Source organism: Phocoena phocoena, chromosome 14 (genome assembly GCF_963924675.1).
Source record: "Phocoena phocoena chromosome 14, mPhoPho1.1, whole genome shotgun sequence".
NCBI lineage: Eukaryota > Metazoa > Chordata > Mammalia > Artiodactyla > Phocoenidae > Phocoena > Phocoena phocoena.
Window position 1 is genome coordinate 74,847,052 of NC_089232.1, and position 144,179 is coordinate 74,991,230.

The 144,179-nt window shown below is 41.3% G+C and overlaps 2 protein-coding genes across 5 annotated transcripts; both read left to right on the plus strand.

Annotated features, from left to right (window-relative positions):
* The first annotated feature begins 24,717 nt into the window (after positions 1-24,717).
* On the plus strand, positions 24,718-95,681 carry PUM2 (pumilio RNA binding family member 2). Of its 4 annotated transcripts, none has more exons than XM_065891743.1 (20): positions 24,718-24,768; positions 32,617-32,725; positions 36,103-36,290; positions 36,854-37,023; positions 39,901-40,171; positions 40,417-40,510; positions 47,200-47,325; positions 50,029-50,171; positions 51,861-51,990; positions 61,974-62,117; positions 62,231-62,521; positions 66,658-66,894; positions 81,689-81,956; positions 83,184-83,313; positions 84,910-85,044; positions 88,443-88,580; positions 89,533-89,658; positions 89,885-90,006; positions 90,569-90,761; positions 92,427-95,681. In XM_065891743.1, exons 1-20 carry the CDS (start codon positions 24,718-24,720, stop codon positions 92,556-92,558), a joined length of 3,198 nt encoding a protein of 1,065 aa, XP_065747815.1. In that variant the 3' UTR covers positions 92,559-95,681. The 4 variants fall into 4 exon arrangements, with proteins under 4 accessions (XP_065747815.1, XP_065747816.1, XP_065747817.1 ...); XM_065891744.1 differs by having other exon boundaries at positions 84,910-85,038; XM_065891745.1 differs by lacking the exon at positions 66,658-66,894.
* An 18,862-nt stretch (positions 95,682-114,543) lies between these two features.
* On the plus strand, positions 114,544-136,447 carry SDC1 (syndecan 1). Its single transcript, XM_065891434.1, has 5 exons — positions 114,544-114,609; positions 133,970-134,051; positions 134,939-135,417; positions 136,019-136,154; positions 136,278-136,447. The coding sequence occupies exons 1-5, from the start codon at positions 114,544-114,546 to the stop codon at positions 136,445-136,447; spliced, it is 933 nt and encodes a 310-aa protein (XP_065747506.1).
* Positions 136,448-144,179: the final 7,732 nt, after the last annotated feature.

The window sequence follows — 144,179 nt, forward strand, 5'->3', positions numbered from 1 at the left end:
TACAGGAAGGAGGTAGAAGGAAGTGAAAGTGTGCAGATCTATCTTTCATAGCAGGGAACTCAGTACTGACCGATATCGAAGCATTTAGTTTGAAAAAGTTACTCTGTCCCATTAGTGATTTTTATAATTGTGTTTAACCTTTGAGAAACCCTTTACAAGTCAATTTCTCTTGCAGTGAAGAAACATGCATCTGAGTATTTCCTTCATTTACTTCTTTTGTTAAATTCAAGTAAGACTAAATTCAATGCTGTACTTTAAAAACAGCCTGTGCGAATTGAGCCTATTCCTGTTACACTCTATCTATGTAGCTCCCTATCTATCCTTCTATCTGTATTTATCTATCTAATAATGGTGTTCACCAACTGTGGATATTTGTGGTATTTCTGTGATATTAAAATTGGGATGATATGAGCTTTTATTTCTTGAAGCTTTTATAAAGGTTTAAATAATTTTCATAAAAATGACAAAGTTAGGGCTTCCCTGGTGGTGCAGTGGTTGAGAGTCCACCTGCCGATGCAGGGGACACGGGTTCGTGCCCCGGTCCGGGAAGAGCCCACATGCCGCCGAGCAGCTGGGCCTGTGAGCCATGGCCGCTGAGCCTGCGCGTCCGGAGCCTGCGCTCCGCAACGGGAGAGGCCACAACAGTGAGAGGCCCAAGTAACGCAAAAAAAAAAAAAAAAAAAATGACAAAGTTATAAAAGGAGTTTACAAGAAGTTCCTTGAGCTGTCCCAGTGGAAAGGGGGCATTTGCAAAGGGAATACTGAAATGGCATTATGCTGTAAGATGTGATCTGAGCTGGTGGTTCTCAATGGCTACACAGTATAACCACTGAGGAGCTTTTTTTTTTTTTTTTTTTTTTTTTTTGCGGTACGCGGGCCTCTCACTGCTGTGGCCTCTCCCGTTGCGGAGCACAGGCTCCGGACGCACAGGCCCAGTGGCCACGGCTCACAGGCCTAGCCGCTCTGCGGCATGTGGGATCTTCCCGGACCAGGGCACGAACCCGTGTCCCCTGCATCGGCAGGTGGACTCTCAACCACTGCGCCACCAGGGAAGCCCTGAGGAGCTTTTTAAAAACATCAGTGTCCAGACTTCCGCCCACACCCATTAAATAAAAATCTCTGGGATGGGGCCTGGAAATTGATATCTTTAAAATGTTGCCCGGGTGATCCTGATATGCAACTCTGGTTGAGAACCACTTGTCTCAACAGGCTGTATAGACACATTCCTAAGATGCAATTTGTGTTGCTGGAAGGTCTAGGGCACTCATTCCATCCTATGCCTCTTCTGTCCCATGGGAATATCCACTGGACCTGTTTGTTACTCAAGAAGTGGAGAATGAATAATCCGGGTAGGCTACTTGGCCACAGTCTAGGTTCCCTTGTAGTCATAAGATGCCTGACAGCAGGAACTGAGGCAACATGCTTTCTTGCTGTCTTTTTCACATCCAGGAGGAGAGAGAGACTGGATCCTGCTCCCCCCCTCCCAGATGCTCTGAGTTGGCATCTTCATGTCTCACTGGCTCAAAATGGATAACCCACCCATTCCAGAAACAGTTCCTATTAAGTGAGATGGAATTATTGTGATTGGATCACCAATGCTTCTTAAACATTATTGTGTAGAGAAACTGCCTGGGAATCTTGTTAAAGTGCAGATTTTGATTCATTAAGTCTGGAGTGGGGCCGAGATTCTGCATTTCTAATGAGCTCCCAGGTGATTAAAGTGGCTGTCAGACCTCAATGTCAATGACATTTACAATGTCCACCTTAAATATCAAGCACACCTGATATTTATAGTAGCTGAGGCACTTGTTCGTTCCTTGCAGGTAAATCTACAAGAGAAGCCAATTATAATCATAAGGTGCTTAATGAGCAAGGCCAGATTGCAAAGCATACTGAAGGCACAGAAGCAAGAAACTGCTCACCATGCACAGGGAATCAGGAGCTGGAGATAGGCAGTCAAATCACTAAAGGGCTGGGCTTTGATCTGTGTTCTGCAGAGCACAAAACCTCTAACAGATTTACCATGGAAAAAAGTCTTATACAGTCAAATTTGTCTGGGAAATGTTGCATACCATGTCCCTCACTTGGATATTTGCAAAGCACATTTTGATTTTAAGGGTGCTAAGCGGTCTGGTAGTAAAGAAGCCTTTTGTTAAACAGCGATAATACCTCATAGACAGGACGGGCTATATATAATTTGTGGAGCCCAGTACAAAATGAAAACGAGGGCCCTCTCTTTTCCAAAAACTAAGACTTTCTAGATGGCAACAACGAAGCATTAAACCAATTGAGGAACGCTTCTTTCTAAAGCTTGAGGCTTTGTGGGACTGCACAGGTCACGTGCTAGTGAAGCACCCTGCTTATGAGTATATTAAATGGGACAAGGAAAAAGCTATAGTGCTTGCATGCTATAAGCACTAAATAAATAATAACTATGGTATACGCATGGCTTTTAGTCAGAACTCTTGGTTGTGACAGAAACTCTCTTTATCTAGCTGAAGCAAAAAAGCTGATTTTATTATCTGAATCGAGGCATTTGTTTCAGAACCCAAGAGGCCGCCAACAAGGTCCAGGAACAAAGGGAAAGAGAAATGTCAGAACTCTCCTCTTCTCTCTCAACTCCACTCGTCTCCATGGGTTTCCTATCTACATGGTAGGACCAATCAGCCCAGAGATCCCAGGTTTAAGAGACTTCTTAGGGAGAGATTAGGGTCTCTTAGTCCCAGTTCCGAATTCTCAGGGAGGGCCTCTGATGGGTTCACCTCTTTTTACCCAGACTAAGCAACTGTACATAAACTCTTTTGCTGTTACCAGCTCAACGGCGGGAAAGGAGAAAGCAGGCAAAATATTTACATCCCAGTGTCTCCTATGCTTACTTGATTATAGGACATTTTTTACAGGGACATCTATTAGCATTGAACAGAACACACTTGGGCGTAGGAGAACCACCTGAGTTTCCTTTGTGTTTACCGGGCCAAGAACGGGGCGGGGAAGGGGGGCAGCAATCTGCTGAGCCGGCTCCACCTGCCCATGCAGTAAAGACTAGGAGAATGACAGTCCACTTAAAGGGTTCACTCTTCCACCCGTGTCTCCACCGTCTTGCTTCGGGGAGAGGGTAAGGCTGAAACCTTAAAGGCCTGGATTACTGTCCGGCTCTTGTGGGTGCCAGCACCACGAAAGCGAAGTGCGAGGAGTACACCGAGGTCGGGGGCGCTGATACCCGCACAGGCAGCTGGGGGAGAACAATGAGCTACGGGGCAGGAAGCCGAGGGTAAGCGAGTTCTGAAGACTAGGCCCCACGCGGGAAGACAGAGATGTAAGCCGACTTCGGAAACACCACGCCTGCACCTCCAGACCCCGGAGCGCACTCCCGAGCCCGGGGCGAACTCCCGCCTGGCGCCCCAGCCGACCCCAGAACCCGCAGCTAGCCCGAAAGGTGAGGGCGGGGGAGCACACGCGGGAGGGAAGGCCGAAACGCGCGAGCGCAGAAAGCGTGCGCACGCGCAGAACTCCCGCCGGCCGGCGCCCGGAGCGCGGGAGAAGCGTCGGAAGCCACTGAGACGAGCGGCACCTCGGTGAGTGCTCCCTCCCTTATTTCCCGGAGTGCCTTGCGCGCGCCCGGTGGCCTGGGGGGAGGGGAGGGGAGGCGGCGGTGGCAGCCATGTTGTTGTGAGTCTCTGTGTCTCACCCTCGGTACTTCGGTGGTTCGGAGGAGGAGGGGGAGGAGAAGGAGGAGGTGGGGTGGGGGGGAGGGAGGTAGGTGGAGAAAGAAGATATTGCCACCACCGAAGGCGGAGGAGGGGAGGACGGCCAAGAGCGACGCCGCCGTGTGCCCAACGGTCGGTGTCCCCGGCTGAGGCAGCGCGGCCGCAGCAGCCCCGTAAGTCAGTCGCGCTTGCACCCTCTCCCCGTGCTCTGGCGCCGTGGGGTTGGCTCCCCGGGCTTTGTGTGGCGGCCTTGGCGGGGGCCGCTTGCCGGAGGGAGGGTGGATGGGGCCTCCGGGCTGCCCGGGACGGCTGCGGCCTTGGGCCCGCTCGCACAATGCCGGGGGAGGGGTGCCGGAAGGGGGTGTGGGCCCGGCGGGGGGTGCTCTCGGCTTTCCCGCTTCCTTTCCTCCCCACGCCTCAGCCTCGCGGCGCTGGGTGGCCCACCCGGCTCTTCCTTTGGTTTCGGCGCGCTCGGGGTTAGAGACCGAGCTGTCCGCCCGCTCGCCCAGCCCTTGGGCCGGGAATGGGGGGGAGAGGCCGGGTGGATCCCGAGAAGCGTGCGAGTTGGAAGTGGGCGAAGAGGAAGGCGTGGGCTTATGAAAACAAGTGTGGGAATTCTCGAGGGCCCGAGTGTGTGCAGGAAAAGCTTCCGGTAGACAGGTGTGGGTTTGAAAGAAAAGGCGACTTGGGTTCGGTGTGTTAGGAATGTTGTGTTTTTGTTATCGGAACAAACTTCGATACTTAGGGAAATGTGTACATGAAAACCAAAGAAGATATTAGGGACTTTAAACATTTTAGCAGTCGTTTTGTATCTGAACTGGGCCAAATTTGGGGAAGATAAATTGTTAAAAGTTGTATGCCCAAACACGCGTGTAAAAGTTACTGTTACTTCTGAGAACATAGCTAGGGGAAAACCGATTTTTCTTTGCTTTTCATTGTAACACATATTTAAACATTTGGGTAGGATGGGAATTGCGGACGTATTAGGTGTAATAAGACAATCATGTTAAAATCTGGACTTTAGTACTTTGTGAGATTTTAACTTAAGAAAACTGGTGACAGATTTTTTGGGGTGAAGTTTTTTGAGGAAAGCTTTATTAGATAAAGGCTTTTAAATGCTTGAGAGAAATGTAATACTTGTAAAGGTATTGTATACCAAGAAAATTTTAATAAAGGGTGTTACCTAAGGATTTTAAAAGCTTGTTTACTGCTTGGATTCATGTTTAATAGGTGACTCTTCACCATGTGACCTGCAGCATTGGAGGATGATTTAAGGATTTCTGGCTAGGAATCCGGCTAAAAACACAAAGATAAATAGTTTTAATTGGATACGTTTCTGTTCTTAGTTTTTTAATATCCTCCTTTTAAAAAATGATGTGCTTTATCTGCACAGTCCTAAATAGTTGCTGGCATTTCCCTTATTTCAAGAATGTCTTTAAAAGTCCAATTTTTGGTGAAATTCAGTTATTTTAGAATTGTCTTTCGATGTCCTTGAGGGTGGTTTTTGTATGAAGTAAGCTGTATTTTTTAAAAAATTAAAGTTATATTTCAGAATCCTGGTTCTTTTTTTTTTAACATCTTTATTGGAGTATAATTGCTTTACAATGTTGTGTTACCTTCTGCTGTATAACAAAGTGAATCAGCTATACATATACATATATCGCCATATCTCCTCCCTCTTGCGTCTCCCTCCCACCCTCCCTATCCCTCCCCTCTAGGTGGTCACAAAGCACCGAGCTGATCTCCCTGTGCTATGCGGCTGCTTCCACTAGCTATCTATTTTACTTTTGGTAGTGTATATATGTCCATGCCACGCTCTCACTTATAAAGTTCAGTTTTTTGTAAAGTTCATTTTTGTTATTTGCACAGGTCTCTTATCTTCGAGTTAGATTTGCGATTAACAAGCTTAAACATCTTCAAACAGTTTAAACTGTTTAATTTTAACACATGGTTTTCTTAATTTGAGTCTAAAGTTCTTTGATGTTTTGATATTAGTAAGATTTAAGCTTTTTTAAAAGTAAGTTAATTACTGCCATATTAAAGTTGGTGTTACAAGGTTGTCACTTTAAATAGGCCAGTTTTTCTTAGGCATTACAAGTATATAAACCAAATAATGCAGTCTTAACACAGATACGAATATGAGGATTTTGTTTCTTAAACCTTCCATACTTGTCTATAAACATTTCTGGTGTTGAAAGATAATTTATTTTCTTGTGCAGGTACTTATCCTATTTACAGAAGTAATTATCAGAGATTTGGGCCAGGTGTGACATCCAAAACCAATCTTCTCAGTGACCAGACGGTCCCCTTTTTATAGATACTGATAGGATCTTCATAATTTTACGTGGAGGTTGGTTCTGTCACCTGGACTCAAGTTCTTTGTAGTTTCTAATTTAACAACCTTTGAATTCGTTGCGTTTCTAAGATAGGAAAATATTCCGTATTTTCTCATGTTTTTAAGACTTGTGGATACATATTTTAGACATCTGAATGTTTGTACCACATATGGCTTTATCTAGCTTGCATTCACAGTTTAAGGCCATTTTTACTGACAGGTGTGATTAAGGTAATAATTGTACTTATAATAGTGTAAATTGGTTTGTGACGTATTAGATTTTTTGCTGTTCTTAAGAAAGCATAAAAATAGTCTGAAAAAAAAAAAAAATAGTCTGACTTGCTCCTGTTGTCCCACCTTCTCACTCTTCCCTTTGATGAGTTTGTAAGAAGGAACTGATCAAGTACGCTCAGCCCCTTTCCTCTTTCTCTTTGGGAGCCTGGCCCCTGCAGAAAGCACTTTGCTTTTTCTGGAGGCCACCAGGGATAGACTCTATCCCTTTCTGGAGGAGAACCATGGTTGTCCGGTGCTACCTGTGACTGCGTTAGGATAATTGTGGGGTGTGGTGTTAGGAAGCCCTGTTCCTCTAGGTTTAGATTATGCTTTCCAGTGTAGCTTTTCAGTAATAAAGGAGCTATTTGGATTACCATCAGCCTAACTCCTAATGTCTCTCACTCCTGAATTCTGATGTGGTGGGAAAAAGGTTTCTTCAAACCCTATCATTAAGAAGCTAACGTTTAAATAGTGATTTTCATATTTAGCAATATAGATAGAAGACATTTTTTTAAGTTGCTTTTGCAGTGGAAAAGTGAATTTACAGAGAAATATTATTTTCATGCTTTTCCAGTGATACATTGTATAGAATTATTGTATAGGTAGGTGCATGGCATATGCTTTTTCTTCTCAGATTTTCATGTAGCAGTATGCTTAGAGACATAAGCTTAGTAATATATTTTCCCTAGTGACTTTTCCTTTCAGTAACTCAGAAGATCCAGCTTATTTATAAATGAGAAATTAAAGCTTGCCTAATTGAACACAAGTGTCAGCTTCCAAAGTGTCTTTTTTTCTTTTGGCCATGCTGCGAGGCTTGCGGGGTCTTAGTTCCCCAACCAGGGATTGAATCCCGGCCCACAGCAGTGAAAGCGCTCAGTCCTAACCACTGGACCGCCAGGGAATTCCCACAGGGGGTCATTTTAATTCTTATTGAAATTGCAGAAGGTTTTGTTTCATTGACTTTTTATTTTATCGTATTTATTTATTTATTTTTGGCTGCATTGGATCTTCGTTGCTGTGCACAGGCTTTCTCTAGTTGCAGCGAGGGGGGGCTACTCTTCGTTGTGGTGTGCATGCTTCTCATTGCAGTGGCTTCTCTTGTTGTGGAGCACAGGCTCTAGGCACGTAGTTGTGGCACACGGGCTTTAGAGCGCAGGCTCAGTAATTGTGGCGCAGGGCCTTAGTTGCTCCACGGCATGTGGGATCTTCCCAGACCAGGGATCGAACCCGTGTCCCCTGCATTGGCAGGCGGATTCTTAACCACTGCACCACCAGGGAAGTCCCTCATTGATTTTTCTTAAAATGAAAAGTTGTATTTGGCCCTTGCCTGACTCATCTTTCTAAAGTACATTAAAGAATTTAAAAGGGATAAGAACCTGCTGTATAAATAAATAAATAAAATTCAAAAAAAAGAAGTTAAAAGGGATGGTTATTCAAGCATGTTGGCAAAAAGATAGTTTCTTTAGTATATACCACCTCTGCAAATATAGCTTCTGTAATCCCATCCATTTTCAGTTTACATATCACAGATTTTCACTTCTTATTCTCTTACTATTCTCTTATGGAGCGAGAAAAGATTATAGAGTACTGGAAAACATCTAGATTGTGTACACCTTATATATATATTCCAGAATTTCACTGTAGCTACCAAATACAAAAAGGGGGAAGAAGTGTGAAGGGAGAAGGGGTAGTTAGGGTGTCAGAATACTTTGACTGCAAATGGTACAGCAAAAGAAGGCAGCCATTTTCACCTCCCTAGGGTGATATGTATATTTGGGCCATAAAAATCTCCAAAAATCTGCTTCCTGGAAGGGATTTGGTGAAATTGACTGTAAAGTGACATTACAAAACCACATATTCGATACCTGCCTAGGAAAATAAAACTGCCAGAGTACATAAAAAATAGTATGGGGGGGTTAACTTTTTTCTTTTTTTCCTTTAGTCCCCCAGAAAAAAAGTGTGTAGAGAGACTAGTTTTAGAGAAATCTTTGTGGTTTCAGTTTTACTGGACATTTTATGTCAAGAGTAGCAAGTTCTAGATCTCAAGGTGGTAATCTCTGATTTTAGGCACTGTTTCTGAAAGAGATCAGCAGGAGATAGTCTTTACTAATGTATAAGATGGTTTTATTCATTCTCATGTTAAAAAAAGGTAAATAAATGGCAGAGGCAGGCTGACTGTAAGTACAGGTTTGCTAAGCAGTCAAATGAGGCACATTGTTGGTAGAGAAAAATATGGACTATGGTAGGACTTTGTTACATACCAACAAAGAATTGTATACAGGAAGGAGCTACTTGTGTCTTCCATTTTGGTGACCAGGTCATTTATTTAACATCTATGTAGTATTAGCACTTTTAGCATGATATAATGCAAAACGTTGTACTTTATGTGGCAAAACCTGAGTCATTTGAAACCAACTTAACATAAACAGAATTAAGATTTGGAGTTTAGAGAAGGTGATAGCTCCAGGTTTTGCCTACAGACGTTTTCTTAGACCACCTTGCAGTTGAAATATAATTGATTGCTTTTCATCCAAAGGTGCCGTCATTTAATCTCTAAATTATTTGGCTCTTACACTGGCAAAAATAGGAGTATTCAAGGATCTTGCCAAAGATAAATTGCTGTTAATTTTTATGGTAAGTCTGGTTGAGAAGATACTCATGGAGTATTACCTGACTTTCAGTCCATTTGTTACTCTGGATATTCTAAGTTGTATCATTTCATCAAGCTAGACTACCAGAAACTTGCATTCATTTTTTGAGGTTTGCAGGCCTGTCATGTGCCAGATTGTCCTTAGATGTTAGTGGTACAGTGATTCCTGTTCATAGTTTCACTGTAACTATAAGCTTATGTTTACAGTGGAGAGGAAGATGATTAAACTCATGTTTACACAGTGCAGTACACTAAGTGCCACTGGAGGTGGTGTTGCAAAAGTGCTCTGGACTCAGGTAGACACTGCAGGGGGTCAGGAAAAGCTTTCCAGAAGAGGTAAAGTTGACTATAAAAAGACTTAGAAAAGTTAATTTAGTCAAGAGATGGGTGAAGTAGTAGCATTTAGCCAGAGGGTTTAGTATGTATAGTGACCCAGATAGGGGAGAATGGCAGAGCTTAAAGTGGAGGTAAGGAGGAGAATTGAAAAGATTTAATTGGAGATACAGGTAGCAGCACACTAGATTAAAGGGCCTTTTTTTTTTTTAATGTATTTATTTATTTGGTTGCGTTGGGTCTTTGTTGCTGAGCACCGGCTTTCTCTAGTTGCGGTGAGCGGGGGCTACTCTTCATTGCGGTGCGTGGGCTTCTCACTGTCGTGGCTTCTCTTGTTGAGGAGCACGGGCTCTAGGCGCGAGGACTTCAGTAGTTGTGGCACGTGGGCTCAGTAGTTTTGGCGCACCGACTTAGTTGCTTCGCAGCATGTGGGATCTTCCCAGACCAGGGATCAAACCCGTGTCCCCTGCATTGGTAGGCGGATTCTTAACCACTGCGCCACCAGGGAAATCCAGGGCCTTTTTAAATTTGAATAATTCTGAAGAAGACTTTGGAGATCCAAGATTACATCTTGGGAAGATTCAGACTATATTTTCCAGCAACCCTTAACATGATTACTGTGAATCGCTTTCCCTGGATTGTGTTAGAGGAGTTAGACACATGACTTTCCTTCAGGGATTGACTCTAAAAAAATGAGATTCTGAAACTTTGCATCTGCAAAGAGAGTTGTTGAGCATATTTTCTATTACAACTCTGTGTTCTCTATAATACCCCATATAAGAGATTTCTTTTAAAGCTTAGTGTTAGAAATAAGGATGTCTCCAAGGAATTGGATAATGAAATTTTTTTGTAATGTGCTGTGTTACCCCCCCATCTTTGTGTCTTTCAGAAGTTAAAGTTCTTACTGTTTTTGTTATTTAGTATTTGCTTAGTTATTTTCCTAAGATTAGTTTTTGTTTTATTGTGTACATTTCCTATGAGTTACTTGGTGTGCCTTCTTCCAAAAATTTTTATTTAAATGAATATAGAGTAAATTTCATTTAGATTATACTCAACACTTTCTACCACAGACACTTTTTATGGCATATAACTTAGTACTCCTTGAAACTGACATAGATTTGGTTTCTCTTTTCAGACATTGCAGTCTAGGTGTTTGGTTTTTGGTTGTTTTCTAAGCAACAACTTAGAATTTTTTTTTTTAACTTTTATGTCTTTAGGAAATTGGTTTGGTCATATCACTTTAAAGTCATTGGGAAACAGATAACCAATTCAAGGCTTGTTCTTGAATATTTGAGGAACTTTTTAAAAAATCACAATTCATATTCATCACCTAAAAAATTTCCTCATATTTGTTTAATTCAAAGATTTGTACAGCTAATATTTTTCTTAGACTATTTATTATGCCTATCATGAACTAAACATTTTAAAACCCTTTAACCGTCATAGGTTATGACTTTTCCTAGACAAAAGTTCAAGAAAGTTGAAATAAATAACTCGTTCATTTTTTTCTTGGAAATGACTAGAAATAGCTGCTTCTCAAAATAATCAGCTTTGTGTTAACATGCTTACAGAAAGTTACAATAATACTGGGTTAAAGTTAAGCAGATTTATTTATTTATGCATGCATGCATGTCGCACTGTGCTGCTTGTAGGATCTTAGTTCCTCAACCAGGGATGGAACCCAGGCCTTCAGCAGTGTAAGCGCAGAGTCATAACCACTGGACAGCCAGGAAATTCCCAGTTAAACAGTTTTAATTGTGGGACTTCTCAGAGCCTTTACTATGCTGTTATCACAGAGAATGAATTCCAGAATGACCATGTACTCAGCTTGCAAAAGAACAAGTGGGTGCTGGGAAGCAGCATATCTTAAATGTATTGGACGAGGAACCTCTTATTTTAAAGAACACTGTGCATTGGTGATTAAGGAACACACTTTGGAAAATTTTTGTCGGAAGAAAAAATCTTTTAAAAACTGCACTAAAGTCTGCTGCTTAAAGTGGTTTTTATTTTTTCCAGTTCTCTCAGACCATGAACTCAAATGATTTCCTTTAGTCCTCTGTTAAAACCTAATTAACATTTCTTCAGTTATTTCTCCTTGGTGCCATACTGATTCTATTGATACTGTGTAACAATTGAAAATTACTAGGTAGCCATTCTAGACAAGTCTTCTGTTGTTGGGCATTGAGCCTAGTACTAAACTGAACTGAAAATAGCACAAGATTGCTTGTACTCTATTGACTGTGATAAAGCTTCTAAATTATAATGTGTTTAAACTGTATTAATATAGGACCTTTTTAAAAAAAACTTTCATTTGCTAATGTCAACAAGCCTTACAACACAGAAATATAAAAAGATAAAACCAACAGTACCCCCTCTCCTACCAAAGTTAGATGTTTATTTTTTCATACTCCACACTAACATATACATTGCCCCTCTTTTGTTAAATAAAACTGGGATCAGGTTACACACCTTAGGCAACTTGGTGTTTTTATTTAATATCATGGATATTTTATTGTATTAGTACATATAACTTTAATAACTTGTAATACTTAGTGTATGGCTAACGCATTTTTGTCGAGTTTAGGTTGTTCATTTTCTGTTTTTGAACCACTGCAGGCAGTGCTGCAGCAAATACCATTATTCAGTTCATCCTTTTATGTTATTGTTTATGTAAGTTAAATTACCAGAAGAGAAATTACTGTGTCAAAGGATTATATATTGAGTCTTAAACAGAAAAAAATATGTTCACTCATTATGGTGAGTTAATATTCTAGAAAGGACTTATATTGCAATTTCACATATTATCTAATTTAGTCTTCACAATAACCTTATGAGGAAGCATTGTTATTCTCATCTGTAAATGGGGAAACAGAACCAGAGAGTTCAAGTGGTCTGAGTTCATTCAGCTAGTTAGAGGCAAACATGGTACCATATTCTAGATCTTTTGGTTCTGGTTTCTGTTTCTGTTACACCATGATGAATGACACAAAATTTTTTCATTGGAAAACCATTAGGGTGCTTGTGAATATATCCCTTAGCTGTAGGTGGTATGGTATATGTAAGGCTTTCAATCCTATCTGCACAGGGAAGCATTACCTGGAGAGCTTAAAAATACTAATAAAAATCTGTGCCTTTCTCCCTGCCCAGACTAATTCAAATAAGTCTTAGATAGGTGGGATCTTAGTGTTAGTAGTTTTCAAACCTTCTGTCTAGATTCTGATGTACTGTGAGGATTTGAGAACCAGTGACCTTAAAATTGAGGTGCTAATATCCCTGAGGAGTACATGAAGTGTTTCCAAAATGTTAGCATGTTTAGTTTCCTGAGGATCAATTTACAGATCCTCACTATGTGTACTGAGAAAGGCACATCTTTGATCCATCTCAGATTTTAATGTGGTGTATTTTACCCCGGATAATTAACCTTCAGGGCACCAGACTTGGAGTTAGCTTCCTGTAGTGATTAATTTTATGTATTCACATTGCTGTGTGAAACTGGAGTATTTTGGCTTCCATTGGGATTTTCTGAATTCGGGTCAGTGATAGTCTTGAGTGGTAGGGAGTAATGGTAAATTGTTTTTAAACCAGTTCACCTCTTCTTTCCTAACTTTTTGTCAAAGAATACTTACAAAGAACAATACTATGAAATACTTTGAAAGCTAGAAATACGTAAATCATGTTTGTTATAGCATACTGTCAAATATATTGTGTTTAAATGTATGATTTGGTTGGCTCCATTGTTTTTTTAAACACTTTGCAGAAATATATCAGAGAAAGGTAGAACTAACTTAGATTTAAAAAACTAAGTGCTGACCACAAGTGTAATTCCTTTAAATCAGGTGATGATAGAATATTTAGATCTACAAATTGGATTTTGATTTTTTTTAAACTCAAAGTCTCATGAAGGTGTGGCTAGAGATAGTTACTATAGTAGGTATTGGGTATATGTGTAAATTCCTTTATATCATCTTAAAAACCCTTAAAAGTTTACAGATAAGGGGTGGGATTGAACCTGGGCCCATGGCAGTGAGAGCACTGAGTCCTAACCACTGGACCGCCAGGGAGTTCCAGAGAATATTTTTAAGTGATGCTTAATTTATTGAAAAGATGTTTTTCTGTTATGTTTGTTGATAAGTCATGATAACCTCTCTTATGTATAGGTGTATGTATATTTGAGTTCTACCATATAAGACTATTGATTTCCAAGTTAACTTGTTTATAGTGATTTTTAACATGTATATATTTTAAATATTTTAAAAATATAAGTAACAAATGGCAAATATTCAGAGTATAGAACTATAAAATGTAAAATAAAAATCATGCATACTCTTTTCCTGATGTGACCACTGTTAATGGTTGTCACTCTTTCTGATTGTTTTCTGTTTTACAAAAGTGGAATGATAGAAACACTGTTTTCACCTTGCCTTTTCACTTAGTATCCTAGAATTTTTTCCATGTATGCATAAATATATCCATTTCATGCTTTTTAATGGGTGTATAGTTGATAATATTATCATTTTCCCTCTCTCCCTATTACAGTATTTAGTATCCTTCTTTTGGTCTCCTTCCTCATGACTATTAACATTTCGCAGAACACTGGCATAACCAGAAAGTGCAAAATTGTGGTTCATGTTTTTTCTATCATAATTCTGATTGAGAGAAGTTTTAAAGTCTAATGGATAAGATGATATTAATACATTGAAAAATACAAATTAAATGCCATGAGAATTGAGAAAAGATGACTTGGGGGAGGTTTTAATGGAGAAAGTGGCATTTGAGCCAAACTTTAAGGGATTTGTAGGATCTGCACATGAAGAGATAAATGGCAAAGAGCTGTCCAGGGGACTGGAATAGTTTAGCAAAAGGAAGGTTGGGGAACAGAGTGATGGTTTATGCTTGTTTGGTATAGAAAAGAGCATGGAGCTTTTGAAGTCTTGATGGTGTTGAATCCTCTGCCATTTTAGTAGCTTTGTCTATTACGGTAGGGAAATTGACCACAATTTCCTTATTTGTAAAGTAGGAATACAATACCTACTTTGCTGAATTGTAATGAGAATTAAATATAATGTTCCTAGTATCATCTCTGGCATAAAATCAAGTGCTCAGTACATTCTCTTGTTCTCTTTGGGGGATGGTGTCTGATAGAAATTAGTGCAAGGAGGTTTATGTTCATTTGGAAATCAGTTTTGTTTTTTTAAATTTCATATACTACTTGACAAAAATATGGTTGAAATAATAAGTGATGTTAGGTTTAAACAACAGCTTGGACTGTAAGTCAGTTAACTTTCTGGAGAGTAACCCCCTTTACAAGCTGCAGTTTATAAATGTTTTGTTTAAAAGTGTGCGTGTGTGTGTGTGTGTGTGTGTGTGTGTGTGTGTGGGGTGGGGGGGTGTCCAAATTGTACCTGTCCTTCAGGGCCCAGCTTAAATACCACCTGCTTCACATGGCTGCTTGTCATATTGTTATTTTGTTAAACTTATTATGGAAATTTTCAAGCACAAGTAGAATAGTACAGTACACCCTTGGAGATCTATCATCCATATTCAACAGTGTGTGAAATCTTTAGACCCATATTTTACTTTTTTGAATATTTCAAAGCAAATCCCAGACAGTAGCCAGTTTAAGCATAAATTCTCTTACTGATGAGAACTTATTAAAAAAATGCAATCTTCTTGCTATTATCACAGCTAACAAAATTCCTTAATATCATCTAATACCCATTCTATATCTAGAATTCCCTGATTTTCTAAAAAGTTTTTTTATAGTTGGTTTGTTAGAATCAGGATTCAAGCAAGGTTTATACAGTGTATTTGACTTTTAAGTCTTTTAGTGTATATAATAGTCCTCCCTCTCCTCCTCTTTTAAAAATTTCAGTGATAGTGAAATGAGGTGAATTTTTTCTTTTTTCCGTATTCTAGATTGGGCGATTGCTTCCTTGTGTTATCTATTGACTTTGCTCTCTCTCTCATATTTCTGATAAATCAGTATTTAGATCTAGCAGCTTTATTATTAGATTGATGTTTACTGGGGGAGTTTTTTAGGCAGTAATTCTTCATTGGTGGTACTGTTTTGTATTACATTATGTCATGAGGCATATAATGTCTGCTTGTTCCACTTTTAGGGTGATGGCATATTAAATTACATATAAGAACATTAATTTAGAAATACTGCTTTTGGGGGACTCACTTCATGATATACCTTGGACATTTCACATGTATCTTGGACTCATTAGAGCCACTTTGCGTTATCTAATAATTATCTTCATTTCCATCTAAGTTATTTGACCTGCTTCTCTCAGGTGATATGTAAAAGCATGAAAAACTAGCATTGATTGAGGTTGTTTTAGTGTGTAGATCTTCTCTAAACAGTGTTTTGTTTTTCAAAGAAAAAAAAGAATTTCCATAAGCAGTATTTTATTTCTTAAACTAAACCAATTGAGAGAATGCCTTGTAATACAAGAGACTTTGTAAGGACTCAAATATATGGTGATTCGCCTTTGAGAGAATTCTAAGGAAAAAAAAATACCTTGTCTTATATTTGCATTAAGTAAGTATATATTTACCCTATTTAATCTCCTTGAGAAATATGATATCTGAGATTGATCCTCAAAGAGCTAAAGTATTCTTGCACATAAATATTTGGTTAACTTTTATTTAATGTCTTAATGCCGGTGCTGAAACAATCTTAATTTCTAATCTTAGTTAGAAGATTTGAGCTAGGGTCTTTGAAGATTTCTAGTTTCTGGAAGTCTGTATATTGATAACACATTCTTTTTGCCAAGTTTTATTCAAAATGTAAACTTTGACTTTTCCTTAATATAGTCAAGTCAGTTATACAGTACTGTTCTTAATGCTGGTAAAACAAGTATGTAATTCCCCCATGAAGTACATGGACAAATGAGTAGCAAATATCGAAAAAACATTTATGGTTCCTGGCTTAGTTACCACCTGAGTGACTTGTCCAACACCACTAGAAAAGTGTGTGATTCAATTTGTACCCCCAGATAAATAACAGATTACTAGGTGTTGATGGTGGTTCCTAGAGACTTCTAATATTAAGTCTGTGAAGGCTAATGGTCTACCAGAAATACTTACACCTGGATTTATGTTTACCTTTGTCATGTGGATAAGAAAAGGCATTGCTAAACAAATGAATTCTGTTGGAAAATTTGCGTGATTTACTATGCTGAAGAGACTAAGGTATTCTTAAGGACTTTAGTACCTGTTTTCAATGGATACCACTAATGCTCAATGATTATGTTCACTAAAAACAGTCCAAAGAGTATGACTACTAAGAATATTTTATAAGCAGCTTAAGTTACTCTTTGTGTGTATTGACTTATGTGAATCAATTAAGTTTTCATGTAATTTTTAAAAAAATATTTATTTATTAGGGTGCGCCAGGTCTTTGTTGCTGAATGTGGGATCTTTTAGCTGGGACATGCAGGCTTCTTAGTTGCAGCATGCAGACTCTTCAGTTGTGGCACGCTTGAGGGATCTAGTTCCTGGACCAGGGATTGAACCCAGGCCTCCTGCATTGGGAGCATGGAGTCTTACCCAGTGGACCACCAGGGAAGTCCCAGTTTTCATGTAATTTTGTTGTTTTTGTAATGGATGCATGAGGTAGCAGCAGCCTCTAGGTATTAGAGGACCAGTTTGGAGAAGTAGTGCCAATGGGAAGTTGCACTCATTTTATGTTTGGTAAATGTTTTCAGTTGTACAAAAAGTCTGAGGAAAAGTCTTGTTTATGTCTCTATAAAATGAGCATTGTGTATTCATATATATGAAGGCATTTATAAACAGTCACTCTCTAGATATTAGATGATTTCATGATCTGAATTTACATTTCATAAAATATAGAATGATTTTTTTCATTCAGTATATATTGAGCATTTTGGTGGCTAAGACACAGTTCCTAGCCCCTTTAACTCCAGAGTTTAATTACTACTATGGCTTTAAAATAGAACTAATTATAAAACTATAAAAATGTAATTGGTGTTACATGCTGGTGCTTTAATACCATTTATTGTAGCTTTAAATGGTTTTTGCCCCCCAACCTATTTTTTATGGTAGGCATATGGTAAGGAATTGGATCAGATGTTACCTAAGAAAATAATGCATATTCTTGGTTCATTACACCAACTATTTGTAAACCTTTTGGCTTACGCATTAGTAAATATGAAAACCCACAAAACTTAACCAAGTTGTTATTTGAAGTACTTGATCTGTTTTTCTCACATAATTAGTAATGTTGTCTACAGAAAAATTAACTAATACTGTTAAATTTTAGAACTTAATAAGACACTCTTCTTTTGCTAGGAAACATCATAACCTCAAAAACTTTTGTTTGTTTGTTTGTTTGTTTGCGGTACGCGGGCCTCTCACTGTTGTGGCCTCTGCTGTTGCAGACCAGGCTCAGCGGCCATGGCTCACGGGCCCAGCCGCTCCGCGGCATGTGGGATATTCCCGGACTGGTACACGAACCCATGTCTCCTGCATCAGCAGGCGAACTCTCAACCACTGCACCACCAGGGAAGCCCCAAAAACTATTAACTTTTTAATTTAAATTTACCACAAGATTACACATGGTCTTGTCCATAGAAAAGTTTCTATTATGTATTTTCTATATTAGCAAATTCTAATTGTTTAAGGAAATAATATTGGAAAACTTCATGGCTTAATAATGCAGACCAAAAAAAAAAAACAATGAAGACAGACTTTACACCCCCAAGCAGTATAGTGTGTACTATAATTCTGGGATACATTTTCTTCAAGGGAACTAGTCAGGTCAGTATTATATAACTGATAGCTAGATACTCCATTGCTTGTTGAAAGAAGAGATTGTTCGCTTTCTTCCTTAGGTCTAACCACGCAGGGGAGAGTTGTTAAATTATGTCCAGATTCTTTTCCCTTGCCATCAGGTGACACCAGTGCAGAAATTTTAAGAGTCCTTAGTGGCATATGTGTGACCCCCACCCCTGCAGTTTCATTATGGTTAATATGAAGGTCATTGCAGAAGAATCAAAAGTGTTTATTTTCTTTGTATCTCATTGTTTTGCCTACTTTCTCCTCCATTTGCGTTCTCATAGTTGAAATAAATAACACCTTAAACTGAAAAGCTGAGCTTGAGTGTTGCTTTGTGAGTTTTGTTTTGTCTTTTTTTTTTTTTTTGTGGTACGCGGGCCTCTCACTGTTGCGGCCTCTCCCTTTGCGGAGCACAGGCTCCAGATGCGCAGGCTCAGTGGCCATGGCTCATGGGCCTAGCCGCTCCGTGGGATGTGGGATCTTCCCGGACCGGGGCACAAACCCGCCTCCCCTGCATTGGCAGGCGGACTCTCAACCACTGCGCCACGAGGGAAGCCCCTATCTTGTTTTTAAAGTCTTTTCCCCATAACCCACCCTGGTCATTGAAAGAAAATAATTAAATAACCTTCATTAAAAGTAATCTGAAATTCCCGTTCATTATTAATTAAAATAAAAAATGTACATGGTGAGAGTATAAATGAAAAGGTTGAAAGCAAAGCCCTGATGCTTAACTTTGGGTCTGCTCGAGTTTGAGAGTGAATTATCTGCATTTGATTTTTTGTGGAACAGTCGGGAGTAAATGCACTAGAGCAGAGGTAGCAAACTTTGGCCTACAGGCCAGATCTGGCCCACCAACTGTTTTTTTTTGAACTGCTCTCTAGAATTGACTTTTAGAATTTTTAATGGTAGGGCAAAAAAATCAAAAGAAAAATAATATTTTGTGACATATGAAAAAATATGGAATTGAGACTTCACTGTTCATAAATAAAGTTTTATTAGGACACATTCGTGCTCACTCATTTTCTTATTGTCTATGGCTGCTTTTGTGCTACAGATGCACAGTTGAGAAGTTGAGGGACCGTATGGCCTGTAAAGCCTAAAGTATATAGTGTCTGGCTCTTTACAGAATAAGTTTGTTGACCCCTGCACTAGGGCATGATTCACCACAAAAGTATGTGGATCCATATAGCTAAGATACCTCTCGCATTTATCCAGAGTTTCTTTACCTTATCTATTTGGACCAGGGATGAAAATGTAGAAGTAAGCAAAGAAGGGGCTTTGGTAAAGCTCTGATGCTTTTATTCCTGAGAAGATTTCTTTTTTTTTTTTCAGTTTCTCGAATTTATTGTTCTGTCCCTCTCTTTGTCTCTCTTTGTACCAGTACCATATTGTTTTGATCTCTTTAGTTTTATCATAATTTCAGTTCATGTTATACAGTCATCTTTTAAAATATCAACTTTATCGAGGTCTAATTTACATACACTAAAAAGTATATGGTTCACCAATACCAATCAATCTATACACTAATGTAACAACCCCAGAATTAATATACAGAAGTACTTCTTTTCAGGTAATCCTCTCTCTGCTTCCCAACCCCAAGCAACCACTGATTTGCTTTTTGATGCCACTGATTCATTTTGGAATCACACAATATGCATTCTTTGGTGTTAAGGTTTTTATTCCACATTTGAAGATTCATCCCTGTTGTGGCACTGATCGCTCCTTTTTATCAATGAGCAGTACACCATCGTATGGCATAACAGTGTGTTTATCCAGTCATCTGTGTAGAGGCGTTTCTGTCATTTCCATTATAAAGATGCTCTAAATAGGTACAGGACTTTATGTGGGCATAGTCTTCATTTCTCTTAGGTAAATGCCTTGGATGCGCATAGCTTGATCACATGGTAAGTGCATGTTTTACTAAATAAGACACTGCCTGAGAAGATTTCTTAAGTCTACTCCTGAGAAGATTTCTTAAGTCTACTCCTTTTTTCCTAATAAAAATCTCCTTTCTTTCATTCATAGATTATACAGATTTATTGTAATAAACTAAAAATTACGATATTTTTAAATATTTTTAATAGCTACACTATACTTTATAGATGTGTTATATCACTTAACTATTGTGAGGCAGTTATGCAGCTTATAATTTCAGGATCTGCAAGCAACACTGCTACAAACATCTTTGTACATAAAACTTTTTTGTATTTAGGTTTTCTTTTTAGGATTGATTTTCAAAGTTAGGGAGATGGGCTCAAGATGTACGAACCTGTATATATGATGCCAAATTGCTTTCCTAAGAAAGGATTGTAACTTTAGAATGTGTTTTTGTGTTTGTTGGAGGTAGTTTCCTTCTTAGAGCTTGTTTACTCTTACAAGTCTACCACATTCATCTGAGGCTACAGATTACTACAAATTAAAAGCAACCTAATTAGAAAGGTCAGAAGGGATACTGTATGTTCTGGTCAAGTGATATTTAACCTGACAACAAGGCAGGAGGCTGAAATACTAACAGAAGCATACAAGAAAAACAGAACATTGAGCACCCCAAGAGTCTCAGGAAGTATCAGTTCTTTCTCGAGTAGTATGTAATGATCTTAATAGTAACTAGTTATTTGTTTAGCACTTTTTATTAATTGCTCACAAAACACTTTTGGATACATTATCTAGTTTGATCTTCACAACAGATAAGTAAGATTTAGGGGTTAGACAACGGGCAAAAGTTAAAACTCGAACTCTTATATTCTGAATTAAAATCACATACTATTTGTACTCTACCACATTATCTTAAATATAAAATTTGTCCATTATTCTTTCTTCAGGATTGCAGAATAATGAATCCATTTTAGAACTATTTCCATCCTAAATAATAAGAATCTTATGTTTTTGGCTCTAGTGGAATAATTCTTAATAAGGACAGTCTGTCCTCAGAGGATACAGGTAAATAAGATGTCACATGGGAGATTTTTAATGACTGTAATTGGTGTGATCTTTGTTGAGCCCAGATTTCAGGGCTTAATATCATTTAGTGTGTGTTCATAAATTGAATTATGAACTCAAAATTATATGGCTGCATCGTCAAGTTGGTAGGATTTAAATTTGAAGCATTCTTAAGAAATTAGAACACCTCTTTAGGTGATTGAAAATATCAATACATGATTCCTGATAACATGTCAGCAGTATCTCAAAGCTTTCAAAGGATTGGCCATTAGGTTTGGGAAGCAGTTGATGCTTGGAAGAAGTTGAGGCTGTAATGGGATGGGAAATCTAGAAAATACAAAGTCTGTAAAATGTAAGGTTTAAAGAAAGTGAAATCACAAATGTAAATCATCTTAAGAAAAAGAATATAAAGGACATCGAGTCTAGGGCAATATGGAGACCCTAGGAATTATTTAAATAGAAAAATAAAATGGATGCTGCCCAAATTTAGGAAATTTTAAAGAAACAAGGGAAATCAAAGATGGTTTGAGCAGACCGTACTAGACATTAGAATGAATTGTGTCATGTGAGATGTAGAACTTTGATTGCGTGACTGAGAAGTGTAGGACACATTTGGACTAAGATTCCTTTACTTAATCAGATAATTGGGGGCCCCTCCAAACTATATATGTATTTAAGGATGTACAGTTGTTCCTCAGTATCTGCAGGGTATTGGTTCCAGGTGCCTCCCCAGCCCAATACCAAAATCTGAGGATATTCACGTTCCTTGTATAAAATGGTGTAGCATTTGCATATAACCTGTGTGCATACTAGGGTATACTTTAAATCATTTCTAGATTACTTATAATACCTAATACAATGTAAATGCTTTGTAAATACAATGTCAGTGCTATGTATTGATAAATAATTACCAGCCCTCAGGGAATTTAATTCCCTGCTTTTTGGAACTTTCTGGAATTTTTTTTTTTTAACACTTTTGATCCCTGATTGGTGAAACCTGCAGATGTGGAACTCATGGATATAGAGGGCCAACTGTATAATGTTGTGTGATAAACGAGTATTTTGATCTCAAACTGAGTTTTGCTTTAAATCACTAGGTGTCATGATGGTATGGCTAGAGATATTTTTTATAGTAGGTATTGGTTGTACATGTAAATTGGTTCAACTACATATGTTATCAAACCCATAATAAAATTTTTGCTTTACATGGGCTTATGTGTTTTGAAGAAATTGAGAGGAAAAACTAGTCCTTTGTACTTATGCACATACTTAGCATTTCTGGTGCTCTTAATTCCTTCCTGATTTGAGTTTCCATCTGGTACCCTTTTCCTTTAGCCTAAGAATTTTTTTAAGGGATTTTCTGAGGTGGAAGTCTGTTTAACAAATTTTATTTTCCTTTTATCTAAAAATGTCTTTTAGTCTTTATTCTTGAAGGAGATTTCCATCAGATAAAAATTCTAGGTTAGCGTTTTTCTTCTTTCAGCCCTCTAAAGTCTGTCCTTTTTATTCTGGTCCCCATTGTTTCTAGTGCGAAGTCAGTCATCATTTTTCCCCTTTTTGTAATGTTTTTCCTCTCGCTGCTTTCAGGATTTTCTCTTTGATTTTCAGCACTTTTATTATGATGTGCGTGGATGTGGGGTCTCGTTTTTGTTTTTCCTGTTTATCTTGACTGGGGTTCGCTGAGCATCTTTTTTTTTTTGCGGTACGCGGGCCTCTCACTGTTCCGGCCTCTCCCGTTGCAGAGCACAGGCTCCGGTCGCGCAGGCTCAGCGGCCATGGCTCACGGGCCTAGCTGCTCCGCGGCATGTGGGATCTTCCCGGACCGGGTCACGAACCCGTGTCCCCTGCATCGGCAGGCGGACTCTCAACCACTACGCCACCAGGGAAGCCCCTCACTGAACATCTTGAATCCGTAAATTTTGCTTTCATCAAGTTTAGGGGAATTTCTGGCCCTTGTTTTTATTAATTGATTGCGACGTTGGGTCTTCGTTGCTGCGCGCTGGCTTTCTCTAGTTGCAGCAAGCGGGGGCTACTCTTTGTTGCGTTGGCAGGCTTCTCATTGAGGTGGCTTCTCTTGTTGCGGAGCACAGGCTCTAGGCACGCGGGCTTCGGTAGTTATGGCTCGCAGACTCTAGAGCGCAGGCTAAGGAGTTGTGGCGCACGGGCTTAGTTGCTCCGCGGCATTTGGGATCTTCCCAGACCAGGGATCGAACCCTTGTCTCCTGCATTGGCAGGCAGATTCCCAACCACTGCACCACCATGGAAGTTCTGTGTTATTTGTAGATTTTTTTGATGACAGCTGATAGTTGTGAGGTGATATCTCTGTTGTTTTGATTTGCATTTTTCTAATAATTAGTGATGTTGAGCATCTTTTCATGTGCCTTTTAGACATCTGTATTTCTTCTCTGGAAAAATGTCTATTCTGATCTTCTGCCCATTTTTTGATTGGGGTGTGTGTTTTTTTTGGCTGGGGGTGGGTTTTTTTTTAATTGAGTTGTATTGGCTGTTTATTTTGGATATTAACCCCTTGTTAGTCATATCATTTGCAATTATTTTCTCCCATTCTGTTGGTTGTCTTTTCAGTTTATTGATGATTTCTTTTGCTATGCAAAAGCTTTTAAGTTTAATTAGGTCCCGTTTGTTTATTTTTGCTTTTACTTTGTCTTAGCAGACAGATCCAAAAAATATTGCTGCGATTTATGTCAGAAGTTCTCTTCCAAGAGTTTTATGATTTCAAGTCTTACATTTAGGTCTTTAATCCATTTTGAGCTTTTTTTTAATATGGTATGAGATAATGTTCTAATCTCATTGTTTTATAATACATGTAGCTGTCCAGTTTTCCCAGCACCACTTGCTGAAGAGACTGTCTTCTTTCCATGTATACTCTTGCCTCCTTTGTTATATAGATTAATTGACCGTAAGTGCATGGGTTTATTTCTGGGCTCTCTTCTGTTCCATTGATGTATGTGTTTGTGCCATTTCCATGCTGTTTTGATTATTGTAGGGAAAGGAATTATTCTTAAGGAAACCTCTGAATATTATAATTACTCTCACAGCAGATTATATGTTGCTTTGAGGTAGAACTGGATCACCACTTAAAAAAATTTTTTTATCATTGTTATAAGATCCACAAATAATGAAATTCTGAGAAATTTTGAGAAATCTTAAAGAAGTAGTGCAAAGTAATAATTTTGTAATAGGAATTACAACATTTTTTTTTAAAAGAAGATAATTGGGGATTTCCCTGGAGGTCCAGTGGTTAAGACTCCATGCTTCCACGGCAGGGGGCAGGCATCCAATCCCTAGTCCGGGAACTAAGATCCCGCATGCGGCACAGCATGGCCAAAAAAAAAAAAAAAAGGTAACTGTATTTTAGTACGTGAGCTCACTTCTTTTCTTTTGCGCAGGAAACTAGTAGGGGTTTCTTTTGGCACACAGAATAATCCATGAACCGTTGAGGCCAGGTTTCCCACAAATTTTAGTGTAGATTGCTATGGTGCTCTATTTAGGAAAACCTGTCTTTATAGAGAAATGGATTCTTGTCCATCTCAGCTCATGCTGTAACATCAGTAATAGCAGCAGTGTAATATAAAAATAGTTGATGCAGTCTGTTTTTCAATTTTTTCTTTCTACTAATGTTTCTTTTTGTTATTTAACAGGTTTGATCTGTGGATGAAATGAATCATGATTTTCAAGCTCTTGCATTAGAATCTCGGGGAATGGGAGAGGTAAATATTTATGAATACTAAGAATGTATACCTCACTTTGATTATTTGAGCCATTGAGACTTGTTTTTTAACCATAAGTCTCCTTGAAAATAGTGGTTGTATCTTCCAAATGATGTGGGCTTTTAAAATCTGTGGTTGTGGGATTTTCAGCTTTTTTTTTAACTTTTAGCGGTAATTTTAGTGAGGTTATTTGTGTCTAGTTGATTTGATTGACCTGATAATGTCTTCTATTTTGGTAATGGACCATAATTACTTTGATCAGAAAAGAGCCTTCCTTGATCTTTGTCCTGCTGTTTTATATATGTATGCTATGTTTGCTTTAGCCACACTTAATTGTTCACTGTTCTTTCTTACAAAAATTTCTCCTTGTTCATTGTTTGCTTAATAAACTTCTAATCCTCTGCAGGACTCTACTGAAAAAGACTCTTTATTGTCCCATTGATATCTGCAGTAAAATTAATTACTTCTTCATCTGACTTCTCATGGATCTTTGTACATACTTTTATTATATTACTGGTTACAGTTTATTTGTTTTATATTAGTCTCCTCTGTAGATTGTTAGCTTTGAATGACTAGGGCACAGTGGGCACTCTAAAATTTTGGCTTTTATCAGTCCTGTTAATATATGATTTTCATTGGGGCATCCCATTTAACCTCACCATTACATAATTTAAGACATCAAAACGACTTAGTTTTCCATATACCTAATGAATATTTAGAAAACTTTAATTGATTATGAAAACCTTGCGGTCACATTTTGTTTTGTCATGTTCTGTAGTACTAACATAGTGTGGACTTTGATAATAGAAAATAACCGTGAACAGACCTAAGATGTGTAATTAACCGCTTGCTCCTGGAGATTATTTTACTTTGGTAGACCTTCATGAGACTCACTCCATCCAATGCTGTGCTCTTCAGATGCAGAAAAAGAGTCCAGTCACTCTTCTGGGCCACAAGAGGGCACCCTGCAGCTAGCTAACCCTCCCCTTCTTCAGAACAGCGTTTTCCAAAGAGTTTGTCATTTTCAGAGGACTGATTTAAGGGTGAGTTAAGGTGCTTAAGCATGAGTATTGCCAAAGTAAACTTGTTAGTCCAGCGCTTAAGGTAAAACTCTGGGCCCTAAGAAAATTTGAGAGAGGGAATAATTTTTTAGTTAAAAAACCTTGTAGCTTCACTGCGGTGCAGTGGCGGCTTAGGCATTATTTACACTATGGGTGAACAAAAAGAAGCAGTTGAAAAGGGCTTTTGTTTTTTTTCCCTGTTACTTATTTTCTTTGGTCTTTAGAAAGCAGAATAACATATCTTAAAAGCAGGTTTGAACAGTGCTTCAGCCTAGTCTGTGACAAACTTGAACTTGATTTTCTTAAAGACCAGATAAAGTCACACCCTTACCTTGGTTCTGTTTAGACCCCACAACACTTTACTTTGCAGATCTACACTGTGTATGTATTTACAAATTAGCTCTTTTTTTCCCTCCCTTTTTAAGTAGTATTTGATAAACCCAAAGACATGTTGGCAGTTTAAAAAAAAAATGTCATGATCAGAAACAGTAGTTGAGAGAGTTTAGGTATTTGGGGGGTGGAGGGAGGGGTATTTGAGGTTTTTGGAGAAGAAAGGCTGGTTTTAATAGCATGTTAAATGATCTAAGCTTAAATCTAGGCTTTTCTTAATGGGAATGTCAGATATGCAGAGTAAAAATGGCTAGGGTTAGGCTGTCTGGTTTTTTGGCAGGTAGCAGCAGGTCAGTGCTTCTGTGACCTTCATCTATTAAAAATGTATTTTTAAATAAGCTGTTATTCACTAATTAAATTTTTTTCTTAACAGTTTACCAACTAATTCTGTTACCTCTAAGAGATAGCTAAGAAACCTATTGAGGTTTCTGTATCTGGGTTCTCTCTCCCACAAGCCTTTCTATCTTTCCTCATCTCGCAGGCAGCAGGGAACCTTCTGGGATTTCCTTCTTTGCCTGTCTCTCTCTCACCAGTCTTCTCCTCCTTTCCTGACAGGTGAGGTTTTTTGTTTTATCCCAGAATTCATTCATTTTAATAACCTAAAAGCAGCCTTGAGTTTCTGGCTCTTGAGTTTTCTAAAATTGCTCGTTTATTTTTTTTAATGCGACATCCTTTTCTAATATATTGCCCTATCTTGACTTTTTCTTTAAAAATAAAGCTTTACTTATGTCTTAAATTGCTGTAAATCTATAATGTACAAAGCACTGCATTACATACAGGGTTATTTTCAAATGTACTGGGTTATGTAGATCATGATAGCTTTTACTGACTCATCATCAGAAGGGCGGTTTCTTCTAGTTGTTCATCCAGAGTAGGAACAGATTTGTATTCATCCATTCATAAATTCATCCTTTCCAATTTTTTCCATAGCACATTTTTGTCAAAAGGCCTAACAGTTTGTGTTATGTCACATGGCTTAAAAAGAACAAAGCTAACCCATAGGCGGTTGAACTCAGCTTCATTATAGTATGGTGTTTTAAAACTATACTGCAGAGACACATACCTTTATTTTTATATATAAAAATTAAACAGGAACTTTGTGTGTGTGTGTATGGAAAAAGAGGCTCCTGCCTGAAATTCTTTAGGGAACCCAGAATTTAACTTGAAATCACTGAGTTAATGTGTTTTGGGGGAGTATTTTCATAGCTTAGTATGATAAAGCTCCCTCCTTTCTTTTCTGACACAGTAATATTTAAAGAAAACATTAGAGAAAATTTATGTACTAAGATCCCAGGTAGTATGGTGAAGTGGAAAATGTACTGGAGAGAAGAGTAAGGAGACTTCTGTTTTCTCTCAGATCTATCATTAGTGCTATGTATTTCTCTCAGATCTATCACTAGTGCTATATCACTAGTGAGAAAGACTGACTTCTTTGAAGGTAGTAATAAGAATAGCCTTTTGTATGAATCACATATACCTCCCAAATGCTCTAGCTCTGATCTGAGCTGTTAGGGATAACTGGAATGGAAATCAGCTGTTTTAAATAGCTGATTATCGCCAATGTCTATAAATCCCTATCTTAGACATTCTGTCATAAACTTTATCCACTCTAATGAATTCCCACATTATATAGTCTGGATATCCTGATAACATCTTGAACTGTTTTATTTTTTTCATTATGGCTAGTCGTGGCCTAATAACTGAATATTTTTAGAAATATTGATGAGTTAGACTATGATTGGAAAGAACCATCTTCTGTGGTAGTTAAGTGTAAAGAAAATGGGCTTTAGAATTAAACAGTTATGGTTTCAGCTCCTAATGCTGCCACTTACTAGCTATATATGTAATCTTACATGTAATCTTGGATAGTTTATTTAACTTCTGATTCTGTTTCCTTACGCAAAATGTGACTTTATTAAGCAACTTTGTATTGATGTAAGTAGTGTAGTTTCATGATCCCCCAGGATACTCAAATTTAAAAAGAAGGCAAACAGCTATAGACAAGATTTTTGTAATGAATACTCCTATAATCATTTAAAATAATCAGCCAGTTAAATGTTGCTGGCCAGCATGTTACTCATGTTTTAGAATCTTAAAGGATTCATACTTTTCGTAGTGAAGATACGTAATATGTATGTTTGCCACGTGCTAGATGCTGTTCTAAGTAGTTTACTTATATTATTTCATTATTGCCTCATAGAAAACTCTATAACAGTAGCTTTATTATTATCCTTACTTTACAGATGAAGAAACTGAGGCTCAGAACAGTTATTTAACTGGCCCAATACCAAGTAACAGTGCTTGAACAGCAGTTTGAACTCTTGAGTGCCTTGACTGTTTACAGTACTGCTTCCCATTGGAAGTGATGACATCTAATAATATTTGCTGCTGATATTAAGGGATATTGGGAATGTAGAAGATTTGGGGAAGTAGTATGATTTGAAAACATTAAGTATTGATATCTTTCATCAACGGAAAAGATTAAAGTCTAGAAAAGCACCATTCTGGAGTTCTCTTGTGGCTGTTGTTCTACACACTTGGTTATTAGCATCTGTGCCTGCCTATCTTTTATGAACTTCCATTGTAAATAGAGTCACCTTACATCCTAATTTGCCCAGACTGTCCAGATATGTGTTTTCGTGGCATAATTGTTAATAGCACTCCCTTTCTCAGAAGTGTCCCAGTTTGGATGTTATATGAACACTATAATGTAGACATAGAGCCTTCAAGTTCTTTTAATTCTTAGGATTATATTAATTTGGTTGACTTGGTGATTTTACATAACAATTTTTTTTTTTTTTTTTTGTGGTACGTGGGCCTCTCACTGCTGTGGCCTCTCCCGTTGCAGAGCACAGGCTCCGGACGCGCAGGCCCAGCGGCCACGGCTCACGGGCCTAGCCGCTCCGCGGCGTGTGGGATCTTCCCGGACCGGGGCATGAACCCGTGTCCCCTGCATCGGCAGGTGGACTCTCAACCACTGCACTACCAGGGAAGCCCTTACATAACAATTTGTATTAGAAAAATCTGAAGTGTAAATGCACCTCAGTATAAATTCTAGCAGGAATTTTAATAATTATTTATTTTGCGGTAGTATACTATCGTGTTGACTGATTTCTTTGGAGATGGAAAAGGCAAGCCATAAGTGCTTCTTGAAGGAAAGAACTAATAAACTGGTGGATAGTGGAGGGATGAATTTGTATGTCCACCCAATCATTTCTGAGTTGGAATGATGGAGGAGTAGGTTGACAAGAAATACTGAGTTGCTTGACCTTGGTTTAGAGCTTTTGTGAATTAGGGAACTAATTTGAAACAGTATTGGATAGTATGTTTTACAGATCTTCAAGATCTCTTAGCCCTTGTTTTTGTGCTCTCCCATTTCTACTATAGTAAAAGAGTCTCCAGGGGCAAAACACTACTTTTATTGCTATTCCAACCTTTGTACCACTTAATCTTTTCTTTTTTTTTTTAACTGTTCTATCCTGGATATCCTGAATTGTTGCTTCCCCCTATATTTAGTCCATTTTAACTTAATTCTTGGTCACAAGCCAGTAGTTTCTCTAAAAATATTTGAAATCAGTGTCTGTGCTGTCACAGCTGTTTCTAGAATGGTGATAAGGGCCTTTGTTAGGAAAAGTGTTAATTTTATTAACTACTAAATTGTTTGCTGGTCCGTGATAACTTATAAATGTTTGCAAAATGAAGAGACATTCATAGCCCAGTGCCTGGCAGAAAGTAAGCACACTGGGTAAGTGCTTGACATAGACCCCCCCCCCGCCCCCAGTTTTACAGTTTGGGTGTCAAAGCAGTGATCTATGAACTACTACTGTACTGCATGGAATCTTATCCCAAAAGACTGGAATAGGCCCCTCAAAAAGATTCTATTATTTCTTTTACCTCAGAAGATTAGTTTGTTTCAGCCGCTTCTATGTCTGTAATAAATGCTTCTACTAAGTTGTTATAACTTCATTTCTGATTTCTTATTTGTTATCCTTATTTTGCTGTTAAAACATTTTTCTTTATGAAGTATGGGATAAAAGCATTATTTGCTTAGAAGCCATTTCCTTCTGCCTGAAATGGCTTATTTATACAGTACTTCAAAGGGATTAACTTGGGTTTTACTATGAATAAATGTTCAATTATTTAAATATATCAAGTGCAGTGTTTTAGTACTGTATTATCAGATTTACATTTTGTTTGAATATTTTCATGAAACTTTTATAGTGAGATTTTTAAAAATTGCAGCAACAGAGGTTGTATTTTACCGAGATCTTTATTAGAGCAGATTATTGTTTTAAATGTCTATACTTTAGGGAATTACCTGGTGGTCCAGTGGTTAAGGCTCCGCCCTTCCACTGCAGGGGCACAAGTTAGATCCCTGGTCATGGAACTAGGATCCCTCAAGCCATGCAGCGTGGCCAAAATAAGTAAATAAAATCTTTGAAAATAATAAAAATAAGTAAATAAAATGTCTATAATACAAATCATTTGCAGCTCAGGAAGATCCTAACATGCAAAAAGTTTTCTTTCTTAAAATAGCAGTAAAATTAACAGTATTTAGTTGAGCAAAAGATCCTCGGGATATATGCCCAAATTGAATTTTCCCTCCTCCCTCTAAAGCTGCTTATCCTCTTTTTTTTTTCTGTTTTGGTCAGTAGTATCATTTACCTCATTACCCACATTTTAAACTTTTATTCTTTTTATCAACCTCCCCTTATTTTTAAAAAATATTTATTTATTTGTTTGTTTATTTGGCTGTGTCGGGTCTTAGTTGCAGCATGCAGGATCTTCGTTGCCGTGTGCGGGACTTTTTAGTTGCAGCATGCACACTCTTAGTTGCGGCATGTGGGATCTAGTTCCCTGAACAGGGATCGAACCTAGGCCCCTTGCATTGGGATCTTGGAGCTGTAGCTGCTGGACCACCAGGGGAGTCCCAGACCTCCCCTTATTTTTATTCATATTCTGTTGACTCTCCTGAATGTTTCTGAAATCCATTCTATTTTCTCAGTTCTTTCTGCCAGTTGTTTCAGTTCTTGTCGTCTTGGCTTTGTTGTAATTCTCCTTAACGATTTCTTTGCCTCTAGCCTAGAATATCCATTATTCTTAGGACTTACAATTTGAATTGTTTTCTGAAACACAGTGTCACTCTTCTGCCATCCTCTCTTGAGTCCCTGTTGCTTCAATGTAATATACTATTGATATTTCTTTAGCGTGTCTTTGAGGTTCCTCATAGTCTGCCTAGATAGCTTTAACAACATCAGCTTCCACATCTGTTCCTCCATCTCACACCCTATTCTACAAACTGCATTTTCTCAAGTTGTGCCTCTGTTCATAATTTCTTGTGTCCTCCCCACCTTACATTCACACTTTAAACCCCCAACACACATACAGTCTTATCTCTCAGACCCAATTCAGTTTTCACCTAAGTTCATTTTATTATGGTTAGTTTATATTTGTGAGCTCTCTGAAGATAAGGTCACCAGGCCCTTAAGGAGGCAAACACAGGTAATTTAGTGTGATAAGTGTAGTAATAGAAGTATATACAGGTTTGATTATGAGGACCTAATTATGGGCTGAGAGGGATGGGTGTCTTACAAATGCTTATTTAAATGTCAAATGCATGTTTTAGAAACCAGTCTGTTCTTTTCAAACAAACATATCCTCAGTTTGCCTTCTCTGAGTGTCAGGAAAGGTAGAGAGGGGAGACTTGGATGAACCTTAAAGTCTCATTAGAAATCGACCAAATGTACATTTTGAATTATCATTGAATGCTTATATCAACACAATTTTTATATGCTTGTGTATGTTAACAGTATTGGATAGGGCACAGGGCTTTGACATTGTTACCTCAAAAAGTATTTAAGGGTCTTTTCTATGTGTCTCTTCTGCCATCCCATAGCTTCCTGATTTGGGATCAATAGATTGTTAGTATTGAGGACCTAGGAAGAATTGTGAAGTTCACCTCCATTGCATTGTGAAGTAAGAATGAAAATTTTCTATCATTGAAGCTGTAGGATAGGAGGTGATCCAAGGGCAATACTTGGAAGTAAAGGAAAAATTTTCATCATTTGTTTAGATACTTTTATTGTATTACTGTATTAAGAAATTTAGTAAGTCTTTTGAAGAAAATTATAAAAAATATCACATGACAGTAAAGCGATTTGAAAAATGTAGAAAAGTCTGAAGTCGACTTTTCAGGTCTAGAATGATTAGAGCCAGTATCTAAGCACAAGTGGGGAGTGATTGTTAACTGGACAAATTAAGAAATAGGTCATCTGAATTTTCATTAGCATTGAAAACTAACTTGTGCCTATTGGTGGTAAGTTTACTTTCCTCTATGTTTTAGCTCTTTGTAATTAGAATAAAATTTAAATACAATATTTTTTTCCATTCCAAATAGCTTTTGCCTACCAAAAAATTTTGGGAACCTGATGATTCAACAAAAGATGGACAAAAAGGCATATTTCTTGGAGATGATGAATGGAGAGAGACTGCATGGGGAACTTCTCGTAAGTTATTGGTGTATGTGTGAGAGTTCTGAATTTGTTGCATACTTGAATTTTCTTTTAATCCTGCCCCCCAGACAGTATTTGGAGAAACTTTGCAATATCTGTGAGGATTTCATATATCCTTATAATGCACATTTTCTTATGTAAAGTAATTCATATCTAACAGTCCACTTATTGATTAGGAATGTTTGTCACAATAAGATTTTATTAAGTTTTATTTGAGGTTAAACTGATTATAAAATTCTGAATTTCAGTTAAAATAGAGGACACATTAACCTTAGGGATTTTTAAGCTTGAATTGTATTAATGGACAGTGACTGATTTATTTAATTGCAGCTCAGTCAAGCTTTATTAAACATCAGCCACACACACAAAGGAAGTAAACCCCCTTACTAAGGTAGAATTCCCAGAAAGGGAGCAGACTTTGAATGTTTTTGATATCCGTAAGTAGTGAAGAGAGACATAGGTCCAAGAAACTCTTAAGGGAAAAGGAACTGGGGTGTAAGGAGTATAACTCACAAGGGGTGACAGTATTTATTGGTAAGTTAAAGAGCATAGTTATATTCTTAAAATAGTACTGATTATATTTTTAAATGTTTCTGACTAGTAAAATTTGAGATATACACATGGAACTTTGAACATGTATTTTACAAATAAGTTTTCTCTTTGTAACTAAGTTTAATGCAGCTTACTAAAGCTATAGAAAATGATCAAAGTAATATAAAAACAAATTTCTGAATGATAATTATCAACTTAACCTTATATTTTGGGTGTAAATTACCAGGTACTTTTTCATTCTCCAAATTATTAAAAAGATTTTTAAGTCCTATATAGTCTTAAATTTTGTTTTTAAGGGTAAAATAATTTTTTTTAAGTTAGGAAAAGCTGGAAAATTTTAGTGATTAATACTGTTTTGTAGTCAAAACTGAAAAAGATTGAAAACTTTGCTAACTACTAAATTAGACTAAAATACTAGGAATTTTCTTTGGTTTCAAACAATATGTAATATAATATGCCAGGTTTGGAGAATACAAAGATAAATGAGATGTATGATCCCCATCCTCAAGGAATTTTTTTTCTGGATTTGTATTAACCTATATAGATTGCACTCATAAGGACTAGGATACATTTTTCCCACAAAAGGCACTTTTCTTTGCTAAAATAATGTGCTTGAAAACTTGGTTGATAGGCATGTTTGCTTTATTTTGAAAGTTGAATGGTTAATTGCTCTATTTACCAGAACCAAAATTTTTTAAAGCATTCCAAAGCAAAACATCTTGAGCACAACATGGTAATGAGAGATATTTTCAAGATGGATGATAGGGAAATATCTTTGGTATGTTATATTTGGAGGACAACTAGTACCAGCAATAAAACATTTAAGCAACTGTTTATATATTCCTGATGTATCTTTTTAGCGTCAAGTTTATACTTTTAGTTAATTCCTTGTACCACTCCCTCTTCCAACTTAACTTTTTTACTTGTACGGATAAAATTTTGAAGATAAGTATTAGTCTTTACCAGGAGAAATGAGAAAAATAGAAATGAATGGATTATTTTGTTTACTGAACAGACATTTATTGAATGCCAAGCATGTACAAATACGAATAACACATTCCTTGTCCTAAAAGAATTTTCATTCTACGATTCTTTCCATGACTACAGGAGATTTTATCATACACATATTTCCTTCTTAGCTGAACTGAGTTACTTGTAATTATTAATTTCGTTGTGTTCTGCACTTTTAGGCCTTAGAGAAACCAGGATGTTCAAACCGAGATGCTCTTTCCATCCCCCATTTTCACCTGTTTTTTGTTCTCTACTCTTAATATCACTTCCTTTGGGATTCACTCTAGGACTGGGAAGAATTGATAGATGCCCTTTCTTTCTGTTCCCTATAGTATCCTGGATTATTTTTATTGAAGTGCTTTTACTCTCTTATGATTGCCTCTTGTTACAACTATAATCTCTTTTGAAGTCAGGGACTGTTTGTTCTTGGATTCCCCATACATAGCACAGTGCCCAGCATAGGAGAGACATTTATTTTATTTTATTTTATTTTTAAACATCTTTATTGGGGTATAATTGCTTTACAATGGTGTGTTAGTTTCTGCTTTATAACAAAGTGAATCAGCTATACATATACATATGTTCCCATATGTCTTCCCTCTTGCGAGGAGAGACATTTAAATCAACATTTAAACTGTGCATGACTGAATGAAAAATATAATGACTGATCTCTCATGGATAAAGGTACTGACATGGAAGTGTTTTAATATGGTTTAACAAAAGTACTAGTCATTTTAAAATTACTGCAGTTAATAAAATGATGAGTGAGTATACCTCTATAATAGTTCAGCCCTTTAAGGATGATGCCTAATATTTAGTATGGTACGTGTTCACATATGAGCCAGATATAAATAGTGGCTTATTGGTTCCTTTTTAAAAATTTTTTCTGCAAGTCTATGTGACTCTTCCTCAAATGTTTTATTATGTTTGTATCTTCTTTGCTTTCAGATCTTAAGTATTGCTTTTTCTTTTTGTCACAAAAATATGTAGAAAATGTATTCGTACCATATGGATGATTTTTTAAAAAAAAAATAAATGGAAAACTTAGACTAGAAGGTATTTTTTTAAAAAATCTTAAGTGATACTTAATTTTTTACACCAAGAATAGAAAATTCTGGGCTTCCCTGGTGGCGCAGTGCTTGGGAGTCCGCCTGCCAATGCAGGGGACATGGGTTCATGCCCCGGTCCGGGAGGATCCTCTGCGGCTGGGCCCGGGAGCCATGGCCGTTGGGCCTGCGCATCCGGAGCCTGTGCTCCGCAACGGGAGAGGCCACAGCAGTGAGAAGCCCGCGTACCGAAAAAAAAAAAAAAGAATAGAAAATTTTGTGATATTACTGGTTTTTCTAAACTTAGTCATTTGTGCTTACAGCAGTACAGCCGTGTGTTCTGAATCTGTCCAGTACGTAACTGTGAGCTTGAGGAGTGCCTCTGCCAGTTTAGAAGTTACTTTTATTTCAGGTTTTATCTCTAAAGTTTTTTGTTTTGAATTGTTTAGAACTTTTTAATAAGATGCTTACAGGCAGCGGAGATGTCAAATTAGTTTCTGTCTCCATTGATCTTTGGGTTTGACTGTTCTCCACATAGGCTTTTACCTGCTTTTTAGCAAATGGCTTTCTTAATCTGTATTCTCAAGAAATGTGCCCAGGCCAGTGAGTCTCAACAGACTGAAGATCTTTTTATAAAGATTACAGTAATATTCAAAATAAAACAATATGCTGATTTTTCTTACTTTAGTATATAAATTCATGTAAATACATTTTGTTAGCTTAAAAGTACAAATTTGTAATTGTGTTCTTTCTTCCAAACAGACCATTCAATGTCCCAGCCTATTATGGTACAGAGAAGATCTGGACAGGGTTTTCATGGAAACAGTGAAGTAAATGCAATATTGTCTCCGCGATCAGAAAGTGGAGGCCTTGGTGTGAGCATGGTAGAATATGTATTAAGTTCTTCTCCTGCTGATAAATTGGATTCTCGATTTAGGAAGGGAACTTTTGTAAGTATTTTGAGTAAAGAAAGGTTTTTAAATTGCTTGATGGTTATTTGGTTGTCTTTAAGACAGTTTCTTTTTCTGGCCTTTCCTAGAACTAAAGGAAACTTCATAGCTATTGGTGCTCTTGTTTTCTTGTCTTGGCCACTTGAAATACATGAAGTGGTAGAACCACTGGGAATATTTCTAATCTTAACCATGTTACCAAAAAAACCCATATTAATTAAAAAACAAAATTTGTAAGATTAAAATTGCATATTCATGGTAGTACTTGATAAGAAAATAAAAAAACAAAATCATCTATGCATTAAGTAGAATTTTTATCTCATTTGTGGTGTTACTGCTTTTCCAGCACCGCTATAGTTAAGGTTGCCTTAGCCCTTCTGTTATAAATCACTGGTTTGTACTCAGTTTTTTTGGCCTTTTGTAAATTAGTTGACTATGAAATTAAAATAAGATTCAATGTTTTTATTGTTTACATGCACTATAGTATAGTTTTAGGTCACCTCATGGTGCCTTTTTTTGTGTTCTATTAAATATTCAGAATCAAACAGATTCTTTTTCCTCAGGGCACTAGAGATGCTGAAACAGATGGACCTGAGAAAGGAGATCAAAAAGGCAAGGCTTCTCCATTTGAGGAGGACCAAAACAGAGATCTTAAACAAGGAGATGATGATGATTCTAAAATAAATGGCAGAGGTTTGCCAAATGGAATGGATGCCGATTGCAAAGATTTTAAGTAAGATTTTAACTTTCTCGAGAAGAAAAACATATCTCTTTAGGGATTATTGCTACTAGGTGATGTGACTGATGTAGACATTTTTCCAATTTTGGTTTTTTTTATTTCCCTTTGTACTTTGTATTAATCTGGAGGAAGATTTAAAATTTTTTGTAAGGAATATTAGTTAATGATTATGTGCCATTTTTTAAGAAAACAATTCTTTAAAAGTCTCTAAAACAAATGCATTCCATTGAAGGAATAATGTTAGAAGCTGCCGTTACCTTTCTGCTAATATGGTAGTCTAAATTTTAACTGTTTTCTCCCTGCTAAAATTTAGTGAATTTTAGGTTTAATCTGTGATTTTTCTTGGCAAACTCTTCTTGGGTTTGCTCTTGAGCACCTTTCTGTAGTTTCCTCTTCCTTCTATCCCTGAATTGTATCTCCTATCCCCCCTTTTCCTCTGAGTTTGTGCTAATACTTAATCTTGCTGAAATTAGGAGGGGGGGGAACATATTAGAGACTTCCAAAGTTAGTTTTAAGTTCAGAATTTAAGTTCAGTTGCAGATTTTTTATTGTCTCTTTATGACAAATAATTGTTTCTTTTCTTCTAAGCTTTGGACTTGGATTAGACAGTGCACATTTATCTAAATATTAGGGTGTTGTTTCTTCATACAGGGAGTTGTTTCTTCATACTGATTTCCTTTACTTTATACTTCAGTAGTCAGATGCTTTGGGGCCTATACCTGAAAATAAGCTGTTTCTTTGCGATCTTGTGAACCATGGAATATCAGTTAGTTGTAGGTACATGTTTACATTTATTGCCTTTAATTATCAAAAGCAGACTAACAGTGCTTCTTAAAAACAGTGCCATTTCTATCTGTTCTAAATGCAAAAAAGCATCCAAAACCAGTAAACCTCTTTTGACAAGAAATTAATGCTATTCAGTTTGTTTTAGGACCTAATTCTGATTTTGCGCTTCTGCTATTACTTAATCTTTATGTTTTAGTCAAGGATACGCATTTAAAACTGAGTTGACTATAAACCTGCAGAGTATACATTTATAATTGAAGTGTTAATACACCATTAACTATAGCAAGAAAATAGCACCACTCATAGCATAATGACTTTTTTCTATTGTATCCTCTACTTTTTGCTGTTAGAGTTGTTTCGTATGAGAGGCTATACTTCTTCATATTAATATGAACTTTACATTCAATAGCATTCTAATTTTATTCTGTTTAAGTTTGGGGTATGTATTTAAAATTGCTTATAAAATGTTTCAGATACAATATTGTCTTCAACAATATAAAACCATTTCAAACTAATAGCTGTGGTCATATGGTCATTATGGCAACACATTATTATGTACATTAACTGATACATCATCAACATATATATATTATTGGAGTAGAACTGAAAGGAATGAACTATAGCAGGCTTTCTTTCTTTTTTTTAATTGGCTGATTTTAAAGAGGACCCTTTCAGTTTTATTTTTTTCTTCCCCTATATTCTGAATGAAAAACAAGCCTTGGGATTATTCATATGAAAAATTAGGTGCGGATAAAGGGGAAAGGAGTTTGAAATTTCTTCTGATGTTGCAAGGACAATGGTTAATTTTGAAATAAAATGTAAGTCTGCCTAAATATCTGGAAAACAATTCTTGTAATTAAGCAGTTGCTTTGTGAAACGTTCTGTACATGTTAGCAAATTTATCTCAATGTGAAGCACCTGAAGGTTGGGGTCAGTTACACAGGTGTAACAACTGACGTTGAAAGCCAGGTAAAATAGTTATTGCCATTTATTTAATGTACTTATATTTGAATATACTATGAACCGATGGTTCCAGAACAGACTTGTTTCTTGTGAGGGAAAGGATCTTATATAAAATATTTCTGTAGAAGGAAAGAGACTGTAAATGAGAATTATGTCAAGAAATAAAGTGAAAATAAAGTTTAGACTGTGAAGGATGTTGATAAGAGAAGAGTCAGTGCTTAAAATTTAGTCCAATGTTAATAAATTTCTTCAGAAAATTAAGAAGGCTAGTCAGTGGGGAAAGTTGCTTTTTGTGTGTGTAGGATTATATTTTTCATTGATGTGCATACTTAATTTTTCATTAATATGTTATACATTTCTATTCTCATGATTTAAGCTGAAACAATTTGGTATGATAAAGATGGTTTTTGGAGCGCTCATAGAAGGTTTTCACAAATAGTCTTTTTGTTCTTGTTATTTGGAACCACAAGGTCACCTCTTCAGTCTCAGCAAGGAAACTGAGGCCTGGAAGATGAAATGATTTGCTCAAAATAATACTTAAAGATAGAATCAGGAGTCAGCTTTCTGTCTTGGTTCACTGCCCTTTTCTGTCGTATTGTATATTTTACACCCTTAAGTCATGGAGGCCATATGATTCTTTATGGCCAGTTTTTTTTCCTGAAATATTAAGCACGATGTTAGGGAAATTATGTGCTGGTGGACAGGATGGGAGTATGGTAGGTGGGTTTTGGTTTTGAGCCTTCCCATATTTGTCACTTGATAGTCTGCTGTTCATACCTACGATTCACTTTGTCTGATTTGAGACAAAAGTTTTGGGTAGTCTAAGCTTAAATTTTGGTATTAGCAAATTTCCTTATCTGTAAAATTGAGTTATATCTTTATGCTATTCAAATCGGGGACAATGGTCACTAATGATATTTAAATAATGAAACCATGTCAGCTCTTAAGAGGAAGCTAGATTAAACAGAAAAAAATGTGATAAAGTGGAATGGTTAGCGACCTAGGGTGCCTAATTTGCCCTCTGTGTTTTACAACCATTTGTTTTTTCATGATTTTCCTACTTTCCCATTTCACCTTTTGACATACTTGTTACTTTTACACATTTCTGTTTTGTTTACATAGTCGTACTCCTGGAAGTCGTCAAGCCTCTCCAACTGAAGTAGTTGAGCGCCTGGGCCCCAATACTAATCCCCCAGAAGGATTGGGGCCTCTTCCTAATCCTACAGCTAATAAACCACTTGTTGAAGAATTTTCAAATCCTGAAACTCAGAATCTAGATGCCATGGAACAAGTAGGTCTGGATTCCTTACAGTTTGACTATCCTGGTAATCAGGTACCAATGGACTCTTCAGGAGCTACTGTAGGCCTTTTCGACTACAACTCCCAGCAGCAGGTAAAGCATGCCACTCCTTTAAAGAAGTTCCTCTCGACTATGTACTAGTATAGCCTGAAGTGCTATGAGACATTGACATAAATAATAGGGGTATTCTTGAACGTTTAGTGTTTTATTGAATAAAATGTCCTTGTAGTTGAAAAAGTGATTCAAATATGTATTTATAATATTCTGTTCTTAGCTTTCTAAACAAAAATGAAATGCTCTGAGACTAATCTTTGTATTAAATATTTTTTTCTTAATAGCTCTTTCAGAGGACTAATGCACTGACAGTTCAGCAGTTAACTGCAGCTCAACAGCAGCAATATGCATTAGCCACAGCTCAGCAGCCACATATAGGTGAGTCTTTATGAGTTACCATTTTGATCACACTGTTAGAAAATCTTGTGTTAAAGTGTTTAGAATGTTCCTTTCGTATTTATTGAATGTTGTTATTTCATTACTTTTGAAACATCTCATTGAGATAAAACAGTAGTAGATTACATGGCAAGAGTAAAGATTAGGGAAGAACAGTTTGGCTTTTATTTGTGTCCTTGGTGAAATAAAAATCTATAACTTGATAAAAAACTGTCAGCACATAAGTTTGTTTTTAAAGATTTTTTTTTTTTAATGTGGACCATTTTTAAAGTATTTCTTGAATTAGTTACAATATTGCTTCTGTTTTATGTTTTGGGGGTTTTTTTGGCCATGAAGCATGTGGGATCTTAGCTCCCCAACCAGGGATTGAACCCACACCCCCGGCACTGGAAGGCAGAGTCCTAACCACTGGACCGCCTGGGAAGTCCGAGCACATAAGTTTTTTTCTCAGTGTGAAGTCGAAAGCATCAAACACTTGGAAATTCAAGTGTAGTTACGGGTGTTCATATCAAGTCAGAATGTTTATTTTTAAAATGGGTTGGAAATAGGAATCCCAAGAAAATTTCTTTGAATATTTTCTTCCTTAATTCATTAAGCTATTTAGTCTTTGACCTTTATAGTCTTTACTATGATGTGAATTATTACAATTACATATGTGTTACTGGTAGAGTTCAGGCATTAGTATGTGTTTTGGGTTTTTTTTGTTGTTGTTATTTTAAAATAATTACTGATTCACATGAGGTTGCAAGGAGGGTACAGAGAGATTCCCCACCCAGTTTTCCCTAAATGACTACATCTTACATAATTATAGTACAATACCAAAACCAGGTATATGACATTGGTAAATGTGTGTGTATATATTTATGTTATTTTATCATGTTCGTGGAACCGTTTTTACACCTGATTTTGGCTGACCTTGATTTATTTCCTGGTTGGAAAAGTTGTGAACACTCTCAACATCAGTATGTTTGGGGGCAGTGGGTGGGATATACTAAGTTGGTTCTGTTCCCTTAATTGTGTATTGTTCTATGTCAATCCAAGAAGTCTTTCCAGGTCCAAAATTTTATTTTTGGTTTTAATCAAAGATGACCACACATTTCTAGATGACTTCTAATAGCAGCATGCACTCTGGACCTGTTTTTTCCAGTTTTCTTCAGCCTTCTGTACCCCTGTCCTTCAGTCCTTCTTACTCGTTGTTAGAAACATACTGACTCCTGTCTACTCGTGGGCCAGTACAACACTTTTTATTTCTTGACGCTTTGTGGTATGATTTATATGTGGCAGGCTAGGATACCCATTATTGCTCTTCCTTTTGAGAGTTTTAAATTTTTGGTTCTTACTTGCTTTTTTATATGAACTTTAGAATCCTTTTATTTACATCCAGATCAGATTAAAATCTTAACTTAGGAAGATCAACATCTTTATGACATTAAGTATTCTTATCCAGGACATAGTGTATCTTTAATTTTGTTCAAGTCTGCTTCTGTGTTGTTTATGATTGCTTTAAAGTTTTTCTCATGTAAGTTTGCATCTTTCTCAATAAGTTTGTTCTTTGGTATTTTATCTTTTGCTATCATTGTAAATGCCTTCCTGTCTTTCATTATATCTTTAAATTGGTATCTATGAAAGCTCTTAATTAGTATTTATTAATTTTATGAATGATATTTTCTAATAATTGAAGCATTCCTGTGTTTTTAGGATTTGGAAGAATTGTATATAATTATTTTAATGAGCTCTTTTAATTTGCTGATGTTTTATTTAGGATTTTTTTTTAACTCAACATATAATGAAGTTAGTCTTTAAGTTTGTATGTGTGCATTTTTGCATTTTTTGTTAGTTTTGATATCAGTATGCTTGCTTCATAAAAATAATTTAGAAATGTTCCTTTTTTTAATGCCTTGGAGTATTTTCATTTACATTCTTTCTTACGTGATCTTTAAAGATTTGGCACAACTTAGAACAACTTTGTGAAGCCATCTGGGAAACTATGCAAATAAATTTGAAAACCTGAATAAAATGGAAATTTCTAAGAAAGCATAACTTAGCAAAATTGATCCCATCTTTTCATCTTTGTTCCATAGTTAAATAGAAAGAGAGAGAGAGAGTTGATCATAGTCCTTTTATCCAGGTTTGCTCAGTCATCTTTTAGCTGGCTGATAGTTCATTTAGAACAGCACTGTCCCAAGAGAAATATAATATGTGCCACACAGAATTTAAAATTATTTAGTAGCTACATTTTAAAAAGTAAAAAGAAGTAAGTGAAATTAGTTTGAATAATATTTTATTTAATCCATTATATCCAAAATATTTCAAGTATAATCAATATAACACTAATAAGAAATGTTAAATTCTCTTCTTCATATAAAGTCTTTGAAATCAGGTATGCATTTCCCACTTTGAGCAGATCTCAGTTTAGACTAGTCACATTTTAAATGCTCAGTAGCTATATATGGTAATAACTACCATAACAGACAGTGCATATTCTAGAATGGGGTTGACAAACTTTTTCTATAAAGTCCCAGATAGTAAATATTTAAATTTTGCAAGCCATATGGTTTCAGTCACAGCTACTCAACCCTGCTGTTATAGCACAAAGCAGTCGTAGACAATACATAAATGAGTACAACTGTGTTCTATAAAACTTTACTATGGGCACTGTTATATGAATTTTGTATAATTTTCATTTGTTACAAATTATTATTTTCAACCATTTTAGAATGTTTATTCTTAGCTAATTCATAGAAAAATAGGTAGCAGGCTAGAACTTGGCCCATGGACTGGACCAGAAAGAGGTATAGATACAATACATTTTATGTTTTAAAATAGAGCCACACTCAAAAGAGAGAGAGAGAAAAGAAAAACGTGGGGTTGTTTTGATGGCTGGGGAATTTCTGTAGGATAGGAAATTGAGAGGTGATCCATAGGAGTAAACTGGAAATAAATCTATGAGGCCTGTAGCGGGCTGCAAGAGGGATAAATAAGCAGAAGGCCTGCACAGTGCCAGGATTGGGGTTGGAGGGTTAGACCCCCAAGTCACTAATAAAGACTTGGTTTGGAGACTTCACCTTACGGTGTGTAGTTAGCAATTGGGATGAGTAAGTGTAAGAGAATCTCATATAAGATAGTATCTAAAACAGAAATTACAGTGCAAACAAGAAAGGGCAGTCAGAAGGCAGTCATATAACATATAGTAGAATTTACACCCAAGATGTAGAAATAAGAGAACTTTAAAGTTCTGAAAAGAACTTTAAAATGTTTATTTAGAATATTAAGAGATCAAGGACTTAAGTCATCAAAGATCGGAGGTCTTGAAACAACAAAATGATGTGAAAACAGACCATTTCAGAACCTGTGGAAAAAAAAAAAAAAGACATAGGTGGGTTTCATAATTAGCTGTCACCTAGGAGGAAATGAACCAGAAGATGAAACTTACAAACACTGAAATATAGCACATAGTAATCAGGATGTGGGGTGGAGTAGGGAGTAACTAAATCAGTTCAAGGTGTATGTAAAGAAAACTGTAAACTTTTTCTGAAGGCTTAAATAAATGGGGACACATGCCCTTTGGGGGAAACTCATTACTGTAAAGAGGTCAATTCTCCTTAAATTAAGTTGTGAATTTAATATATTGATTGGAATCCCAACAGGATTTTTTTTTGTTTTGAACTTGAAAGTTTGCTTTTGATGTTTATCTCAGAAAAGTGAAACCGGAAAATTAATAGAACACTAAAATGAGAGGTGGACGTACTCAACCATATTTCAAAACAATTATTATCAACAGTGATTAAAATGGTGTGGCACTGGCCTAGAAATATACAAGTCGATCAGTAAACAAGAACACTCTGAAATGGGTGTGTGTGTATTTGGGGTGCAGTGGTGGGGTAATTTTAACCTTGACATTGCAAACTAATTATAAAAGAATATCTTTGGAGAATAAGTTGGAGATAATTGGGTCATATTCCTGATGGATTAAAAATTTTAATGAGAAAAAATAAAGGTATAAAAGATTTGATATGTTTTTTCTCTTTGATAGCCAAAGAACTATAGATTAAAACCAAAAAATTTGAACGCTTTATTTTACTTCTGATGTTGACAACTTTTAAAAAGTTTGATAATATCCTATTTCAGCGGGAGTGTAAGTGGTGGTCTCATATACTTATGGTAGTAATGTAAATCGGTACAACTTTCCTGGAGGGTAATCTGGAAATATGGATCAAGAAATTATATATATTTGTCCATTTACGTGAATTTTCATGAGGATATGATGCTGTATCATACTTAAAGAATAATAGCAGCACTATTTATAGCAAAAATTGTGACTCATCTAAATATATATCTGTAGTAGACTGGTTAAATCATGTTTCTTCTATGTAGTGGGATACAAAACTATGAAGCTATAAAAAAAAATGAACTAGGGAATTCCCTGGCGGTCTAGTGGTTAGGACTCTGCTTTCACTGCCAAGGGCTAGGGTTCCATCCCTGGTTGAGGAACTAAGATCGACAAGCCACACAGCACCCCCGCCTCACCCCCCCCCCAAAAATGAATTAGATAGGTATCTGTTGACATAGAAAGGGATCTGTGGTTAGAAAGGGATCTGTGGTTAATTGGCAAGTGAAAAAAGCATATTAAAGTACCGTTATACCCTGTAATATAAAATTTATGAGTGTGTGTTTGTGTATATAAATATAAAAATTTAGAAGGGTATACATTTATACATATGTGCATATGTAAACACAGATTCAAAAACATGTATATATACGTGCAAACATATACATATTTATATGTATACAAACAAGCATATGGTTTGATGTCTAATGTGTTGCAAATATTTCTAAGTGAATCATGTGAGCTTAAACTAAGTTTTCTTCATTTTTTTTGGCAGAAGGTTCAATATATATCCGTTAGGTCACACTAATTCCTTGTTTTTCAAATATTTGAAACCTTCCTGCTTCTTATCTGCTTTGTAATATAAATATGGAGAGAGCTATATTAAAATCATGTCTAAAATTGAAAAAAAAAATGTTTTAGAAGGCTATAAACCACCTGCCAGTAAAGGTTACATGAGGACTTTGGCTTTCCATGTTATATACTTAAATAGTATCTCATTTTTTAAAAGCAATCTTTTTTAATCCTAAAAATATAGAATATAAAATTAGGCCCTGACTTTTCGATTTGTAGTTATAGGAGTAGAACATGGATATCAATACATCTTTATTCTTGTCATAAAGATAATCACAGTAGAGGAACCAGAAGTAAATCTTGAAACCTTCGACCTAGGACATAGCTAAAAATGCAACTTGGAGCAAATGCTTTTTTAAATAGTGCAAGGATTTTGTTGAACCCTCTGTTTAATTCTTATTTTTTTTACTAAAAGCAGATTTTTCAAATGGCCATGCTATGCCTGGGCTTGAAATCAGTATTGTAGCTTGTGGCCAATATTTCTTAAAATTAAGTAATTTAGAAATCAATGAAGAGAAAAATTAAATAGAAAATAGAGTGCATTGGAACCTCATAAGGATAAATATCTTTTTGAGATTTTTGTTTGTGGCATGTGTGTGTATATGGACACTAGGGAAATGTATTTTACATTGTGGGTTACAGTCACAAAATGTGAAAGCCACTGTAATATAGTTAGAATTAGGTTTCTGAATCTTGATTTTAAGACCTAGATTTTAAGATAAATGTACCCTTTGAATACTTCTTAAAAAATTGTTTTATGTCCACCTGCTTTATGCCCATATCTCCCCACCATCATCTTTTAACTTGAACCTTTTTGAGCTCCTTTAACTTTAAACACATTCTCTTTAATTATTTCCCTACCTTGTACTTGTCACAGTTAGTTTCCAGAAGAGGAAACTCTCGCAGTACATTTTCAAAGTAATTTTTTAGTACCTTATGATAAAAGGTCTACATACCGATTCCTGCTCAATACCAGCAGTTTTCTTCTTTCTTTAATAAGTACCGCAAATGAATATTTTAAAATCTTTCTTAGCCTTAACCGAATCTATATTGGCATATATTAGACTCAGAAGTGGGTTTACGCTCCTGCTTAAAACTCTTCATTGTTTTATTTTCAAGATAAAGTCCAAACTACTTTGCATGACCCAGGAAACTCTTCATGAGTCTTCATTCTGATTATAACTCCAGTTTTATCTTATACACTACAGCCCCACTCCATCCTACCAAAAGCTTCTTGGATACCCCTACTTTCTGTGCTCATATAGCACTTACACTATATTCTAATTGCCAACTTACTTGTTTGTTTTTTTCACTAGATGGAGTGATTTGTGGGTGTAGATCATATCTGTCTCTCTCAGTGTTGAATCCCTAGCTCACAGTATGGCTTAATAAGGATTGAATGAAAAACCACTATTGAACAATAACAATTCTAGCTCTAAACATTTATTGTGTGTATGTGCTAGTACTATACAGTCATGTATATTTAATTCTAACAAAAATCACTGGTGATAAACCAGTTTCATAAACAAAGAACCCCAGAGTCAGGTTGTATTACATGCCCAAGGTCACTTAGTTAATAAGAATTAGAATCATTATACACCCTCTCCTCCCCCACCAACCCTAATTTCAGAAGAAATGTTTTTTTTTTTAACCTGATGAAGAAAATCATACATATTTTTTTATTTATTATTTCTCCCCCTTTAAAATACAGCTGGTGTATTCTCAGCAGGCCTTGCTCCAGCTGCATTTGTGCCAAATCCATATATTATTAGTGCTGCTCCTCCAGGGACTGATCCGTATACTGCAGCAGGATTGGCTGCAGCAGCAACATTAGCAGGTAACTTACTGTTCATACTTGTTGCTTGTTATGGATTTAGTTTTAATTTGGGGATAAGCTTTATTTTTGTCTATTTGGGCAACTTGAAGTTTCTAGGAAAAAACTGAAACATTTATCCAGAATGAACTGAAGTTTCCAGAGAGTTAGTTTATTTTTCGACTGTAATGCTACAGGAGAAGACCGAAGTCAGATAACTCGTTTCCTCCTGTACATAGCTGTTTTACATTTTAGTTTTATAGTCTCAGAAATCTTACATTAGCAGCCACAAATCTTTATTCTTGTGACTGATCCCATTACCCACAGAGACAGTGCAAATAAAGTTACTTCTCAGAAAATAAACTGGGGGTAGCTGCTATAAATACCCAGGTCAGGGATAGTACAAGGTAAAGAGGTTCAGTGATCTTAAGAGAATGAGTATCTAAAAAGTAAAGTTAAATTAGCAATGTTAAAATGTGCAGGCAAGCTGAGGGACAAAAAGGTGGGATTGAGGTGGAAAGAACTTATTAAGTGTCAAAGCCTGATAACCACCACTCAAAATCTGAAGTAAAAACCGAAAGTACACAGTGTCACATGTCAGTTGTATGGCAGTAAAGCTGGGAAAAAAATTTTTTTAAACCAAACTGTATTTATGTCTTATTTAAGTAAGGGAGAGTTGTGTACCGGTTAGGCACAGACTTACTGAGCAGAGTGATTTGCTGATCTTCTATAGGATTTGGGGGGAAGGTGGTTTTATGTTGAGTTAGTTACAGAGACAGGAATGAATTTGTCTTAAGCATGATTTATGTTGGTTACCAAGGCAGGAAGAGGGAGATGTCAGCTATAGAATTGTGTTCCTTGGGTTGAGTCTGTTGATTGGCTAACTTTTCATAACTTTAAGCTGTCACTGATAAGTTCACTGAATTATCACTGATCAATTAATTTTAAATCCACTTCTGGTAGTTATTTATTATTGTGACTGCAGAACAGTTAGTCTTTTCATAGGCTTTTTTTTTTATACTCAGGACTTTAAGACCTGAAAAAAATGTTAATTTCAAATTCTTGTTTGATATCTTAGCAGACTGAAACTAACCTGTCACATTCAGTAGCTTTGGTATAGATCTGCATGTGATTCCATAAAGATGTGAGCTTTCCTGGTACTATTTAACTGGATGTTAGTATGTAAAGTGCTAGTATATCATACATACATAAAATCATTAATCTATGGAACTGAAGGAAGCAACTTTAAGAGGTCATTAGTTTTGAGATGAGGATTCCTGGCGTTCTGAACTTACTTAGGCTTTCTAAGATCAGCACTGTTCAGTAGAAATAGAACGTGAGCCAGATAATGTACTTAGATTTTTCTAGTAACCACATTATAAAAGTAAACCACAGATGAAATTAATTTCAGTATGTTTGATTTAGCCCAGTATATCATGTAATCAGTATTTTTTAAATTATTAATAGATACTTTATTTTTAATGCTAAGTCTTCAAAATCCTGTGTGTATTACATACTTACAGCACATCTTAATTCAGGCTCTCCAGCTTTTAATTGTTTAGCCACAGATGACTTCCGGCTACTTTTGGACAGAGAGGTTCTAGATGGATGTCTGATTCTTTTGTTTTGTTTTGACAGTGTATCCTTTCTTCATAAATCCTTTTCTATATTTTAAGAGTCTTCATTGTAGATTGTGCTTAAACTATCTTTAGAAATATATTTTACCTTTAAACTGTTCAAAGCTTTTCATTTTAGTGATTGAGTCAGTTATACTGGGCTTTATTTTCTTCCAAAACAAAGTGAAACCAAGAGTTTGACTTTCTAAGGTATACACATTAGATATACTAAAATCATATCAGTGGAATTTAGGGACATGTATCAGTCAGGAAACATGACATCGTAATCATTAGTTTAATGGCAGGGCTTATTGTGTGATACTATTTACTGTCCAGAAATGAAATTTTATCTTGAATAAAGTAGAATAGAGCAAGAATTCATTCGGTTTTTCCTGGTTTGCTTTTTTATGTCTATGTCCATGATTATATTTCATAGTTCTTTCTTGTCTTAACTTACTAGTTCCATCTTCCTAACCATAAAGACACTGATGTTTCATTTGTTTTTACGTGATTTTCAATTGTTTTGTGAGAATTGTAACTAATTCTGTTTCAGATATGAAGACTATTTTAAAATTCACAGTTTACAATTAAAATACAGTTGTAGCAAGCTTAGTACCAACATTTTCCCTAGTTTTATGTTATAGATTACAAATTAAAAGCCAAAAATGTTTTGTTTTCAATTTTTAAAATTCCTTTTTAAAGAAAATGCTGAGTTGAGTATAGGAAATCTTACAGTTCTATGGTGTTTAATGTTCCTATTTGCCAGTATCAAATGCATAAACTAGCATTCAATAATAGGTGTTGAATAGATGGTTCAGTGTCCTGTCAGTTCATTGGTCTTCTTGAGTTTAGTTCACATCTTTTCATTAAGACGACTGCTGTCACCTCTGAATACTTTCTTTTTTAATAATCCATACCTCAGTGAGACTTTCTAGTAAAACTGGGAAAAAGAGAAAAGGGAAGACAGTTGTATGTGGGTAGAGGATTGTAAGGACATCTGCTCTAAGTCTTATGCACTGTCCCTTTTTTATGATCTAATGGTAACCTTATTTATCTATAAAATGTAGTGACTTTTTTTATTTTTTTTGGGGGGGTGGGATGTGGGGTTTAGGTCCGGCAGTGGTTCCACCTCAGTATTATGGTGTTCCGTGGGGGGTGTATCCAGCCAATTTATTTCAGCAGCAGGCTGCAGCTGCGGCAAACAACACAGCAAATCAGCAAGCAGCATCACAAGCTCAGCCTGGACAGCAACAGGTATAGGCCTGCCTTCATTAAATACTACCTGAAGAGTCTTGGAAATTTCATGAGCTCCCTGCATTCAAGATCTGTGGTTTTTTTTTTCCCCAATATGTAGCACAGTACTTATCATACAGTTGGCATACAAATATTGATTATGTGGTTTTTTTCTCCAGTAGTCATATATATGAACTTAAAGATCTGGTTGTATTCCATTTCAACATTTCTATTATTGAAACTGTCTTGAAATCTCTAGCAATTTTAAATTTTCTTTTCATCACTTCTTAAAGTGTGCTCATAATGTTTCTGTCAAAGTAATTGTCATTTCATTTTCTTCTGGGTATTTAAATTGCTATTTTAAATATTAATATATTTCTGACCAGAAAAAGGAGATTACTGGGTACTTTGTTTTTAAGTGAGGAAAGATGAAATATTTTCACTAAAGGTTAGATTTAATTTCTTAAAACAGAAAATGTTTATTTTTAAGGTTTTTTTAAAATTTCAGCCACTTTTCTGGAACTATTTTTATAAATAAATGTAAAAGAAAAATTCTGATAAAAATTCCAGAATTCTGTTTGTCAAATTTATCTTTTTTTTTTTTTTTTTTTTTTTCGGTACGCGGTCCTCTCACTGTTGTGGCCTCTCCCGTTGCGGAGCACAGGCTCCGGACGCGCAGGCTCAGCGGCCATGGCTCACAGGCCTAGCTGCTCCGCGGCATGTGGGATCTTCCCGGACTGGGGCACAAACCCGTGTCCCCTGCATCGACAGGTGGACTCTCAACCACTGTGCCGCCAAGGAAGCCCCAAATTTATCATATTTATACCAAAGAAGCAACTTAATGACAAGTATAGTGTTACTTGGCAGTTGAATTTTCTTTTAAACTATATTGATATTCTGTTAAAGCTGTCCTTTAGCTCAGTCCTTGTAGATTATACCACAGCACCATTTAATAAATTCTTTTTAAATCTGTGTCTTCTTTGGGCAGATAAAAATATCACATTGCCTAAACATCACATATACCTGTGCGTGATGCTTACTTACACGGATGGACTTAAGATGAATCCCCCTTGTCCTGAATTGTTTAAGCATTTACCTTTGTGAAATTAATGTGTATCATGCTTGTGTATATATTCACTACAACAACTATGTATTACAAAGCAGTTTGACCAGCCTTAAGAGTTTTCACATTTTTTGATGAAATCTTTTGTTCCTTTTTTAACCCTAAGGTTTTACAGTAAAAAGCAGCTTTTTACTCACTTTAATTAAAGCTTCTGAATTCTGAAAACTTGGTTCAATTTGAAGTTTTCACTCTGCACCACAATCTCGTACCAGACTAATTGAATAATTATACTTAATTTAGTTTTCAGTCTTAGAAAATAATAAAATTTAAACTTTTGTCTTCATGTAAGATTTTGCCATTCCCTTCTCACCACCCAAATATCTGTCTCTCATTTTAATACTACGTTGGTAGGTTAAAGAGCACAAATACTGGAAATAGTTGTTCCTGAAGACCCTCTACCATGTTGCTTAATAGATTATGTTTTTGGTGTTACGTTATTTGTATTTTTTTATGGTAAACTGACATTTCATTGAATGTAAATATGTTCAGAGAATATCCAAAGGCTATCTGTGATATATACAGAGTTGTCTGAGATAAATTTGTTATTTTATAATTTCGTTTTTAAGGAAATTGTTTGTCCTTTGTAGGTTCTTCGTGCTGGAGCAGGTCAGCGCCCTCTTACTCCCAATCAGGGCCAGCAAGGGCAGCAAGCTGAATCACTTGCAGCAGCAAATCCAACTTTGGCTTTTGGTCAGGGTCTTGCTACCGGCATGCCAGGTATATAGTTGGTTAATTGTGGAAATTTGAATAGGCTTAAAATGTTAAATGTAGATTCTCACACTGAGGAGTGAGAAAAATCAAGAAATGTCTTTAAATCTTGCCTACCCTGCAGTGCATTATTTACAACTCAGGTGCCAATAGTTGAAATCAGTATTGTTTGTGAGACAATGACAGGGATGGCAAATATGTGTTAGAATTCTCAAAAACCTTTTTTTCTTAAGTCTGTTTATGGTGTAAATCAAAGCGTCTTTCCAGTGGAGTGTAGCCCAGAATTCTTTTTTTTTTTTTTTTTTAAGATGTTGGGGGTAGGAGTTTATTTATAAATTTATTTATTTTTGCTGTGTTGGGTCTTCGTTTCTGTGCTAGGGCTTTCTCTAGTTGTGGCAAATGGGGGCCACTCTTCATCGCAGTGCGCGGGCCTCTCACTATCGCAGCCTCTCTTGTTGCGGAGCACAGGCTCCAGACACGCAGGCTCAGTAGTTGTGGCTCACGGGCCTAGTTGCTCCGCGGCATGTGGGATCCTCCCAGACCAGGCCTCGAACCCGTGTCCCCTCCATTAGCAGGCAGATTCTCAACCACTGTGCCACGAGGGAAGCCCTCAGCCCAGAATTCTTAATGCAGTGCTTTAAGAAATAAAACCATTAGGTGGTATGTCAAACAAAACCTGTTTGCCATTTCTGCCTTACAAGGATAGTTAGTCATTTAATTAATTAATGTTGAAAAGTGTACAGCTAACATTTTCCACTTAGAACATTGCTCAGTCTTGTTTAGCACATTTATATAGTATTTTAACCTGTTGGTTTTTATAACCTAATGGCATCAGCATTTACTAAAGTTTTCTGCCCGTTGCCACAGTACAACTTTTAGAAAAGGCCAACAAAGTACATTTTTTGTGAAGTAAATTTGTGAAACTAAATACAAAATTAGTACTTTAATATTAAACAGTGGAAGATGGAAGGAAGGTATTTTTCTTAAGCTAATGAAGCAGCACTTGTTATGTTTGGTTCTTTTGAATTTTATTTTATTTAGTTTTATACAGCAGGTTCTTATTAGTTATCTGTTAGCACTTGTTATGTTTTTAAAGGCTACTTTTGAATGTCCGTAGATAATGCATCACTTCCCATTCTATTCCTTCATTTCTCTTCATTCCTGAAGACTCACTTTCAAGCACGCCATCTTTCCACTTTCAGTATATGAGTAGTTACTCCTTCAGCTGTAGATTACAGCTAACCATGGGTTTGAACTGCGTGGATCCACTTATATGTGGATCTTTTTCAATAAATATGTACTATAGTACTACACAATCTGTGGTTGTTTCAATCCTGCGGGGTGCAAAATAGTGGATATGGAGGGTTAACTGTAAAGTTATTTGCAGATTTTCAGTTGCACAGAGGGTTGGTGCCCCAACCCCTGCATTGTTTAAGAGTCAACTATACTGATTAATGAAATACGTGTTCCAGTTTTCATTAATTGTACTGTAGATAAATTTTCTATTCAGATCATTTAGGAGATGTGTTTAATGCATTGGAAATGATCCTGACTTACATGATTGAGGGGTTTTTTTTTACATGCTGCTAAATATTTCTGTATGTTATTTTGAGGAGTTCTGTATCAATTACATTCATTCTGTTCTCTCTGAAATTCTAAGGTCTGAGTTTATCATCTTGTTTAGCCTACTGAATGAAAAAAAGGATGTTAATATTGCTGTCCCTGGAGTACAAATGATAATAGAATGGGGGCATTCCCATTATTTTCCTTTTTTACCCCAGCTGTATACTTGCTTCATGGAAGCTGCTCTCCCAGAGCTGCTGTAGATTAGAGACCCTGGCAAAAGCAGCCCTTAGTGAAATGGACTGTGAAGCAGAAGTTGTAGGCATGTGGAGAGACATGGAACAGGGCTAAAAGAACTGAGCTGGGAGTTTATGAAAGCCACTGCTAAGACCATTCTGGGTTCCTCTTGGGTTTTAGCTATAAATAGAAAAGGCAGAAGAGTCATGGAGTACAACAGTCCCGTCTTACTAGATTCTAAGTAGGATTTTGATTTAAGAGAATGCTTCTGACCTGTGTTTATTTGCTTCTCCCTTTAACTTATTGCTTATTGTTTTAGACTTTTGGTGCTGGGCCTATTACCCATTTCTTATAAATGCCTTTGCTCCTCTTCCTCATATTCACCTCATGTTCTTATTTACTAAAAACATCAAGGTATTTTGCTATTTTTATCAGCTTTGGTCTTCTCAAAATTTATTTTTATGTTCACTTCTTTCCATTCTATAAGAAAGCTCTTTATTGCTTTTTTTGTTTTGTTTTGTTCATCAGTGAACTCTATCTTGGCACACCTAAAAGAAAACCACTTTTTACACGATATTTGTCTAAAAACCATTGACTGTCTTCAGAGTGATGAGAAAATTAAAAGCAGGTAAAACTTTTAGGGAAAAAAACCAAATTATTTTACCTAACCTTCTAAGCCACAACATTTAGTCCCTTTACTACTGTAAAATGTAAAAATCATTTTCACAAAAAGGGCTTTACTAGAAATAATATTTGTGTGCCTAAGTGACTTGTTGACTGTTCATATGATTCCCTCACTGTAAAACTTTAATACCTTCTATACTTTATTCTGCCCAGGACTATGATGAAATAATTCTCCCTTATTCAAATAGTTACATAGATACAAAGTTTTATGTGTTATATCTTTATATGTTTTAAAGATATAAAGCTAATACAAAAGCTTGCTTAGAAAATTGTTTATTTCTTCAAATCTCATGCAGTCCTTAGCTTTTCCACCTTCTGTCCTTCACTTCTCATCCATCAAATCCCTGTTCCTTGTACTGTATTGATTATAGACTTTCAATCCTGCTGCTTGATTATATATGCCATCATTGTTTTTTAGTCTTGTATTTTCAGTCTTTCTCCCTCTGCCACCTCCTTTTCCACAACCACGATGCTAGTCTGCTTCTTCATCCTAAAAAGCTTTATCTCTTGTGCTCCCCTCTTATACTACCTTTCAGAATTTACATTCTACCCCACACTTCTTTTAAGCCCCGCCTCCACGATTCCTTTTCATACGTAGCTCTAATGTAACTCAGTGCCAAAGTATGACTTCCTCTCCTCCATCCTTACTTTTCTCAATTCTTTGTTGTATTACACAACTTTGTTGTATGTCCAATTTTCTGCAACTCCTCTCCACTACATTTGTGTGGTATTTTACTCTCCTGGCTCTCCCATCTTTCTCATTGCTTTTTGTCAGTCTCCCTTTCCTCTGTATATCACTTAAATGTAAAAGACTTTCTGGCTTTAGTGACTAGATGCTTTGGAGTCAGATCTGCCATATTGCTCTGCCAATTAATTGTGTGACCTTGGCCATGTTACTTTCCTCTTTGAACCTTAGTTTCAATATTGGAAAAACAGAGATACTTTATATTTTTTCTGTGGAAGAGTCTTAACTACTTTCATCTTTTCACCTGTCTTTCCTATACCAGTAAACCAGTGAGTTTACGTCTGCATCTTGGATTCTTTTCTAAACACTTAACACATTTCTACATTTGTACAAGATATTACCGTGTATATGTTCCTGCCACTCCTTAAACTGAAAATGTCCAAAAATGAACTCACCTCTCCCAAATTTGCTTATCTTATTGTTTACCCTATTTCACTATTAACCCCGCTATCCCTTTGAGCTAGAAATTTTTGGCTTCATTCTCAGAGTCATCTTTAACTCTTGGTTTTCTTTTGTGCTCCACATTCAGTGACTTGCCAGTTGTTGTTTATTCTCTCATGTTCACTTCTTTTCATCTCTGCTATTCTTGTTCAGCTTCTCCTACATCCTCCCACTAACTCTGTCTGCCTCCAATCTCTTCTGTTTATTTCATCTTTTTATTCTCCCCTCAGTTACCTTTCAAAAATACAGGTTAGTTCGTACCATTCTGCTTCTTAACATTTTCATTAATATAGCTCCAAACTATTGATACCTTTAACCTAATCAGTACTATCCTGGTCCTATGCTTTAACACACTAGACCACATACTGTTCCACAAATATCCTTTTATGCCTTTAGCCCTAGCTAATACTTTTAGTTTAGAATACACTTTTATAAATTTTAAGCAAAATTGGGATATATACTTTTACATTTTCCTTTTTAAAGCCTTGCTTTATACTTTGTGATTAACTTCCCTTCTCATCGTTTAATATGATCCTTTCCACATCTTTCCCAGTGCTTGTTCATTAATACTTATTCCTCCTGGGACTTCCCTGGCAGTCCAGTGGTTAAGACACAGCGCTCCCAGTGCAGGGGGTGTGGGTTCGATCCCTGGTCCGGGAACTAAGATCCCACAGGCCGCGTGGCGCAGCCAAAAAAAAGAAAAATAATCATTCTTTTTGCCGTTCCTGTGGCACATAACTTGCTCCTTTCTTTACTACTTTTGTCTTCCTTGCGTTTCATTTAGCTATTTGTGATTTGTTTTCTTAATTTAATTATTTTACCATGTTTGGAGGTGTAAAGTGTGTTAAAATTAAAGTGGAAGAGTTATGTATTTCTCCCTAAGGAAAGTTATTTGATCAATGTCATGTCTGAAAATAAGTGGCATCTTAGAATTAAGACTATAGTACATTATTTTCGCTACAGATTGTATAATTCTTGAGTGTGGGGACCATGTCTTTTTTAATCTCTTGTGTCTTTTAGATAAGTAACAAAAAGATAATACAATAGAAATTAGAAACTTTTGAACTGCATGATTATGAAAATGCTACATATTTAGACTTGTGGACTACACTTAAAAACAAAACATAGAAGAGGGGTATATAGGCTTTTTTTTTTATTGAAGTATAGTTGATTTACAGTGTTGTTGGTTTCATGTGTACAACAGAGTGATTCAGTTATATTTATTATTTTTCAGGTTCTTTTTCCTTATAGGTTATTATAAAATATTGAGTATAGTTCCCTGTGCTATACAGTAGGTCCTTGTTGGTTATCTGTTTTATATATAGTAGTGTGTATATGTTAATCTGAAACTTCTCTAATTTCTGCCCCCTCTTCCTTTTTAGTAACCATAAGTTTGTTTTCTATGTCCGTGGGTCTATTTCTGTTTTGTGCATAAGTCCATTTGTATTTTTTTTTTTTTTTTTTTTTTTTTAGATTCCACATATAAGCAATGTCATATGATAGTTGTCTTTCTCTGTGTGGCTTACTTCACTTAGTATGATAATCTCTAGGTCCATCCATGTTGCTGCAAATGGCAGGAGTATATAGGCTTCAATGCATACATTAGAAAATAAGTTTCTATCTGGGAACCATAAAAGGAAGAGAATAAACCCAAAGAATTGTAGAAGGAAGCCAAATAATAAAGATAGAAACTGATGTGGATGAAATAGATGACAAACATATAGTTAAAAGAGTCAGGTTATCCCAAAATTTACATCTTTGAAAAGACTAATAAAATTGATAAACCTCTGAGAAGTTCATTAAAAAAAAAGGTAAAGAGAGAAGACATAATAACCAATATCAGAAAAATAAAATAATCATAAGAGGGTATTAGGAACCAATCTCATGTTAAGAAATTGGAAATTGTAGACAAAATGGACAAATAACTAGAACAGTGTAACCAAACACACTCAAGGATACATAGAAAATGTAAAGTTCATTACCATTAAATCAATTGAGTAATCAAAAATATTCCAAGAAAATTCCAGACCAGCACAACTTCAGTGGTGAATGATATCAGGCATTCAAGGAAGAAATAATTCCAACAATTCCAATTTTTAAAATTCCAGAGAACAGATAAAGAGGGTGTTCTTCCCATGCCATTTTATGGTACTAGCATTATCTTGATATTAAAACCCGTCAAACAGTGCAGAAAAGGAAAATTGTAGGCTCATCAGACTTATGAACATGGATTTAGAAATCCTCAAATATTAGCAAACCAGATGTAGCAATATAAAGCAGGATAATATATCATGAACAAGTTGGTTTTATCCCAAGAATGCAAGATGAGCATTAGCAAATCACAGTGTAATTTGCCACATTAAAAGATGATAATCATAAGAACTTCTCAAAAGATGCAGGAAAAGCATAATAAATTTATATATTGACTTAAAAAAAAAAAAACCTCTTTAACAATTATGAACCAGAAGATAACATCTTTAATATGCTGGGGAGTCGGGAGGGAATTAAACACCCTACCCCACTTCCCAAGGATGATAGACTTTGCTATTTATAGGAAATACTTGAAAGTGTTCCATCTAAGACTGGGAATAAGACAAGGATTTCTGCTAACGATACTTCTCTTCAACATTATATTAAAGAGCCTAGCCAGTATATAACATGAGAGAAATTCTAGTAAAATGAATAAGTTCTGTAAATAGAAAAACACAACTGTCATTTGCAGAAAATATGATTGTATTAACTGAATCTGCAGATAAAGTATTAGAATTAATGTGTTTTTGTTAAGGTTTTTGGATATAAAAATCAGGTTAAAAATCTTTCTGTTAACCAACAGCCTTTTCTTTTTCTTTTTCTTTTTTTTTTCCGACATGCTGCGCTGCTTGCGGGGTCTTAGCTCTCCAACCAGGGATTGAACCCAGGCCCACGGCAGTAAAAGCGCTGAGTCCTAACCACTGGACTGCAAGGGAACTCCCAACACCATAATGTTTTGAAATGAAAAATTTGAAGGTTATTATTTACAGTAGTCAGAAGTACCTAGGAATAAGTCTAACAAAAAATGTGCCCAGTTTCTATGGGAAGCAGCTTTGTTTAGACATTAAAGGAGACCTAAATAAACAAACCATTGGGCAACTCAGTATTTTAAACATGCCAGTTCTCCCCATATTAACCTGTAGTTTCAGTGCATTTCCAATCAAAAATCCCAATGGGTTCTTTTGGTGGTTCTTTTTGACAGCTGATAACTAAAATTTAATGAAAATGCAGAGTCAAGATTAGCCAAAACATTCTTAAAGAACAAAAGTAAGTAGAAGGACTTGCTCTGTTCTAACTTACAGAGTAAGATTTACTCTAAAGCTGCAGTTGAATTACTGCATGGACAAACAGACCAGTGGAACAAAGTAGAGACCCCAAAAGTGAGATTCCCAAAAGAAATGGCCACCTAATTAATAGCAAAGAAAGCAGCAAAAAGCAGTAGGGAGGAATGAATGACTTGTTTTATAAATAAGATGAAATAAAGAAAATTGATGATTTGGGCAACAAATTGAACCGCTGCCTTATCCTGTGTTCAGTACTCAGCTCCATTTGGATTTTAGACGTAAGTGTGGAAAAGTGGAATTTTAAAGCTATTAGAAGATAATATAGGGAAATTTTTTTATGAAAATAAAGGAAATAATAAATGTGAACCCATTACTTCAAAAGTCACCATAAAGAGAATCACAGGTCAGGCTAAGAATGGAAGAAGATATTTGCAATACATTAAAACGGTGAAACTCCTGAATTCAGCATACATAAAGAATTATAAATCAATAAGAAAAGGCAGACCAATAGGAAAATGGGTGAAAGAGACTTGAACAGCTGTTTCCCCAGAGGAAATCCCAGTGTCTAATTAGCATATGAAAAGATGCTCAGCCTCCTTATGGGGAGAGAAAATCAAAACCACAACAGAACGCTTCTGCCTGTCTTTCAGGTTGGCCAGTTTTTAAAAGTCTGACATTATCAAGTATTACTGAAGTCATGGAGCAATGGGAACTCTAATACCAAGGTGGTAAGCATGTAAATTTGCACAACCACTTTGAAGGCAGCTTGGCATTATTTGCCAAAGTTTGAAAATACACATGCCCTTTGGCCCAGGGTGTCAACTACTAGATATATACCTTAGATTAGAGAAATATGTACACATAACACACCAGCATACATATACAAAAACGTTTATGGCAGTCCTGTTGGCAGTGGCCCCAAACTGGCAACCGTGTAAGTGTAGAATAGATAAATTCATTGTGGTGTTTGTCCAATGAGGTGCTATACAATAATGAAGATGGAAACTAGGTCTCTGTATAACCACATGGATGAATCGTACCTAAAATTTTTTAAATAATTCAAACCAAATGATTGTTTAGAGAGAAGTGTTTATGGGAAGTAGAATGTGTAACTCTAAGGGAAAGAGAAGACTGGTAGAGCAGGGACTTTCAAGAGGTGGGATGCTGGGCAATTTTCTGTTTCTTGGCTTGGATGGTAGTTATACTTTTTTGTGTTGTTGTCATTATGATGTACTGTTTTTTGTACTTTTTATGTTTTATTTCACAATAACAATAAAAATTTTTAAGCACCTAAGTATCATGCTCTGCTAATCAAGTACATTTTCTGGTTAAGAAAAAAATTACTCTCAGCCCCCTTTGTGTAGCTTGCCTCTGGTCTTTTTCAGCAAAACTCCTCAAAAGCATTTCTGTACTTGTTTATGGTTCTTCCATTCTTTACTGAGTTCACTACAGTTTGGCTTTTATCCTTACCAGAATGGCTTCCATGTTGCTAAGTTCATTGGTCAGGTTCTCAACTCTTAATGGCTTTTAGTAGCATTTGACATTGTTGATCACTCAGTCTTTGTTCAAATTCTTTTTTCTTTGGCCTCCAAGAGACCAAATTGTTTGAATTTTCTTTCTTCTTTACTGGCTATTTCCTCTCAGTCTCTTCCCTTGTTCCTGCTCTCTCCAACCTCTTAATGTAAAGTACCCTCAGGCCATAAGCCCTGCCCTTTTATTTTCTTGGTGATTTTGTCCTTTTTAGCTTATACCATCCTTATGTTGACCACTCCCATATTTATAATTCCAGCCTGAACCGCTCTCCTGAACTCTAGACTTGCATATCCTATGTGACAGTTACAGTTGGATATCTAATAATCTTCTCAAATTCATCATGTTCACTCCATGAGGAGAGGGCTTGAAAGCTTTATATTCCCTCCTAGGTTTTGCCTGATGCTTCTCTTCATTTGGCTGTACCTCCTAATTCATATCCATTGTATTAGTAAAATGGTAATTGCGAAGCAGAATTACTGTATTTAATTAAAACAGCCTTTGCATATGAAAGTTTTGGTCTTAGTGGGAAAAGTAGTGTTTAAATTTAAAAGTATCCAAGGTTGCCAGTGCAGTTTTGCAAGTGGTCCTCAGACTTTTGAGCCTGAGTCTCTGTTACTGTATAAGACAGCCTTTCTCAACCTGCGTTCTGGGAGAGAATAAGCCCTATTGCCTTGAAGTATCCACGGTATATATATATAGTTAACTTCTCTCCCATGCAGCTTGAGTGGTACTTACTATGCACCATCCTTGAGAGAATTGGCAAAATAGTCAGTTTTCTGTTAGAAATAGTCATTTTCTGTTCTGTGGTTCAGATGAGGAGTCCCTACTGAGAAGGTCTATAAAGAGATAAACTTCACTCACCTGTCGTTCTGAATAATGCAAATTGTCACCTGCCTTGTGGTCAAGGCTGTAATAAAACTAATGCCTATGTGATTTTTATTCAGATTGCAGCTTGAGAACCTTTACAAATTGACTGTTAAACCTTATGATTTTGAGTTATCTGTTTATATCATGACTTAATTTTTAAAGGGCTGCTTACAAAGGGAATGCTGGTAATGAGGCATTTGGTTTAGAAATTTACTAAAATTGCATAATAAATCGTACAGCGTTCTCCCTCACTTCCCGTAATCTTTCTATCCATTCTACTCTCGGGACAACTGACTAAATGGTAATAACCTTCAAGCATCAGCCCTTGATTACCTGTGGTTTCAGTATCAAGGAATATATCTCATCATTTTGTTGTCCATAAGCAAGAGGCATCTCTGGTTAAAATTTAGGGAAAAAATTTACTTGTGCTTTAGTACATTTTCATATATTTAGTAATACCTTCTCAGCTGTGTTTGCTTTTATATGGTGACTAACGTTTTTATATTAACAGTATAAATAGCTGTGTTGATAACACAAATGCGGGGGAAAATAAATACATGTTTTCTATAATGTTTTCATTGGTAAACATTTATTTTAATATTATCTAGGCTATCAAGTACTAACTCCAACTGCCTATTATGATCAGACTGGTGCCTTAGTGGTTGGCCCTGGAGCAAGAACTGGCCTTGGAGCTCCAGTTCGATTAATGGCTCCAACACCTGTTTTAATTAGTTCAGCAGCAGCACAAGCTGGTAAGTGTCACTGACATTTTCAGGGATAATATTTTTCTGGTGTTTGAGATGTTTCAAAAATAGAAAATGGTTTTCTGGGTAGTTTTAAGAAGTGTCTGAAATTTAATTTACAGCAGCAGCAGCAGCAGCTGGAGGAACTGCAAATAGTCTCACAGGCAGCACAAATGGTCTCTTCCGGCCACTTGGCACTCAGCCACCACCGCAGCAGCAGCAGCCGCAGCAGCCAAGCACTAATCTGCAGTCGAATTCATTTTACGGGAGCACTTCTTTGACTAATAGCTCCCAGAGCAGTTCTTTATTTTCTCACGGACCTGGCCAACCTGGAAGTACATCTCTTGGCTTTGGAAGCAGTAGCTCTTTGGGTGCTGCTATAGGCTCAGCCCTCAGTGGATTTGGCTCATCAGGTAAGTTTCTTTTTAAGATGAGTGTACTCTGCTAAGTGGACATGAGGTATATGTGTTTGTTTTTAATACTAATATAAGCAGTAATAGCTTGTGGTATAGAAAGGACAGGAATAAGATACTGGTTTATTGGTTTAGTTTTGTAGCTGAAAAACCACCTCCTGTAACATTTAGGAATGCTTAACTCATTTCAAGCAGCCCATGCTTTACTCAAATATAATACATTTTCCCCTAGCTTTAAGAACTATATTACTGTAATTTTTGTTTTAGTAAGGTTTGTTTGGGATAATATGTATTATGCTAATTACTAGCTCTTCCCTTTGCTCTATAATATTAATGTTCGAGGAAGTAAATATTTTTGCCATCTTAAGTTTCTGGTGTTTTAAAATAATTTTTGTGTGCTCATCAGATGATTTATTCTTATTAAATGCTAATGGTTGTTAATGATCTCTATTTGGTATAATATATAAAAATAAAATATGATGTAATGTTCTAAACAGAAACCCCTAAGATAAATATGCCTATCTTTATATTAAACAACTTAGCCTTTATCACTAAAAGTTCATTTAAAAGGACTTTTTTTTCCCATATCCTAGTTTTATATATAATCCTTAAGAAATCCAAATTTTAAATAGCTTCACAAAATAAATAATTTACCCACACAAACTGATTTTGTAACTGAGGAAGAGCTGAAATCAGAAGAGGCCCACACTGACACCCTGTTGACACACATTGTGTTATCAGTCTCTGGTGTTTCCAGAGTATTCAGGAAACAGAAAAAACAGCTTACTCTCATTCTCTTGGTACAATTGACAGCCTTTTCTTTATGAGGGGCAGGGCCGTTTATTCACACCTCAAGAGGTTTTTTATTCCTCTCGTGTCCTTGAGTCTTAAAATCTGGTTCTCATCTGTTTTCCCACCACATTAAATTATATTCTTTTCTGGTGTGAAAAATGGCAAAATTAACACATGCCAGTCATTACTAACTGTGCTTGCCAATTTTCTAAGACAGTATCTTCTGAACTTCTTGAACATTCATATTTATAAATATGATGGTCTAGAACAACTATAAACTTTTAGGTGCAGAATGCTTTTTTGTTACAATGAAATACAAAAGGGAAATATATTTGCCTAATACAAAATTACCTAAAGAAATGGGCATGGGAACTTCTGAGGAAAAGTCTAGTGAACATAAAGACTGTTTAGTCGTACTTTTCCTGTTTGATTTTTTTTCATTCCTTTTGGAGCTTAGTCTTTTTATCTCTCGCCCAAGTGCCCCCATAGACTCATTTTTTTTTTCTAACACAATTGACAAGCATTTTCCCCAGATAATCCTAGATTGCTGGAGAAAATCAAAAGAACATATAACTATAAAAAAAAAATTTTGTGTGGCAATAACTAGTTTCTATAGATTGTAGACCCTAAATAATCCAGGAAAAATAGAGAAAAGACTTGATAAATCTCATGTTCCCTTTTCTAATAAAATGTCACTGATGGTCTGGTATAGATTTGTAGGAACTCCAAATTCCCATTTGTCTCTTAGTTGTTAAGAGCCTTCCCCCTGCATTCAGGAACTGGTGAGCCATCAACATTTTGTTCTCTACACATGTCCCCTGCAGATGCCTCTTTCCCAAAAACTAATTATCTTCATTCCTCCCTTATTTATGAGCATTGCTTACTCCATTCTGATTTCCAGTTTGGGGTACCTCTGTTTTACCTTGCTTCAGAGGACATTAACAGTTGCCACCGGTAAATACCAATAAATAACCTGTCATCTCCCTCCTCGTGGACATTTCATGAGCGTTCATTCAAGTGCTGCACTTAGGTACTCTTTGAAGTCTACCCATTGCCTTTTTACATTATGGCAATTGCATACCTATATGAAATCTAAAATGTAATGTGTTTATGTGCTCATGTACACACACAGTAACATGTACACACTCTTTTACCCACATGATGAAATTATTAATGCTTAGTAGTGTTAAATACCCCAGTTTATAACTCAGCTCACCAGGAAGCTTAGCCATTGTAATAAAGTAATTAAATCACCATTTCTATGACCCATTAGAATGTTCTTTTACAACTGAAAGTTTGTAATTTAACATTTTATCCACAGTTGATAAATGATTAGTGACTCCACTGTCTAGCCGCTTAGATATTTTAGGTATACTTTGTTTTATATTTTGTAGTCATACTGTTGTAAATAATTTAGGCATATAGTAAAATTTAAGGAGCCAGCTTGTTAGGTTTAAAGTAAAGCTATTTCTGAATTACTTTTAAATGTTCGGCTTGGCTTTTCCTTTTTAGAGGAAAATAATATCGCATGTGTCAAAACTATGGTTTCTTTGATTATTTGCCAGGGGAATGATAGTGCTGCTGCTCTCATTAGAGAGCTTTTGTCTTTTTCCTTGTCATATAAATTGTTTTCTGAAATAAATAGGAATTTTAAATGTAGCCATGTTTTAGAAGAATCACTTTGACAGTGTCCTTTTAAATTAGCATAGTTAATATAGCCATTGACAATTTTGCCAAAACCATTCTTACAACAGTGTTTATTTTTTGCTATTAAAAATGCATATAGTTACTAGTATTTCCCTGTAATATATCTTAAAAAGTGAGAATTTCAATAAAACATGATCAGTCTTCCAGAAACTGCACTCACTCTGGTTTAAAAGATTGAATACTGTTCATATAATATTTTGCTTAATACAGTAGTGTGAGCCTGGTATTTTTCCTTTATAGAATTTTAAATTTGGTAAAACCAATGTAATTACATTTCCTATCTGTATTAATAAGCTTAACTTGGTCTACCATCATGTGCTCTGCTTAATTTTTCTCTTTAATCTGTACCCTTATGATCTGTTTATAATTGACTTGCTATTAGAAAACCACAACCTAATAGAAACTTTAAAATTCTCGCGAAAAGAATTACCATATTGGTCCGAATATAGAGCTTGTCCTTAAAAAACTTGATAGGTTAAGAAATGTATTATGAAATTATTTTGGATGTAAAAGGCTTCAGTTTAAAAAGGCTTAGAAACAGTAAAAAACATACTTGAAAATATGGGCTCTAAGTGTGACTTATGAATTGGGAGTTTTGGACAACCCTTTTAAACACTTAGTAAAGAATTTGATTATCCAAATATATGTTGATTAACAGCCAGATCTTGTTGCTTTTCTGAGCATGCATAGCTATATGGTAATGTGAACCTACCATTTTTTTATGATTTTATGAAGTACAAAAGAAAAAAACTAGAAGGTTAATAGTTGAATTGGGGATTAAGTGAAAAACAAAAAAAAATTGGTATGTAGTACAATAAGGGATGTGATATAATTGTATACCATATAAGAAAAGAAAGGCTGATCAGTCTTTACTTGAGTAAGGGGCTCATGAGGCCAGAAATAGAATCTTAGGAATAGAAGATCCTGAGGGGTAAGTGAACACATGTCTTTGGTTGATAACAGTAATGAGAGCTATCAGTTTTCTAAGAGAAAGTTTGATTTTTCCATATGTATTTTGTAATTTAGTTGCTGAAGGATAGGGAGAATGTGTAGTGTGAAAAGTACTGAGGAGTTAGCTGCCATCTATACTTCACAGCTGACTAATATTCGGGCCAATATGGACTTTAAAGGACTATGGTTTGAACACAAGCTGGAAGCCAAATCAAATGTGAATGGTGAGGGAAATGTATTAATATTCTGTTTATCAGTATAATCTTTTCTTGGCATTGGGTTGAAGTCTAAGAACTTGGTTCCAGAGATTAGGATACTACCAAAATTTAACCTTATTGGAATTTAATCTCTAGCATATCCTAAAGCAGACAACTTACAATTTCAGGGTTTATAAATCATACCAGGGTATTAAAGCACAGTAATCATATGTGTCAATGGTAAATATGTGTGAAATAATGAACATATGAGTGACTGCTCTTAAATATTTGGTTATTTTCTTGGGGTGCATTTATACCCTTTTATGATTAATAAGTTAGTATGTATAGTTATCACAGTAATTATCTTCTCTATAATGTTTCTAAAAATAATTATTGTGATCACTTCTGTTATTTCCCAGCAAGAGTTGGGGATAGGTTTTATTCAGTTAACACTGTATGTAATTAGGGTTTTTTTTATTTCTTCTTCAGTTGGCAGTTCTGCAAGTAGTAGTGCCACAAGGAGAGAGTCTCTATCTACTAGCTCTGACTTGTACAAAAGATCTAGTAGCAGCCTAGCACCCATAGGGCAACCATTTTACAATAGTCTGGGATTTTCCTCCTCTCCAAGTCCAATAGGCATGCCTCTGCCAAGCCAAACTCCAGGACATTCACTTACGCCACCGCCATCACTTTCATCACATGGATCCTCATCCAGTTTGCATTTAGGTAAAAAAAAAAAACCAAAACCCTTTTTATTTGTATGTATACATGTGAGTGTGTTTGTGTGTGTGTTTTATAATATGTGTAAAATATTTAATGTTGGATAAAACATGCCAAATTGCTTTTGCTTATAGATACTAGCCTTTTGAAAAAGTTCTACTTTTGTGAAAATTCAAAGTGAGGGTCTAATGTACAGTAAGGTAAAGACCCCTATTGTATCTTATGTTCCTTTTATGAAATACAGTGGTGTGTTTTTTTTCTCGTCTGTGCTTTTGATTTGTGTGTGTTTTAGATCATCTGAAAAGTCAATTATTTATACGTGATAGTGAAAGAAATTTCACGATCAGATGTTTGTGCACACCATATAAAATGGATAAGTAATAAGAGCCTGCTGTATAAAAAAGTAAAATAAAATTCAAAAAAAAAGTTTGTGCACACCAAAAGCAATCATTAGTCACAAAGTTTTTGAATTTAAATAATTTAGTTTAGTATGATGGTTTTTGCTTTGGCCTTTGAATGCCTGGCCATTTTACCACAGGGTATATGAATTGAGTATGTTTGTGAGTTAGAGAATCTTATTATGTATGGGTTTGGTCCATGTAGTTCTCTTACTTTTAAACACATTGTTTAAGAAAAAAAATGTTCTAGGCTTGCTGTACCCTTGAAATCGGAACATTTAGAACTTTGGTTTATATCTGTATATTAAAATCGCCCCCACCCCAAGATTATTTGAATTGGTGGTTACCTTTTTCCCACTCCAGGAATTATTTAGCCATGTAGTTAACAGTATATTTTGAAGGGTTTTTGGATATCAGAGGCTGTGTATGAATCCCTCCCTGTCTCTTCAAAGAAAGTATTTAATTAAAATTAGATTTTGAATTTTTGTAATTCTAGTCATTTCAGCTAAAACTGAGAGATTCTATTGCTGATTCTTATGTGCTTAGGAAGATTTAAATCAGCTTGTGATTTAAAAAGTAATGTTGCTTTTGTAAGCAGATATATTATAAATTAGTGATTATGTTTGACCCCGCCATCCCCATCATAAGGCTATAGTTATTTTTTCCTAAAGCTCAGTAATATAGTGAGTGTCCATGTAACAAAGGAATATTTTACAGTGATGATCATTTAGATTTATGTTATTACAAAGTGGGCTAGATTTCTTTTTTAAAGACTGGTCCTCCACCCCAAATTCTGGGCCTTTGCTCTTTTTGGGGATATTGACTGTGTACAACCAATTAATTTATTTGAGTGGGGTCCTAAGATCTGCTTTGCAGCACTGTTTGTGTAAACTTATCAGTTTTTAGCCTACCACTTTCCTTCATTTATCTTTTCTTAGTCATAGGAGCTACTCAATTCCTGATTTTTATTATTGCTATTCAGACCCATTCCTACAACTCCCATATAAAACATGCCTTTGAGACTTTGAAATTGACACCAAAATTTGGAACAAAGCAAACCTAAAAATAGCCTTTCGTAATAGTTTTGTGTTTTATTTGTTAAGATTATATTTGTTGCGTCCTGTCATTTTTTTCATAGATAAGTTTCAGATCAGATTTCTGTCAACTGTTACTGCTTACGTTGTGCTTTAGTGCCTGTGTAAATGGCATTAATTATTCTACATAGCTTGTTTAGAAATTGGTTTATAAATGACTTTTTAGATGTCTCTAATTAAATAGCAATCTAGATTTTTTTTTGACTATAAAGAACCCAGGCATATAGATGCTTCTAGAAGGAATTCTAGTCTGTTATGAGAAGTAATCATCGTGTGGGCCAGCAGTTCTACATTGTAGCCTGATACTTTTGTACCCATAGTTTAAGCTAAACTCCTTAGTTTAGCTTCACCTTGAAATCTAATATTTCTAAATCTAGTATTTATTTAATCTAGTATTTAAACACACCTCTGATAGAAATTGTCTGTAGATTATTTTCTTTTGTGATTCCTCAGTTTCTTTTAGCTTTAGTCATATTATGACTAGCAACCTGTTTGTTAACAAGGAATAGACCTTGCCAAGTTGAAAATAATTAAGTAGATTTCATAAATTTGCTCTTTGTATAGTGTTCATGGAAATAATCTATCTTTTGTTTTCATGTCATTGAATCACGATGCAAGACTTACATGCTCTCTGGTCTAAAAAATATATATTTTAAATTGTATATCCCCGAAGTGGATTTCTTCATGAATCAAGTTATCAAGGCTGCTGATTGATAAAATACCTATGAAAATGAATTTGCATAGCCATTTAAAAAATAATCTTACTCTGCTCACATATTAAGAATATAATATCATAAAATAGGGATAAATTCTCAGTTTCATTAGAATTGGTTGTAATTAATTAGTTCCAGCTGATTTTCTTATGAGATTTTTAAGACATATAGCCATTGTAGTTATTGGTAGGCCTGGATATCGATATTCTTAAAATATTGGATGAAACAGGTAACTTTCTTTAACAAAGATGTTTCATTTTTTAAAAAATAGTTGTCATTTGATCAACATAAGTATTTTTAGCAGGATGACCAGTAGTCACTTTGTGATTGAAGAACAAGTATTTCAACTGATGAATTTTGGTTGTTCATTTTTTTATAACCTAAAATATTTTTGTTAAGATTTGCAACCTTGTTGCTTTTTAAATATATTGAAGTCAGAAACATGAGAAGTAATTTTATCTTCCATATTCTAGTATGAAATTTCTAAGAGATAGAGATTCCTTTTTTAAAAACAATTATAGCCACAAAATCATTATCACGCCTTTTAAAATTTATAAATTCTCATTACTCTAATTGACTTAAATGTCTTTTTACAGTTGTTGTGTTTCCATCAGGGTCCAAATAAGGTCCGTCATTTGTTTGATGTCTTTTAATATGGAACCATTTCCCCATCCTCTTTTTTTTTTCCTTCACATTTATTTGTTGAAGAAACTTTGTCCTGTTGAATATCCCACATTCTGGACCTCAATGGTTTCTTCTCCATGGTGGTATTTAACATGTTCTTCTATTCTCTGAATTTCCTGTAAAGTGGAATTTAGGGGTTTGATCTGGTTGGTTTGCTTTGCTATTTGGTTCTGTATTTCTGCTGCACCGTATCAGGAGACACGTCTGGTTATTTCCTTTGTGAGGTTGTCTGCCAGATCCACCTAATGACTTAGCAGCCTTTGATCATCACCTAAGTATTTCTTCAGAGGTTGCAAAATGATGATGCTCTGACATTCGTTTTACATTTGTTAGCTGGAATTTTTCTATGGAAAAGAACTTTCATCAGTTGTGAGGTTACCCTAAAATATATAGTTCATATAGGAGTCAGGATAATGCTTGATTTCTTTTCCTTTATTTTCTGACCTTGGGAAATGAGAATTGAGAATGAGTTGATGCCCTAGCAACTTCTAAAGGTGACTTGCAGGGTTTTTTTGTTTTTTGTGTTTAAGTCATCATTGTTCCCTATAGTGTAAATTGATGGATTTTAGGATAGTTGTTGTTTCAGTCCATTGCAGACTGGGAGATAACACTTTTTATACCTTTTCTTGATGCTAAAATATTACTATGTTTGGCCATTTGGAGTCCCTTCAGATTGGATCCCACGTTGACTACAACTTGTTAAAAGCAGCGCTTAAAATACTGATCAGAGAAACAAGTGGAAAAGAACAAGGAAGGAGAACAACTTTAAGATTAGTGGTTTTTATCTTGAAATGCAAAGAACTATGTCAAATTCTGGGCTTCAAGTTCAGCCTTGAATATTAAGTGAATTATTTTCTCATGTTATACTGATGTATAGAGTTGGGGGAAAAAATCTTCTACCCCTAGTTGTTTTTTTTAACTCTTTATGATAGAAGTCAGTCTCTTATTTTGAGATACGTTGCTCCCAGTAAAAGAAGATTAAATATTTCAAGTATTATTTAATTCATCTACCTGGAGCTAGCTAACTAGTTCTTTCCTTCCTTGTTTCCTTTCTTTTTCTTCTTTGGTTAAACGTTTAAAATATGTTAGTGATTTCTTATTTACTCTAATCTTTATGCTCATAATAGATTGATATGGAACTTCTTGGGTATAAAGTAGCATTTTGTGTTTTTATTTGACTTAGGGTTTGACAAACTAATGGCTTCTTCCCTTGTACCTCTTCATTTTTGAACTGGCTTGTTTTTTCTTAAGAAAAGGGTGATAAAAAGTCTAATTCCAGCTTTGAATTCAGTGAAGTTAGTTAATTCAAAGGTGGCTGTCAGTTTTGAAGATTCCTTAATGTCATGTATTCAGTAGTCACATAGTGCTTTAACTTGCAGTAGATTAAAAAACTTTATAACCTATCTTCTCTCCTAATCACAGAAAATTTTATATGAAACATAGACATGGTACTATTAACTGTTAGAGTCATTTTCCCTGTTCAGTAGTAGTTAATCTGTTGAAATTGCTGACCTTTGGCAGATTTGGTCATCCGCTTCTCTTAGAATGAGATGTTTGAGAATTAAAACAAGTATGGCCAAATTGGTTGTAAGGCTGTGTGCGGTTTTTCTGAGTTTCATATATGGTTCTTAAAGCAGAAAACAATATAAATTATTTTGAAGTTTTCATTGAAAGTATTATTATCCTTTAAGTAGCAAGTTCCCTGTAACTGAATAGCATTTGATAGTTTTGTAAAGCACTTTCATATTCATTATTTCATTTCATCCTAATTGTTAACATAAACTGGCTGAGTGATCTGCCCATTAAAGATGAGACAGTTATAGGTCATATGAGCCCAAGAGACTTGCCCAAACCAGTAAGTGGCAGAACTGAAGCTAGAACACTGTTCTGACTCCTGATACTATCTTTTCTTTTTCTGTTCTGCTATTCTATAATGAATTGAACAATTTTACAAAGTATATCAATAACAATATTCTACTCAGCCTCTCAAATTTAACCTCACAATGGTGTAGGTTATGTGTTTTTAAAATGTGTATATAAGATTACTAGACTTCTAGATCCCTTTCTCAGTTATTCTTGAGATTTATAGAAAAGCTCTTATCTACTGTATGAAATAAGAATATGTGTTACTCATAAGGCAGGCCACTCAGGGACTGAATATATGTTGGACAACAGGACTGAATAGATAGGACAACATGCTCAGCTCTCAACAGAATATTATTTACAGGTTCTCATGGTATAAATGAAATCACTGCTTCAACCCATTGGTGCATCGAAAAGTCATTTATTTGTTGAAAAGTATGAAATATGTTGTGGAAAAGTTCTAAAATTATTACTTGTGTGGAAGAATTTATTTTATGTTTCATTTCTGTGTACAAATTCATTAGTCTTAGTTCTGGTTTGGGGTCACAATGATTAATTTTTGCCCTTATTTTTACCCATTATCCTCTAATAATGTTATCTATGACTTTGTGCTTCTAATGACTGAGAATGTTTTCACCAGCTAATTCAGTTAAGGTATAATCTCAGATTTGAGACTAAAAAATACTTGATGATTCGATTCAGTGGTTTACCATACCAGAATCACTTGTAGTGCTTGTTTAAAATACCTAGAATGAGGAGGTGAACGATTTGGAAATGTGTGGCAACAGTTTTCGCTTGTCATCATGATTGTGGGGGTTCTGTGGACATTAAATACCCAGCAGCCAGATGCTAAACTTTTCATTTAAAAAGGATTATCCCACTGAAATTTCCAGTAGCACTCAGGTGAAGAGAGACACCTTGGGACAATTCATAGTTTATAGAAGGCGTTACTCCAGTTCACACTTCTTTGTAACTCATAATTCCTGGATCTCTAGTGTGTTATATGAGCCTTTGATCTTGTCCCCCATCATCTCCCTAATGGATTTCTTTCTTCCTGCCTTGTTTCTTTCTATTGACCTGAAGTCTGCTTGTGCCATTGCATATTTTAAAATTTTGAAAAGCTTATGGGATGAGAGAAAATAGAAAAGTCTGGTCTCTTACTGAATATGTTTTTAAATATTTTTTTCCTTGATATGTATTTTGCAAATTGGAGCCATTTATTTAATGTTGTTGACTATAATTCTGTATATCATTATTTACTATCATTTGGTTGTTTTACATTTTATTCACTGGCTCTACCTTTCCTTCATATTTGCATTTCAGCTCCTCCCTCAATTGTTTCTCTACCTTTCCTTCTTACTGATATCAAATAAGTCTTCATGTGCCTTAAAAACAATCAAGAATTCACCAAGAACGTACATCATTGCACTGTTTATACACTAAATAATGTGCATTAAGTAAACATAGGATCAAAAAACTTAAAATATAGGCAGATGTGCTTCATGAGAGATCTGCAGCTTTAGCCAAATAACCTTTAAAAATGAATGCAGCATGGGTCTCATGGGGTAATACTGAAAATTGACTTACGTTTAGAATATTTTTACATGAGACTGTTTCCTTAACCAGGAATAGGTCCATTGGAGGAAGGGCAAAATCTTTACACTGTAAACCGTAAAAGCACTGACTGAAGTTAAAGAAGACAAATAAATGAAAGGACATGTCATGTTTGTGGCTTGAAAGACTCAGTATTATAAAGATACCAAGTGTCTTCTAATTGATGTATAGATTTAGCACAATCTCAGTAAGAATATTTCAGGCTTTTTTAAAGAAATTGATAAGCTGATTTATTTAATATGAATGGAAAAACAGAGCCAAGAGTAGTCAAGACAGTCTTGAAGAACAAATTTAGAATTTAATAACTTGGCCAGATATCAAACTTATTAAAACTGCAGTGGTAGTTTTACTAAACTTGTGGTATTGGCACAAGGGTTAGAGAAATAGATTGGTGGAATAGGGGATCCAGAAATAGACCTGCTCGTTTAGTTACCTGATTTGTGGCCACTGGTGCCACTCTGGTGTATTTAGGAAAGGTGGTCTTTTCAGTAAGTTGAACTGGAGCAATTGAATATCCAGATGGGGAGAAATTAACTTTGACTCCTCTTTCACACCACACACACACACAACTTCATTCTCAAAGCAATCAAGGAACTTGCTTGTAGTCATGAAGTTAGTAAGGAACAAAAATTTTGAGTCCAGGTCTACCTGGTTCATTCCAAGGTGTCACACTGCTTCTCAAAGAATGCTTTTATTTCTGTCTACTATTGCTCTAAATAAATAAAGGATCTTTTCCTATTCCCTAAGTTTAGAATTTTTGTGAACTTTTTATAAAATTGTGGTAAAATATAATTTAGCCTATTGTGAGTTGGTGGGGAAAGTGAGTTTGAATGTCAGTATATTGGCATTTTTCACTTGCCTGCAATTGACTTTTTTTGTTTGTTTGTTTTTTTGGCTCCTTTGGGTCTTCATTGTTTCGCGTGGGCTTTCTCTGGTTGTGGCGAGCGGGGGCTTCTCTTCCTTGTGGTGCGCGGGCTTCTCACTGTGGTGGCTTCACTTGTTGTGGAGCACGGGCTCTAGGCGCATGGGCTTCAGTAGTTGTAGCACACAGGCTCAGCAGTTGTGGCTCGCACGCTCTAGAGTGCAGGCCCAGTAGTTGTGGCACACGGGCTTAGCTGCTCCGTGGCATGTGGGATCTTCCTGGCCCAGGGCTTGAACCCGTGTCCCCTGCGTTGATTCTTAATCACTGCACCACCAGGGAAGTCCCCCTGCAATTGACTTTTAATCTAAATTAAATACTTTTTACTTTAAGGATCTCATAATATTTTATTGCTAATTTTTAAATTAAAACTGATCAGATAAGGGTCTTTACATGATATTCTAAATAGGATAGTAATAAGCTTAATTTATACTGAAACTAATCCCTATTTTATGTTTATCTTTTATGTGTAGTTTTATTGGCCCCCATTTAAGAATTCTGGGGTCTCATGAAAATTTTTATTTAATTAATTTATTTTGCTTAATTAATTCACTTAATTTATTCAGCCAGTGTCAGATCCCTATATGCCAGACTGTGCTTGACTTGAGAGACACTTGAAGAAAACATTCTGCCCACCATCATCAAGTTTGATTTTTTTGTGGTAAATACAGATGAGTAAACCAGTAATTACAGTATAATGATTGTAATGCTATTGCCTTATTGCACTTTATTGAACACAGTGATTCTCTCCATTAGAATTATTATCTTTCCTTTCTGGTCTTTTTGTACCAAATTAACCACAGGCTAGATTATATTAGAGTTGTTTCTGGGTTTTTTCTCCCTACTAGATTAGAAACAAGAAAGCTGAAACCATTCTCCACAGCTTTAACAGTACAGTTGACCCTTGAACAACACAGGTTTGAATGGCCCAGGTCCACTTATACATGGATTGTTTTCCCCCCAAAAAATGGGGAAAACTGGGAAATTTTTTTGGAGATTTGCAACAACTTGAAAAAAATCGCAGACTGCCTAGAAATATCAAAAAAAATTAAAAGTTAGGTATTTCATGAATGCATATAATTATATATATAGCATATAACGTGTTAATAGACTGTATGTTACTGGTAAGGCTTCTGGTCAACAGTAGGCTGGCTACTACTAGTTAAGTTTGGGGGAGTCACAACTTATACATATACTTTGGTGGGGTGGGAGTCGATGCTCCTAACCTCCGTGTTGTTCAAGGGTCAACTGTATTCAGATCTCAACAAAATGGTTGGAGTAATTTGAGTGGCTTTGTTTCTTTCTGTTTTATCGATGAGTTTATTTTTGGACACTGGCTACTTGTTTAAAAAAATTATTTCACATCCTATATAGATTTCTACATTAAAGCATTGTTTAACTGGTAGTGTGTTCTCTGATCAGTGTGTTAAGATCATACTCTGTAGAGTACTGCACTTTGAGAAGTTTTATGATGGTTGTGAGTTTTTATTTTTGCCTGTGTGTGTTGTTCTTTGGTTTGGGGTAGGGGTAGGTTTTTAGAGTGTCCTCATGTTCAGTAATCACAGAAGTAGTTTAGTTTTCAATAAAGATGTAAGATTCAGACAGTTCTTGAAATCATACAAGCCTTTTTTGACGGAAATTGGCAAGGTGAGTAGAGGTAGAAGTGAGATATAATACTAGTCTGAACTACATAGTTCATATGTTAAAAACTCAGTCTGTTTAAATGATCTTTGATGAATGAGGGAAGATTATTAATATTAAGTATCTTCTGTGAAGATGGCCTGTCTCTTACCTTTATATTTTTAAAAAGTTGAAGCACTAGATGCTAAAAGGTAGATGAATTACTTAGTTGCTTTTAGAAAAGAATTACAAGCAATAGAAATGGAAACAACAGATTTTTATTTTGGTTTGTAGTTTGCACCTGATATTGTTTGCTTACATATGGTCATAAAATGTACAGATTTAAGATAGCACACTTGACATATTTATGCTTTTTGCTTTTTATATTAGTCTTTTAAGATGATGTGGAAGATTATACTTTTAACTAGAATTATGTAGGTTTTTTAATTCATTGAAGCCTTGGTTTTTCCCGAGTAAAAATTTTGTGTCTTTATATGGCAAATATATAGTTAAAATTTTATAGTTAAAAAATTTACATGTTTTACTCTCCCATGTAACCTCAAGAATATCCCAGATTTAAGTATGGTATATGGCATTAAATGTTCTTCATGAGGTGTAGCAGAGTATAACCGAAAGGGAATTATTCAGATATAATAGTTAAAAAAAAACCTTAGTCTAGTTATTAGCTATGCATCCTTGAATAAGGATTTATTAAGGATTTAGCTTCTCTAAGCCTATTGTGTCACAAGTAAAATGGAGATTATATCCTTGTCTCAGAGTGTTGTTAAGATAGCATTATATATTAGTGTTCTAAGGCTGCTGTTACAAATTACAACTAAGTGGCTTAAAACAGATTTATTGTCTCACAGTTCTGAAGGTTAGAAGTCAAATTAAGGTGTCAACAGGGCCATACTCCCCTTGAAGGCTGTAAGCACAATCCTTCCTTGCCTCTTTCTGGCTTCTGATGGTTGCTGATAACACTTAACGTTCTTTGGCTTGTAGACATAGCACGCCAGTCTCCGCCTCCATCATTACCTGGCATTCTCCTTATGTGTCTGTCCTAATTTTCCTTCTCTTATAAGGACACCAGTCATTGGATAAGAGCCCAACCTACTCCAGCATGACACCTCATTTTAACTTGATTACATTTGCAAAGATCCTATTTCCAAATAAAGTCAAATCCACAAGTACCAGGAGTTAAGACTTGAACATATCTTTTGGGGAAGCCCAGTTCAGCCCAGTACCATGTAAACTCTGGTCCCCCCAAATTCACGTTCCGCCCACATGCAAAATACATTCACCCCATTCCAGCATCCCCAGGAGTCTTGAACCATTCCAAAAATCCCAAATCTTATTTTCTAAATCAGGTGAGATTCTGAATGTGGTCTACCCTGCGGCAAAATTCCTCTCCATCTTTGGGTCTATGAAACCTAGGAAACAAGTTATCTGCCTCCAAAATACAGTCATGGGACAGGCATAGGTTAGACAGTCCCATTTGCAAAAGGCAGAAATTGGAAGGAGGAAAGGAGTTACATGGCTGTTACAGTCTACTCTGAATGTTCCATATATTTCTTTTGAAAAGTAATCAGAGAAAAAAAATAGCGAACTGAAAGTACTAAGTGTATGGGCTCTGGGTTAGAACTAACTGAAGGTAATAGCTTAAAGTGGAATAGGTCATCCTCATTTTAGACTTTTTCCAACTATGCATTCTTTATCATTTATTCTTTGCCCACTCCAACTAACTAGTCATCTTTCATTATCATCTTATCATTCTTGAGCTTTCCAGAGCCTCGCCTTCTGAAAGGGACTCTGCCTAGTAGCCTATATGTAGTTGTACCCTTTTCGGGACCCTGAATCTACTTGGATTACCATTTTTATTTGAAATTAGTAGTTGAAAACTTGCTCTAAAATGAAACCTTAATTTATCTTGATTCTAATTTGTTAGCCTCCAAACCTCTATCAGAATAATCTTCAGGTAGATTTGTTTTTAAATAAAAGCTATCCACTGGGAAAGATTTGAGAATCTTTATTTTTTAAAAAATAGAAAAAGTAGGGGCTTCCCTGGTGGCGCGGTGGTTGGGGGTCCGCCTGCTGATGCGGGGGATGCAGGTTCGTGCCCTGGTCCGGGGGGATCCAACGTGCCGTGGAGTGGCTGGGCCCATGAGCTGTGGCCGCTGGGCCTGTGCGTCTGGAGTCTGTGCTCCGCAGCGGGAGAGGCCGCAGCGGTGAGAGGCCCGCGTACCGCAAAAAAAAAAAAAATAGAAAAGGTAAATAAATAAAAGAATAGGCTCAGGAGTTGTTATTCCAGATCCCAGGGAGGTGGAAAATAATGAAAAGAAAAAACTTTTGAGATTTATTTTGTGGTGGTTTCAGTTTTATATTTTTCTCCCCTGTGTTTTTCACAGTATTAAGATCTTTTTGATTTCTGGTATTAAATAGGGAAGGATTCTAAAACAATGGACTTCTCAAGGAAATTAATGAAAACTTATAAAATCATATTATTTCTACTAGGATAGTTGTGAGGTGTTTGCCTTCATTCAGTTGTCATGAATGAACTTGATAGATGCCTATGTAAATAGCGTATAAGGGGCAGCACACTACTGTGTGATGAGCTCTGGCCTAAGACTCCTGGTTGCCTAGCTGCATGTCACATCACTTTTGGATTATAGTGACTTCATCTGTGAAATTATAGTACAGATCTCCATGTCCCATACACTCTTATTAAGCTAGTGATTAAGAAGTGATAAATGATAGGGGTGAGGTCAGTGATCAATTGAAGGGACTGTTACCGTTTAACACATTTGGTGCAGAACACATCTTTTAGTTGACCAGTAGCAATGGTATGAATATAGATGACCAATTTGTATGTTTGTTTTTAACTAATTTTGAAATAATCTCAGACTTAAGAGGAAATCATTAACAATTAAAAAAAACCTAGCCAGATTCTCCAAATGTTATTTAACTGAATTTGCTTTATTGTTGTTTCCCTCTCCTCGCTTCCCCTCTCTGCATTTGCCTGTCCCTTCACACCCATTTTTTTTCCCTGATAACTTTTGAAAGGAAGTTGCAGACAGTGTCCCTTACTCATGAACATATCAGTGTGTGTGTGTGTCCTGAAAGTAAGGACATTCTTTTGTCAAAGTCAGGAACTTAACAATACTACTATCAAATCAGCTGACTTTATTCACTTTGCCAGTTGTCTCATTGAAATCCTTTATAAGAGAAAGGCGGCGGGGGGGCATTGGGGCGGAGAGGGCGATTGATGGATTTGGGGGCTCACACATGACATTTATTTGTCGTGACTCTTATTAATCTTGAACTATTTCTCAGTCTTTTATGACCTCAACATTTTTGAAACGTATAGGCCAATTTTGTAAAATATTCCTCAATCCCAAAATAGTTTTGGATGACATGCTTTCAGTGTTTAAAAACAACCAGTTTTGGTTTTTTTTTCCCCACGTGGCTTGTAGGGATCTTAATTTCCTGACCCGGGATTGAACCCAGGCCCTCAGCAGTGAAAGTGAGGAGTCCTAACCACTGGACCACCAGGCAATTCCCTAAAAAACCAAATTTTAAATGTTTAATGTATATTTTAAATTGAGTTGAAATGCTTATTTAATTAATTTGTAAGGAAACGAAGGTATCCTGGCCCTTTGTGAAATTAATTTTTCAACTTTATAAATGAAAGTGCTAATTAGTCTTCTAGAACTGAAGTTCCGAGATTTTTTAAAACTCAAGGCAGTTTGGCATCATTAGACATTTTAAGTTGTCAAAGTGCATCAGGAGTTTGGTATATTAGGAGCTGATAGAATATAATCAAGAAATATCTAGACACAGGAGGAATTCTGTTGGATATTGATAGGACTACTTGGAAGGTACCAAATAAAATTGTCTTTTCTGGGGTAAGTATGTATTTTGAATTTGGTGTTGAAACCTTTAGTGCATTAAGAATAAAGAGGTAGGATTAGGCCTTGTTTCAAGTAGTGATAAGCAGTGGTACAGAGATAGTAATGAATAAGAAGGAGAAAAGTGAACAATTAGGGTACTATTAGGAAATTCATGTGAAAAGTAGGTTTGGAATAATGACTTGAAAAGTAAGCTGAAGAATATAGAGAAGGTACTCTAGCAGGATGCTGTAGGTTTTTAGTATAAAATGACATCATCAAAGTGGCCTTTGAATGGGAAGATATAATTGTTGTTTATGAAAAACAGATTGGAATGATAAGCAGAGCACCCCTACCCTACAAAAGTTTAAAGAATTGTTATCGAGACTATCAGTTATTGTTGTGAACGGTTGATGGTACTATAAACAGAAATAAAATAGGGGACTAGAAGGATTAATAGTGAAGAGATCAAGACAGTATTAAAAAACTGAATTCTTTTACTTTTTAGACTTTTCATACATGAGCACGATTTATGTAGAACTGGAATGAACATGAGAATTTGATGTCAATGACTTTGGTGTATAAAACGGCTTGTTAAAGTTACACACTTTTAAGATACTATAGAACTAGACCATAGGCAGTTGATATTACATTAAATATGTATAAATATTTGTGTACTCGCTATGTATGGGGCATCGTTTTAGGTACCACGTATCTAGCACGTAGGCGAACGTGATTCTATGGCACTTACATTGGAAATGGGGCTGAGGATTCAAATAAATAATAAATATGTATAATATACTGGATGATGGGAAATTTAATGAAGAAAAATAAAGCTAGGGCAGTGGGGACTGAAAGTAAAAGAGGGATATTCTAACCTGCTTCACTCTCCAGGATTATAACTCTTTTACTGCTCCTTGTCCCTGTAACTCTTTTTGGCCTTTAATGCCTCTCTATAACTTTGCACTGACAGTGTGTCCTTGGCACCATCTATACTTTGTGGCCTGGATTGTACATACAGCACTATTCTAAATAGAAGTGATATACAATAGTGAAAGCTGGCGGTGGGTTTTGTTTATCTGAACTACTAAATCTGCATTTTATAATTTTCTATACATTTTTCTTTTTTAAAAGGACACTGTCAAGTACTTTTAAATGGTTATTTGTAATAAGAACAATTACCTGCTTCTATTTATTTTTGTTTTTATCAACTGCCCTTTAGTAGTATTCTTTGGAATGGGATATAAGTTAAAAAGGCTTTTTATTCATTTGTTTTAAATGGTCAACATTAAAGCTCTAGGAATAATAAATATGTTTACTGCTACTATTTCTTGTCTGTAAAACAGTAGTATTTTATGGAGAGTAATTTTTAAGTAAAAAATTTTAATAGTGTGTAATTTGGCTTTATTATCTGATATTGTGGGTTTTTTAAGTTTGAAACTTAATCGGGTTAACTAAGAAATCATTTTTCTTTACATACAAGTATATATGACTTAATGAATTTTTATATATTCCAAAAAAGTACAGATTTAGTTGGTGTTCTGTTAACACTGTGAGTAAATTTCAATTAAACTTTTAGTGGCTTAAAATCTGAGTTTGCTAGCTGTTTGTAACTTGCTTGTTAATGTAACTGAAAATTTTGTTGGTTTCAGTGTTCTGGTATTGATACTAGTATGTATGACATTAGTTGTTATAATTATGTTTTAAACTAAGCTTCCAAGAACAAATACAGGTTTTGTGTATGACGTTAGACGTTTTTAAACTAAACTGCCAAGAACAAATTACAGGTTTATTTTTCTCGTGTTTTCTAGTCTCTTTTTTCCCCCATATTATAGCCAGACACATTAAGTAAATGTGTGAGATTTCTCCTTCAACTTTAATTTTCTGTTATACCATATAGGAATTAGTGGGGTGAATATTTCTATATTGACTGACTTCTTGGTTTAAATGACTTTTATTTGAGGAATGACTTTGTCAAAAATATTTGCTGACCACAGCTACTTTGTTGTAGGAGGACTGACAAATGGTAGTGGTCGATATATCTCTGCAGCACCTGGAGCAGAAGCAAAATATCGAAGTGCTTCAGGCACTTCCAGTCTGTTTAGCTCCAGCAGCCAGCTCTTTCCTCCTTCTCGGCTTCGGTATAATAGGTCTGATATTATGCCTTCTGGCCGAAGTAGATTGTTGGAAGATTTCAGAAACAACCGCTTCCCAAACCTTCAACTTAGAGACTTGATTGGACACATAGTTGAGTTTTCTCAAGACCAGCATGGTTCTAGGTAGGTGATTATTATTTATGATACTTTCTATTGCATTTTTGCTTTGAAAGAGCCAAAGTTTTTCTGGACTAGAATGATTTAACCTTTATAAAAGTTAGAATTGTTTAAAAAATAAATATCCAATATGGATTTTTCTTTCCTGTTAGGATGAACTATAAAAATACAGGTTTTTAATTTATTTTCTATGGTTCTTCAGTTTTCTATAATAAAAATACAACAATGTCCTTTTATTGGATTATCTTTGTTACATTGACAGAATACATTTGATTTCTTCAAATATCCTTTTGAAAATAATGCTCCAAATTACATTTATGGACTTGTGTCCCTGATATATACTTTGTCTAAAAAAATGTTTAAAACAAAGTTTACATTAAACAGACCACGTGTACTGTAATGCTTGAGGTACATGCAAATTAGTGTTCTCAAGATAATACATAGAAAGGAAAATAGTAGTAGAATTCTAACACATTTATTAAATTTGAGGTATCTTTTAAAAGTAAATCTAAAATTTTTTAAAGTAATTTTTGATTATATAGTTGCATACAAATTTTATCTTCCTATGGTTGAAAGTTCTTAAAGTTCCTTAAGAGTAGCAACTCGACCTTGTGTCACTCACAATGGCTAGCTTTTTTTTTTGGCCGTGGCATGGGGGATCTTCCCCAACCAGGGATCGAACCCATGCCCCCTACATTGGGAGCACGGAGTCTTAACCACTGGACCACCAAGGAAGTCCACAGTGGCTAGCTTAGTTAGGAATTAAGTTGTGTCTCATGAATTTTATTTCTAAAGGTTTCTTTTATTATGTTCTAAAAATACTTAGTAATAATATGATTATTAAAAATAAATAAATACCAGTAATATCTTTGTAGTTTTTCATTGATTATAATAGAACGAGAACTAACTTGAGGCATTAAACATCTTCATGTCCAGATTTTTTGCCAGTCTAACTAGAAGTTATTTTAAATTAAGGTGTTAACAAAGAAATGCTCCATAACTTTTGTTCTTTTTATTTTAAATTGAATAAAATGTATTAGTACTGTTTCTGGAAATGATTTTATTTATGTGAATATGTATATATACACACACACACACACACACACACACACACACACACACACACACACATATCCAATATATATCAGGGTGTATAATACTCGAGTCAGATTCGGATATTGCCGGAGCTTATTATCAATATACTGTCATGGCATTAAAATTTTTCCCACATAGATTCATACAGCAAAAGCTAGAGAGAGCTACTCCAGCTGAGCGACAGATGGTATTTAATGAAATTCTACAAGCAGCCTATCAATTAATGACAGATGTTTTTGGCAACTATGTTATACAGAAATTTTTTGAGGTAAGCACACATACATGTTTGTATATGCTTAATGCTTAGGAAAGCTCTGAGAGTTGGGTGAGTTTATTTTCATATAAAAATATGTGAGCTTGGGAGAAAATATTTACAGATCATATGTCTGATAAAGATTTTATATCCAGAATATATGAAGAATTCCTGAAACTCAACAACGGAAAGACACCTCAGTTAAAAAATGGACAAAGGGCTTGAATAGACATTTCTCCATATGAGATATTCAAATGTGCAGTAAGCACATGAAAAGAAGCTCAGCACCCTTAGTCATTAGGGAAATGCAAATCAAAACCACAAGGAGAGTCTATTTTACATCTAGTGGGATGGCTGTAATTTAAAACACAGAAAATAACGAATGTTGATGAAGACGTGGAGAAATGAGAACCCTTGTACATTGTTGATGGGAATGTAAAATGGTGCAGCCACTGTGGAAAAGTTTGGCAGTTCCTCAAAAAACGAAACATAAAATTACCATATAACCCAGCAATTCCATCCTAGGTGTATACCCAAAAGGATTGAAAACAAGGACTTAAACACCAATGTTCATTTCAGCATTGTTTATAATAGCCCAAAGGTGGAAACAGTCCAGCAGATGAATGTATAAACAGAATGTGGTATATACATGCAGTAGAATATTGTTCAGCCATAAGAAGGAATGAAGCTTTGATACATGCTTACACATGGATGGAACTAAGTGAAATAAGCCAGGTACAAAAGAACAAACATTACAGGGCTCCATTTATGTGAAATACCTAGAATAAGCAAATTCATAGAGACATAAAGTCGACTAGGGTTTCCTAGTCTTACTAGTAGACCGGTTGGGGTAAGAGGGGGAATAGGGGGTTATTGCTTAAAGAGTACAGTGTTTCTGTTTGGGGCAATGGAAGAGATTTGGAATCAGATTGTGGTGGTGATTGCACATGGTGAGAATATAGTCAATGCCACTGAATTAAAAATGGTTAAAATGTCGTATTTTATGGTATATATTTTTTAAGTGTATGGTCTTACATTAAATGAGAAGTTTAATACCAATCCTGATTAATATTTGAAATATATTTGAAAATATAAAGCATTAGGAGTAAGTCTTATGTGAAGCAATTAATGAATAGTAGTACAGTCTTTATGTGGATTTGTTAGGTGTCATTTATTTTGTAATTCAGAAAATTTTTTAGTTTATAACTAAACATCTATGTTGTAGCTTGACTTAACAGATTTCCTCCACAGTCAGAATATAGTTGAGAATTATCTGGTCTGAATGTATGCCTCAGAAATTCATTTTATTAGAAGACAGTGGGGGTGTTTATTTGAAATGAAGAGTGAAGATGTTTACTTTAAAAGAATAACAGGTGGTTAATATGTTAGTAAAAAGGAAATAGTAGATAGAATGACTTACCCTCTAAAAAGTGATATTATTTCAAGCATCTCTGGGTCTATCTTAATTCGCTTTTACCTAAATGCCTTCTCCCTACATACTTGCCAAATGTGATATTTTATAAATAGATTAAATAGACTGCAAACAGTGGGTTATTCAAGTTTAACAAAATAATATTATAGTCATTTTTATTAATTTTTTTTTTCTGTCAGTTTGGGAGTTTGGATCAAAAATTAGCCCTGGCTACTCGTATTCGTGGTCATGTTCTACCCTTAGCATTGCAGATGTATGGCTGCCGTGTTATTCAGAAAGCATTAGAGTCTATTTCATCTGACCAGCAGGTAATTGTAAGTTAAGACAAAATTTTTGTATTATTTTATCCAATTTAAAAATTTTTATCTTACAATAATCTTGGAGTGAAATGTTAAATATTTGCACAGACTAAAATATTTTTTAAAATGTATCTCAAACAGTATGTAATTAATTGAAAGTTACACAACACATCTTTGATCTGTCCTTTGTTCATTTTCTTCATCTTTTCATTTCTAAGTGAAAGTGAGTACCTACTGTATGTCAAGCAGAGTGCTAGATGGCAGGTGTTTCTGCTACCACTACTCACTTGATTTTCTGTAGTATCAGGAATACATTTTACTATTCCCAGTGTTTATTTGGATTACACTTAAACTTCTATCATAAGAATAAATATTTTAAAACCAATTGTATTCCTAACAATTTTATGTATGCCAGTTAAAAATGTATATACAGGGAATTCCCTGGTGGTCCAGTGGTTAGGACTCCGCGCTTTCACTGCTGAGGGAGTGGTTCAGTTCCTGGTCGGGGAACTAAGATCCCACAAGCCGCGCGACGTGGCCAAAAAAAAAAAAAAAGTATATACAAAGTTTTAAAAATTTCATTCAACAGGAAAAGTAGCCTCAAGCATCCTCTTAACAAGATTTACAGTTCTTTAAGAGAAAAGAGAGCACATATAAATTAATTGGGAAGTATACCATGTTCTTGGATGGAAAGGTCTAAGTATTTTAAGTAAAAAAGGGATTAGTACAATTCCAATTATGTACTCCTAGGAATTTTCCTGTAAATGATCAAAATAAATTTTTAAATTATTTTAAATAGACAAGGATATTAAGGAGAGTAGGGGATGAGGAAAATTGCTTATCCGCTAGATTTTTTAAAGAAACTGTAGCATCGCTAATTAATTAGCATGGTTTGCACATGAGGTAAACAGACTTTTAAAGTGAAATTCATAACCTCCCATAGATACTGTATATAAGTGGTTTATGTATTATAATGAAATGTAATAAGAGTAAAGAAAATAATTATTTCTTAAAAGGTATTGGTAATTAGTAAGTTTGGAAAGAGATTGGCTCTGACTTTCAACCTACATTCATATGATAAATTCCAGAATTAAAGGCAATAATATATATGGATGGATATGTCTGTGTTATGTATATACATTAATCACAGCAGTGAACATCTGTGAGAAAATAGCATTGTTCCTCTTGAGGAAATCCTGAGTTTTAGAGTCATTGAAGATGTGTCATAATGGAGAGAGATTAGATTAACAGTTTGACTGTATTGGTACTTAGAACTTCTCTGCTCTTAACTCTCAGACTGGTATAGATACTTTAAAGATACTTTGGGAACAGTTCTCAGAGCTTTCTGAGATGCCCTTCCCAGATTATAATCCTCAAGTTTGGCTTGAGTAAAATTTTCCAATTCTTTCTTTTAAAAAAACCCCAATATCTTACGTGTCTTTAATATTTGAAAATATAAAACATTGGGAGTAAGCTTCAGATGATTAATGGTATTACATTTCCTCTTTGGATTCCTTGACAAGGGATCGAACCCAGGCCCTCGGCAGTGAGAGTGCAGGGTCCTAACCTCTGGACCACCAGGGAATTCCCTCCTGTTTGGATTCTTAAGTACATTTCATTTTGTAATTTAGTCCATATTTTTAGTTTATAACTAACATTTGTGTGATATCTTGACTTCAGGGATTCCTCTAGTTATGTCAGAATACAGTTGAGAGTTTTTTGGGTGAGAGAGTTTTGGGGATTTTTTTGGCTGTGTTGGGTCTTCGTTCCTGCGCGCGGGCTTTTTTTAGTTGCAGCAAGCAGGTGCTACTCTTTGTTGTGGTGCGCGGCTTCTCATTGCAGTGGCTTCCTTTGTTGCCGAGCACGGGCTTTAGGCGTGCGGGCTTCGGTAGTTGCAGCATGCGGGCCCTGGAGCGTGTGGGCTTCAGCAGTCGTGGCGTGCGGGCTCCGTATTTGTGTCTGGTGGGCTCTAGAGCGCAGGCTCCATAGCTGTGGCGCACAGGCTTAGTTGCTCCGTGGCATGTGGGATCTTCCCGGACCAGGGATCAAACCCGTGTCTCCTGCATTGGCAGGTGGATTCTTAACCTCTGTGCCACCAGGGAAGTCCCTGGGTGAGAGAAATTTTAAATGTGAATACCGGGAATTCCCTGGTGGTCCAGTGGTTAGGGCTCTGCACTTCCACTGCGGAGGACATGGGTTCGATCCCTGGTCAGGGAACTAAAACCCTGAATGCTGCACGGCGCAGCCAAAAAAAAAATGTGAATATGTTTACACTAGGTGTACTCCATTTCTTCACAGTACTATTTCCTGTTGCACTAAGAAGGCATGCAGGTTATTGTGTGGCTACCTGTATTTTCCCCTAAGGATTAAGATGTTTATTTAATGAAGTCTTACAAACTTACGAGAAAAATATTAAGATTGTTAGTTAAAAGAAAATGCACTTAGTAAATAAACCTTACTGTAAATAAGTTTAACCTTATTAGTAATCAAATATAAAATTGAAAGGTGTCATTTTTGCCCATTAAATGAGCAAAAATCTAAAATCTCCTGAGACTCTGTCCCTGAAGAAGGTATCAAATGATAAAGGAAAGTTATACTGAGTCAGGTTCTTATTTTGTTTTTTGGCCGCATCAAGTGGCTTGTGGGATCTTATTTCCCCGACCAGGGATCAAACACAGGCCCCAGCAATGGAAGCTCAGAGTCCTAACGCCTCGACTGCCAAGGAATTCCCTGAATCAAGTTCTTTGTTATAAGATTATTAAAAAGAAGAGTAAAAGTGCTCAACAATAATTTCTTCTCATAATTGAGATATTACGTGAAAATCACATAGCCCATCAGTGCTCACTCAGCTCCTTACCCTTTTCCGGTCACTTGATAAACTCAAGGAGCCATCAAAAATAATTACTTGGGGGAATTCCCTGGCAGTCCAGTGGTTAGGACTCCTCGCTTCCACTGCAGGGGGCACAGGTTCAATCCCTGGTCGGGGAACTAAGATCCCGCATGCTGTGCGGCACAGCCAAAAAATGATAATAATAATTATTAATTGGGGGAAGGGGTATGCTAAGTGGATAAAAAAACGTAGAATTCTAAAATCATTATCTTAGTTGTCAGCTGAGAAAGATAAGTGGAAGATGTACACAGTGAAGATAGTAGTATATAGCAAATTGAGTACCACTAAGTTATATTTCAGCAGGTATCATTTACATTATAATCCTGTAAAATGTTTTAGTAATTCTCACCTTCAGTGGCTTCTGCTTATTACACTTTGGGGGATGGGGTGGGAATTTTAAACTTTGACGTATAAAAAATTGCAAACAAATTTTTGAGTATACTTTTGTTCCTATCTCAGTACTTTTATGTAAAATCCTTCTATGCTGTTTGGTGAGATAATTTAAATGTCTTCTCTTTTGCAGAGTGAAATGGTAAAGGAGCTAGATGGTCACGTACTGAAATGTGTGAAAGATCAAAATGGAAACCATGTTGTACAAAAATGTATTGAATGTGTTCAACCACAGTCACTACAGTTCATCATTGATGCTTTCAAAGGACAAGTAAGATTGATTTTTGGCTTCTAATTAGTTAGAATTTGAGTGTTAACTGACATGTTTTTTATAAATCGAAAGATAATACCCAGTACTTTCATACAAAAATAGGAGATACATACTGAATGTTCATTAATTTCTGCCTCTTTTATAGAGTGAGTCAATAGATAGCTTCATTTTTTGCAGCTGAAAAATGTAGAAATATGAGTTTAATTTATATTACTCTAAGAAGTAAAGAAAGACAACTACTGTTAGAATTGTAAACCCAACAGTGTTTTCCAAATTTTCTGGGAGAGGGAGAGGAGGGAAGAAGGCTTAGGACTGTATAATAAAAGGCAAAATAAATATCAGTAATTAAAAACATAATAATTAATAGCTTCTAATTACAACATGCACTACCCCTACTGCACAATCCATTCCTTGTCATTATTACATGCCTTCCATCTTCTGATTAGGTTCCTTTTGATCAAAATATCCGTTAGTGAACTTACGGTTACCGGCGGTGGGTGAAGGGATAGTTAGGGAGCGTGGGATTGACATGTACACACTGCTGTATATCAAATGGATAACCAACGAGGACCTACTGTATAACACAGGGAACTCTGCTTAATGTTATGTGGCAGCGTGGATAGGAGGGGAGTTTGGGGGAGAATGGATACATGTATATGTATGGCTGAGTCGCTTTGCTGTGTACCTGAAACTATTACAACATTGTTAATCGGCTATACTCCAATATAAAACAAAAAGTTTTTTAAAAATCAGTATAAAAAGAAACAAAAAGGATGTCCATTAGCTCCTAAATTCAGTACCCTGCTTCCCAGCCTTTGTCACATGACAGTTGGCATATTATCAATAAATGTGAATTCCCCATTCTATTTGAAATTAATTCAGCATGTTATCAAAAACCTGTCCTTCCAAAAATGTCACAAAATGGAAATTTATTTCTTCTAATTGTTTTAAGGTGTTTGTACTTTCAACTCATCCTTACGGCTGCAGAGTAATCCAGCGCATCCTAGAGCACTGCACTGCAGAACAGACCTTACCTATCTTAGAAGAACTTCACCAACATACAGAGCAGTTGGTACAGGTATAAACTCCCTAATATTTTGAAATGTTTATATATTTTTGAAAATATTCTGATTTTTTAAAAAGGAAATATAATTTATTGTTAACACATTATAGAAACACTCAGTGAGACAAAACCTGTGGTATTCTCCTGATTGTACTATTGGATTTTTAGAAAATTGATGAATATCTTTTTAAAGAATTACCATTATTCTTAAGGAAAGTAATTTTTTAATATCTGCACTTAGGATCAGTATGGCAATTATGTTATTCAGCATGTACTGGAACATGGTCGACCTGAAGACAAGAGCAAAATTGTTTCTGAAATCAGAGGAAAGGTCTTAGCCCTGAGTCAACACAAATTTGCCAGGTATTGCGTTATTTTCTAATTCCAGGGGTCAAGTCTTTCAACTCTCTGGCTTTTATTAGTAAGCACAGAAATGCATGTAGAATATAGCGTTGGAATATAGTCTTTCTTAGTAGAGGCAAAAGGTACATAATAGAATGTTGCTTTTGTTCTTATAGAATTTACACGACAAATTGGTTTGCCCTTGTATATTCCATTTTTGAAATCTGTATTTGGAAAATTATTTCTCCCCAAGATGTGTAAATAAATGCAAATCTAATTTATTTAGTGCATGTTTATGAAAGCCTCAGACCTTATTAATGACCTACTTCCCCCCCTTGAATTACAGTTTTATTTATTATTTAATTATAATTTTGAGGCCTGTAATTAAACTTACAGATATCCAATATGAGTTCTTCTATGATATTAATTTCTGTTTTGAAAGTAACTGTAAGAGAATTACAAGAGAATCCTGTTTTGACTCTTCTGTCTTCCAGTGCGTTGAGCAGGTACTTTCAAAAACCAAGGAAATTTTTCTATTAAATTTAACAAAATAACTTTTTGTGTATGTACTTTAAATTTTTAGCAATGTAGTAGAAAAGTGTGTTACTCATGCCTCCCGTGCTGAGAGAGCATTACTGATTGATGAAGTTTGCTGCCAGAATGATGGTCCTCACAGTGCCTTATACACCATGATGAAGGACCAGTATGCCAACTATGTAGTTCAGAAGATGATTGATATGGCTGAACCTGCTCAGAGAAAGATAATCATGCACAAGGTAATACAGTTTGTAGCACTTAAAATAGATGATTCAATTTGTGTGACTTCAGGCTACTCATTTAACTTCCCTAGGCTTTAATTTCCTCAGAATTGTTACAACTGCAGAAAAAAAAAATTTTTTTTTTTACATCTTTATTGGGGTATAATTGCTTTACAATGGTGTGTTAAGTTTCTGCTTTATAACAAACTGAATCAGTTATACATATACATATGATCCCATATCTCTTCCCTCTTGCGTCTCCCTCCCTCCCACCCTCCCTATCCCACCCCTCTAGGTGGTCACAAAGCACCTAGCTGATCTCCCTGTGCTATGCCGCTGCTTCCCACTAGCTATCTGTTTTACGGTTGGTAGTGTATATATGTCCATGCCTCTCTCTCGCTTTGTCACAGCTCACCCTTCCCCCTCCCCATATCCTCAAGTCCAGAAAAACATTTAAAATCAGTGGGAAACTGTTGGCAGATGTAGGTATGGAATACCCCTTTATTAAATTCTTAAGGTAATCAACTCAGTAAAATCACATTCATTTCTCATCTATTTACCTACCATTAGTTAGCATTGTTTTTCCTTTCACAGTCTATTTAGGTATATTTGATTTGCCATAATACATTGGCTGAACATTGATTTTAAAATCTGATTAGATTTTCTCGCCTAGTAAATTTTCTTAAAGAGAAAATTTATATCGGTTTGATTTTTTTTTTAATCAATTAAGCTGTTTTCTCTCTCTGTCCTGCTAGAATCAAATGATTCTTTAAGAAATCATTAATTTCCACAGGAAAACTTACTGTTAAAAAGAACACTGGTAGTATTTTTGCCCTCTTGATTTTTTGTGTTTTTAAAAATTTAGTATTTCTGCTTAAGAATATATAACTATAACATTTTTTTCAGTCTTATTTTTAACAACTACATTATTTAATCAATATCATATTTAGGGCATTTTGATTATTTAATAACTTCTTAGCAGTGTTTATATAAACAACTTTGCATAATTAAGTGTTTTTGTAAGGTAAATCCCTAGATGTGGAATTGCTGGCACAGAGCATGTGAACATGTTACATTTTAGTAGATTTCTGCCAAGTAGCTCTCCAGAAATCTTGTACAAGTTTACAGATCTATCTAGTATTTGAGAAGAGTGCCTGTTTTACTGTTATCTCATCAATACCAGTTATTATTTATAAAATCTTTGCCAGTCTGGATGGAAAGATAATGATATGATTCTTCTCATTCGCATTTTTGAAACAATTAAGGAGATATTGAACGTGTTAAATGTATTAGCTATCACACGTCTGATTGCTTGTTCATGTCTTTTGCTCCATTTTGTATTGAATTTTTGTCCAGTTGCTTAGAGTTATAGAATTTTGCCCTCGTAAACCTTAGAATATAATAGCTCATTAGTGATACTTCTCTGCTATGTTTGGAGCCCCTCTACTGTTTGCATGTGTAGTAGTTTATAGGAATAGTGGTTTGTTTATTCATTGAACAATTTTGAGAGTAGAAGTTGGGAGAGATTGAGTGGAACAGAACTGCTTTTGCAAACAACTTTCTTTGGATTTGAGTTTTAAAATTTCAATTATTCTTCCAAATCACCCAAATTTGGGGGCACTTTTTTAAGGAATCAGAAACTAAAATAACTTAGATTTCCTAAGCAGATCATTTATTTTTCAGATTCGACCTCACATTACTACTTTGCGAAAATACACATATGGGAAGCATATACTGGCCAAGTTGGAAAAATATTATTTGAAAAATAGCCCAGATCTAGGGCCTATTGGAGGACCACCAAATGGAATGCTGTAAAGGAAAAAGAGAAGATGATGTAACCATGTGAGAGGAACGTTTCTTTTGTGAATTATCAAAACACAACTCAACTATGAATCTTCAAATTTTTTTTAAAGTGAAACTATTTATTGACTTTATTCATCCATTTGTAAATTTTTTAAGGTTCTTGTGTATATTTGGGGGTGGGGGGTGGTGAATTATAAATTATATTCAGCCCTGAGTGGAGACCTATCAGATTGGATTGCTGGCAAAGCACAGAATGCCTGTATATGATGTAACTGTATCAAAAAATGCTGTCACATATTTTGTAAATTTTTACCTTGTAAAGTCACAAAAATAGTTTTTAAAGGAAAAAGTACAGTATTCTTTTAATAAACTGGCTTGCAGTCTGGTAGGTCTATGGACCCCATAGCACAACAGGTTTATAGAAATGTATATAGAAATATAGTCCTTATGGGTTTTTTTTTTTTGTCCTTTGTGTGAAGCCTTTTATAACAGATTAACAATCAACTGCATAAATATTATTAATATTTTTAAAAGAAAGTTAAGTTGTATTTTGGTAATTCACAAACTATCATGCAAATAAAAACTCGGCAAGTAAGACAAGAATTAAATGATTTGAAATGAACTTACATTATTTACAGTAGATGTGGTTTTAATACAAATACTGCCCCAAAATGTCTCTGGCAATGTACAGAAGTATTGTATATACTTAAATATGTAATTGTTGTAAGAGGTAGAAAAAACAAAATCATGGTGACACTTCCATCCAGTTAAGTACGCTAAACGAAAAGTTAAGTTCCATTTTAACTTTTCAGTTTGGTTTGCGATGAGAAAGAGTGGAGATTTGTATATTGTTTTGCTTATAGAATTACAAGGACATGTTGAAAAAGTGTTGAGATTTATTTTGCTTTTTCATAGTAGATTCAGAAAGTAGGAACAAGATAGAGGTGAAAAGGGGCCACTGAAAAGTGAATTTGATAGCTCAACATTTAAGCATGATTACATATTCAGATAGCTTTTTTTGCTTCCTATAAATATATGCATTGTGTGTGTGTGTAGTAATAGATGTAAGTTTACACTTTGAAAGCAAATCTTGTTTCAATGTTTATTATAAAAAGCCTTGCTAATTTAGTAATGATGTTTTCTTTGGTTGTACAGGTGTACATTTGTAAACCTTAATGCTGTAAATGGAATTTGTTTTATCTCTTTGGGAAACATTTGCATTTTAGTGTACATTTATGTCCCTGCCCTCTGACCTGGCATATAGTGTTGTATAATGTAAATTTATTTCTCCAAATCAAGAGTGATTTTTTAAAAATTTTTTATCTTTATATGGTTTCAGAAGTATGAACCAGCTTTCTTTTTATTATTGTGAAAAACATTTTGTTTTATAACATAGTTGTTGACTCTGTTAATATGGACATGCTAGGATTTGGATCACTTTCAAGAAGTCAGGGTATTGTGCATAATAGAAAGTATTGGACTGAGATATTTGGTTACCATGGAGGCCAATGCTTTTTCCATCTTATTAAATGTGATGTGACTTTTTTCTTTGTACAGAAGAGTACTGTATTTTTGAATAGCCTACTCCCAAGTAATAGCAAATCTGTATGATAACATTTTTTCTCTGGACATAAGACATAACAGTAACATGATGTACATTTACAAGCGGCCTTATGTACATTTCCCAACAATCTTTTTAAGGCAAAATTGTGACCATATGTGTATAATTAAAATCGTTTTTAATCCTTTGCCTATGAAAATATTTTGGAAAAAAAACTTGCTTTGTATATTCAGTTTCTGAAAGATAAAGAAAGTGCTTTGTATTTTGTTGAAGTCAGTATTTTGTATAAAACTTTTATGTTGACCCACTTATGTTTAATGCTAAAAACTAATGAACCATGCTGTCTCTTTCAATTGAACATGTAAGGGATTTTTTTATTAGAAGTCTGCAGAAGAAAAGCAATCTTCTGAGCACAATATTGAATAAAAAGGTTTTTTCACATAGCTGTTCATATCATGAACCTAAGAATAACGGCATAAAGTTTGGAGTGCCAGGCATACTTTTTCATGTTTGATGTTGAGTTATTCTAGTTTTCTAATAACCCAACATTTCGTGTTGAGGCCATAAAATTTAACCACTTGTCAGTGTCACGGTCCCTTCTCATAGTCACACTAGTTCATCAGCATGTCCCAGGCACAGAAACAGAGCTTTTTTCCCTCCATACAGAACTGCTCTCTGCCACTCTTGCCCACTTTGTTTTGCCAGCCTCAGAATGTCTTGGACCTGTGTTGAACTTTTGTTCCCAGTATCAGCTCATGGTTTCAGGATCAGAGTTGTCCTTGTTGCAGATTGGTGGTGACTTTCCTGGATTTGCACAGTTGAATTCCCGGTTTTCCTTTATCCTTATCTTCTGTTCACACAGGCAAATTATTTCTGCAAATTTAGAAAGTCCTAGAGAATGGCACATTGGGAAACTGAACAGTTGTCTTGGGTTCCTGATGGTCCCATGTATCCCAGTGTTGACAACCAGTCTTCCCAGTATTTTAGGGTTTATTGTATTTTCTAGAAATTTTGCGGTCTGATATTTTTGGTGCCCACCTCTCTAATTCCATCTTTTAATAAATTGGCGTGGAGTTTTGGTATAATCTGAAAATGACATTTCAGAATAAACTTAATTAGGCAGAACCACTTAGGCTTTGCTCTTGGGTGTCTTGATATGGATTGTTTCTGGACCAGTTTGTCTTAAGTCCTGGCTCTTATTGGTTCATATGAAATAATGTTATCTTCACTTCTTTGTATATTATGTATAAATTAGAAAATGAAAAATGTGTGAATAACATTGTATGAAATAAATCTGGTCTTGTGTTTTTCTCTAGATAAAATACCCCTCTGTACCTCAATTACAGTTCCGTTGACCATTCAGATTTACTCTGATTGAAGGAAAACAAAAATATCTTTATCACATGGATGCTAGTCTAGGGCCACTGATGATTACACGGATGGTCTTAATTCTGTCTTTTAATATTCATAATCTAATTACATAGCGTGATTACACACCTCATATGATGAAACGTTAAACCTGTTTCCTTACTGATAAAATGATGGTTTTTGAGGATCAAATTAAATCACATATCCTTACCCACACGTGTTTGTTTCCTTTCCACATGCACTTCAGGAGACTAAGTACAGTTTGGGTTCAGGCACGGATTTAAAGTTAACCTCACTGTTTACAAACCTTGTGAACTTGGGTGTGTTAGCCTCAGAGCCTTCATCTTTACTATGAGATGGAACTATTTTTAAATCCATGGTTTTAAGAATTGAGAATATATATAAAAAGATACCTAGAACCTAATTCTCAGCCGCTGCTAATACTGCTTCCATTTTCCTGTCCCTTCTATAACTAATTTTTTTTAATCTATACAGATAATTCAGTAGAATCCAAAATGGTAATCTTATGAAACTAAATGGGAAAAGGAGTTTTCATCATACACATTGTTTATCCTCCATTTTAATTTTATCCTGGTTTCGTTCTATTCCAAACTGAAAGCCCCTCTGGAGTTGTTTACTTGTGCCACTTGCAGTGATGAAATTAAGGATCCTAAAAAGGAAATAAATGTCATGTCCTCCCACCCTAGCTTATGAACTTCAAAAAAGTAGTTTCCTAAAGTGACCTGGGTAGTGTTCTATAATATTTGCCCTAATGACAGTGGTTTCTCAGAAGGGGGTGGGCGAGTAGGGGAAGGCAGAGGAAGCCCTGAGGAGCAGCATTCAGTGTCTGCCTTACCCATCTAACTTGAAAGGACTGGATTAACATATCTGATGGGATTTGGATGCTACAGACATTTAGTAAATTCATCTCTAGACAGAGGTGAGAAGGAATAGTGCCCACTTGGAAGAGGCTGCAGTGGGCCTCTGGAAGGCACTGCTGAGGGAAAAGGAGTGGGTCAGGCCTAGGTTGGGCCCTGAGGCGTGTGGTCTGTGTGGTAACCCTTTAGGCCTTTAAGTTATCTATCCGCACAGTAGGAATAATATCCTGACTTCCCACAGAACCTCAGATCTGAGAGTACTTTTGATGCTAAGAACCTTACAACTACAGATGGATCCTGTGGGAAGCTCAAAATTAGGTTGAATATTTGTTGAACTTTATTACCTCCACATCCTGTAGATAATTTCTTGTTTATGTTCCAGTCATACAACTTTCTTTTCTAACTATTTACCAGGAACTTAAATGAAATAGCTCTGTACTCTAAACTATTTGATAGTTTAAGAAAGAAATTGGCTACCTTAAGATTCAAATTTTCCTGGGCATTAGCATGTAATGGTTCAGTTTGGATTCTGGAACTAGACTGCCCAGGTTCCTTTAGTTTTACATTGTTAGGCAAGCACTTTGATCTTTTAAGCTTTAATTTCCTCATGTGTAGGCAAGGGAAGAAATACCCACCTCCTAAAACTCTGAGGATTAAATGAAAATATGTGTGACATGCAGGGGCAGTGAGTACTCAGTGCCTCCTGTTACAGTTAACTTTTGAAAAGGTTTTTTGTTTTTAATTTGCCTACATACAGCCTCAAAACATTTGGCTTGGAGCTCACGTTTCTGCAAATGAGCTCTCGATTCAAGCTGCAGGTAAATCACTAAGTCGGAAAACTACTGAAGATATGAGTAAGGAACTTCACAGCATTTTAATTCTTTTTCTTGCTACAGTTAGCCTTTTTTTCTTGGTACTGATACAGGTAACAGTAGCTTTGCCCTGATGTGTATGGCTGCCAGGATGGAGGCAACGTGAGGAAATCGAAGGCAATGTGGTGGGGAAATCTCTCACAAACACACACCTAGGAAAGCATATTAGAGGCTCAGAAGCCACTGAGGTTTTCGGTCTCTGCCATTCCTCACAGCCATCCCTTGCATCATTTTCACTGAGTAGTTTGGGAGCCCTTGGTTCTGGGATTATGCTTCAGTAAAAAGAGTGGTCTGCCAATATATTGATTTCTTTTTTTAATTTATTTATTTTACTTATTAATTTTTGGCTGTGTTGTGTCTTCGTTGCTGCATGCGGGCTTTCTCTAGTTGCAGCGAGCGGGGGCTACTCTTCATTGCCGTGCGCAGGCCTCTCACTGCAGTGGCTTTTCTTGTTGCGGAGCACGGGCTGTAGGTGCGCAGGCTTCAGTAGCTGTGGCTTGAAGGCTCTAGAGCGCAGGCTCAGTAGCTGTGGCTCACGGGCTCTAGAGCGCAGGCTCAGTAGTTGTGGTGCACGGGCTTAGTTGCTCCGCGGCATGTGGGATCTTCCTGGACCAGGGCTCAAACCCGTGTCCCCTGCATTGGCAGGCAGATTCTCAACCACTGTGCCACCAGGGAAGCCCTATATTGATGTTTTGCTGAGTGTAAGATTAAAGAGTCGCCTTGGATATTTTATGGGTATCTGCTTGATTTGAGAGGTGAGCTCTAGTGATAGCCAAGTGAGGAAAAGCGTTCTGTATGGGTCCACCCGACTGATGTGACTTGAAGCCACAGTAACACTCCTCAGTAATTTCTGCCAACTTGGCTTATTATAGCAAGGGAAGCAGTTAATTGAGACAGATAATGCCTGCTGGCCTTCTAAATCAATCCCTCTGGCATCTGCCTGCACAACAATGTTAGGACAAGCTGAAGTCTCCTCAAAGTAGGTATTTAGAAATCAGAAACCCAGAGGGTCTCACCCAACTCCTGATACCACTCACAGAATTCAGCCTGAGTCTGCCCAATAACTCCCCATGGACATGGCCGTCTGACTTCCTAGGCAAGACAAGGGCTGCTTGAGAAGACTGTGATTTTCCCACCTCAGCAGACATTTTAGGAGCAGTGCTGGTGCCCATGCAGTTGAGTAGGAGAGTCCCTTCAAGTTCAGGACCAGGTCTTTACTGTGTATCCGGAACCTAGGTCACGGCCAGACAGGGCTTATGGAAAGAATGGTAAACAGTGGAGAAGAATACACCACCGTGGATCTATTCCTTGATCAAGTAAGATCATGCTGAGAAAACATGTCCCATTTATTGTTTGGAAAGAGAGTAAGCTTGAGAAAAAATTAGTTTCTATCTCAGTAGCTTTAAATCTAGACGGAAATCAAGATTTCAAAGATAAATACTGGTGAAAAGCACAGCACTGGTTGCAGTGCCTTGGGCTGGTAAGGGGAAGGAGAGGTGAATAGACTTACACTAGGATGAGTAGGAGGACCTGGGAGGTTGGGGTTGAGGCTGTGGCATCAGCTACCATGTTTTCTTACAGTTGTATTTGATGAGCACCTCAAAGAATGAGGTCCTTGAAGCAATCCTGTAGTTAGCAATAGGAAATCGTCATAAATTCTTGAGCAGGGAGTGACAAGTGCAGTGCTGGAAAGGATCCACCTACATGATGGGCAAAGCATCAGAAGTAGGGAGAAACTGGAGGGATGGTGAAGTTAGCTCTGTGAGTTACAGAGCTAAAGAATTCCCATTACAACTGCCAACTCCCATCTCACACCTCAGTCTCACCCAGGCCTTTCATGAGAAGGAGCCTTGAAAAGTCAAGGGGTCTTAACATCTGGTGGGCCCATCTTACACCAAAGGTTAGGAGGAAAGCATGTGGATCACCCAGAGGAGAGGAGGGATGTTTGGGAGCCCTCCCTGCCCCTACTTCTTTGAAGCTCAGTTCCGAAATCATACAGGGCACATTCATTGAATGGAATGCAGTAGGATTCACTGAATAGAATTTAAAAAGGAGGCTGAAAGTATATCTTAGAAATATATTACTAGAAATATATCTTAGGAATCTTTGAAATACTGTTCATTTTTAATAACTCCTAGGTAGAAGACCTAATCTAATCTGGAATAAACTATTTGGACTAACTTCAAAATTAATTAGAGTGAGAGTGCTATACAAAACCTGGGGGACTCGAGCCAAAGCCTATTCAGAGAAAATGCTTAGCAAAAAAATCTGAAGATAATTTAATAATTTAGTAAAATAAAATAATTACCAAAAAAATAAGTAGAAGGAATTAATAATAAACCCCACATAAGAGAACAGAGTCAGTTAAAAACAAGAATAAATTAGACATGCTTTTGGCAAATTTGAGTTATGAAAATGATGGAAGATGCAAACAGTAATCAGATATAAAATTATTTTTTTAATTATAGGAGACCATTTATATTAAAAGTCTACCTGTAAATTAAAAATCAAATGAAATGGATAATTCTCTAGGGCAATATAAAGTTCAAGAATTGATTCAAGAGAAAGACAAATATTATATGATACCACTTACATGTAGAATCTAAAAAATAATGCAAATGAATTGAGATAAAAAAACAGACATAGGAAACAAACTTATGGTTACCAAAGGGGAAAGGGAGCAGGGGAGGGATAAATTAGGAATATGGGATTAACAGATACAAAGTACTATGCATAAAATAGATAAGCAATAAGGATTTACTGTATAGCACAGGAAACAGTATCTTGTAATAACCTATAATGGGAAAGAATCTGAAATATATGTATATGTGTATATGTGTGTGTATATATATACATATATATATATATCTGAATCACTTTGCTAACACAATATTGTAAATCAACTATACTTCAATAAAAAAAAGAATTGATTCAAGAAGAGTAGAAAACTTGAACAGACCAATAATCATAAAAGAAATTAAAGTAGTCAAAAGAACAAAGCTGAAGGAAGGTCTCACATGTCCTGATTTCAAAACTTTTTATAAAGCTACAGCAATCAAAAAACAGTGTTTGGATGTTAACTAGAATTATTGTGGTGATCATTTTGCAATACATACAAATACCGTATCATTATGGTGTACACCTGAAACTAATATGTCAATTATATCTTAAAAAATCAAAACAAGACAAAACAAACAAACACTGTGGGACTAGCATAAAGACAAACATATAAACCAACAGAATAGAAGAGAGAGTGCAAAAATAAACCCTCACGTATATGGTCAAATTATCTTCAACACGAGCGCCAAGAACGTTCAATAGAGGAAAGAACAGTCTTTTCAACAAATGGTGCTGGGAAAACAGGATATCCTCATGCTAAATAATGAAGTTGGACCTTACCTTACAGCATGTACAAAAATTAACATGGATTAAAGACCTAAATGCAAGACCTAAAACTATAAAACTCCTAGAAGAAAACATGGGAAAAGCTTCATGACATTGGATTTGGCAATGATTCCTTGCATGTAATGCCAAAAGTACATGCAACAAAAGCAAAAGTAGTTAAATGGGACTGTATCAAACTTTAAAATGCCTGCATCAAAGGGAATAATCAGCAGAGTGAAAAAGCAACCTACAGGATGGGAGAAAATATTTGCAAGCCATGTATCTGATAAGGGGTTAATATCCAAGACACATGGGACTTGCCTGGCGGTCCAGTGGTTGACTTTGCCTTCCAATGCAGGGGTTGCGGGTTCCATCCCTGGTCGGGGAGCTAAGATCCCACCCGCCTCTTGGCCAAAAAAAGCAAAACATAAAACAGAAGCAATGTTGTAACAAATTCAATAAAGACTTTAAAAATGGTGCACATCAAAAAAAATCTTAATATATATATATATATATATATATATATATATATATATATAAAGAACTACAACTCAAGAAGAAAAAACACAACCCTATTAAAAAATGGGTAAAGGACATGAAGAAACATTTCTCCAAAGATGATATACAAATGGCCAACAAGCATATGAAAAAATGCTCAACATCACTAACCATTAGGTAACTGCAAATCAAAACCACAATGAGATATTACCCCTTGCCCATAAGAATGGCTATTATCAAACAGAAAATAGCAAGTGTTAGTGAGGATGTACAAAAACTGGAGCCCTGTGCACTGCTGGTGGGACTGTAAAATGGTGCAGCTGCTATGGAAAACAGTATGGCGGTTCCTCAAAAAATTAAAAATAGAATTACCATATGATCCAGCAATCCCACTTCTGCATATATATCCAAAAGAAAGTAGGATCTCAAAGAGATATTTGCACACCCATGTTTATAGCAGCATTATTCACAATAGCCAAAAGGCAGAAACAATCCAAGTGTCCATTGATGGATGAATGGATAAAAAAATGTGGTATATACATACAATGGAATGTTATTCAGCCTTAATAAAGAAGGAAATTTTGACACAAGCTACAACATGAATAAACCTTGAGGACATTATGCTAAGTGAAATAGCTAGTCACAAAAAGACATGCTGTATGATTCCACTTAAATGAGGAATTTTAAATAGTTAAATTCATAGAAACAGAATAGTGGTTGCCAGGAACTGGGGGGGTGAGGGGGAAATGGAGAGTCGCTGTTAAATGAATATAGAATTTTAGTTTTGCAAGATGAAAAAGTTCTAGAGATCTGTTGCACAATGTGAGTATACTTAACACTACTGAGCTGTACGCTTAAAAATGTTTAAGAAGGAAGGAAAGAAAGAAAAAAGAAGGTATCACAGATATACCCTTAAAATAAAGGCACAAGCCCAGACTGTCTGGGCGGTGAGCCTACTGTAAATCTTCAAGGAACATGTAATTCCTAGTTTATATAAACTTTACAGACCATGGAGAATAATGAAAGTTTCCCAGCTTATTCTACAAAACTATGATAACCTGGAAAACAACACAGAATGATAGTACGCACACAAACAATAACCGTGGGCTATTTTCATTCACGTGTATAGATACAAAACTCTTAGGTAATATGTAAACCAGTCGCATCCAGCAGTCATATTTCATGACCACGCAGAATTTTATCACAGGAATTCAGGATAGTTGAACATTAGAAATTGTATTAATGTAATTTAGTACATTAATACATAAGGGAAAACAAATCATATCAAACAGTAAGAAAAGCAACTGATAAATTTCAATACCGATTTCTTTTTTTTAAGTTTTTATTGAAGTATAGTTGATTTACAATGTTGTGTTAGTTTCAGGTGTCTAGCTCAATACCCATTGCTGATAAAAACTCATAACAAGCTAACAATGTTGAGAAACTTCCTTAACCTAAAAAGTAGTATCTATCAAAAATTTAAAGCGAATAGCGGGACTTCCCTGGTGACACAGTGGTTAAGAATCCGTCTGCCAATGCAGGGGACACAGGTTCGAGCCCTGGTCCAGGAAGATCCCAAATACCTGGAGGAGCTAAGCCTGTGCGCCACAACTACTGAGCCCGTGTGCCACAACTGCTGAAGCCCGTGTGCCTAGCGCCTGTGCTCCGCAACAAGAGACGCCACCGCAATGAGAAGCCTGTGCACTGCAATGAAGAGTAGCCCCTCCTGGCCGCGACTAGAGAAAGCCCGCATGCAGCAGTGAAGACCCAATGCAGCCAAAAAATAAATAATTAATTAATTAAAAAAATAAAATAAAATAAATAAATAAATAAAATAAAACGGCTTGGTGTTTGTATTATAAATAAATAAATAAAGCAAACAGCAAGCTTAATGTTGAAACATTAGAAGTAATCCCATTAAAGACAGAAGCAAATAAGGATGTCCACAATCTCCACTGCTATTCAACATAAAGCAGGGGGCCCTAGACAATGCATTAAGAAAAGCATTAGAGGGACTTCCCTGGTGGTCCAGTGGTTAAGACTCTGTTCTCCCAATGCAGGGGGCCTGGGTTTGATCCCTGGTCAGGGAACTAGATTCCACATGCCGCAACTCAAGATCCTGCATGCCGCAACTAAGACCCGGCACAGCCAAATAAATAAATATTTAAAATAAAAAAGAAAGAAAGAAAAGCGTAAGAGGTATAAGTTTTAGAAAGGAAAAAAATGATAGAATGGTTTACCTAAAAAATCCAAGAGAGTCAACTGAAAAAGTTTTAGAACTATTAAGAGTTCAAGCAGTTGGCCAGATACAAGATTAATATACAACAACTAGTAACAGCTATAGCTTTTCTATCCACCAAAAAGAGCTAAATTTTAAAAAAATTCATGATAGTACCTAAAGCTCTGAAGTAACCATGAAAAAAGCAAATAAGAAATTTTCAATGTGAAGAAAATAATTTTCATTGAAAGATGGTAAAGAAGGATGGATGAAAATAGCGACAGCATATTCCTGGATAAGAAGATTTGATGTTGCAAATTGTTATTTTCCCTCAAATTAATCTATAAATTCAATTCACCCAAAGAGTTCAGACTATGCTCTTCAAGTGCCATTTCTCGTTGGCTAATTACAGGTCTAGGGTAGGAAATGTCCAAGATGAGCCTGCAACATTCTGTCATATTCTAATACATTTTGCTCTATTTTTGCTGTGAAATAAACCACCCCCAAATCCAGCAGCTTAAAACGACAGCAATTCTCCTTCTTCTTCTTCTTCTTCTTCTTTTTTTTTAATTCATAGATTAGTTGGGGAATTCCCTGGTGGTCCAGTGGTTAGGACTCCACGCTTTCGCAACCAAGGCCCGGTTCAATCCCTGGTCAGGGAACTAAGTTCCCACAAGCTGAGTGGTGCAGGCAAAAAAAACAAAAAACAAAAAACAAAAAACACTCACAGATTAGCAGTGTGGACCAGAATCAGCAGGGCAGCATGTCTGCTGCATCGGGTGTCAGCTGGGGCAGGCTGAAGGCTGGGGGCTAGAATCATAAGACAGCGAATTCTCTCACATGTCTGGCACTTGACGCCAGCTGCCAGTTGTCAGCCACACACGGAGGCCTCTTCCCATAGCCTGATTTTCTCACTTTGTGATGACTGGGTTCTGAAGGGGAGGGGAAGGGGGTAAGCAAAGCCCCCCACCTCCATCAGCCTCACACCTGCAGTCAGGCCAGCACCCTTGACTCTCTTCCAACGGCCTGCAGGGCAAGTGTTTGTTCCACAGCTTACTGGTGTGGACTCCAGAACAAGTCACTTACATCCCAGGGACACGCTTTCCTCATTTGTAAAATAAGGTAAGCACAGGATTAGGGCTGGGGCCAAGGTGCAACCTTCATGTTATATATAGTACTGTTCGATGTTTTAATGATTTTTTTATTATGTGACTGTATTTGTTATTATGAAAATAAAGTCTTACCACATGACCCAGCAATGGTGCTCCTAAGTGTTTACCCAAATGAGCTGAAAATTTATGTCCATGCAAAAAACTGCATACAGATGTTGATAGCAGCTTGTACTCATAATTGCCAAAACTTGGAAGCAACAAAGATATCCTTCAGTAGGTGAATGGATACACAAATGAATGCATCCAGACAATGCAATATTATTGAGATAAAGAGAAATGAGCCATCAAGTTATGAAAAGACAGGGAGGAACCTGAAATGCATATTACTTGGTGAAAGAAGCCAATATGAAAAGGCTACGTCCTCTGTGTGCGGCACCGTGTGAGCCAGTGACACCGGACGAAGCAGAAAGGGGAAGAAAAGCTTTGCACTAAACATCTACCATGGTTCTGCGGAGACGGCCGTGAGCAAGGGGCAACGCACCGGTGACCCGGCTCCTTCATTGAGTGGAAAGTAAGCTAGAAAACCACGAAGGTCCACACGACAAAGCCCACATCATTCACAACCGAACTTGGCTTCTCTTTCCGGAACGTTGGAGAGTGGATGCGCTCGACGGGCACTGGCTGCTCCAGGGGATCAGGGCGTTCAGACACCTGGATGGCATCAGGATGTCCCTGTGAGCGCTGGGTTTTTGTGGAGGCAGAGTTCAGCAGACCTCACAACATCCCAGCGGCTCCAGGAGAAGCAGCAGCTGTGACATCCAGGACTTGAGGTGGGATGCAAGGCCCGTGGCGCCTTTCGTGGATTCTCAGCACCTGGTGTGCGCGGGCACTCAGCCGGTGGCTGCCGTGTGTGCATCCAGGCCTTCACGCGTGCACTCGTGCATTCCCTTGTTTGCGACATTCGGCCCAGTTACCTGTCGTGAGCCCTGGCCTCGCCCCTCCCGGCACTGTGCACAAGTTAGTCCCAAAGTGCTGTGAGCTCAGTGCCCTCATTGGTAAAACACAGACGGTAACTGTCCCTCTTTTGCAAGATGATTGTGGGTTAAACGAATTAAGGCAGTAAAACTGCAAGAACAGAGCAAGGCCTATAGGAGACCCTTAGCAAATGCAAAGACACAGGTCTCTGCAGGTGTATGAGCATCAGTTCACTTACAGAGGAGGCCAATGGTATCTCCAGGAGACGCGTGAGTTTTCAGATGAGACCCAGAGAAGGAATTTTTCCACCCTCATCTTTATGTTCACTTTATTTTCTAAAAAAAGTGTGCTAATGAGAAAAGCGGAATGGGGTGACTTGGTGTTAATTTTGGAGATTTCTCTTATTCGTTAATCTTTCACGAACAAGTGTAGCCCAGGGCAAATCTCTAACAATTCTGGGATTTGGGAAGAAAAGACAAAGCCATTCGTGGGCAATTCTGGTTCTCTTCTGAAAAGATTCTCAAGCCAGAGCAGCAGGGCAGGGTGGTGCGGGGAGAATCCTGCCTTTGGTAGAAAATGTGGAAACCCAGGGTCATGTGTGGAGCCAGGATGAGAATATTTGATGCTGGTAAGTGCACAAGCTGTCCTAGGGTGGGCTTGGGGGTGGATTCTGGTCTTTTCCAACAAGGAAGAGAATATTTGCCTTCATCTGGGTGTGGGTGAGTGGCTAAAGGGGCTAGGCCTGGAGTTACCCGCCAAAGAACAATCTCGATGTGCACATTTCTCCAAGCATTGGCCGAATCCATCACGATGGGCATCATTCATTCATCCATCCCTTTGTTCATTTATGACATTTATTATAGAATAAGTGGGAAGATCAGATAAAGTGTCTGATCACCTTTCACAAAGAAATCCCTTGTGGTTCTACCACAAATTTTTAAAATTTTATTTTATTTTATTTTTAATTTTTAAAAAATTGAAGTACAGTTGCTTTACAACGTTTCAGGTGTACAGCAAAGACTGACTCAGTTATTCTTTTTCATATTCTTTTCCATTATAGATTATTACAAGATATTAAATATAGTTCCCTGTGCTATACATTAGGCCTTTGTTGTTTATCCATTTTATATACAGTAATGTATGTCTGTTAATCCCAAATTCCTAATTTATCCCTCTATCCCCTGTTCCCCTTTGGTAACCATAAGTTTGTTTTCTATGTCTGTGAGTCTGTTTCTGTTTTGTAAATAAGTTCATTTGTATCATTTTTTAAGATTCCACGTATGAGCGTTATCATGACTTCACTTAGTTATGATCGTCTCTAGGTCCATCCATGTTGCTGCAAATGGCATTATTTCATGCTTTTCAGTGGCTTGAGTAATATTCCATTGTATAGATGTACCACATCTTCTTTGTCCATTCATCTGTCGATGGACATTTAGGTTGCTTCCATGTCTTGGCTATTGTAAATAATGCTGCAATGAAAAAAAAAAAGAGGCTACGTGCTGTGTGATTCCAACAATATGACATTCTAGAAAAGCTCAATCTATGGAGACAGTAAGAAGCTCAGGGTTTACTAGGGGTTGTGTGGTGGGGAGGGATGAATAGTGGGGGCAGAGGGGATTTTTAGGGCAGTGAAACTACCCTGTGTGATATGATAATGGTGGGTACATGACCGTATATATTTGTCAGAACTCATAGAATGTATACCACCAAGAATGAATCCTAATGTAAACTGTGAACTTTAGTTAATAATAATGTATCGGGGCTTCCCTGGTGGCGCAGTGGTTGGGAGTCCGCCTGCCGATGCAGGGGACATGGGTTCGTGTCCCGGTCCGGGAAGATCCCACATGCCGTGGAGCGGCTGGGCCCGTGAGCCATGGCCGCTGAGCCTGCGCGTCCGGAGCCTGTGCTCCACAACGGGAGAGGCCACAGCAGTGAGAGGCCCGCGTATCGCAAAAAAAAAAAATAATAATAATAATGTATCAATATTGGTTCATCAATTGTAACATATGTAACCCCCCCCGCCCGCCCAGTAATGCAGGGTGTTAGTAATGGGGAAACTATGGGGGGCTTGTATATGGGAACTCTCTGTACTCTCTCCTCAATTTTTCTGTAAACATAAAACTGCTCTTAAAAAGTCTATTAATTAGACAAAAGAAAAGAAGGAGGGCAGGAAAGAAGGAAGGAGGGAGGGGGGACAAAAGAAAACCCCTCTTCACACAGGGCCTGCTTCACTGTGGGCTCTTAGCAGACAGGAGTTTCCTGCCTCTTTCCCTTCCCACTCTCCTGGGTTGGGCTTGACCATGTGCTTGGGCGTGAAAGGCGTGAGTGGGGGAGAAAGGGGGATGAGGCGTCTCTGCCCCTCTGTGACCTTCCTCGGTGACCTTCACACTCCCTAGATTGGCTCCACCTCTGCCCCTCCCCTCCTCCGTGGTCCTGAACACTAAGGGGACAGCGATATCCACAGGGCACGGATGGCCCTGGCCCTTCCAGGCCTGGCAGGCAAGCCCTCGTCCACCTGGAACAGACCTTCCTGCTTGCTGCCTCTGCCTGGCAAAACTCTACTCTTGGGAAGCCTTCCCTGTTCAGTTCTGGGCCCCCATGGCCCCTGAATCACCCCATCATAGGACCCTAAGACTGTATCCCTGCCAAGAGCTGTGCCAGGACCTGGGTCAGGACAGGTGTTCGATGCCATTTTAACAGCCCTGGGAAGGGATGCGGAAGCCCAGCCTGCAGGGGGACCAATTCATCAGAGTTCTCAGAATCTCCTTCCATGCAGGCCATCCACTGCCATCCTAGGAAGGCTGACTCCCTGCATGAAGAAGCCCATGTGAGGATATTCAGCAGCAGTTTTTGATAGCAAAGTCTTAACACCACCCGTCAGAAGGGAGATGGTTAAAGGCCAACATAGAGCCAAACCAGGGAATCGCCGCAAGACTGAGTCTGGTTATAGATACCGACATTTCTAAGACATGTTAAGTCAAAAAGGTGAGTTGCAGATGTCGGTATAAGTACCATTTATGTGTGTAAATGCAGAGGAAAAGGTCTGAATAAACCCCACCCTTCTCGTAGCGTTTGAATTTGTTTGAATTTTTGATAACCTGAATATATACTTGGGTTACTTGTATTTTTAAAAATGGGATGGATCTATATATGTTGACTTGGAAATAGGCCCAATATATACAGTTAACCTAAATATTAACACACACATGCAACTGTGTATACATAGGAAAAAAACTGGAAGGATCCATAACAAACTTTTAACAGTGGTTACCTCGAGGGGTGGGCTAAAGGAACTTTTCAAGTTTTGTTGTTTGCTTTGACACTGTTTGAATTTATTATGACCAGCAAACTTTAAAATAACAATAAAGCCCATTTTCTAAGGAAGGGTTTGATGAATAAATAACTGAACGATTGAATGGATCAACAAGATGGGTAAATTAAGAGACCCTTTGGCAGGAAGTTGAAGCTCTCACTCCTAGCCTGTCTCCTCCCCAAAGAGGGCTCGTCTAGAGGACGGGAGGGTGGCCCAGACCCTCCCCCTCAGGCCAGGAGAAATGTGGGAAAATTGCCTTCTCATCAGAGGGCTCTCCACCATCTGCGGGTGCAGGACCACCACCCAGCGTTGGCGTTCACAGCCCTCCACGACCCCAGCCCACTGCACCTTCCCAGCATAAGCCCAGTGGTCTGGTTTCCAGTAAAACAAGGCACTTTCCAGCCCCTCCCACTTTGCTCACTCTGTGTCCTCTGCCTGGAGGGCCCTTCCCTTTCTGCTCTGCAGAGACAAGGCCTACTTGTCATTAGAAGCTCCCACCATCTCACGGGCCTCCTCTGAACTCACCTGGCCTCACTGCCTGGCTCCTATTGGGCCGAGGTCCTGAATAAGTGTCTGTCTGCCTGCATGTCCATGGAGTATAATTGCTTTACAATGGTGTGTTAGTTTCTGCTTTATAACAAACTGAATCAGTTATACATATACATATATCCCCATACCCCCTCCCTCTTGCATCTCCCTCCCACCCTCCCTATCCCACCCCTCTAGGTGTTCACAAAGCACCCAGCTCATCTCCCTGTGGTAAGTGGCTGCTTCCCACTAGCTATCTGTTTTACATTTGGTAGTGTATATAAGTCCATGCCACTCTCTCACTTCGTCCCAGGGAAGCTCAGAGTCTTAACCACTGGACCACCAGGGAAGTCCAAGGCATTATTGTTTAATAGATATGGAGTTTCATTTTGCGAAGATGAAAGAAGCTCTGTGCTGTAGACAGATGGCGATGGTTGCACGGCAATGTGAGTGTGCTTAATGGTGCTTCCACCGCAGGGGGCATGGGTTTGATCCCTGTTCAGGGAACTAACATCCTACATGCCGCACAGTACGGCCAAGAAAGGAAAACAAAATACAACAATAATGCCTCATTCTCCCCTCTCTCCAACCCCTGGCAGCCACTACTCTCTCCTCTGTCTATATGAGTCTGACTAACCCTAGGAACCCCATGTAAGTGGCATCACACAGAATTTGTCCTTTTGTGACTGGTTTATTTAACTGAGCAGAAAATCTTCCAGGTTCATCAGTGTTATGGCATGTACCAGATTTTCCTTCCCTTTTAGGGCTGAATAATATTCCATTGTACTTATATACCACCTTTTATTTATCCATACATCTGTCAGTGGGCACTTGGGTTGCTTCCACCTTTTGGCTATTGGGAATAATGCTGCCATGAACGTGGGTGTACAAATCTGTTCTAGTCCCTGCTTTTAATTCTTTTGGGTATATATCCGGAAGTGGAATTTCTAGATCATATGGTAATTCTATTTTTAATTTTCTGAGGAACATTATTATTTTTCTTTTTTAAAAATTTCTATTGCAGTATAGTTGATTTACAATGTTGTGTTAGTTTCTGCTGTACAGCAAAGTGAATCAGTTGTACATATACACGTATCCACTCTTTTTTAGATACTTTTCCCATATAGGTCATTACAGAGTATTGAGTAGAGTTCCCTGTGCTATACAGTAGGTCCTTATTAGTTATCTATTCCATATATAGTAGCGTGTATATGTCAATCGCAGTCTCCCAGTTTATCCCTCCTCACCCCTCTCCCCCTTTGGTAACCATAAGTTTGTTTTCTGCATCTGTGACTCTATTTCTGTTTTGTAAATAAGTTCATTTGTACCATTTTTTTAGATTCCACATATAAGGGAACCTTATTTTTTATTATCTGTTTGAAATGGTTCACAGTAAAACGATTAACGGTATTTTAAAATGCTTCATAATGGCAAGAAGTTACTCTGAAAACGCGTCGTCTGGAAGAATGCCCTTACATGCGTCTAATACTCTTTAAGAACTCGAAATATTTAGTGGATGTGGCATTGGCTCCCCCAAATCAAAGCCCCTAGCAGGTTAAGCTACACCCACACTGGTATTCAAGCTCCCCTTGCTAGTGCTGCCTTCATGAAGGCACGGGACACACTTCAGGTCACTGAGATGGGAAAATAAGTGTGTGTGTGGTGGGGAGTGAACTTCAGGAACTATTTCCTTACTCCTAAGAAAGACACTAGGAGAAGGTGGCCTTGGTCCTGGGCATGGCTGTAACGCTGCCATTCTGTCACCATCTTGAAGGTGGAGCCACAGAGGAGAAGGCAGAGCCGAAGGGTAGGAGGGGCTTAAGTTCCAGTGTTGTGGAGTTTTTGGCTGTTGAGTGGGTAATACAGGTATAGGTACATGCAATACATGTCCTATTATTCAAGCGACTTGAGTGGAAGCTATTAGTTGAGGTTGAAAGCATCTTCACTGATTGAGTAAATAACTTCTAATTTAAAAAATTAGATAAGTAATATATATATATTCTAATTATAAACACTTAATAATACTGAGAAAATTTTAAAGTTCTCCTTCACTTTCCCCATCTCATTTTCCTTCCCTAGACCTTTTTTACTATATACATATGCAGTCTTATGTTTACACACGTTTTTGTTTTAAGAAAATGTTGGCTATACTACATATAGATCATTCTTTACATCGCTTTTTTAACCTAAAAATAGGTTTTGAAAAATGTTCCATACCATTTTCTTAATTTAAAAAAGTGTTGTATAGTATTCCATGGTGTGGGAATACCCACATTTATTTCACTGTTCCTTTATCAGTGAACATTTAGACATGCCTCTTTGGGCACTGGTGAAAATACTTATGAAGAGTGAATTCACTGAAGCAGAATTCCTGAGTTAATGGATAAGTGCATTTTAAGTTTTGATAGATGTCATCTTGCCCAGAGAATGCTTGTGCCAATGTAGGTGCCTAATGCAACAAAGGGGCAGCCCCCGTGCCCAAGGTTCACCCTCCCCCCGCCCACACACACAGCTGCCGGCCTCTTCCTACCCTCTCTCCTCCAGCTGCCACCCCAGTGGCAACAGCAAGCCTTTCTCCCAGAAGGAAGCCCTGTGTGTACGTGGGAAAAATGACAGAAATGAGGGGCGGGGACACTGGCCCTGCCTTCCAGGAACTTCTTTTCTCTCATGGGAGAAGGAAGCAACACTGAAGGCAGTTAGTGACTCAACAGGGATGATATTAAAAATATTTAATACCCCCTATTAGGAACACAAATCAGGAGGAGGCCTAGCCTTAGTGCCTCCAGATGGGAGGCTACAGGCCCTCTGCTCAGCCAGACATTAACCCTTTAGTTGTTAGATCTATGAAGGTCTGGGGGAATCCCAAGGAAGGGGCTGATAAGAGTGCAGACAGGGTGGCCACAGCAGTGCATATGGGCTGACGTCCCTGTGGCATTCCAAGGGGTCACAGGGGATCTGAGGAGGCACATGTCCTGGCTACTATGGGACTCTGAGAGAGCTTCTGGGAGGAAGATTTTCTTGCAGAATTTGGGTTGGGAGGAGAAGCAAGCAGGCCAGGAATCAGCTGGGTCAAGGCAAGCCCTGACCCTCTACTTCCTTTCTCTGTTTAAGTGTCCTCCTTGAGTCCCCTTCTCTTCCTAATCTGCCCAGAGAAATATACATTGATCCGGGGCAAATTTACTCAGTTTGAAAGAAACAGTGAACTGGTCATTTTTATAATATAAAAAGACTCCATCAAATGCTCCCTGACCTCAATTTTCTTTATTTTGTGCATTAGAGAGAGGCAAGATTTCAAACGTACCTACTTTTCCTCCATATTGGGTTGAAAGGGCCAGAGAGCTGACTTCAGACCATGAGCCACCCCCTGGTGGACACACACATGGTCTTCTTTTTTTTTTTCATGGTCTTCTACCAAAAGGGCATTTTACCCCGGACCCCCTGGGCTCCTTGGAGGAGCCCTGCCTGGTGCCATGCTGTTGGACGATCCTTGAAACCGAGGCACTAAGAGACCCTGCATCAGGCCTCAAGAACCCGGATGAGGATCTGTCGTCCCTCATAGACAGATCCGGGGACACTGAGACCCCGTAAGGGAGAGCTGCCTGAGGTCAAACAAGTATGCAGGAGCAGAGGCAAAACCAGGGCTGAGTGCTGTGTGGGGGTGGGGGTGGGGCATCACTTTTTAGTGGCCTGATGGGAGGAGCGTCTAAGATGGGGGCGCAGGAGGTTGCTTAGCTCACCGCAAACCTGCAGGGTGGGTGGAGAAGAATCCAGGGGCCCACAGCCAACTGTCCCTACTTGCAAAACCCAGGACCCAGGAACGTTTAATCCGTTTAAAGAGAAACACGGGAGACTGCCCAAGAGGCCAAGACGCTTCAGGAGGCTTTCTGGTTCCTAGTTCCGGCCAACCGGGCGGGCCTTGTCCTCTGCCTGGGGAGGGCGGGTGGGGAAGACGCCATATTTGGTCTCCAGGTCCAAGGTCGTTTGGCACCATCTCTCCCACCTACCAGATTGCCGGCAGGGCTCTGCCGGTTCTTCCCCTTTTCTTTCCCTGCACTGGAAGCATGGAGTCTTAACAACTGGACCGCCAGGGAAGTCTCCCCCCACCCTTTTCTTTCGGGGCCTTTAGCAGTACACCCGCAGGTCTTCCATAGTCTTTTTGCACCGAGGTTCCAGATTGGTGATGGAAAGACTGAGGTCTGGGGCCTCTGCGGGAATCATGAAGGAGCAGAAACCTCAGTGGTGCTTCTCAGACCTGCAGGCCGGAGATCACCTGGACACAAAGCCGTTTATTTTTCCTTTTAGCTCGGAGGATGAAGAGAGAGGGCACTGTTTTCTACAGAGACACCGAAAAGTTCTTTCTTAATTCCCCACCTTGCCTCGGCAGGCGGAGGTGACCGGAGATTCTTAAATTTTTAAATTTTTTAACAGCCTCTCCTGAGCGTGTCCAGCTGTTTAAAGTAAGGCCCCGCGTTCCCAATACTGGCAGAAGGCGAGCGCATGTGGGAACCTGTGCTGGGGGGAGGGAGGGGGGGCGCTGACAGCCCCATCCGCAGCCAGGGAAGGGTCCATCCGTTTAAGGCCCCATCACCTCGGGGCCCCGCACAGCCTCGAAGTGTTCCTGCCCGGATCTGGGAGTCCCACGCACCTGGAGGGCGCTCGGTGTCCACTCCCAGAGGGCGCTGCAGACCGTCGCCCACAGTCGACAACCAACTGCCGCCCCTCCCGCCACTCTCCCAGGCAGAGCCTCAATACCCTGGGCCGGGGCGCAAAGGAGTGCGCTCGGCCCCCACCACCCGGGAACCTAGGAGCAGCTGAGCTGCAACGCCGGAACCACGGCCAGCTGGGAAGGTGGCTCCGGAGGTAGGCGAGGCTCTGCCCACGCACCGCAGGCCGGGGGCGGGGCGATCCTGAGGGGCCGGGCCACTCAGGGGGCGTGGTCTTAGGGGGTGGGGACTGGGGCTGGCCCCAGGACCTGGAGAGCTGGGGGTGGGGGGCTAGCTTTTGCAACGGCTAAGGGCCTGCGGCTTTATTATAAGGCGGAGCTCGGCGGGAGAGGTGCAGGCGGGAGCCGAGCTGAGCGGGGAGGAATACAGCCGTAGAAAGCGGATTGCAGCCGGCGGACCCCGCAGCCCTCGCCTAGGACAGCCAGCCGCGCGCTGGACATCGCTCGAAGGAGCTGCGCGCAGCGCAACCCGCGGAGCCGACCCGGAGCCCCGTGCAGTCTGGGCAGCGCAGCGCAGCCCTGACCCGCGCAGCTCGCCGCGCTCCAGCCGCCGGTCCGGGCAGCATGAGGCGCCCGGCGCTCTGGCTCTGGCTCTGCGCGCTGGCGCTGCGCCTGCAGCCGGCCCTCCCGGTGAGTGTGGCCCGGGGCCGGGCTGGGAAGCGGCGGGAAGCCGGGGTTGGCAGAGCCGCCCATGTCGGCGGCTGCACGTGGAGGGGGAGGGGAAGCGGGGACTTACCTTCTTCCCGCGCTAGCTCGGCGGGCCCCAGTACCCGGAGCCCCGAAATCAGGGCTCCCGCCCCAATTACCTCCGCCGTCGGGGGGCGCCGCACGGGTTCCGCTGCTCGGGGCGGAGACCCGGGGCCCGCGGCGCCCAGCGGAGCGGAACCTGCGCCGGGGCTCCGCGCTCAATTAGGTAAAACGGTTCCACAGGCGAAGGAGCCCGCCAGCCTGCGGCGGCGCCCGGGGTCGCCGGCTCCCACCCGGTCACCCCGGGCGCCGCGGCGCCGGCTCCCCCGCCTGTGACCCGGGAGGATGCGGTGATCGCGGCAACTACGCCCCGTCCGCGGACCCTAATTCAAACCAGACTCGCCGAGCCCCGGCTCCTGGCCCCTCGGGCGGAGGCAAGTTTGGGCGCAGCGGTGTCGGCGCTGGAGCAGGCGGGCGTGTTCGCTAAGGAGCCCCAGCCAGGGCTGCGAGGGGGACTGGGGCGGGCGGGCGGGCGGGCGGAGGCGGGGTCCTCGGCTGTCCGTTGGCTGCCCGAGACGAGCCGGGCCGAGCTGGTAGAAGGAGGTTCCGGGAAGTTGGCCCCGGAATGCTAGAGACCCGCAAGAACCCAACTTCTGGGCTGCTGAAGTTGTGCTGCCCGAGGAGGGACGCGAGCCGGCGCTGGGCACCGCCGCGGCGCGCGGGTAGCTTCCCCGAGAGTGGACCCGCGAATGGCTCTTCCCCTCCCCCGGCCTGGCTTTGTGCTGGAGCCGCGCCGAGGGAAGGCGGGTCCCTTGGCCCGCCCAGTGGAGCTGGAGGAAAAGGGGGACAAATGTGGAGCCCGAGGCTGGGGGGGAGGCCTTTGGGTAGGACTCCAGCATCCACCTTTGGGGAGGGGTGAGTCCCCTCTGAAGAGGGACCTGGCCGACAAAGAGCATCCCGAGGGTCCCCAGAAAGTGATCTCCCGCCTCAGCCGCAGTCCGCTGGCCCGCCTTCCCCAAAGGGGGCGCTTTGTTCTCGGACCCTGTAACCCTTTCCTGGGAACCGCCCCGCAGCGCCGTCCCTAATATGGGTTGGGACCTGGGCTGCCGCCAGGTGTCAGCCCTGGCCGCCGGGTGGTCATGTCCACCCCCGCCCCCCCCCAGTCCCCACACCCATTGCTAGAGTCCCGGGGTCCTCCGCGCGGGCCGGGTCGGCCATCCCCCGGGATGAAAAAGGGAGGTGCGGACCGAGGGGCTCTTCCCGTGCCGGAAGTGGCAGTCTCTGGCCAGCACATCTGGACGGCTCGACTTCCCTAGTTCTGGCAAAAGGAGGCACGTGGGAGGGGAAGGAGCGGCTGCCGGGCGTGGGTACTCCGGTCCTCCGCTTATAATGTATTATCTGGACAAGTCCCTCAGCAACGCCAACCCGCTGAAAGCGGGTCCCTCCGTAATAATAGTAGCTCCCAATTATTGAGAGCCTTGCGGTATTTTGCAGGGTCTGGCTCAGGTGAGGTGCTTTTCAGGCTGATCTGTGAAGTGCCCTCCTTGCTTCCCAGGTGACTGTTATGCTTGGAAACATTTTGGAGTCCAGGAAGGGGTCCCTAATGCCGCTTGAATTGCTGATGAGTTGGAGTGTTCATGTGGGGTGCCCTATCTGGGGGAGCCATGGGGAAGGACAGGATTTCTGAGCTGGGTCTCCATAGCACGCCTGGCTTTTAGGTCCAAGAAGTTGGCATCTGGCTTCCCCTTCACTCTTGAAGAGTATGGCTTCTGTGGCATTCAGACTGCACCTTGAACCAACAGTTAGTACTCTGGAGAAGAGGGTGAAGGTGTTTGGCTTACCTCCCTGGCCCACCTGGCCTTTCCCGGCTGCCGCACGCTCTCCAGGCACAAGATGGGGCCTTAGCAGCACTCCGCCTATTTCCAGCCAGAATCAGGAGTGCTGGTGGTGGTTCCTTTGCTTGCCTTAGGTGAGGCTGGCATTCCTGAGCGGGGATCCCAGAGCACCTTTTAACACGGGGAGGCAGATGGGATTAGAAATTTTCTGTGGGCCACGTTTCCCAGACTTTTTCTGTGTGCTGGGAAGAAGCAGATGCTGCATTTTTTTTTTCTACCCTAGAAAATGTGATACATTATGGAAAGGCAGGGCAGTTGAGTTTCAAGGGGGAAACGAGGAAGGGATGGAGGCTCATTAGAGCTGTGGTGGTAGGAGGGCTTCCTGGAGGGGGTGTTTGAGCTGAGCCTGAAAGCACTAAGCTTTGGGGTCAGACACTGGCTCAGAACTTAGGTCTTTGTTTGTTTGTTTATTAAGTTTAGCTTGTTTTCTCTTTCCCAGCCCTGTCCTCTCCCTTTTATAGTGGCTGTCCATATTTGGTTCAAAGTGGGGGCACAAAGTACCTTCCCAGAGCCCTCTTACTAAAAGAAATAAGGCAGTGGGATTTGCTGGAATAGGAGGTGTCCACTGGTTGCAGAAATCTGGCTTCTCCCAGGGTTCACTTTGGCCCCAGTGGGAAGCAGGTCAGAATCCCCTGGGGATCAGTGAGGTAGGGTATGATCCTGGGCACCTGACTTTGGACAAGGGAAGGCTGCTAGGGCAGGAGGTTGCTCAAAACCACTCCCAAGAGACGAGAACAGGTTTGTCTAAAAAGGTTTCCGCATGGTTGTGTGTGTGTGAGATTCCCATGGTCTTTTGTTTCTGCCACGCAAGAAAAATTGCTTGTTCTGGAAAGTTATTTGCTGTTTCCTCTCTTTCTCTCTTCTCTTTCTTGAAAGGCAGAAAATCCCTTTTTGCCTTAATTATGGGGGCTAGTAGAGACATTTCCCGACGGCCTGGCGGAGTGGGTGGGGCTGGGGGAGGCATTAACTTCCTCTGCCTGGGCTCGGAGCCTTCTGGAGGTGATGTCACTCCTGGCTTGAGCTCCACAGGGAGGGTGGGGCTGGTTTAAGTCTCTACCTGTGGCTCATAGTGGGTTCCAATAAAACCTCATTAACCCAGATTCGTGGGGAGAGAAATAAGAAAGGGAGGGAGAGGAGCCTGGAAAGAATTAATGAAAAGCTTGAATTTTGGAGTAGTTTATAGAGGAATCTTTTTTATTGCCGCAGAATTTTGGATTCTGAAGTCTCTTGAGAATGAGGTATCCTTGGTATCCAGGTTTTTTCAGAAAGTTAAGAATCCTTATTACCCTCAAAAATATTCTTACTTTGGGCGGGACTCTGAAATATTTATTTCCCTTCCTTTATTAACGAAAGACTGCTAAGCATAGTTAAACCTCTGGATGCCAGGGTCCTCATAGCTGTCACCATGTTAGGTTATGGCGTTTGTCTCCCGGGTTTATTGAGCTCTGAAGAGCACTTTGCCTCTGGCCTGGTGCCCTTCTGTTGGTGCACTTGGGATTCTGGTTTGCGTTTTTTCCTCTTCCATCCCTGTCTGATAGCAGCCAAAAGTGACATTTGTGGGCCTGAGTATAGCAAGCGGCTTTTCAGTTCAGTTCTAACTGGTACTTTTCTCCAGCAGTACTAAGAAGCTAGTCAGATTTGTTAGAATTATTTCTAAGACAAGAGTTTTCAGCGCTGAGTAAGGGTCTCACCTGTGAGCAATGACCTCTGTGGTGTCCTGATAGTACCTAGAATAACAGAGGCTGTCAAGGGAGGTGCTTATGGGCTCCCTAGGGGAACAGATGTCAGTGACCTCTGGAGCAAGCACCTGATGATGACCCCATGTTCCAAGTTCTTCCACCTGGCTGAAGTTGTAAATGACTTGTCAGTCATGGGTAGCCTGGACCCAGTAAGGCTAACTCCGTCTAAATCCTGGTTGGCAAGGGCCCTCATTCCTTTTTTTTTTTTTTTAATTAATTTAATTTCTTTATTTTTGGCTGCGTTGGGTCTTTGTTGCTGTGCGTGGGCTTTCTCTAGTTGTGGCGAGCGGTAGCTACTCTTCGTTGCAGTGCGCGGGCTTCTCATTGCAATGGCTTCTCTCGTTGTGGAACACGGGCTCTAGGCACGCAGGCTTCAGTAGTTGTGGCATGTGGGCTCAGTAGTTGTGGCTCGTGGGCTTTAGAGCGCAGGCTCAGTAGTTGTGGCACATGGGCTTAGTTGCTCCACAGCATGTGGGATCTTCCCGGACCCGGGCTCGAACCTGTGTCCCCTGCATTGGCAGGCGGATTCTCAACCACTGCGAAGGGCCCTCTTTCTTAGCTTGGGCCCTGTCTCTATTTTTCACACTGTGTCTTATTCGGGTGGCAGTGCACCCATACTGTTTGGCTGGCCAGAAACAGCTTTGGGTGAGGTGGAGCCCCCGGTATTGGGTCTCTGCTCCGCCACTAATGTACCACGTAGTCTCAGGCGAGTCACTTCACAGCCGAGTCTTGATGTCCTGTGTAAAGAGAACGTCATACCTGTTCTCCTTGTCCTGATTCTTTGATTTGCGTATTCATTTCATAATGAAGGTGTGAAAGTGTTTGGTAATGAAAACGCCAGAGGAAAGTTAGCTGTTAATAGAATTAGGATCACCTTTAACTGAGTGCCTGCTGTTGGGTGCTCGATGCTTTTCCTGCATCCCTATTTCATATTTACCCCAAACCTTTACCATGTATGTCATTGTACCCATTTTGTGGATGAGGCCTGCAGAGGTGAGCCCCTACAAGGGGCCGACGTGGGAGAACCAGGATTTGTACGTACGTGTGTGCGTATGTGTGTGGCGTGAAGAAATCGAAGGACTGGCAAGTCTCCCCCACAAACCCAGCATAGGAGACTGGCTGAAACCAGCAAGGTTTGCCCTTGTGCTTGTCCCCAGGGCAACAACCAACCTGCACTGACTTTCATCATGGACACTGGGGAGACATTTGTGGAATTAGTAGATCTTTTTTTAAGCCTCGAAGCCGGGCACCGTGGCCCCAGTGGGGCGACCAGAACCCAGGACTCGTGGCTCCTGTGCTGGGCTCACCTCCCGGCCCCTTCAATGCCAGGTCCCGCCGCCGCTTCAGGAGCAGCCCCATGAGGAATTGTCATTAAGTGCTGGAACCCTGGGATTTCTACAGAACAAACAATTTCCTGATTTCCTCCTTCTTTTCAACAACGAATTTTGGAGTCTTGGGTTGAAAGCCGCCCCTTGAGGGCCTGCGTAAGTGTGTCTAAGAGAGAGGGAAGGGGATTAACGGAGTCTGTGGAAAGAGGGCTTTAGGCGCCAGGATCCTGCACCCTGGAACAGATTCCGTGCGGTGTCATTTCCCTCTCAGCTGTTCGGCAGAGGTTGGGCGTGTATTCTGGAACCTCCCTCTGAACGGCCATGAGTGCCCTGGCGGTGCGGGGAGAGGGCAGGCGTGTGGGCATCCCCTCACCCCCGGAGGCACGACCCTGCACTCGGGGTCACTTCAGCAACTACGCAACTTCCAGCTCCAGGTGGATGTGGGGAGCCCCCTCCACTGCCCCCCAGAAGGGCTAGCTTTATCTGTGTGGTGTTACCACCTCTGCCTGTCCTTGGGATGCTGACATTGGGTGGGGAGTCAGCGCTAGAAAGTCCCCTGCATTTCCAGGTCCAAGGCAGGGGCACCTGGTCAGCTCCCTGGGGCTTGGTACCCTGCGGGGGAGCGGTGCAGAGGAGGGGTGGCACGGGCCAGAGTGGTCTAAGCTTTTTCTGGAAAGGGTCCTGCTGCCTGTCATGCCGTTGTGGGTTTGGGGAGCCAGGGGTTCTGGCAGGGCCTCAAGGCTGTGGAGGCGCTGGGCAGTCGTGGGGCTCGGGGCCGTCGGATCAGGAGGGGGAAGGTTTGAGGGTCTCTCTCCCGCGTTTATGGCTCTGTGGTGCTGCCTCATTATATGGAGAGGCTGCTCTGCCTCTGGCCTGCAGCCTTGGAAGAAACTCCCCTGCCCAGTGACTCACGTGAGGGTTGCAGCCCCACGAGAGGCCGTGTGTGCGTGCACACGCTGCATGGGTTGCAGCTATGACTGGGCTCTGCTTGGCCTGTCGATTTCCCCACTGGGCTTCCCCGCAGGTTAGGCTGCAGTCTGAGATTTTGGGAAACCTGGTCACCACCTGTCTGCCACTTCCTCCTCAGAAACCAGGAAGCTGTCTTCCTCCCTCCCTCCCTTTTTAACTGCAGCTCTTCCTCTATCCCGGGCTTTAGAAGAGTCTGCGGAAGTTATTCCTACAGACGAGGGTGGCTAGGACCCGTGTCCCGCCTAGTCTCGGTTTAATCCTCCGTGGTGTGACTTGGGCAGGTCCGCGCCCCTCTGCGTCTCAGTTCCCCTGTGCACTCAAGGGGCCCCCCTTACCTGCTTCAGCTCCAGCAGCCGTGTGGTTGCAAAGAGACCTTGTCCTGGGGAGGGTGAAGGTGGCACTGGGGGGACCTAGCGGGGGCTCAGAATCCTCCAACATTATTCCTCCGGGGACTCGAGGGGGCACTGCCTGCCTGAGGGCTCATCTGTGGGATGGGAGTCACGTCAGGCTGCTCTTGGAAGAGGTGGACTTAGGGCTCAGTATGGGAGCCAGAGGTGTATGGAGGCCCCTGGGCAAGGTCAGGCTGGGGGTGAGGGCCGGGGGATGTTCTCTGCACACGCCCAGGCCTCCTGGCCACCTGCCCCGGGTCCGCTCCTCCGCAGGGACGGAAGCCGCAGCGGGCAGGTTGTGGCAGTGGGGCAGGCAGGCGTGCTTATCGCTCCACTCATCAGCTGAATCGTGGTGCCAGGCCCACAGATCCTCCCCTGAGACTCATCCAACCAGCTTGTCCCTGAGCCCACTGTGTGTGAGGCAAGACTAGGGCTCGGGGGCCTGGCTTCCAGCCCGACCCTTTTTACCGCTGAGTGACGCTGGGCACGGGCCTCTCTTGGGCTCAGTGGGTCCACGTGTGAAATGGGAGTGCGGCTGAGAGGCAGAGGCGAGGTCACGCCTTTGGCTGTTGGTGACGTCTCGCGGCTGTGTCACAGGGCTGGTGGCGTCTGGGTGGGGCCTGCCTCTGCTCCTGCTGCCTCTGGAGAGTTCTGCCGCAAGCGTGGGGGGCTGGGAAGCCTACCTGGCTCGACCAGATCTAAAGCCCAGAGCCTGGCTGCCTGCCCTGCGCACAGCCCTGAGCAGGTGGGGAAGGGTCCACGCCTGGTCCAGGGCCGCGTGTAAGAGAGGGTGGCCATTACTGGGACCAGACAGCAGGGTCGGTCTGCGCAGACAGGCCAGGGGGGCAGTGACAACCAAAGGTCATCCAGCCTGAGAAAGGGTTCATCCCAGAGCCCCTCCCATCAGGAACTCAGGCCTAAGGCAGGGCATTTTCTGTGTTAGGGCGGGGGCCCCCCCGATGGAGGCAGCGGGAGTGGCGGAGACTACCAGTCCCCCTCTGGGACCCCTCTTGGGCTCCCTTCGTCTCCGGAGCAGTGCAGGGACTTGTCCCACCACGGGACGTTGAATTCACAACCTTTCCTGCTTGGGCTACCTGACGCTTCCTGTGGCCATGCTGGCCCTCGTTGGGTGCCTTCTGCCCCCAGCAGGCTTAGGTGACGGGGTTCTGGGGCCTGGCCCAGGGTGGGTGGGGCGTGGGGAGGTGGGGGGGAACTTCTGGAGGGCCGAGGTGGCTTGTCCACCCCAGCTCCTAGCCCGTGCTGGGCCCCGGGAGGCCTCAGGAGGACCTGAGGACTTGAACTGCTGTTCCCATGTCACGGCTCATGCCCTGGCCGCGTCTGACCTGTCTGGGGACTTGACTGTGTCAGTCCCTTGGCAGGGGCTCTTCTTTCCAGGAGCTCCTCAACACCCCTGCTGCCCACAACACTGTCCGGGGCCTTGGAGTCCCATCTCTGGGGAGTGTCCCGGATGGACATGTGGTCAGGTTTGGGCTTGCAAGGTGTTTTAGGAACCTCTGAGACTATAGTGGAGGCTGAGGTCACTCCAGCTTCTCCTGGAGAAAACCGCTGGGGGCCATACTGCTGTCCCTGGTGACCACACTCCTCCAGGATGCTGTGGGGGGAGGGCCTGGGCAGCACGACCTCCAGGCTGGCCAGGGCCTGCCGGGCTGGGAGAATGGGCCCGCTGGGGCTGAGCTGAGATCCTCGGGTGCGGCCCCTGCCTCTCCTCCCTGCCCCCCACAGGCACTGGGGAGCAGGGGACAGGGGTTGGAGGGTGAGCATAGGTGCAGAGTTTTCCTGGGGCAGGCCTGGTTGTTGTAAAGTTCTGGGAGGGCTCAGGCCAGGAAGTCGGCCCTGAGGTCTCCATGGTGACTCTGAAGGAGTGGCTGAGGCCACCTGGGTTCTGTGAGCTGTGTGAATAGCAGAAAGGCCCCAGCCTAACCCCCTCTCCCTTCCACCCCTCTGTGGGACAAGATCGTCCTTCCAGAGCCTCATCTAGGGGCTGGGCATCCAGTGGATGCCCTGGTCCAGCTCTCCTCCCAGGGTAGTGGCGGCAGCCCGAGCCTGGATGTCTGAGTCTGCCTGCCTGTGGAGTGGATTTGGGGCCCCGTCTGGGGTCCTGAAACCTTGGGCCTGGGCAGGCGAGGTGGGACCCAGAACGGGCAGGTCGGTCTGCCTTGGTTAGTCCCACCTGGGGCTGGTGCAGAGAGAGGTGCTGTGCGGAGGCCGGGAGAGCACAGGGCGTGGAGTCTGGCCAGCCCACATCATTACCAGGCTCCACCGCTTCCTCCCCAGAGCATCCTGGGCAGGTTTCGGCACCTGCCTCGAAGCTTCAGTTTCTTTACACGTATAATGGGATTTTTAAAGTCCTGCTTCGGAGGGCTTCTGAAAAGATCCTGAAATAACCTGTATGGTGTGATTGGGAGCCTCTTCCTTGTCTGGGCTCAGAGGAGCAAGTCTGGGAGAGCTTTGGGGCTGACGCTGCTTAGGGAGTCCCCTGGGGAGAGACCCCTGTGGCTGTGGCTGGGGGGAGGGGCACAGTCTGACCTGACCTGTGTAGTCGTTACTCAGTGTGAATGGCCAGCTGGTCTTACCCCAGGGTGCTGATGTCGCAGGACCTACAAACACGGCTTTGGCCCCTTCTCAGAAATACGAGCCTTCCCTGTCAGGCCGGGCTTTGCTCGCCTGAGCCTTTGCCAGAGGCCGGCTCCTGCCCCGAGGAGGTGTGGGCTAGGCTGGTAAGCAGTGGCAAGAGGCCCGGTGAAGCTAGATGCCGGGGCACCTTGGGGGGGGGTGGTCTCAGGCCAGCTGAGCAGGGCCCCCCCCTGGCTGTGGGGGACCCATGGTCTGTGCCCAGAACTGCAGACCGAGGGGTGCCCTGGAGTGGGAGCGGGGCTAGGCTGCAGGGTGGAGGGGGAGGGCCCCACCCCTGGGTCCTCCTTCCTTCTGCACTTTCTCCTGTGCCGCCTCCAGTGGAAATGATGGCTGTTTTCTCCCTGAGGGTCAGAGAGCCCGCAGTCCTCCCTGTGATGGGGTGGCTAACTGCATACCTGCTGGAGCAAGACTGCCTGGCCCCAGACCCCCTCTCTAAGCACTTCAGTGGCTGTGTGCCCTGGGACAGATGACTCGTCCCCTTTGCCTCAATCTTCTCATCTGTAAGATGGGTTTGCACTAGAATCTAAGGTTATCATGAGGTGTACATGAATTCATTCAGGTAAAGTGCCTAGACTAGTACCGGGCACGTAGTACTCAAGACGTATTAGCCGTGATTACTATTTTCCCCCCAAGACCTAATTCTGAGATTTCTATTGTTCAAGTGACCACCCTCCCCCCCTCCCCAGCCCAGGTCAGGTCCTTGGGTTTTTCCTTCCGCCCCATGACTGTCCTGAGTCCTGGGCAGGTGTTAGGGCTTCTTCCCCTTTCTGGGGTTTCTCTGAGTTCATAAGACTGGGGCTGCATCCATGGTCCTCCTTTTAACTGCCTTAGCACCTACTGTGTGCAGAGGCTGCCAGGGCCTGGGAACTCAGTGCCGGGCATTTGAAGCTGTGCGAACCTTCTAGCCATCAGGAAGCCACTGGAGGAGGGCAGCCTGACAGTGAAGGGGCCCAGGCTGCTTTGCTTCTTATTGGCGGGGGTCCCACCAGTAATCTGGGAATCCAGCCTATTCAGATCTGGCCTTCACAGGAAATTCTGCCTTCCATCACTCAGGCCGGAAAGTACCAGCTCTGCTCTGCCACTGGACCCCTTCAAGGACACTCTGACCTTTCTTTGTCTTTGTCTGGGCTCCAGCAGCCTCAGTGCCTACTTGGTCTGAATCGTACTTTATCCCAGAGGCAGGTTCCCAGACTAGCCCATTATTCTTCTGGACGTGGGAGGAGAAGCCATGTACACCTGTGGCTTAAGCAGGAGCAAAGGGAATTTCGTCATTCTTTCTTGGGTATGGGGTTGGCTGGCAGCCACATTGTGACACAGGTTAAAAAATTTGCTCTTGGCATCTTTCAGCCTCCTTTTAGCAATCCTTTCCCATCTTCCAAAACCCCTACCCAACCCCAGTGCCCCAGTTCCAAAACTACCCGTCCCCCATAGAGCTAGTTTCTGCTCTAGTGTGAGTGACTAGCACCCCTTAGCCCTCCCAGCGGCATTTTCATCTTAAAAGGGATACTCTGTAACTGCACGGACACTGCTGGGGAGATCTGGAGGATAAAGTTCTCCCCCTCCCTCCACATACATACAGCTGGCGCCCTGACCAGCGGCTGCAGGTGTGTCAAAAGCTGCAAGTTTCTGCCTCCTTGAAACTTGAAGACACTTTATTTAGCCAGATCAGGGGGAGGATGTCTCTAGAAGCCCATATGGCAGACGTGTCAGGCCCCCAAGCCAGGCGGAGTTTGGGGATTAATCAGCTAGAGAGCAGCTCCAGGGGCCCTCATGGGGTCCGACTCGGGGATCCTGCCTGAGCTTCTGGCCTTAGCTGTCTCGTTGGGACAGCCAGGGCTGGGGTTGGGGAGAGGCTCTGGGGGCTTTGGCTGCTCGTTCTGTCCCCGCGGGTTGACAGTTGCCATCTCCAGAGGCACTTTGATGTGGGACATCTCCAGCAGCCTGCCGAGGCCATCATGCCCTTGGGAAGCGGGGAGCGGTGACCCCGAGTCACTGTGATCAAGTACCCCTCCCCCCACTTGCCATTGAGGGTCCTCCCCCCGCTGAGTGCCATGTTGGTGGTCGGCTGCCCCTCCAGGGCGGGCCTTGAGTCACCACCCACAGACTCGGGACTCGGATCCCCCTTGCGACCTCTTGGCCAAGCCCCTGTGGTGCACTGAGGCAAGGTCTCTTCAAGGTCATCCAGTAAGTTGGAAATAGAGCCCAGGTTTTCCAGTACCAGGTCTGGTCACTCTACCCTGGCCAGCCCTTGTCTGGCTCCCAGGACAGTGCTGGGCACAGAGGCTGGCTGGGCCGGGCCAGGCAGCCTTGCTCAACGCCCAAGTGGAATCCTACCCTGCCCGGCCCAGGTTCTGGCAGGTGGGGAAAAGCAGAGGAACTGGTCTTCCAGCTCCTGGCCTCACACCCAGCCCTCAGCTGGGCCTGTTCTAAGACGAGCCTCGGCACGCGGACAGTGAGGCAGGCGCCAGCTCTCCGGAGGGGTGGGTACGGGGGTGCTGGTGGCAGCTCTCACCTGGCTTGGGCATCGGGGCTGGAGCTGGCTGCCAGGATCCCCCCTCCTTCAACACAAGCCTGACCCCTGGAGTACTCCAAGGGAGAAAGGCTCCATGACCTTGACCTCGGGTTTCCCTTGTGAAAGCCCTGACGTGCAGTGCCCTGGGAAATGCTACTGCAAAGGGTCTTTAAGCCAAGTGTGGATGGCGCCCTGCACCCTTGCCCTGTCCTGGAATCCCCCAGAGCAGTGAAGTCTGTCTCGTAGGGGCAGGGTGGGAACAGCTGAGGTGGGGTTGTGTGTGTGTATGGGGGGAAGGGTGCATGCCCAGGAGGTCCCCTGAAAGGTCTTCCTCCTCAGGGGGACCTGCGGGTGCCCTCACCGATGCACGTTCTCAAGGTGAGGGCAGAAGAAGCCCCCTCTTCCCTGCCTGTCTGTTCCCGGGCCCCTCCCGCCTTGAGCTGTACCCATCACCCCTCTGCAGGTCCCAGCCTGACTTAGTTCTTGGTGAGCTGATAAATGATCATGCCTGTCAGGCCAGGAAATGCTGATGCTGCCCCGAGGCACCAGTGGGGCCCCTCCCTCCTGGAAGTAGAGGGGGTGGGGGGAAGATTTCAGGGTCTTGAGGCCAAAGCCGGGAGATCCGGGCCTCCTCAGTGGCCTCGGCAGGCCTCCCTGGCAGCTCCCAAGTGAGGAAAGCGGTGTTCAAGAGGAAGTGATTTCTCTGCCACCACCGTGATCTCCTGGGCTAGGGGGAGCCCAGCGTCTTCCTGGGCCCTGGGCTGCGGTCCTGCCCTCCCACCCACCCCGCCATGGCCGTCGGTGGCCAGTTTATCACCCCCACGCCACTCTGGCCTCACTGGTAAGGAATTGGGGCCGCAGGGCCCAGCCTAGCCTGTCAGAACCCTGAGAGGGTTTAGGGATCTTCAGCCAAGCCCCTTGTGTTGTCCAGGCGGGAACCAGGTCCAGTGAGAGGCAGGTCCCCCAGCAAGGGAACAGTAGAGCAGGACCTCCGCCTGGGGTGGCCCCCCCCGGTCAGGGCTCTCTTCCCCCGGCATCCTTAGCTCTGGTCCCTTCCCGGAGACCCTTGATCCAGGATGTTTTGGCCCGCTTGGCCCCTCAGGTCCGTGCTTAGGCCGTGTTAGCAAGGGCTGAGGGAGGGAGTGCAAATGATACCCCGGAGGAGGGAAAGCAAGAGTCACAAACGCTACCCTGCTGCTGGGCACCAGGGCGTTTGGTGGGCCACGGGAGGGGGTTGGGTATTTGTAACATTCTCTTCCCCCGCCACCCCTAGGCGGGCAGGTACCCCAGGCCGATGGCACCGAGGCTCTGCAGCTCCCCATCCCCTCTCAGCTCCTTGGCCTCGTTGGTGGTGCCCCCCACCCCCCACCCCAGAGAGGGCATCAGCGGCTCTGCACGGCTGCCGTTGGTTTCAGCCTGGTCACTGCATCAGGCCAGCTGACGGGATGAGAATTGCCCGGAGAATCGAGGAGGTCCTGCTCGGCCCCGGGCAGGCAGGATGGAGGCTCAGCTCAGCTTCAGGACAGTCGAGTGTTGCTTTTCTTTGTTTCCTGTTTCTAGCACTACTGGGAGTTGAGGGGTTCTCCCAGCTCTGCAGCGAGGCCTCTTCCTCAGACCGGGCAGGCGCCACAGTGTACTGACTAGAGAATGGATGTATCAGAAATGTAGAGAGAATGTTCTGGAACTTTCTCGGATCACTTTGTCCCTAGGGCTTGTTTTCGGGGCTACTCGGTACCTCTTCTTTGAACACTGGACCTGAGTGGGGCTGGCGGGGGGGGGGGGGTGTCTTGCCTCCCCCAGCCCCCAGGCCACTCTGGGTGAGGCCTTCTCCTGTCCAGACTATCGTTCTCCACGTGCAGTCTGCAGACCACCTACAGGATATGGAGTTTGCAACATGCAGAGTCCAAGGCCTTTGCCCCAAACCCACTGAATCAGCCTCGGGGATGGAGTTTGGAAGACTTCATCTCCAACAGTCTCCTGGTGACGCTTAGGGACCCCAAAGAAGAGAGCCCCTGGCCTGGAGGCAGGTGATGGTGTGAATGTCACCTTGGCCAGTTTGGCATCTTGATACACAGGTCAGGGGCAAAGGCTGAGGTTCTGTAGCCCAGGCACCTCAGCCCCCGAGAGTTGTGTGGGGTTGGGGGAATCAGCTCTTTTCCCTTAGACCCGTAGATCTGACCAGGAAACTGAGGGGGGTAAAAAAGATTTTTAAAAACCATGAATCTCATTTAAGCCTCCCGAGGATACCTGCTGTTGGGTGGGATTTTGGTGGGATGGGAACGAGGGGTGTTTATCCTGGTGTGATTGTGTGGCCCGCCTGCCTTTAGATTCCTCAGCCTGGGCTCATGGAACAAAGTGGGCCCCTACCCTCCACCTGCTGCCTTCAGCCCCAGCACGGGCACCAAGGCTGGCTCCTTTCACAGGGAAAGGCTGTGACCTGGGCACTGTGACGAGGGGCAGCTCTTTATCCTTGTGGATTCAGTGACTGAGCTCCCACCATGGCAGCCAGGGCTTCTATCGCCACACCCAAGCCTTACAACCAACAGATACCTAAACCTCCCATTCCCACTTTGCTGTGGAGGCTGCCACACCAGTGAGGCCCCAGTGTCGCCGAAGTTGTGACTCAGGGCCGAGCGTTGTCCTAACCTCTCCGGGGTCTGGCTAGAGGCTTCATCTGCCGGCCCTAGCGTCCCCAGTGGGGTGACCCTCTGTACCCCATCCTGTGCAGCTCCCCCTTCCAGAAGCATCCTGGAGTGGGAGCTATACCTGGGAGCTCACCAAGGCCAAGACGAGACCGTTTCTTACCCTCTCTTCTCCCCGAAACCCTTGGATGACGGCCCCTGAGCTTTGAAGACCGTTTCTTACCCTCTTTACTGTCGAAGAACCTTGCGTGATATTGTACTTAGGCATGTGACCTCAGTAATGCCTTTTTTTTTTTTAATTTATTTATTTGGTCGTGCCAGGTCTTAGTTGTGTCAGGTGGTCTCCTTAGTTGTGGCATGTGAACTGCTAGTTGCGACATGCATGTGGGATCTAGTTCCCTGACCAGAGATCGATCCTGGGCCCCCTGCATTGGAAGCGTGGACTGTTAACCACTTCGCCACCAGGGAAGTCCCTTCAGTAATGCTTTTTAAAGGATTTGTGTTTATCCATCACTTAGATCAAGCAGTGGGTAACACATCAGTGATTCAGGGTGTGGGTTTGAAACCAGAGGTCTTTGGATCCGATGGCTGCGGGTTGATGGGGTGCTGGGGTCAGGGGTCAGACAGGCAACCTCTTCAGTCAGCCTGGAGTTAGAAGGCCTTCACCTGAACATCTCTGAGATGCCCACTTGGTATCCTGACTTGTGACCCTCCCAAGGAACTTTCATGCTCATGCCTAAGGTGTCTTGGAGGGATGCTGCAACACAGCCCCAGGCCCCCTGGGCCAGCCTGGGCAGAGGTCTGCTCAGATGGAGGTGGCCCTCCTATGGCCAGTGTGGGGTGAGAGATGGCAGGAGTGGGCTTGAGGCTGCCTTCTTGAAGCTTTCTCTGCCAGCCCTCTGCCCACAGACTACCAACACACTCTTGGGGATGGCTGACAACCTGGTGATGGAGACCCTTAGCCCCTGGTAGCCCTGACCCTGCTTGTCCATGCCATCCTGTCTCCACCTCTGAAGCTGGGCTGGCATCTTGGTCTCCCCTGCTGGCAGGGGTCAGGAACTCTTTTTTTTTTTAATGGTTTGCCTTTTTAAAAAATTTATTTTATTTATTTATTTAGGGCTTCATTTGGTCTTCGTTGCTGTGCGTGGGCCTTTCTCGAGTTGCGCTGAGTGGGGGCCACCCTTCGTTGTGGTGCGTGGGTGGCTTCTCGTTGTAGAGCACGGGCTCTAGGCGCACAGGCTTCGGTAGTTGTGGCTTGCAGGCTCTAGAGCACAGACTCAGTAGTTGTGGTGCACGGGCTTAGTTGCTCCACGGCATATGGGATCTTCCCAGTCCGGGGCTCGAACCCATGTCCCCTGCATTGGCAGGCGTATTCTTAACCACCAGGGAAGCCCAGGAACTCTTACTTGGTGAGGATGACATGCTCATCCCATGGCTCCTGGGGCCTGTGGCGCATTGAGGAGATTTAGGCAAGTTTCCCTTAAAACAGCTGGACCATCAGGGAAGGTGGTCCTTCGGGGCAGGGGAGGGAGAGAAATGGCAGGTGAAGGGAGCAAACACTGCCTGCAAGTCTGCAGATACTGCCCGGTGACCACTGGCAAGACCCTCACCCTTATCTCTGGGAGATGCTGATCTCAGCCCTGCCTGCCTCAAATCAAAGGATAATGGTAGGAAAGGGATGGAAAATGCTTCCAGTGTCAGAGAAGGCCTCCCTCCTCTCACACTCCCTTTCCTGCTCCGCCAGACCCCTGAGCCCAGGTCCTCTCTCGGGGTGTCCTCCTCACACCACCCCAGGTGTGGCCCAGAGACCAGTGTGGCTGAGATGAGATGGGCTGGCCGTTCCTCTCGTGTTCCTTGTCCCCCAGCCTCCACGTGTCTGCCCCCCGACCTGAGCGAAAGATGCCGGCAAAACCGGGGAGGCCCAGGCTCTCACCTACACAGAGAGGCCCCAACAGGTTAGCAGTTTTTCAGGAGAAGGGCTTCTCTCAGGACTAGGTAAGTAAGACTTTGGATCTGCCCAGTCCCTGAAAACAATTTGGGACAATTTGGCTTTGGCCTTTCAGGCCCTGGGCTTCCAGGATCTGTGCTGTGTGTGGGAAGGACCAACTTGGCCTTTGCCTTGAGCAGACCAAAGGTGTGAACATCCAGACCCCCTCATATGGCTTTTGATTTGTTGTACAAAAAACTGATTTTCCTGGGCCTTACAGAGGTTAAAGGGCCCCATTAAAGGTACAGCTGGCTCGCCTTTGTCTTCCCAGGCTGTTTGAAGTGGGTTCCAAACTGGGCCAACCCACCCCTGGCATCCCTGAGTTGTGGCCAGTGTGGTCTCAGAACAGTGTCAGAGGCTGTGCCGAGGAGAGCCCCATATGGGGCCTTGGAGGCGGCTGACCACAGGCTCTTAGCACAGCAGGCCTGCTGGTGAAACCGGAAGTCTCACCCCAAACTCCAGAGTCAGCTGGCACCTGGTGAGCCAAGTTCAACCTCAGCAGTTTCCGCTAACTTCCTCCCTGGAGGGCTGAGGCTGTCACTGGAGGTTCAAGCTGGAGGTCTGGGAGATCACTACAGCCTATCCCCTGGGTGGAGAGCCAGCCCCAAAGGGGAGAGGCTGCCCTGAGGCCTGGGAGCTGGTTTCAGGGGAGAAAGTGTTTGCTTAAGAGCTTGTTGTATAAACAAGATTGAGATAAGATGAGGGAACAAATTGTTTTCAGGGACTGGGCAGATTCAAAGTCTTACCTAGTCCTGAGAGAAGCCCTTCTCTTGGGAAACTGCTAACCTGTTGGGGCCTCTCTGTGTAGGTGAGAGGCTGGGCCTCCCCGGTTTTTCCTGCATTTTGGGAGGTGCCTCCAAGGTGGACGGGGTCCTGGTGCATTGTGTTCTCTGCAGAACTCAGTGCCCCCGTCTGTGAAACAGGGCCTGGGCCCGGGGACCCTGGCTTCTGCTTCACAGTGTACGGCCGAGGCTGGTATGGCTGCGGCCCTGGCCCCCTGCTCCAGGTCCAGCTTTCTGTCCAAGGCTGGGAATTGGAGCACTGCCGCCTAGGGTCTCCTCCAGAGCTGTGAGGGTGTTGGGCGAAGTGAAGGAGGGTCTTGATGAGTGTGGGTGGGGCGTGTCCCCTGAATGCTTGTCCCCCTCAAGCTGCCCTCTTGGGAGCATCTGCTGTGGGCCTGGGGCAGGGGTATGTTAGGGTGTGGGTACCCACTCTGCGCCTGCCTGGGGGACAGTGTTCTTTGTTACTGGACGGGGTAAGCTTTGGGGAGGCGAGGGTCAGCATCCACCGAAGCTCCGTGGAGGCAGGACAGGTGTTTGAAGTGCCACCTGGGGACAGTACAGACAGGATGTGGCCTGAGGCGCAGGTGGAGGCCAGGGACTATGACTGTGCATTGTGGATGGGCCGTGGCAGCTCTTACAGGCCCTGCTGCGGCCAAAACTTTTCTCTTGGGGTGCGGGGGGCCAGTGGAGAGGGGAGGAGGTATAGTGTGGGTTTTGTACTTTCAAAGGAAGCTCAGTGATATTTCTAGCCTCACGGTTTCTACACGTTCCTGAAGCTTCCCTCTGACCTGGGCCCTTGGATGGAGCCTCCACCTGATCCAGCTCTGCCTCAGGAGGCCAAAGGTCTTGCCTGTCCCTCCCTGCCCTGCTGCACTCAAGAGGGAGGCCCCGTGGCCCATGGCCAGGACCTGGCGAGGCCTCTTGGGCTGAGGAGGCCCATTCCCTGGAGCCCAGCCTTGGGCAGGGCCTGCCCTCTGACAAGCCTGCACAGAGCTGCCCGTAAACTGGCTCCCTTCTGCCCCCTCTTCTGAAACCCTACCAACCTCCACCCCACCTCCTCCTAGACAGGCCCCAGGATCCTCTTCCTCAGGCTGAGTGGCTCTTAATTCCCCAACTTAGAGCAGCCACCACTGGTGGTGGGACCCTTACTGCGAACCAGGCTCTATTAGGTTCTTTTCATGCATAACCTCTTTAAACTTCTGCAACAGTCCCGGGATGTAGATATTACTGCCGTCCCCATTTTACAGATGGGAAGACTGAGGTCGTGGGAGGTTTAATGATGTCCTCAGGGCCATGCAGCTAGTAAGTGGCAGAGGTCAGGGGGGCTTGCAGAGCCCATGTGCTCTGAGCTATACTGTCCTGCTTCTCCATTCGTTCTTTGTTCTGGCCCTTGACGTTGGGACTGCAGCACAGGGTCATTTGGGTCAAAGTCTTGTTGCTGAGCACGATACTTATGGCTACTCTTCCTGCCACCTGGCTGCTGGGTCCTCCCTTCCCCATCTGCTGTCCTGGAGTCAGTGTTAGGGGTGGGGGTGGTTCCCCGCGCAGGCCAGCTCGGCTGTGTGTGGTGTGTCCTGCCTCCGCCTGGTCCCACTCCCTGGCCCTGCTGGCGCAGCCCCTGCTTCAGGGCCTGGGTACGTGTTTGCAGTCCAGCACCTGCAGCCTCTTAGGCTCGGCCAGGCAGGCAGTGTTCCTGGGGCCGCTCTTCGCACACAGGGCCCATCCCGGGCTCACAGACCGTTTGCCTCCTTAGTGCAGGGTCCCTTCTAGATAAGCCTCATCTATCCCCAGGCTGATGGATGTCCTGTCCTTCCTTCCCCAAGTGGGTCTGGACCCAGTTTTTCCAGTGGATGAGAAAACAGGCTGAGTGTGGGAAGGGGCATTGTGGCCAGGCCTGCCTCAGCACAGACCACTCCCCCGGGCTCATCCCTGCCCCTCCCCGCCACGGGGCCCTCGGTGTCCGCACCCTGGTGCTCAGCAGGCCTGGAGGCGGCCTCCCTGGAGCCAGGTGGTTGTGATGTTGTTCCGGGGGGCCCTTGAAAGCCCCACTCTTGGACCCTGAAGCTCCCTGGTCAGTGGCCCCCGGGACCTGATCCTCAGTGTAGGGTGGGCTTTGGTCCCAGGGGGGCCACAGTCTCTGTTCCTACCAATGGTGTTGTCTGTCTGCTCCTCTGAGAGGTCTGGGGCGCCCTGAGCAGACTGAGCTTCTAGGGGGTGTGTGCGTGTTGGCGGGGAAACGAGGGGCAGCCCGGAGCCGAGGGCTTCCTTCCTGTGCTGTGTGTAGTGGTGTGTGTGTTTTGGGAGCAGGGGGGTGCATGATTTACCCAGCTACCTAGGATGGGGACCCCACAATAGCAGGGCCCAAGCCAAACCTCCACTCATATCCTTTTCTGTTCATTTTCCAGCAAACTGTGGCTGTAAACGTGCCCCCCGAAGATCAGGATGGCTCTGGAGATGACTCCGACAGCTTCTCTGGCTCGGGCGCAGGTGAATGGGCTGGGGGTGGCGGTCAGACAGCCCCCCCTAGCTGGGCCAGAAGGGTGATGCTAGGGAAGAGAATGGGGACCGTGCTGCAAGGAGAAAACATGTGTGGGTTGAGGTGGGAAGGGTGTGGATTCCACGAGGTCCTGGGGGCTGCCTGCTGCAGACAGACTTGGGCTCGTGTTCTTTTTAACTCACTGGGCAATCTTTGGAAGGTGATTTGACTTCTCCAAGCCTCTATTTCCTCATCTGTACAATGGGAATAACATCTTGACTTCATAAAGCTGTTGGGAGCTAGTGGGGTATAAATGTGCCTTTATCTTCCCTGTTTCCCCTTTCCCTGGGGGAATGAAATCCTTGAGCCTAGAGGTGGTCAGGGAGGCTCTCTGAGGAGGTGCTCTTGAACTAGACCTCAGAAGAGGGCTACAGTCATCCCCGGGGAAAGTGGCCTAGGCAGGGGCCCAGGAGCTAGGACGTAAGACACAGGCCTCTGTACTTGGGAGGCTGGGGAGAGGGCAGGTGGATCAGGGAGGGGGCCAGAGGTGTGTGTACGGGGATATGGCGTTCGGCCCCTAAGGATGCCCCCACCCCCCAGGGAGCGGGCTTCGGCGGTCGCAGGAAAGATCCCTTCCCAGATGGCTCCAGAGACCAGGCTGTCCCCAGGCACATGCAGCAGAAAAGGGCAGCTTTGCTGGTTCATTTTCCGAAGTTGAGTTTCGCCTTAGCTAGCTCTGCCCCAGGAAACAGCCTCTCACGGGAGGCAGGGTTTGCTGTGCTGGCCTGGAAGTCAAAGCCTCGGGTCCTCGGCCAGGCCTTCCTCGTGGCCTGAGCTTGGCTGGCCTTGATGTTCAGGGGTCTACCTCACCCCACACGCTGTGCTTCTGGCCCTGCAGGCGCTCTGCCAGATCTCACCTTGTCACAGCAGACCCCCTCCACCTGGAAGGACAAGGGGCTCCTGACGGCCACGCCCACGGCTCCAGAGCCCAGCCGCCCGGATACCACGGTCACCTCTACCTCCATCCTGCCGACTGGAGAGCAGCCTGAGGAGGGGGGGCTGGTGCTCCTAGGAGAGCTGGAACCTGGCCTCACCGCCCAAGAGAAGGAGGCCACCCACCCACCCAGTGGGACCACGCTGTACCCAACCACCCACCGGGCATCGACAGCCAGAGCTACCGTGGCCCAGGGGCCTGCCACCTCCCATCCCCACAGGGGCGTGCAGCCTGACCACCACGAGACCTCAGCTCCCACAGGTCACGGTCAGCTCGAGCCTCAGGCTCCCGGCGTGGAGGATGGAGCCTCTGCTACCACCGAGAAGGCTACTGAGGATGAAGCCCCCACCCAGCTCCCAGAAGGAGAGGGCTCTGGCGAGCAGGTGGGTGTCGGCCCGCTGTCGTCCTCTGCATTTCCAGGGATGCCGGGTGGCCAGTGGGTAGGGTGGCCCTTAGTGCCTGGTGGGGCACAGTGCACTGGGTGGGGGGCACTGGCCTGGACACGCGACACACCCAACCCCCTACACCCTGTGAGCACATCGTAATCACCTCAGTGAAGGCAGTGTCCCGAGGTCCCATCCTCTCCCACCCCCAGGGCTGAGCCCAGGGCGGGACAGACTAAGTACGAGACCAGTGCAAGAGAGCCCTTCAGGATCCCCGAAGAGAGGGCTTCCTAAAGCGCACGCCTCTGCGGCGAGTGTGAAAGTTCCACCAGGTCTTATTTTTTGTCTTATAGCATCGTGGTAATGTTACACTTTGCACTAAAATGAGCCTGTTTATTTTCACATAAAAACGTGGGCTTTATATCACTTGATGGGATACCTTTGCCACAGTCCAGTAGGGTCCAGTGTGATGTGGCGAGAGGGGCCTGGGTTGGGGTGTGTCTGAGCTGATGGCAGAGGTGACCGGGGAAGCTGGGAGCGGACCTGGACGGAGCCTTCGTTGTGGTCGCCCAAACCTGATCCCATACCTGCCCTCCCCTAGGACTTCACCTTTGACGTGTCGGCGGAGAACTCAGCCGGGGCCACTGTGGAACCTGGCCAGCGGAATGTGCCCCCAGGGGATCCCGGGGCCACGGGGGCCTCGCAGGGCTTCCTGGACAGGAAGGAAGTGCTGGGAGGTGAGTTTTCTCTCTGGTGGGTAGGATGGGGGGTGGGGGGCTGTCTTTAGCTCTGGCGGGGCCACCACTCAGCCCAAGGAGCAGCCGAGCTCAACTGGCCTCTGTCCTCCCCACCCGCCCCAGGGGTCATTGCCGGAGGCCTCGTGGGACTCATCTTTGCTGTGTGCCTGGTGGGTTTCATGCTGTACCGGATGAAGAAGAAGGACGAGGGTAGCTACTCCTTGGAGGAGCCGAAGCAAGCCAATGGCGGGGCCTACCAGAAGCCCAGCAAACAGGAGGAGTTCTACGCCTGATGGGGGGGGTGCCCCTCCCCTCCCCCTGCCACTCGCTAGGCCCCCACTTGCCTTTTCTGTGAAGAACTGCAGACCCTGCCCTCCTCCACCGCGCCACCTTCCTGGCGCACCCAGCCCCGCCGGCAGCCCCCTCCCCGCGGAGTCCTGGGCGTGCCGGGGAGAGGGCTCATCTCCGCTTCTCTGACTTCTGCCTGGAGACTTGGGCACAAGGGCTTTCTCGCATATGACCGACCTTTCCATCACAGCCGGCACCTGGCAGCCCACCACGCTGACTCAGTTTCTCCAAACCGGAGCAGTCCGTCCCCAGGCCTAACTCTGGAGAGAAGGGGACCCAGCTGCTTGGGACCCGGATGGCTGGAAGACGCTGTGGCTGAGGGCTGACACGTCTGTAGCACTTACTGGTAGAGACCAGCGGGCCTGGCTGGGGGTGTGTCCCGCTGAGTGGTAGGGACAGGAGGTCAGGGCTCTGTCGGAATTCACTTTGTTTTGTGGAGAGGTCTAATTTAGATGTCAATTTGTTTTTGCACATGTTTCCTCTAGTTTCTTTGTTTATAGCCCAGTAGACTTTGTTACTTCGGAGGTAAGTTAAGTAAGTTGATTTGGTTATCTCCCATCCTGCTTCCCTAATCTGTGGTCAGGAGACAGCATCAGAGTTAAGAAGACTTTTTTTTTTTTTTTTTTTTTTTTGGGACTAGGAGAACCAAATCCAGAAGCCAACATATAGGCTTAGTTCGTGTGTTGTCTGTTGAGTCTGTCACTCACGTGTGCAACAGGGTATGGAATGTCTGTTGGGTGGCCCTGTTGGTGGGCTGTCCCATCCCGGCTGCCGCGGGTGGTCACCTCTTTGAACTCGGGGCCAGGGCCATGGCCCAAGCGGCTGGGATGCTGGGGAGCCTGTGTGAGATTTGAATCCTGGAGCCTCAGGCTTGGGGATCGAGGAGAGTGGACCAAGCCCTTCCTTTGATGCCATCTCTGGGGGACACTTTCTCCTGGAAGGTGACGAGAGGGGTCTTGGCCCTACCTGCCACTGAGCTGCCCCACGAAGGACCAGGTTCGCTTTGATTGGCTCCTGTGGCCCGACTCTGGGCTGGAATCAGGAATGTTCCAAAGAGTTGATAGTCTTTTGCTTTTGGCAAAACTCTGCTTAATCCAATGGGTTTTTCCCTGTACAGTAGATTTTCCAAATGTAATAAACTTTAATATAAAGTAGTCACGTGAACTCTACTGCCTTTGCTTCTTTCTGCGCTGGTCTTGTGGCCGTGACCAGCCTTTTCGCTAAACGCCAATGATATTGGGAAACTTGGCTAAAAGCTCTGTGCCCTTCATCTTTCCCGTGGGGAGGGATTCTGGGGCCAGAGTCCCTCTGGTTTGTTTGTTTTTTTGTTTTTTGTCTTTGCTGAAATTATTCTGGAGATCGGTAGGTTCATTCAAGGTTATATACAAGGCCTGATGTAAATTTCCATGTTGCCAAGTTCAAAGGACAGTCTCCTAAATGGTGATGAAGCTGTGTCGGCCCCAGTCCTGTTTGATCCGAGGCCATGTGCCCCATGGAGGCCTGGAGCCAAGGCCTGCCTCTCAGACACCTTTGCTGGGACCAGAAACCCCCAGCCCGGGCTCCTGGGAACTCCTGTGGTCGCTTATTTAATTTGACAACGTTCCAGCTGCTCTGTTGGCTGCTCCGAGAGGGGGCCATCTGTGATTCGGAGAGACGCCCTGCCCAACGAAGGGAACTTGTGCCCCGTATTCCATACAGAGACTTTCGGCTGGAGTGTATGACTGGACACGACTCCTGGGTGGAGAAGGGGCTGTGACTGTGCTCATCTCTGCCGGTCCATGGGACAGCGCTCAACCCATGGCTGGGCCCATTCATGTAGCTAATAAACGGTACTTGTCATTCGGGCTGTGGTGGTGGTTGAATCTCCTCTTGGCCTGGTGATGTCCTTGCCTGTCACCTTCTTGTGGGGAGCCTGGCTCTGTGCTGTGGCAGGATGGGGGCCAGTCCCGTTTGCTGTAAGGGAATCCGTGTCCACCTCTGCCCCCCTCCCCCAAGCCCTGTGTCAGACCTTCATCTCACCTCCTCCTAGGTCTTACTTTCTGCCTTACTCTGTCCTGCCGGCCTCTCCTTCTAGATCATACCCTTCCCCAAGGACACAAGGCTCCCTGCTGACTCAAAGTTTGCTACCTGTTCTGTTTGCTCATTGTCTTACAACTCCTGGAAACTCACGAGCAAATGGTCTCAGTGCCAAAGGTCTAAAAATGTCTGCACGTTAGGAGAAAACTGTAATGAAAATTTGGGGGGTTGAGAAAACATAGTGCACTGCAGGAGCCCTAGTTTCCTAAGGGCATCTAGCCACCCTCCCCTTAAGTCTCGTCCAGGCTGCTGACCCCCTCCCAGCCCGTCGGGTGCCCCTCCACGGCAGGTGTCCCCACCTGGGACCCTTGGCACCAGACCTGCTCTCTGGCCCTGGGTGCAGGCCAGCCCCTGACACCAGGGCCCGAGTGTGTCCTGGGAACACAGAGCGGGAGGGACTGTTGCTCCCAGGGCCCTGCACCTGCTGGTGGGTTGGGCACTGCGGGGTCAGGGCGGCTTTGCAGAGTGAGTTCTGTTCTCCCCGACACATTGTGCTTGAAGGGTTCAGAGGCAGAGACGAGTCCTCAGATCATCCACTCAACAAACACTGTGTCTATTTCCTGCCTGTCCCTGGACCGGACGGTGAGGGCACAGTTGCAGAAATGGTCGCCTGAATATTAATACTTTCACTGTGGGCTGGACGCTGCTAGACAGCACCTGGGTGATTTCATTCACTAGGAAAAACTTCAGCCGTGTTGGAGACACACTTGTGTGACTTATCCTCGCTTTGCAGGCAAAGCCTACAGTATGGAGGGTAAGTACCCTGCCCATGCTTGCATGCCAGTGAGCAGTGGCGCCCACAATGGTGGCCCTGGGTGACAGTAGGACTGGGGAGGCCGTCCCTGCAATGTGGGACCTGCACAGTCCCAAGACCCCAGCCTCCTGGGCCACTTGCTTTCCTCGTATTCAAATGGACTAAACCGCGCCCCGCCTACCACTCTCCTCTCACTCTGCTGGTACTCCTACTGCTCTGTGCTTGCCCCCATCACCCCCATCCCAGGGCACTGCCAGCACAGGGTGGTGCTGTAAAACAGGCTTTCCTGAGTGTTTGAGACGAACAGTGAAGAAATGAAAATGTGAAGGGTTCCTCTAGCGTCCTGGCCTCAAGCAATTTCTCTCTGCCCATCTATCCTCAGATGTCAGCTTGCTGCCCTACTTCCCACGACCTTGACCCCCCTTCTCCTTCTCTCTTTTCTGCTTTCCCAAGATTCTGCCCTCCCGCCCCCCCACGCATGCCTGAGAACGGAGCAGTTGAGCACTATTTCATTTTCCCCTCACCTTTAGATCACGCCCATGTGGCCTGTGTGTGTATCCAAGTCCGCGTATGCCAGTTTGTACATTGTATGGGGATGGGGGGCTTGCTGCATTTCCACTGAGTTCTTTCAAGTTCTTTTTTTTTTTTACATTTTTTTGTTTTGCGATAACGCGGGCCTCTCACCGTTGTGGCCTCTCCCGTTGCGGAGCACAGGCTCCGGACGCGCAGGCCCAGCGGCCATGGCTCACGGGCCCAGCCGCTCCGCGGCATGTGGGATCCTCCTGGACCGGGGCACGAAGCCGTGTCCCCTGCATCGGCAGGCGGACTCTCAACCACTGCGCCACCAGGGAAGCCTTCCAGTTATTTCCTAAACTAATGAGCCATCTTCTCTTAGACTGATTGTGTTGCCTTCTTAATTTGTAGCCAGCGTCTGCTTGAAATTGCGTTTTCTGCCTTGCTTGCCTCTTGGATTTTGCTCTGGAGAGCAAGCACTGTGTTTTCACTTATAGAACAAAGATGCGCAGCCCTGCTCTCAGGGAGGTTGGGGTCCAGGGGGAGACAGACGCCGAGAGAGTGGTTTCAGTGGTAGAACTCAGTGCGGGCTGGAGGGGGAGTCAGGGCACCTCGGTTCCCAGAGGTGGCACTTGATCTGAGTCTTGAAGGACAGATTGAAATCAGCCTCTTGGACAATGGGGAGAAGGCATTCCAGGCAGAAGGCACAGCTTCAGCAAAAATAAGGACACGAGAGGCTTCCTGCTGGATGTGGGTTGAAAGCAGGTGTGAGAAGAGAGGGGCTGCAATGTGGTGAGAAGGTGGCAGTTACCTCTCCGAGGGCCACAGGAGAGTCTCAGTGCAGATGCAGGAAAGATTAGGAATTGCGGAGGGATGGGGGTGGGGTGGGGACGGAAGCCCGGGGACAGAGGAGGGCTGAGGTGGGGAGGAGGGGCTGGACTGGAGAGCTTGTTAAGAAGTAAAACTGGCAGGACCTGCGAGGCGTGTCTCCACCTCGCCGCCGGGCGTCACCTTGCTCTTCCACTTTCACACGGAGCCCGAGGGAAAAGGCACCTGTGATGAGGTTGTCCTCGGAGCTGGCGGTCAAGGGTGGGGTCTAACAGGGGCAGAAGGGACAGTAGTCCCAGAGCTGGGCCTCGAGGAGGCTGGTCTCACCCCTTCTAGGTTAGACACTGCTGGTAGGCAGACCTCAAAACAGCATCTGGGAGAGAAGGCAGTTTTGAACAGGTGCAGGGAACTCCTGCATGGAGAGGCGCCCTGCGGCCACGCTCCCACCCCTCTCCCCATCAACCCCACCCACCCCCTGTCCCTGGAGCCTGGCAGAAGAGAAAGTCAGGCTGAGTTGACCTTGGGAGGAGGGGGGCTCCTGGTTCCTGGAGCTACAGGGGCTGGGGAGGCCCAGCCCAGCGAGCCTAGAGGGGCTTGGGATCCTGCCAGCTCTGCTGGGCCGCAGGCACAGCCCTCGCCTCGCTTTCAGCCTTCCTCCCACCTCCCTGACAGCTGCACCCCCTCACCCCCGGTACCCATCCTTGAGCCACGCGAGCTTTGCACCCACACGAGCTTTGCACCCACTCATGGTGTGCAGGTGTGAGAGTGAGTGTGAGGGTGCCCCCAAATCAGGCCCTCGGCTGTGCTACCCCAGTGCCTGCTCGACTTCAAGTCTCAGCTCAAAGCTCCTCCGGGGAGAGGCGCTGCAGCCTCTGTGCCCGCATAGCTTCTGGGTCACTGCTCTCGGCATCTCTCGCCCCATCACCGCAGGTGTCCTTTTCCACACTGGCTTCCTGTTACCTCGGGTGCTTCTTGAGGGTAGATGCTTTATTATGAGCCCAGCATGAGGCATGGCATGGGGGAGCTCGCTGCAGATATGGGAGCCTCTGCCTTCGGGTTCCTCGTGGACGCCTGGTGCCGCTGTCCTGTTCTGCAAGTCAGGTGGTTGTTAGAAGCTTATTAACGGTGCAAGACACTACCACCACCACCACCCCCCCAGAAAGGCTGACGTTAAAATTGCACGATTGTTGAAGGGCACGTGGAGCCACCGGGAAGCTCCTGGGCTGCTGGAAAATGTGCCAATTGTACGAGCACTTAGGAAACTAAAGCCAAACCTATGCCTATGCTATGCTCCAGGCAGAAGGAGAGCACATGTCTGCGGAAAGGTGTGTGTGAAAAGGTCCACAGCAGCCTCACGCATCACAGCCCAGACGTGGAAACAACCCAAGTGTCCACCAACAGGAGAACAGATAAATGAATTGTGCTACGGCCCTGTAATGGAGTACTACTCAGTGATGAAAAAGAACCAACGACTGCTACGCATCCAACATAGATGACATCACAGGCTATATGTTAAGAACAAGAATCCAGACACGGAAGAGCCCAGACTGCGTGATTCCATTTATATAAAGTTCAGGGACAGGCAAAACTAACTGGTGATAGAGCCTGTGGTACTTCTGCTGGGGGCGTGGTCTTGACAAGGCGGGGGCACGAAGGACCCTTCTCTGAAAGTTTCCCTGGCTTGTCGTAGGTGGTGGTTACAAGGGTGTATGTATCTGTAAATAAACCATCAATCTCTACACTTAAGATGCGTGTACTCTATTTTATTCTGCAATAAGGAAGTTAAAGGGACGGGAGAAACAGCTTATAAAAGGGCTTCTGAGATTCTGATTAGTTCCTTTAAACCCACTGTAGCTTTTTCAGCAAAAATGAGGGAGGCCCGCATGACCCACGTTTTCTTCAGGATCCCAGAGGATTCTAATTTATGGGCGGAGAGGCCAGGACTGCTGCTGAGTGGAGGCTGCTTCCCCCTCGGGACACCGCCGAGGGCAGCCCTGATGACCCCCTCCTCCCCCGGCTGCAGCCAGACCCCGCTCTTCCTCGGGTTCCTGGAACCTGCCCGACCCGGCGGTGTTTCCAGCACTTAAGGCTGGGAGCTCAGCCGCTCCTCCACTCCAGGAAAATATTTGTTCAGGGACTTGGCACCCGTAGAGGAGGAAATAAAAGCCACCTTGGAGTCGAGCGGGCTGCGCTGCTGCGGTTGCTCTGTCTGCCCCTCCAGGTTGCCTCGCAGGGTCTCAGGCCCGCCGTCCCGGGGCCAGGCCCAGGAATCCCACTCCACAGTCGGGCCTGCTTCAGGGATGGGCCTGGGGTGCCAGCTACTGCATTCCTCATTCCGTTCCGGCAGTCATCTGTCAGCCCAGTCAGCAGACGGTTACGAAACCTACTATGTGCCTGGCACAGTGCAGGGCCCTGGATGCTGTCGGTGAACCAGGCCCTGCCCTTACCTCCAGGGTCTTGTGAGCTAGTGAGGCAGGCTGACCGGTGGGGAGGCCGTGACAGCCTAGGGGGAGCTATGGAGTGATGGAGTTGGGGCCAGGGTAGGCAGGCAAGGCTGGCAGTCGGGGGAGGATGGGCGGGCACCTGGCGTCAGGCTGAGGGGTGAGGAGGCAAAGATTAGGGGCGATCAGACGGGGCAGCACGGTCAGAGGCCCAGAGGCGAGAGAGAGCAAGGGGCTTTGGGGTGTGGACGGGGGGCGGGGTTGGCCGTGGCTGAGACCCAGGAGTCAGGACACTGAAGGCGGAAGCTGCCCCTGGCGCCGTGGGACCTCCCAGCGTGAGTTCAGGAACGTGGACTTTATCCCAGGGCAGTGAAAGTTTTTGTTTGTTTTGCAACATTTAAACACATTGATTTCGATTCTTTTTGATATAGCAAAGTATAAAGAAGAAACCGAAATTGGCCTCAAATCCCCCACCGCCCCAGATCTTTCCTGATGACATTTTAAACATTAAAATACTCAGTGCACACGACTCGAAATCCAAGCAGAACAGAAAAGTACACCATGAAAAGTTAAAGCCTCCTTCTCCCCACCTGTCTCTCTCTCCAAAGGCAATTTCACTTAACAGATTTTTGGTGTGTGCTCCCAGACATTTTTTCCATGCATATATACTTGTTAGGATAAGTCTACACTTTCACAGAGGTACACCAAAGGGATGGTGCTATATGCCAAGACTGCAGCTCCCTTTTCTGACCTGGTTTCATTTCAGCACATGCATTCGGTCCTGCCCCGTTGTTCTCTTTTTTTTTTGGGTGGGGGTGGGGGGCGCTGAGCCTCATGGCTCGGCCTGCGGGATCTTAGTTCCCCGACCAGGGATCGAACCCATGCTCCCTGCATTGGGAGCGTGGAGTCCTAACCCCTGGACCGCCAGGGAAGTCTCTACCCCATTGTTCTTAACACCTGTGGAGCATTTGGTTGTACAGAAGCAGCAGATGAACGCTACCGACTCTTCCCGCTGGGTGGGCATCTTACTTCCAGGTGTTGGCTGTTATAAACCTTGCTGGAGGA

Coding starts and splice junctions, on each gene's coding strand:
- PUM2 (XM_065891743.1), top strand. CDS start 24,718: ATGAATCATGATTTTCAAGCTCTTGCATTAGAATCTCGGGGAATGGGA. Junction 32,726..36,102: donor GACTGCATGGGGAACTTCTC/GTAAGTTATTGG, acceptor TCTTCCAAACAG/ACCATTCAATGTCCCAGCCT. Junction 40,172..40,416: donor ACTACAACTCCCAGCAGCAG/GTAAAGCATGCC, acceptor TTTTCTTAATAG/CTCTTTCAGAGGACTAATGC.
- SDC1 (XM_065891434.1), top strand. CDS start 114,544: ATGAGGCGCCCGGCGCTCTGGCTCTGGCTCTGCGCGCTGGCGCTGCGC. Junction 114,610..133,969: donor GCCTGCAGCCGGCCCTCCCG/GTGAGTGTGGCC, acceptor TTCATTTTCCAG/CAAACTGTGGCTGTAAACGT. Junction 136,155..136,277: donor CAGGAAGGAAGTGCTGGGAG/GTGAGTTTTCTC, acceptor CACCCGCCCCAG/GGGTCATTGCCGGAGGCCTC.